At 42.6% G+C, this 144,179-nt stretch overlaps 1 protein-coding gene across 1 annotated transcript; it reads left to right on the top strand.

Annotated features, from left to right (window-relative positions):
• The first annotated feature begins 24,047 nt into the window (after positions 1 to 24,047).
• LOC124552336 (synaptic vesicle glycoprotein 2A-like) lies at positions 24,048 to 141,945 on the top strand. The gene is made up of 8 exons (XM_047126606.1): positions 24,048 to 24,057; positions 80,014 to 80,100; positions 100,164 to 100,325; positions 104,501 to 104,663; positions 118,788 to 118,909; positions 122,172 to 122,413; positions 130,617 to 130,786; positions 141,786 to 141,945. Exons 1-8 carry the CDS (start codon positions 24,048 to 24,050, stop codon positions 141,943 to 141,945), a joined length of 1,116 nt encoding a protein of 371 aa, XP_046982562.1.
• The last annotated feature ends 2,234 nt before the right edge of the window (positions 141,946 to 144,179 follow it).

The following is a 144,179-nucleotide window of genomic DNA, read 5'->3' as shown; positions in this document are numbered from 1 at the left end:
AAAAACCAATTTCCACTACAAAAATTATTTGAAAGAGAACAGAGAATAACAAATTGTGATTAACAGGGGGAAATGGCGTAGATAAGAGTTCATTCATTATCAAGTTCTCGTGCGGCGTCCATCCCTTGTTCTCCAACAATCTCCTGCTTCATTTCTGCATGAAAAAGTCGTAGCTGCTCCAAAATCTTGCAGTAAATTTCGTCGTCCAAGAATTACTAATGTCTACAAATTGAAACCATCTTGATCTTGAATGCAACGTATTTTACGGCTGCTTCCATCCTCCAAATTTCATACAAGCTTCCACAATACAATATGTCTGCACATCAATAAGCTTTTACGTCTTAATCAGACCAAGACTAACGAATAAGTTTTTACGTCTGAATCATACCAAGACTAGCGAAAAAGTGAAGTTATGCTTTCGCTCTCAAGAGACAAGAGCGGGTAGAAAACAAAAAGAGTTACAATTTTTGTACCGTCATTTTCTTACAAATATTTTCTCTGCCGTCGAGCGCTCATACAGCTGCGACGGTATAATTTATATCTGAGGGAACGAGTGTAGCGCGGCGAAATTCAAAGTCCCGCTACGGCTAAGTACTCTCATTGTCATAAACTGTATGAATAAAGCCCAGGTATTTGCACCTCGTAATTTACTCTGCCCAAAGACAAACACACAGTTCAACTAACGAGTAGATTATGTAGTCGTTTTAAATTCAGTCAATAGTTGCGCTAATTACTGAAAATTAAAGTTTCGTTCCGTCTAGAAGGCACAGATACGCAACCTGAAACTTCGACCGGATTCCGGGTTGCGGGATAGTGGCTTGGTTATGTAGATGTGTGAACATTTTCTCTGTGTTTTGACCCCGGGAAGAAGTGCAGGGAGATGCAACAGCGTACCGAGGAAACAGTAGCACTGGAAACGCGGCTAGTGGAAAAAGGACACTGAGAACGTTTTCTCATTCCACTTTTCATGTGCAGAAAACGGGTCTGTGGTTTCACAAGTCGCCGCGCGTAGATAACACCGTTCTGGTCCGTAAACAAGGAGCGTACGGTCGTAACAATGACTGCGCAGCCTCCAGTATGATCCCGGCACTCCGTACCGAGCTAAGCACGCCCAGGCCTGTGTAAGAACATTCCCACTCGTAGAGATAGCGTAGAGGGCACATAAACCCTACCGTCAAATATCTGCCTCGAGCCAGAGATTCTAAACATGTGGGGCGCGAACTTACCGAAAAGAAAAAAAATATGAATCCAAATATTGATTAATTTATTGTCAGAAAAGCAAACCAAAATATGTATTACAATAAGAAATTCCCATTTACACTGGTACAATGTTCTTATACACTGAAGCGCCAAAGAAACTGGTATAGACATGTGTATTTACATACAGCGACATGTAAACAGTCAGAATACGGCGCTGCGATCGGCAACGCCTATATAGGACGACAAGTATCTGGCGCGTTGTTAGATTGGTTACTGCTACTACAACGGCAGGTTATCAAGATTTAAGTGACTTTGAACGTGGTGTTGTAGTCGGCGAACGAGCGATGGGACATAACATCTCCGAGGAAGCGATCAAGTGGGGATTTTCCCGTGTGACCATTTCACGAGCGTACCGTGAGTATCGGGAATCTGGTAAAACATCAAATCTCCGACATCGCTGTGGCTGGAAAAAGGTCATGCAAGAACGGGACCAACGACGACTGAAGAGAATGGTTCAACATGTCAGAAGTGTAGCCCTTCCGCAAATTGCTGCAGATTTCAATGCTGGGCCATCAACAAGTGTCAGTGTGTGAACTATTCAACGAAACATCATCAATATGGGCTTTTTGAGGCGAAGGCCCACTCGTGTACCTTTGATGACGGCACGACACAATGCTTTACGCCTCGCCTGGACCCCTGAACGCCGACATTTGACATTTGAGGAATAGAAACGTGTTGCCTGGACGTACGAGTCTCGTAAGGAGAAAACCCCATGAATCCATGGACCTGCATATCAGCTGAGAACTGTTCAAGCTGATGGAGACTCTGTACTGGTGTGGAGCGTGTGCAGTTGGAGTGATATGAGGCTCCTGATAAGTCTAGGTACGACTCTGACAGGGCAATTCCAGCAGGACAACACGGCACCCCAAACGTCCAGAATTCCTACATAGTGGCTGCAGGAACACTCTTCTGAGTTTAAAAACTTCCATTGGCCACCAAACTCCCCAGACATGAACATTATTGAGCATATCTGGGATGCCTTGCAACGCGCTGTTCAGAATAGACCTCCATGCTCTCGTATTCTTACGGATTTATCGCCGCGCGATATTAGCCGAGCGGTCTGGGCGCTGCATTCATGAACTGTGCGGCTGGTCCCATCGGAGGTTCGAGTCCTCCCTCGGGCATGGGTGGGTGTGTTTGTCCTTAGGATAATTTAGGTTAAGTAGTGTGTAAGCTTAGGGACTGATGACCTTAGCAGTTAAGTCCCATAAGATTTCACACTCATTTGAACATTTTTGAACGGATTTATGGACAGCCCTTTAGGATTCATGGTGTCGATTCCCTCCAGCAGTACTTCAAACATTAGTCGAGTCAATGCCACGTCGTGTTGCGGCACTTCTGCGTGCTCGCGGGGGCCCTACACGATTAGGCAGGTATTCCAATTTCTTTGGCTCTTCAGTGTAAATATGACGTTAACAGTACTGCACAATGAATTTAATAATCAACTGCTCAATATTAAATTAAAAACAAGTTTAATTACTAGTGACTCCCTTTGGTCTGGCTTGCACAACACAGTTCTTTGAAGGAGGGTTTAAAATTATAAATGGACACACTAACTCTTTTTCTACGATGAGCGTTCAAAAGTAATGCATCTGTTTTTTGTCGGCCAGTTTCGGTTGAAAAAAAGCGGAATTTGTTGTGGGACATTGTGGAATATTCCCGCTACAGCTCCTATAGTTTCATGAAGTTCCGATAGGTGGCAGCGCTATAGGCAGCCTTCAGGTGGTGTCTGAACGGAGGTGCGTTGCAAGCAGATGGCTGTCTTTTACTTTTGGCGAAAAACCAGAGAATCGCAGATGTCCATAGGTGCTTTCGGAATGTCTACTGAGATATAGCAGTGAACAAAAGCACGGTGAGTCGTTGGGCGAGCCGTCTGTCATCACAGCAACGAAGCCGCGCAAACGTGTCCAATCTCCCGGATGTGACTCCTGCAATGTTGAAACGTGCGGACACTCTCAATCAGATGATCGGCGGATCACAATCATACACCTCGCAGCTTAACTGGACGTCTCTGTTGGTAGTGCTGACACACCCGTGCTCCAGTTGAGGTACTGAAAGGCCGCTGGGTTCCTCGCCACCTAAAAGAAGAGTGTAAAGAGCAACGAAGGACCATCTGTGCGGAGTTGCTTGGGCGTTACGACACTGATCGTGGCAGTTTTATGTCGAACATTGTCACGTCGCATTTTCCTGCTGGGATTGCGTAAGTCCGTCGGAATGCGCAATGGACATGAATGGATGCTGGTGATTTTTACGCACATGTCACCTGTCAGAATCGTATCTAGACGTATCAGGGGTGCCATACCACTCCAACTGCACAGCCCCATACCATTTGAGCCTCCACCAGCTTGAACAGTCCCCTGTTGACATGCAGGGCCCATGGATTCATGTGGTTGTCTGCACACGTCCATTCAATCGATACAATTTAAGGCGAGAATCGTCTGATCAGGCAATATGTTTACAGTCATCAACAGTCTACTGCCGGTGTTGAAGGGCCTGGGTTAGGCGTAAACGGCCGGTATGGCCGAGTGGTTCTAGGCGCTTCAGTCTGGGACCGCGCGACCGCTACGGTCGCAGGTTCGAATCCTGCCTCGGCCATGGATGTGTGTGATGTCCTTAGGTTTGAGTAGTTCTAAGTTCTAGGGGACTGATGACCTCAGATGTTAAGTCCCATAGTACTCAGAGCCATTTTTTGAGGCGTAAAGCTTCATGCTGTGCAGTCATCAAGGGTACACGAGTGGGTCTCCGGCTCTGTAAGCCCATATCGATGATCCTTCGTTGAGTGGTTCGCACGTTGACGCTTGTTGATGACCCAGCACTGAAATCTGCAGCGATTTGCGGAAGGGTTGCGCTTCTGTCACGTTGAACGACTCTCTTCAGTCGTCGTTGGTCCCATTCTTGCAGGATATTTCTCTGGCGGCAGTGATGTTTGAGTTTTGATGTTTCGCCGGATTCCTGATATTCACGGTGCACTCGCAGAATGGTCGTACGGGAAAATTCCCACTTCATCGCTACATCGGAGGTGCTGTGTCCCATCGCTCATGCGCCGACTATAACACCACGTTCAAACTCTTAAATCTAGATAACCTACCACTGAAGCAGCAGTAACCCATCTCACAACTGCGCCAGACTCTTGTTGTCTTATAAGGCGTTGCTTACCGCAGCGCCATATTATGCATGTTTATGTATCTCTGTATTTGAATATGCATGCCTATACCAGTTTCTTTGTAACTGGGACACGCGCTGTTGAAAGGGCTCCTCGATGTAGGGATGACGGTCATCGTTGAAACAACTTGTTTCGGTTGTGTCGGTTTTCTTTTTCGACATCAATTTAATCGGTATGTTAAAGCCGCTCAAAAATGGTTCAAATGGCTCTGAGCACTACGTGACTTAACATCTGAGGTCATCAGTCCGCTGGACTTGGAACTACTTAAACTTAACTGACCTAAGGACATCACACACACCAATGCCCGAGGCAGGATTCGAACCTGTGACCGTAGCGATGGCGCGGTTCCAGACTGAAGCTCCTAGAAGCGCTCGGCCATAACAGCCGGCAAAAGCCGTTCAAAATAACTGGTTTCTGAAACAGCCGATTTTCCGTTTTTTATTCCTAATATTCCTACAATAAACGTAGAAATCGGACGAAGATTGAAAACTTTGACTCTCAGTTTCAAGAAGCAGAGAAGCAAAATATTAAGTCAATTAGACTAATAAAACGATACTTAATCTATTCACCGTTCGCTGCTTTTCTCGAAAAGTGAAAAGTAGCTTAATGTAACAACAAATCACCAGTATTCTGCCACAGATCCTCTTTTTTTGAAGCTCTCACAAACTGCCTGTTTCCTTCTGTCTCGGATTCTTCGGCCGAGGTCGTCTGATGAATTTTCTGTCGTTTCGCCAGCACGAGTGGCTGGCATTATCAAAGTTTCAGCCTCCATCGTTGCAATGGAGGGTAAAACTGACAATGCCAGCCACTCGTGCCGACGAAACGACAGAAAATTCATCAGACGTCCTCGGCCGAAGAATCCGAGACAGAAGGAAACAGGCAGTTTGTCAACACGAGGCCACGAAAGCGTTAACAATTTTGAAACTCTGCTTAAAAATCAAGTTGTAATCGAAAATCACACCACTATTTGGGGCCGTGCGGTTCTAGGCGCTACAGTCTGGAACCACGCGACCGATACGGTCGCAGGTTTGAATCCTGCCTCGGACATGGATGTGTGTGATGTCCTTAGGTTAGTTAGGTTTAAGCAGTTCTAAGTTCTACGGGACTGATGACCTCAGAAGTTAAGTCTCATAGTGCTCAGAGCCATTTTTGAACCACTATTTGGAAACTACGAGTAGTCATGTTAAATGAGGTTGAAGAATACTTTTCGTTTCTCCTTGTATTGTGTCGCAAGATTGTCATGTCTCCTCCCGTTTTTAATCTTTTGGAGCAAATAGAGCATTCTACTTCATTGATACTGCACTTTCAGACTAGGGATAGTACTATTCTCTAATACAACTGATTCCTGACGACGTCAGTGAGAAGCTACTATGGAGGATTAATATTAATAACACCGACAAACTACAAGGACTCATTCCTGACTGGAAATGGAGGAAAAAAGGTCCTACGAACATGTGTCCAGAAATGGGCAGTGTGGGTGCAACGACAACAAATAGTCCCAGAACACAGGACAGAGCTGTGTCGCATCCACGTCACAACCAAGGACGTAACCAGAGTTTTGTCAAGGGGTAGGTCCGAGTTCTTAAAGACGGTCTTAAAAAAGGTTCATGTTTTTATTTGTTCTGAAAACAAATTTGGTTATTTTAATTTTATGTACATAAGTTGACCTAGGGGGGCTTCATAAAAATAGCATTTGGTCTCTAAGATTACCCAAGAAAAACTTTTCTTAAATAAGTACAGCATTCTATATTCTCAATAGTTATGTTTACCGCTCCGCTGCTTTGTGAAGTACTGAAATATTGCCGCGCGGGGAAGCGGCGTAGTCCGTGCGGCTCCCCCCGTCGGAGGTTCGAGTCCTCCGTCGGGCATGGGTGTGTGTGTTGTTCATAGTGTAAGTTAGTTTAAGTTCGATTAAGTAGTGTGTAGGCTTAGGGACCGATGACCTCAGCAGTTTGGTCCCATAAGACCTTACCACAAATTTCCACATTTTTACTGAAATATTGCAACCCCACAGTTCATCCAGCCACCAAATAATGACTCCAATGTAAGCCTACCACACGTCCCATAAAAAGCGGGACAGTCCCCTTTTCTGGCCCAAGCGTCCGGCATCCCTGTAATGTTTGTCGGGACGCACAAATGTCCGGTATATTAAAATTTTGCAAATAAATTTGACGCCCTAAATTAATAATGCTGATTTATATTTAAGATACGTGTAAGTCTTCATCTGTGTGGCCATATTGTCTGTAGTTGCTATAAAATTCGTGAGAGTATTTTCTTTCTTTCGTTGCAACTACAAAACTGCTTTTTTTTTTTTCACCAGACGCGTTTCGCTTTATTGAGGTAAAGCATCATCAGTGATCTGTAATTAAGTTATTTACATTTTGATTTGCTTTAAGTTCGAAAATCGGTTCGTTAAGAATATCTTAACTTGCATTTACGGCGATTTTCGCTTGGTTTCTCGCTTACATCGGAAAATGCCGTCTGCTAGCACATCGTTGATGTTTTTCTGCATTAGAAGCTGGTAATTTTGGTCTAATTTTTAGTTGTTCTCAAGCACTATACATTTCTTATGTACACCACTGTTTTTTGTTTTGTTTTTCTACTTCTAGGTATGTGTTGTGGTTTATGTTTTGTAGTGTTGCCAACGTAACCTTTCCACTAGTTTGGTTATGAGCTACAACCTTTTTTTCTTTTTTTCGATTATTGTATGTATAATTATATTTAATAATGTTGCTGTGTGTTTATATACTGTGCAAGAGCGGGGGAAGTTTTTTTTGTGGTGTATGGAGAAACCATGGTGAGTGGACATAAGTGCATTCTTGTGCCGATTTGTGTTAATGCTTTGTGTACGTCGAAATTTTCTTGGTAAAGGAGGAGGTGTCGATCTTTACTGATTATTATGATATTCATATCTTTTCCAATATTGGTTGGTCTATGGCGTTCTTGTTTCAGATGATCTGCAAATGTTTGTACCGTATTTAAACGCTCTGATGTGTTCTTCGTATCTTGTGTCGAATGTGCTGCCAGTCATTCCAGTGTATATCTTTACACAATACATACAATTATTTGAGAATGTTGGGATGTGTAATTTTTGAAAATACGTCGTAAAATTATCTTGTATCTAGGTTATCGCTTTATTTATTTTTGTTAGGTTTGTGTTAAAGTGCCTGTATGCATCCATACAACAACACTACAACGGTCGACAATCACGTCCCTTCCTTCCACACTTTCCACGTCTCCTATATCTCGATTGCACTAAACCATGTTAATATTTAAACAGCAATAATGCATGACTTAACTGAGGAGTAAAAGTATTGCTTAGCGAACGTTTAAATTTAACCACATGTCTTGTTTCTTTACTTGAACATCGACAATTCTTATTTATTTTCTGTGTATTCTTGCGCCGATCTCAACTCAGTGATGTCTGTCCCGTTGAATGCTTTAATAAGTGAGCGTGTTCTTGTTCTGTTTTGCGAATAATCTTTTCAGTATTGAGTCTTTCCCTTTCCTACTGCTATAAAACATTTCTTCAAATTATGACCAAACAAGTGCATGTTTCCATCTAACTCAAGGAAAGTATCCTGGAAAGTACCAAAATAAATTGTGAACTTGATTGCAGAACTTGCCACAACACATTTTCCATTTTACAAGGTGGAAGTTCACACATTTTACAGCACGAGGAAACGAAGAAACATACAGTGGACCCAACAGCTGCTGCAAATCATCAAAAATAAGCACCTTCTTCCCCAGTACAACAATAGGTATGTTAACAGAGTACCTATTGCAATATTGTAATCTTATACTTGTGTTATTAACTACTGCAATTTTTCTTATTTTGTTACAACGAAGAATTAAAATTGGCTGCAGCAGAAGGACTATTTGCCAATCACATTGTGTGTCACAGTCACAGCTACAGTTCCATGAACTACACATCTAAACTGTGTAATATCAACTTTAGTTGTGCAAGGACAAAAACAGAATGTGATGTTAGTAATGTCTTGGCTCCACAGTGCGACGAGTTTCTTACTGAAGACAATAATGTTGTGAATTTCTGTAGATACCAGCAATCATAAATCTACTAAATTACTTCCTCTCATTGTCAGATATTTCCAACTTGAAAGTGGGGCACATGTAAAGTTGTTGGATATCTGTTCTGTCGAAAATGAAGCATCAGCTGTCTTATCGTTGCGTGTACAGCATGTTCTACAGGCCCACAATTTGGAGTCAAAATTTATGTGTCTCTCAGCTGATAATACGAATAGAAACCGTTTCCAGCAAATCAGGAGTAGGCCTGAAAAATCTCTTGTAGGGATTGGTTGCATGGCGTATATAATTCACAACAGCGTAGAAAAAGCAGTAGGCAAGTTATCAATCGATGTAGAAAACACTGTGTGTAAAATTTGTAAGCATTTCTACGTATACAGTGTTATGGTGGAACGACCAAACGAATTCAGAGAATTTGTGTATATTGAATATCAGCAAGAATTGGGTTGATGACGATGTCCCACACTCCGAGGAGCGTAGGGGGACGATGCGGGAGTCCCGCACCGCCGACTAGGCCAAGTCCTAGTGGAGGTTGTTAGCCATTGCCTTCCTCCGACCGTAATGGAGATGAATGATGATGATGAATACGACATTACAACACCCAGTCATCTCGAGGCAGATCCATGACCCCGCCTGGAATCTAAGCCGGGACCTCGTGAGCGAGAAGCGAGAACCGCTACTGCAAACCACGAGCTGCGGACATGAATTGGGTTATAGCTGCGCAATGTGGTTAGCATTATTGCCTGCACTTGAAAGGACAGTAAAATTGTATCCTGCTTTAAAATCATTTTTCCTTTCACAATCACGGTGCCCTGCTGCTTTGCATTCATTTTTTCAATAACGAGGAATCAGAATTGTGGGCATGGTTTGTGCACAGTCAGCTACATATCTCTCAGACAAGCATTCTAGAACCTGAAATGCTGAATATTTGTGTTGCAAAAGCAACACGTTGCAGTTGGCTTTAGTCTCTTATGTAAGATACAAGTAAGTTACGCAAATATTTTATCTTGTCACGTCTGTTGCATTTTTACAAATATCGAAAACATGATCAAGGGATAATAAACCATTGTTTGCAACTGGTCGGCTGATTTTTCAATCTACTTTGTTACAGAAGCATTAGGCTCTCATGAACTACTAAAAGCAAATGTAAAAAATAATAATTTCTTTTTAGTCTCCAAGGTAAATCGATCTTACTGAAATTGTATGGGTGTAACCGACCAGGTCAAGGTAGATTTTATTTATTTCTAAATGTGTTCTACAGTGCAGCATATGACCATCTAGTTTCATGGAATCATAAATTTCCACATGACACCGACTGCCGCCGGTCTACTTTGAAGTCAAAACCAAAATGGTCAGTTGTGCAGGCCAGTATTTCAACTATACAAGACATAGGTAACGTAATCCTTGATTTTTCACTCTTGTTTGATTGATCTTGTATGGATAAAACATTTATAGTGGAATAACTATGTGAATGGAATGCTTACAGTGTAGCATTACAGGATAGGTGGGCGGAAATTTTCATAGTATTCAAGGAGAAAAACAATGCAATAACAATCCTCCCTAAGGTTATAGAGTTTATCCTTTGCCTTCCAGTTCCAAATGCACCAGTAGAACGTATTTTTTTTAAAAATGAATAAGTGCTGGTCATGTGAAAAGACCAATATTTTGGAATCTACAATTGCAAATTCTTTAATGCTACAGTATAATTTCACCTTCCCATGACGTAAATGTATGACAGATACTTGAGTCTCAGAAAGATTTGTGAAAATGTCCACTCCAGTGCAAAATATGTAAAACGTGAATGATTGCACGAAGTTTTTCTATGCATGAAAGATTTTTTGAGAAATGTTAAATCGTTTTAAATGTGATAGTGATTTTTATTTTTATTACTCTGTACTAGTTTTAGATAAATAATAATGGGTTCTTATTATCTCTAAAACGCAGTTTCCGTATATGAATGTCGATGGTAAAAGTCATTATCAACATCATCATAATGCTCCAGTCACGAAACGTCATTGTTAACGCGTTTCAGTTCAAGTTAAACTGGATCCATAAATCGTTTTAGTGAAATTCCAGGTCGTGTCTCCGAGGGTGATATTGGAGTATATATATATATATATATATATATATATATATATATATATATATATATATTAAACTGTTACAAATAGTTAATTAGGCTATTATAGTGTGAGCTGGCGCAGGGGTTAGCACATTGGACTCGCATTCGGAAGGACGACGGTTCAATCCCGCGTCCGGCCACCCTGATTTAGATTTACTGTGATTTCCCTACATCGCTTCACGTAAATCCCGGCATGGTTCCTTTGAAAAGGGAACGGCCGACTTCCTTCCCCATCCTTCCATATTCCGAAGAGACCGATGACCGTGCTGTTTGGTTTGGTCTCCCCCCCCCCCCTCCCGCCCCTCCCCCTCCCCAAACAACCCAACTCAACAGAACAAAAGCCATAAATGGTAGCACTTACATTAAATTCAACTGCAAATAAAAACTGGACTGATAAACAAAAGAAATGATCTCAAGCAAGGCCAACAATGTAAAATAGTTGGCTAAGGTATGGATGGGCGATAGCTGACAGTGCTATCGATATAACGGTAATTTAGATCTATCGATGGCCTTGTTGACTATCGACAGCACGTACCCCCATTTTTTCGCACGATTAAAAATGAAAACATATTTCAATTTCACTACACTGCAAGTGTGTCGTGTGTAATTTGATTTACGTGATGGGGATGGGGTGTCCGGATACCCTGCCTCTCCCGCCCCCCTCCCCTCTTTGGCTACATCCTTGTGTCAGCAAATGTTCTAAGTGGTCTTCTTGGGATTGCAGGTGATATATTAGCGGTTTGTCAAGCAGGATACACATAATCGCACTTTGGCTTACACCATGTTAGCGGGCCACTTGCCAGGTGCTTGTACTGTGGTTCGTCTCAATACTCTGTGGAACCCGGGCCTCCAAATATGGTGTACGCACCATCCGCCGCCACCCTGCACGTTCGTCTGTCTGAAAGGACCCCATGATCACTGAAACGGGCAAAAAGGGCTCTAAATGTTGTCTGATGTGGTTGGTGTAAGCGAGGGTACTTTTTTGGTGTAGCCGTGCTGCCTCTCGACCGTTTCCATCTGTTTGGCCGTACACAACCACCATCTCGGCTGCTTACAGTACGCTGCGTCAATCACACAGCCTGCAGCAGCCAAGGAAGACACGACACGTGGTCAGGCGAATTGTCTGAACCGTGAATTTACTTTCAAATCCTTTTCTTAAGAATTTGCTTTATTTACTAGCGATTCATCAAGAACATTAACACATTTAATCACACTTTGTGAGCGTGGAAGTAGTTGCCAGTTGGTAACTGATGAAAACGAATCAAATTTATTTCAACAAATGGAAATTTTATTCCTAAAAGCCTTTTTTTTAACAGACTTCAAATTATAATCAGAAAGCACCCTCTAAATATCAAGTTACAGTTTCTTCAGAGGCAGAAAGAACCAATTTTGACAGTATGAGCTTTCGGGCTGAGAACTTTGCCGCTCCCTTTTGACACGGCCGTAGTCACGACCGCTCACAACAACCTCTGGAAGACTACACTGGTGCAAATCTGCAACACACCAGGTAACTTTAAACTAAAAATTTTAACAACTCACACAAGCACATAAACTATGCACTCCATAGCAGGGATGGAAATGGTACAAAACACTAACATTAAAAGATTAACTTGCCACCGAAGGTGCAACTTGATTTTTAAAAAAAGGTCTTTCGGTGGAAGGGTGGCAACTTTATATACTAAAATGACCATTTAAATAAAAACCCATGAAATGCAGTCTTACATAAAATATACAAGGTTGGCCAAACATGCTCTACATTACACGTATACTGCCTCTCAAGATGATAGGCAAGATAAAAACATATTTCAGGAACACGGCCGTTACACTTCAAGCAATAAATTCGTTAACACCGAATCCAACAAACATGACAGAGGGAGCTATTAACGTACGACAGACAGACAGACACTAACTGCCTAACAAACGCGGACGGGAGACAGGAAACAACATATCACGAATCACTTCTAATAAACTGCGATGTCTGGCGAAGACCTGGCGCAACACCCCCAAAACGCTCTCCCGAACCGTCCGCTGCCAGCCGATTCAACGGACGCGCCGATCTCCCGTCTCACGGCGTCGCAGCTCGCACCGGCCAGACCGATGTCGTAGGTTGACTCCTGTTGCTCTCGTGTCGACCGCGAAGCCACTACCCTCGTTATACGGCGCGTCCCACTGGACTTACGTGGCGACCTCACATGCGCCGACGCTCAAGGCGGACAAGTCATCTTGTGTCTCAGCACGCGACCGACGAACCGATCGATCCAACCGCCAATGACCACTGCCTGAACAAACTCGAGCAGACTGGCGGCCTAACAGATTCTAGCACTCCGAACGACAGACAGACACTGACTGCCCCACACTGACCCGGTTGACCAACTGACCGAGCTTATAGCGCCCCTTAAATGCACGTGAGCAGGCAACTTTCCACTTTCCCACCAGAGGGAGACACCAAAGCTGCGATTGCCACAGCGGCGCCACCGCCAGAAACGAAGGGCGACTGCTTCACACTACACGCTACGGCGCGCTCTTCAAAACAGCAATTTTTACCACGGCTCACTGTCATTCGTCAGCGACATCTGCCGTGGCAACGACGCATTTCCGCACACATGTTCATAGGACCTGCAGTTTGTCAGTTTTACTGATGTTCACTGTGTATAGACCAGACGGTACAAGTCTTGCACACTGCATACACACGCGTACCATCTAACAGGCCACGCCACGCGGCAACTGGCACATTTTTATCTCAGCAGTGGTGTACCAGTTCTTAGGACACGTGTTTCTTGCTCGTTTCCGTCAGCATTATTATTAAAATAGCAATGGTAGCCTTTCCATTTTCTATAATAACGCAATATTTCAAAGAAACGCAAATTTTACGAATAAAAACTACCCGTTCTTTATAAAAGTAATTATGTAAAACCGAAAAAAATATTGAAATTTCGATTTTTTTATAAGGTTATTAGTAAAAGACGAAAACACCTGTTATAACCGAGCGCAAACAAGTACCGCAAAATACTGGTTATTCAGAACAGAAATGGCGGTATCGGTTTTAACCGGTTGGTTTTTCCTATCGTTACCTCGACTTCGGCCACTGATGTTGCTGCCTTCCTCCTGGAAGACAGCTGGCCAAAGCGGCGCCGTCCGCGGGTAGCGGGTGTGAACACTCTTTCCGTTATAAGAATAAACCCGATGTAAACATTACACCATGTATTCTTCCACGTTTGTTTGAATCTCATTGGATTTCGTTTCATGTGGAGTGCAAGTCATGCTGTGTCGAGTACAGTTAAGTAGGATCATAAGCATACGTTTTATGCTGTTGCGCCGGCCGGTGTGGCCGTGCGGTTCTAGGCGCTTCAGTCTGGAACCGTGTGACCGCTACGGTCGCAGGTTCGAATCCTGCCTCGGGCATGGATGTGTGTGATGTCCTTAGGTTAGTTAGGTTTAAGTAGTTCTAAGTTCTAGGGGACTGATCACCTCAGACGTAAGTCCCATAGTGCTCAGAGCCATTTGAACCATTTTTAATGCTGTTGCACGCACATGGACTGAGCGATAACGCGGGACAACAGTTTTATCGGCGCTTGTACATTAGACAGCCACCAGGTCCAACTAACCTACAATGACGTGAGCAGTTGCAGTTCAAACAAGAGACTAGCACAGAGACAATATAACTCCAATGTCATTTAATTTTTGAAGAGAACGAAATAATATTCGGCAAAACTCCAGCACTACCGCACTTTTCTTAGGTGACCAGACGGAAAACACAAAATACTCTTGTTCTCATCTAGCACAGTATTATCCACTGGACACTAAAAAACTGGTACACCTGCCTAATATCGTGTAGGGTTCACGCGAGCACGCAGAAGTGCCTCAACAAGACGTCGCATGGACTCGACAGATGTCTCAATAATGTTGGAGGTAATTGACACAGTGAATCCTGCAGGACTGTCCATAAATCCGCAACAGTACGACGGGATGGAGATCTTTTCTGAACAGCACGTTGCAAGACATCACAGACATGCTCAATAATGTTCATGTCTGGGAAGTTTGTCGCCAGCAGAAGTGCATAAACTCAGAAGAGTGTTCTTGTACCACTCTGTAGAAATTCTGGACGTGTGGAGTGCATTGTCCTTCTGGCATTGCCCAAGTCTGTCCGAATCCACAATGGACATGAACGGATGCAGGTGATGAGACAATACGCTTACGTACGTGTCACCTGTCAGAGTCGTATCTAGACACATCACGGGTCCCATGTCACTCCAACTGCACAACCCCACACCGTTACAGAGCCTCCACCAGCCTGAACACTCCGACGCTGACATGCAGGTTCCATGGATTCATGAGGTTGTCTCCAAACCTGTCTATCCACTCGATACAATTTGAAACGAGACTCGTCCGACCAGTCACTAACAGTCCAATGTCGGTATTGACGGGCCCAGGCTAGGCGTAAAGCTTTGTCTCGTGCAGTCGTCAAGGGTAATCGAGTGAGCTTTCGGCTCCGAAAGCCCATGCCGATGATGTTTCATTGAATGGCTCGCATGCTGACACTTATTGACGGCCCAGCATTGAAATCTACGGCAATTTGCGGAATGGTTGCACTTCCGTCACGTTGAACGATTCTGTTTAGTCGTCATTGGTTCCGTTCGTGTAAGATATTTTCCTGGCCGCAGCGATTACGGAGATTTGATGTTTTTGTGGATTCCTAATCTTAATGGTACACTCGTGAAATGGTCGTACGGGAATATTCCCACTTCATCGCTACCTCGGAGATGCTGTGCCCCATCGCTCGTACGATGACTATTACACAACGTTCAAACTCACTCAAAGCGTGATAACCTACCACTTTAGCAGCAGTAGCCGACCCAACAACTGTGCCAGAGACTTGCTGTCTTACATGCGTTGCCAACCACAGCGCTATATTCTACCTGTTTACATATCTCTGTATTTGAATATGCATGCCTATACCAATTTCTTTGGCGCTTTAGTGTAACTGCAAACAAGAGTGATGAACATTCTTAGCTTAAACACATGGTAATTTTTCTGCATGGATTTCGCCGTACTGTTGAATACTGAAGCCATTCAAGATATTAATTACAGCCAGCCGTTTGGTGATCTCTTAGCTCCTTCCTTATCCTAATCCGAGAAATACGTTTCAGCTCTAACACTGTCACCGGTTCTAGTACGTCTGGCAGCTTAACAGTGTTGTTATTTCTCGCGACAAATCCTTGGCTCCAGATCAGTTCTGTTGGGTTCCTATTGTAATGGCACATTGTCAAATGTAAATGCAGAATTTGCATGTTTCTACGACAGCTATCGCGCTGGTTCGTGTGAGGCTACATCTGTGGTATAAAACAATAGACATAGTCCAAATGGAGAGTATTTGGTTTTCCATTTTTGTCCTAAAAATTATCATCTTTCCCTATTTTAAGCAACCTTTATTAACAATATTTCATAAATATAGATAATTAACAATTTTTATTTAAAAATAAAACGTGAATTTCGCCTATAGTATGTGATTCGAAACGAGAAGACGTGCATTATTAATAAAAAAAATGTTGATAATTTTTACATGTTAACAGAATCTTCCGTAGGTTCTTGGTAGAACAACATTATAATAAATGAAAAGCACCAGTTTGCTTTTGTTCTACAATATTACATTTATTGTGTTGACCGGTTTTCGGCTTAGAAGGTCATCTTCAGGCATAGTAAGCCGAAAACCGGTTAACACAATAAAAGAAATATTGTAGAACAAGAGCAAACTGGTGCCTTTCATTTATTATAATTTTTACCATTATGAGATGTAGGTATTTCAAATCCGAAGCAAAAAAAATATGATCAAGATGAGACTTGAACCAGCAATTCATCATCTGCAACGCTACCGATTCCGCTGGACATCCAGTGCGTTTTCATGTATGAACTGTATCAAATACAGTCCCAAGAAGAACTTCAAAGCCGACTTTTTCTGTAAATTTATCAAAAACGTTAAGAACAACATATTTCTCGGGACTATTTAACTGTGTTCCACACACGTGTTTCACTACGGAGCAGGAAGCATCCTCGACCATATTAACACTGCGTTGTTTTCTTTCTTTCTTTCTTTTTTTTAACAGTGCGACAATCAGAGCACAGCAGTACAGAGACTGTGATTATAAACGATTTTTGAAATTAAATCTACATAGCTACATCGTGAATATGAAAAACTTTGATTCAGTAGAATATCTTTCATTTAACGTAAGTAAGTGATGAGACGTCTAATAGATAAGCAGGACGTACATCCAAGAGCGTAATACTAGTGTACGTGTGCTACGTCTTCTAGCCAATCATCGCGTTTGTGTTTTTTGACGTCAGGTTTATTCTTACGATGAACAGAGTATAGGAACATAAATCTCAAAGAACCTTTAACTTTTTCATGAGCCTGCGTCCTCGCCACGACATACCACCACAAACCAACCTTGCAGAGTAATGGCTCTTAAGGCTGGCCCACCACAGTAGGTATAGCTGCGTTGCTTATTCCAAATGGTACAGTAGCTTATCTCATACAGTCTTTCGGACAAAAGTTTGAGCGGAGTGAAATAAGACTGTACAGAAATTACACAATGGTTCTTCTCTAAATTTCCACACTCAAGCGAAGACTGGAAAATTAACAAATGTCATATCAAAGTGACAAGCGTAGGGTCTCTTTCAGCAAAACCATACATAATTGCTTGAAAGCAATCAAGGCAAAAAAAGAAAAAATAATTACAGATTTGACGGAAAATTTTTATCCGAATTTTCGTAGCCAAACGAAGAGTGGGAATAGGACAAATTAGATATCAAATTAATTAGTGTAAGGTCTACTTTGTACAGAAACCATATGGCAGTTATAATAGTCGAGGGGTACGACAGGGAAGCAGTAGTTGAGAAGAGAGTGAGACAGCCTATATAAGACAGCTAGTGTCTGCCACAGTTGCTGGATCTGTTACTGCTTCTATAATGGCAGGTTATTTCACGAGTATACTGTGAATATCAGCAATCGGTAAACATCAAATCTGCGACATCGCTGCGGCCGGAAAAAGATCCTACAAGAACGGGAGCAACGACGACTGAAGAGAATCATTCAACGTGACAGAAGCGCAACCCTTCACCAAACAACTGCAGATTTCAGTGCTGGGCCATCAACAAGTGTCAGCGTGCGAACCATTCAACGAAACATCTTCGATATTGGCTTTTGGAGCCGAAGGCCCACTCGTGTACACTTGATGCCTGCACGACGCAAAGCTTTATGCCTCTCCTGGACCCGCCAACACCGACATTGGACTGTTGATGACTGAAAACGTTGCCTTGTTTCAAATTGTATCGAGCGGATGGACGTGTACGGGTATGGAGACAACCTCATGAATCCATGCACCCTGCATTTCAGCAGGAGGTTGTTCAAGCTGTTGGAGGCTCTGCAGTGGTGCGGGACGTGTGCGGTTGGAGTGATATGGGACCTTTGATATGTCTGAAATGTCTAGGTATGACTGACAGGTGACAGGTACGTAAGCATCCTGTCTGATTACCTGCATCTATTCGTGTCCATTGTGCATTCCGAAGGACTTGAGCAATTCCAGCAGGACAATGCGACACCCCAAACGTTCAGAATTGCTACAGAGTGATTCCAGGAACACTCTTCTGAGTTTAAACACTTCCTCTGGCCACCAAACTCCCCAGACATGAACATTATTGAGCATATCTGGGATGCCTTTCAACGTGCTGTTCAAAAGAGATCTCCACCCCGTCGTAATCTTAGGGATTTATGGACAGCCCTGCAGGATTCATGGTGTCAGTTCCCTCGAGCATTGCTTTAGACATAAGTCGAGTCCATGCCACGTTGTGTTGAGGCATCTTTGACTGCTTACGGGGCCCCTTAACGATATTAGGCAGGTGTACCAGTTCTTTGGCTCTTCAATGTATATAGTTCATCCATCCAAGGAATTAAGAATCTCGATCATTTTTGCCTGTTACCGATAGTTATACAGGCAGGATATACAGGGTTATTACAAATGATTGAAGCGATTTCACAGCTCTACAATAACTTTATTATTTGAGATTTTTCACAATGCTTTGCACACACATACAAAAACTCAAAAAGTTTTTTTAGGCATTCACAAATGTTCGATATGTGCCCCTTTTGTGATTCGACAGACATCAAGCCGATAGTCAAATTCCTCCCACACTCGGCGCAGCATGTCCCCATCAATGAGTTCGAAAACATCGTTGATGCGAGCTCGCAGTTCTGGCACGTTTCTTGGTAGAGGAGGCTTAAACACTGAATCTTTCACATAACCCCACAGAAAGAAATCGCATGGGGTTAAGTCGGGAGACCGTGGAGGCCATGACATGAATTGCTAATCATGATCTCCACCACGACCGATCCATCGGTTTTCCAATCTCCTGTTTAAGAAATGCCGAACATCATGATGGAAGTGCGGTGGAGCACCATCCTGTTGAAAGATGAAGTCGGCGCTGTCGGTCTCCAGTTGTGGCATGAGCCAATTTTCCAGCATGTCCATATACACGTGTCCTGTAATGTTTTTTTCGCAGAAGAAAAAGGGGCCGTAAACTTTAAACCGTGAGATTGCACAAAACACGTAAACTTTTGGTGAATTGCGAATTTACTGCACGAATGCATGAGGATTCTCTACCGCCCAGATTCGCACATTGTCTGTTCACTTCACCATTAAGAAAAAATGTTGCTTCATCACTGAAAACAAGTTTCGCACACAACGCATCCTCTTCCATGAGCTGTTGCAACCGCGCCGAAAATTCAAAGCGTTTGACTTTGTCATCGGGTGTCAGGGCTTGTAGCAATTGTAAACGGTAAGGCTTCTGCTTTAGCCTTTTCCGTAAGATTTTCCAAACCGTCGGCTGTGGTACGTTTAGCTCCCTGCTTGCTTTATTCGTCGACTTCCGCGGGCTACGCGTGAAACTTGCCCGCACGCGTTCAACCTTTTCTTCGCTCACTGCAGGCCGACTCGTTGATTTCCCCTTACAGAGGCATCCAGATGCTTTAAACTGCGCATACTATCACCGAATGGAGTTAGCAGTTGGTGGATCTTTGTTGAACTTCGTCCTGAAGTGTCGTTGCACTGTTATGACTGACTGATGTGAGTGCATTTCAAGCACGACATACGCTTTCTCGGCTCCTGTCGCCATTTTGCCTCACTGCGCTCTCGAGCGCTCTGGCGGTAGAAACCTGAAGTGCGGCTTCAGCCGAACAAAACCTAATGAGTTTTTCTACGTATCTGTAGTGTGTCGTGACCATATGTCAATGAATGGAGCTACAGTGAATTTATGAAATCGCTTCAATCATTTGTAATAGCCCTGTATGTTTAGCCGTTGCTAAGAGAGACGCGTCTTAAGAGAAGGACAGACAGTCAGACAACAAATGACAAATATATATATATTTCGTGTGATATAGTTACATATTAACAATTTTCGGATTTTTCCCTTTGGTTGAACGGTGAAACCTTGATTTTACGTCAATGGGAGGTACTCGATAGATTTTGATGAGTGAGTTTGCGAGTGTCAAAATATGTAACATAAATGACGTTATCTTTCAGTTGTATTGGCTTTCAAGCTTAAGTTTTTGATACCGCCAAGGGACCGTAGTCGTTAATACGTGACATAAACTTCAACTTGATACGTCTATCCGTTCCTGAGAGAAAGGGTTTTCAACAGATGGACAGCAAAGTGATCTTGTAAGGGATCCGTTTTTATCGACTGAGGTGCGGAATCCTCAAAACGATGCATGGAGGCCAGCTGCGACTTAGTGGAAATGCAAAGCACGGACAGTTTCTATTCTCGAAGAAAATTGTCAAGAGTGATGAGAATCGGTGGCACGAACATATCATAAAACGATATATTCTAGAGACCCATATGAAGAGTCGACATAACTGAATGTGACCCACCAGTTGCACAACATCCCAAGGAATGAGTTTCCTGACGGCTTCTAATGATTGTATGAGCGGTCTGTACATTCCATTTAAGTGGGGACGGGGAGAGATTATGTAGAAAGCCACAAGCATTAAAACCAGCATCTTAACTTTCCTCTATTTTTTATTAAAGCAGTCTCGAAACTTTGTGGAGTGAGGGGGTACTGTGCTTTCTCTTGCATAGACGCCATTGTGATAGCAGTATTCATAAATTACGCTACATGTACGATACGATACTGCAGTGACCATGTTGTTCAGAAATACGATGCATGCAGGCATTACAAAATGACTTTTCTCTTAATAATATGAATATTTATATATGTGTTTGGACAGAGGGAGAGACTGATTTCTGATTGAGATTTTTTCTTTAAGTCGTAACTGGTACTTGAATTTTAGTTGCTGCCTCCTTGAATGATCAGCTTCTGCACCAGTTGGTGACGTATTACAATTTGGAGGAACTTATTGTTCTTTAAAGTTTAAAATACGACTCTCTTAGTTACTTGGCCGTATTGCGGATAGCTTTGAGCCCAAGTTTTCGTAGCTTTTCATACCTAAGGGACCACTGTTGTAAGTAAATAAGATCAAACAGCAATCTTCCTTCAAACTACACGTCCTGCTACATCAAAATTGGTCAGTGGAGTTCAGCGCCATACTATTGTATAAGAACATAATCCAATTACTGTAATTAAGAAATTATGAGAGGTTGTTACTTACTGAATGAAAACTATAGAGAATGCATTTCTTTTCCTGTATTTTAGTGAACTTTGTACACTTACAATTCTGTCAATTGATAGACGGCGACGACAATGAAGTTCACCTCCTTTTCCAAAAATAAGATATTTCTATTCTTTACTTCCAGAAAATTTGTATACATAAATGTTTGGCAACTCTTATGCATACTTTACTCGGTTTCATCACTAAAATATCAATTTTCATGAGATGTAACATTACTTTCTGAACGGCGGCCTAGCAACACGTCCTCTTTCCACAAGATACAGATTAACAGTCCTCTTTTTTCTTTTAATAAATCATTTTTTTTTTTTTTTTTAGACTCCGTACTCAAAGATTCACAACTACTATCGTTGCGGGGATCGCATGCTAAAGAGTTTGTTGCTGTCCAGCTGCGCTTTACTTCACTTCAAGTATTTTTTGAATCAAATTTCCATTTACGGTCTTTACATACATTACTGAGCTTCTCAGAATAAAATCAGACACAAATTAGTTAAAAAAAAAAAGGGGGCAGTGAGGCATGCATGCATGTCCAAAGGAACAGGCACTGCAGCGACTAAAGTCGTCATGAAATATATGAACTGTATTCGAGTTGCAAATACTGACAACCACGAGCTGTATAATAGAATGACGACAGTGGCAATCTATGCCGGACCATAACTCAAACCCGGATTTTATCGCGAGAGGCCGCCTACCCGGACACGGCCAGACCCAAACTTTCACATGTCGTCAACCCCGTGTCCACAACCTGCACTCATACACCCATTACGTATCCGTTGATGGCATACGGAAGTTTTGTTCTGCCAGTGAAGCATGCTCAGATAGCCTAACTGTAAGGCGACCGCTCGTGATAAGCAGAAAATCTGGGTTCTAGTCCTGGTCTGACCCAAATTTTTGTTGCCGTCATTCCATTCTATAGTCGACAGTCGTCCATATTCGCAACTGCGAATACATTTCACATACTACGGGTATCGCGATAGAGGCAGAGGGAGAGAAAACATATCAGATACTATCAGAGCATATGTAAAAGTGAGCACGCTGCACGAGTTTAACTACCATTTTCAAACAAAAAAAAACTGCATAGATGTAGGCAAGTCTAACCACAAAGTTTAAGATTTAAGGAACTACACTACTGGCCATTAAAATTGCTACACCACGAAGATCACGTGCTAAAGACACGAAATTTAACCGTCAGGAAGGAGATGCTGTGATATGCAAATGATTAGCTTTTCAGAGCATTCACACAAGGTTGGCGCCGGTGCCGACACCTACAACGTGCTGACATGAGGAAAGTTTCCAACCGATTTCTCATACACAAACAGCAGTTGTCCGGCGTTTCCTGGAGAAATGTTGTGATGCCTCGAGTAGGGAGGAGAAATGCGTACCATCACGTTTCCGACTTTGATAAACGTCGGATTGTAGCCTATCGCGATTGCGGTTTATCGTATCGCGACATTGCTGCTCGCGTTGGTCGAGATTCCATATTCAGCAGAATATGGAATCGGTGGGTTCAGGAGAGTAATACGGAACGCCGTGCTGGATCCCAACGGCCTCGTATCCCTAGCAGTAGAGATGACAGGCACTTGCCCGCATGGCTGTAACGGATCGTGCAGCCACGTCTCGATCCCTGAGTCAACAGATGGGGACGAACAGTTCGACGACGCTTGCGGCAGCATGGACTGTCAGCTCGGGGACCGTGGCTGCGGTTAACCCTTGACGCTGCATCACAAACAGGAGCGCCTGCGATGGTGTATTCGACGACGAACTTGGGTGCACGAATGGCAAAACGTCATTTTTTCGGATGAATCCAGGTTCTGTTTACAGCATCATGATGGTCGCATCCGTGTTTGGCGACATCGCGGTGAACGCACATTGGAAGCGTGTATTCGTCATTGCCATACTGGCGTATCACCCGGCGTGATGGTATGGGGTGCCATTGGTTACACGTCTCGGTCACCTCTTGTTCGCATTGACGACCCTTTAAACAGTGGACGTTACATTTCAGAAGTGTTACAACTCGTGGCTCTACCCCATCATTCGATCCCTGCGAAACCATACATTTCAGCAGGATAATGCACGACCGCATGTTGCAGGTCCTGTACGGGCCTTTCTGGATACAGAAAATGTTCGACTGCTGCCCTGGCCAGCACATTCTCCAGATCTCTCACCAACTGAAAACGTCTGGTCAATGGTGGCCGAGCAACTGGCTCGTCACAATACGCCAGTCACTACTCTTGATGAACTGTGGTACCTGTACACCCCATCCGAGCTCTGTTTGACTCAATGCCCAGGCGTATCAAGGGTCGTTATTACGGCCAGAGGTGGTTGTTCTGGGTACTGATTTCTCAGGATCTAAGCACCCAAATTGCGTGAAAATGTAATCAGGTGTTAGTTCTAGTATAATATATTTGTCCAATGAATACCCATTTATCATCTGCTTTTCTTCTTGGTGTAGCAATTTTAATGGCCAGTAGTGTATTTGCAAGAAACCGCAGAGCTCTAGCTAGCACAGTTCCTTAGAAATAAATTTTCGAAACTAGGGTAAGAGTTTTTGCTTACCCTGTATCTCTTCTGACACCGTCACGCGGGACAGCGCATGCTGCTGAGCCCGGATGTCATCGTAGAAACAATGCCTCTGGCCTTGCACCGCGAACGGTGGGACGGATTTGCAGTACGACGGTTCTTATCTGGGACCGTCGCTGGCAGATAACTGCGCGTAGACACAGCTCGCAGGACTAATTACCACTCAGTACTCAGCCGTCTATCTGAGGACCCGTCAGCGAGCATGGACGCGGGTAAGTACGAAGCAGCGCTCTTACGCGACTGCAAGAAAGCCCAGGTGACTCCCCAAGAAGGGTAAAAGGACACCCGCAAAATTGCAGACCAGTATCTTTAACGTCCGTTTGCAGCAGAATTCTTGAGCATATTCTAAACAAAATCCATCGAGGCAGAAACGCTTCTGTTCGCAAATCAGCACAGAATTGGCCAGCTAGTCCTTTCCTCGCACTGAATCTAGTGAACTATCGATGAAGGGCAACAGGCAGATTCCATATCCCTGGATTTCCGCAAAAAGGCTCGACACAGTGCCCCTCAGCGAACTGTTAACGAAAGTCCGAGCATATGGAATAGGCTAGAGGGCTTCTTAAGTAATAGGACCCAGCACGTTGTCCTCAACGGCATGTGTCCATCAGATACATGGGTAAAGCCAGGAATGCCCAAGTACGTGTGATGGAACCATTCTTTCTCTCTATGTATTGCACCAACAAACTCTGCGATGCTTCGCAATTCTATATGTCGTAATCTCCTTCTCCACCCTCTCTCTGTCCACCTCCTCTCTCTGTTCATCTCCTCCTTCTCCTCCTCCTCCTTTCTCCATGTCCTCCTCACGCTCTCTCTCTCCACCTCCCGCTCCTCCCCCTCTCTCTCCATCTTCTCCTTCCTCCTCTCTAGGTCCATTCCCTCTCCCATCTCTCTGTCTCTCTCTCTCTCCCCTTCCCCTTTCTCCCTGACTGTGAGGGTTCTTTATTGTTACTGCCAACAAAACCTTGATAAGGTATTGAAGCCACTTAAGTAGGCAAATCCATTGCAATCATTGGTATTCGCGGTAATGGGGACCTCTGTAGCTGCTGGATCTGTCAAGATAGTAGCTTCAATGTCAGTATTTCGAACAGTTTTGATCTGCGATTGGGTTGAATTGCTATGCTTCAGACGATTTAGGTTCTGTGGTAGTATTCTAATCATAAGCCGATAAGCCATAAATATAACTAACCTATTTTCAGTTAAAACCGACTGCGAGGAAGGAAACAAAACAGTACATTTTTGTGTGTACAATTTTTGTTCTAAAATTACATACGCGAAGAAAGAGTTATATCGGAGAACAAGTCATCTAATGGTTTCAATATCCCGCTATCGTAGTTAAAACTGAATGCGAGAAAGAAAACGAAACTACACATATATACAGAATTTTCTTTCTTACGATCAGTTTCAACAGAAAACCTGTACATTGTTGTTTAAAACAATATGTAGCCTATTCTCGATTGAAAGTTATAGGAGTATTGTGTAAAAATTTGAACTAAGTTGGTCAAGAACTTTTTGAAATTTCTTGTCATAATGTGTCTTCTCTCTCTCTCTCTCTCAACTTTAATAGTGACATCTACTTATTCACAACTCGTACAAATTAGATACGCGTTTCAAAGTTTTACTGGCCCTCAAAGTAGTCACCAGCATTGTGTATAACCCGTTGCCAGCGATGTGGAAGTCGTAGGATACTCTTAGTAGTGCCAGTTGTGTTGACAGTTCGAGCGGCGCGATCTATTGCCCGGCGAATTTGTAGCAGTTCTGAAGCAAATGCTCTATATAGGGGCCGCCGCTTGCGCTAGGAAGTCAGTTCCGGCGAGATCGTATACCAGCACTCTCACCTGAAGATGGCGGCCAGTTGGGCTGCGGAAATATTCTGTCAAGATGACGTTATGATCCGGCCGCACACCCGAGTAGAATGTTATCAATTATTACGCCGGGAAAGCCTTCGTAATCACATAAGGCCACTTACTTCATTCAAAAACTCACACATTAAAACTATAGGGTACTTCTCGTTTACCTAGAATCACAGTAAAAGTAAAGGCAAAAAGCATCTTATTGTTAATATGGATTTATATCAAACGAAAAAATATTTCTTTTGTATTTTATTATCCGACTTCAAAATTACAACATTCTCAAAAGTTTTGGAATCCCTGGAACCGATATCCTGCGAGTATCAATGTCGATAACAGGCAAAAATCATTCGATATCCTCGATCCCCGGGGTGGATGAACTTTTTATATGCACGATTAATTTCCTACGGAAACCTCACAGCGTGGATCCTTCCGCACCTGTTCTAAGTTCTAGGGGACTGATGACCTCGGATGTTAAGTCCCATAGTGCTCAGAGCCATTTGAACCATTTTTGAACCACATTGACGACCACCCTTCTGTTTTTTAGCTACTAGTGACTCGAACAGAAGTTTAATGCACATTTTTAAATTTCAGTATTTATCAATAGGCATTATGGCATCAGAAGTATGCATTTCTGTGGTAGAACTGAAAGAAAATTTCGAATAAGAATGCAATTGAATCAATGATTTGGAAAAGGGGTCACGTCCACTTCCTTTTTCAAATTACATTTACCAGAGATACTGATATTTGTATCTGTATGCATCGTTTGGTATAACATGGGACACGTCCCATCCATCAACAAAAGTGCTTGTCAGAAGGGTATTGAGATACAGAAGAACCATGTTCATATAAACAAGCATATAGTGGATCTGTTCCAATAAGAAAGAAGAAACTAGACGATGTAAAGAAAATTCTGCAATACATACCTGACGAGCAGAAACCATTTTAAAGCATGGTTTGTATAATACAGCCTACTGGTTGCAACACGATTTTACTTTAACCTGGTTTCGGCACCTGCTATGAGTGGCTGCATTAGACAGTCCAAACAGTTACTTGTAGTAACAGGTGAACAAATTTACGAGTAAAACGCTCTCGCCATATAAAATATTTCATCAGAAGATAATATTTAAACCACATAAAAATTACAGAGACTGTAACCGACGAAAAATTGATAATTGTCAGCATATTCCCCAGTGATGATCGGCAGAGAAAAGGGACTAGTAATGAGAATCAACGATAATAATGCTTGGCTACTATCTTGTCAATCCATAATTCGCCAGACAGCCCTTTGTGTAAAAGTTAGTGTGACTCTGAAAGATATGATGGACATGTGATCTAGTTGATTAATTTTATGAGGTCTAGTTCTGTCCTCCAGCACAAACGGGTCAAAGAGTTTACATCTGAGTGTGATTTGGCGCATTCTGTCTTACTGCAGCACAGCTGAGTAAACGTCAAATTTTTGGCAAATAAAAGCAGTAGTAACCTCCTTCTTTGACAACATGGCTACACACGAAGCAACGAAGCATTTGGAATTCCTAGCAAATGAGCGCAATATGGTAGCTGCGACAGCCTTGGAAAACATTCCGAAGTATTTAAACGCGCTCAGTACTAAGCGACAAGGAAATAGGAAATTAATATGTGATTTGATTAAGTGTGTCTTCTTTCCGTCGAAAGCTGGGTAACTTTGAAAATACATTGCAATTCGAGAATTTATCCACTAGCCAACAATTCTTGAACATAAAAATAATCCTGAAATAGACATTGCAGTATTTTCAAATTTTATATCCGATCTTAGGAACGAATTTGCAGCAAGATTCTAAGACTTCGCAGATATAGAAAGTGATAGAGAAGTTGTCGCGATTCTTAACATCGCCTTTTGAAGTTTTTCCGGCGGTAGAATGGACTGATGAGGTTGCGAAGTTGTTCTGGCTTTCAAAGCCTTTACTCCAAATGGACTTGCAGGAAGACATTTCCTTGAAAACGTATGAAACTGCATTTGCCGAGGAATTTTGAAGTTAACATGTCCCAGAGAACTACGGAAACTGAAAAAATATAGCCATTTACCTGGCTACAATCTTTGGCTCCACATATGTTTATGAAACATGAGTTTCAAAAACGAATTTTTTGAAGAACCGGTATCGCTCAAGATTTGCAGCCACCCACCTTGAAGACACACTATGCATAAGCTTCTCGCTGTGCGAACCTAACATTAAAAAAATGGTTGAAGATTGTAAATGTAGTTTCTACCATTCAATTTTATACCATTTTGTCTATCTGTTGTATTTTACATTATTTTTGAACTACAATTAAAATAAAAATTAGTAAGGAATATGAGTTTGTTTTTTGGATCTCGATAAAAATTTCCGTACGTATCCGGACCCCACCTAAAATTACTTGCCGACCCTTGGACTCTATACGGTAGTTTCTCGTTGTCGTCGCCGGGCATGCGTTGTAATGCAGAATGACACCATACTTAGTTTGGAAATATTTTTACAAATGATGTAGCAATGAAATATAATGCTTCATTGGCTAATGATTATGGATATATCTGAGAGTTTTATGAAAAAGTAAAGGAGGAAGGAAATTATAGTAACAATAATAAATTAATAACTTAACAACAATTCATTCATGGGATACAATAAAAACTCCTGTAGCCCTGGGTAACAGACAAATTAACAAGTTCTTCAAGGTCAGTTTACACTGTCTAGCACTGATTATTAGTAATGCCTAAATGGCGGTATGATTCCCGATTGCAAGATGACTACTGAGTAGAGTTTAAAAAGATTAGAATCGGTAAGAGAGTGCTGGTGATTTTTTTTTTTTGTAGTATTCAACCACTTTTCACATTTCGAGAACAGCAGCAAACGCTGTATGAACTAAGTTTTGTTTTATTAGCCTGTTTAATATTTTTTCTATGTATCTTGGAAATGAGAGAGTCGAAATTTTTCGATCTTTGTTCTATTTCTACGTTTATTACAGGAAATAATAGGAATAAAAAACCGAAAGTGGCTATTTCAGAAACCGGTTAAGTGGTTTTAACAGTCAGGTTAAACTGGCGGGAAAAACCCGGTATAACCTAAATCTGGTTGTCTCTGCTATAACCACTATCCCTTGGTCATCGCGAGATGGCCAACCGCCGAGGACGCAGACACAGAGGGCGCAAAAATTTGTCAAAGTTGATGTGTCAAATATTTACGTCAAAGAAATTTGATGGTGTGATAGGGAACTTTGCCAAATCTCGCCTACCGTGCGAGATGGCTCAATGACTAGCACACTAGACTCGCATGCGGGAGGACGACGGTTCAAACCAGCGTCCGGCCATCCTGATCCAAGTTTTCCGTGATTTCCCTAAATCGCTCGAGGGAAATTCCGGGATGGTTCCCTTGTAAGGGCACGGCCGACTTCCTTCCCCGTCCTTCCCTAATCAGATGACCTCGCTGTCTGGTCTTACCCCCCCCCCCCCTCCTCCCCGTAGATTTGATCATAAAAGTCGTTCTTCTTCTGTTCACTGCAATGCGAAATGTAACCGCTTTGAGCGCTGGCGTCGCTACAGCTATGTGGCGTCTCTGTAGTGTGTTTATAAAAATGGCTTCAAAGTTGATTTATTCCTTCGAATCTTTTTTTTTTAATAAACTTGCTTCAACTACGGTGGTGATGGTGGGAGAGGGGAGGGGGTGAGCAAGGGGCAAGGTGCATGCTGTTAATTGTGTGTTAATGGGCAGGTGAAATATGTGCATGCATGCAGCTTCATGTCCACAATCACAGCTACAGCCATTCGCCTCTACATCTGGAAACATCCAGGCAGTTTTTCAGCAAGCCGGAATGGAGGATGTGGTCACACTCTAAAATAAAATAAATTCTTTATTAAATTTCCATCCTACTATGCCTATTTTTGAACTCTGGACGCCAAAAGTTAAAAGTAGCTTCATCTTTTTCGGAAATTTTATTAATTTTGTAGTTGTTAGGACGCAAATTCCATTAAGTAAATTATTCAGAATTAAAAATAGTTCTTATTACTCATATAGTGTACTAAGCATTTATTTTCCTTCACATATTCCCCCTTAGGGCTTTATAAATTTCTGAAATTATTTTGGTTAATGTGCTATGTGATATTCCAGTGCTGTGTTGTAAACTAGACTAGCTCTCTCATATATCAAGAAATCACGGTGTCACGATTTGGTTGTCTTCTGCACATACAGCTTTTCTCGTAAGTAATTTATATATTAGGACTTGATGTCCTCCACTTGAAGCTCTCGTGACAAATCTCGCTGAATGCTTTTATTATCTCGACGTAATCCCTAGGGCTTCATCCAAGTACGTTTCCTTTTTTCCGCTGCTTTTCTTCCAAATATACAGTGCAAATGTAATACTAGCGCATAATAACAAGTTGTCCGCTATCTTGAAATTTGACGAAAAATATGACGACAGTGTAATACCCACGTCAAAGAACTTTGTCAAAGACATTGACGAATATTTGATCATATTTCTTTGTCAAAGAAATATGAGAATGTAATTCCGGCCCAAGAATTAACTGAGCGAGGTATGTTAAGTTCTTCTACCACTCGTGTTCCTATTCTCTGCCTGCGAGAAGAAACCTTCCCCTCGGCCCGAGACTGTAAACGTCCGCTGCTGTCACTGTGTGATTTCGTACAAGTAGATTCGTAAATAAATGACCACTACCGAACACGGGCATGCATCACATGGGATATATGTCAGCAGTGTAATCTTGCGCATAATAGTTCATGAATGGGAACGCTCAGGTAAGTTCGTAGATCCGTCGCGAACTAGGTCGCTCTTTCAAGTTTACCTCCGTCACGAAACCCAGAAAGACAGATCGCTAGCTCACTTTGCTACAGTTATTGCACGCGCTGTTTTGTTTGTTTTGGTAGTTTGTTTATATTGATTACTTTTGGCAATGCCTGTTTTGTTACGCATATTTTGGGTAATTAGACATCAAATGGGAAAGTAAGCCAGTTATTTATACAAATGTGTATAATTGGATATTCAGCTACTTTACACACAGTGGACTTATAGTATTTTAACTTTTAAATGGATTTTTTATTCATTCACTCATTCATTTATTTATTAGTCCATTGAAGAAATATTACTTACAAAATATGCTAAATGCTGTTATTTTGGCGAAGACTAATGTAGCTAGCTCGAGCCAACATTCAAGTGGATCTTTTCTTCGACCTAAATACTCTTCGTTGAGCTATTTATCGAGTTCGCGAATACCAGCAGCAAGTAGGTTATCTAATATGTTTTCTAGTTTCTTGGTCATACTCGTCTCGTATAGAATCCTTTGTATTTTCATTACTGTTGCTACTGGAACTAGTCGCAGGTGAGCGCTAAGAATACGATCAGTCATTGAAATTTCTCGACTCTCCCTCTGAAGTAATTGCACCCTACAGATTTTCTGAGGCGTTTGGTTGCAGCTCCAGAAAGTCTTTGGTTTCTGAATCCTGTCTATGTAAATCGGCGGTCTACATATAGAGTATATCATTCTCTATAGCTTTCTTCAGTATTGACTGCACACACACTATTTTTTTTTATTGTTAGAAGTATGTTTTTGAAGAAAACTGCTAATCAAGCTACAAAACAAAATAAATTTTGCAAAGTCACATTTCTACTGTAATTTTGTAGACTAGACTTAAGAAGGGCAAAACTCCTTCAGTTATCTCTCAGTCGCTTTCTTTTATAGTTAGGTCAGAGCGTAGAAGCGCATCCCTTGCCTGAATTGTTCGCCGGAATATTTCAAAAGTAGAATTCCAGCGGGTCTGGACTTCCTGATTGGGTTTGAGGACAGGCAAACTCATTTGCTGTATTTCTTTCATAGCTTCTTGTTGAGTTAGAGCTGTGGTTCCCAACCTGATTGCTATTAGACCTTAGATAGCCCCCCCCCCTCACCCCCGCCGTGAGTTGCTCTCGACACCCTCTCCCATATTAAACACACTATCACCAACTTTAGCACATAGCTAAACTATAGAATGAAATACTTCTCTCGGAACAATTTTATTTTTAAAATGGTGAAAGATGGATGGCATTTAGTGTGTGTGTGTGTGTGTGTGTGTGTGTGTGTGTGTGTGTGTGGTTGGTTGGGTGGTTGGTTGGGTGGTAGGGGGGGGGGGGGGTTACAATGAATGACGAAGGAATTCGAGGCACATTGCAAGTGCTACCAGTTGGACCTTACCCACTCGTCGCTTATTAAAGTGCCTAAGGGATGCAGCGGTCTAGGAATGCTATACAACAAATCAAGCAAATAACATTAGGGACCAGACTGCTACGGTCATCGGTCAATAACATTAGTAGTTTTATTTCTATAAAGCAGCTGGGCAGTACTTACCTTTGGAGTTACATCGGTGTCGAAAGTGACATGCAAACAGTAATAATCGTAATAATCTTCGCTATAGTCTAAGGCCGCCAACGGCGTTACCGCAGTGGTAACACGGGTTTCCGTCAGATCACCGAAGTTACGAGCTGTTGGTCTGGGCTAGCGCTTGGATGGGTGACCATCCAGTCTGCCGAGCTCTGTTGACAAGTGGGCTGTACTCAGCCCTTGTGAGGCAAACCGAGAAGCTACTTGATTGAGAAGTAGTCGCTCCAAAAATGGTCCTAAGCACTATGGGACTTAACATCTGAGGTCATCAGCCCCTAGACTTAGAACTACTTAAACCTAACCTAAGAAGATCACACACATCCATGCCCGAGGCAGGATTCGAACCTGCGACCATATCAGCAGCGCGGTTCGGGACTAAAGCGCCTAGAACCGCTCGGCCACAGCGGCCGGCAGTAGTGGCTCCGGTCACGGAAATTGACATACGGCCGGGAGAGCGGTGTGCTGACCACATGCCCCTCCACATCCGCATCCAGTGACGCCTATGGGTTGAGGATGACACGGCGGCCGGCCGGAACCGTTGGGCCTTCATGGCCTCTTTCGGGAGGAGTTTAGTTCTATAGTCAAAGATCAGACAAGTAACTGATAAGGATCACATCTAGTTGTTCTTGTAGCACGCTCCGCAAATACTTTCTTCTAATGTCAGTACACTGGGCCGATCTGAGCAGCCGAGGCTGTCAGTAGCGGCGCTTATATTCATTTCATGCAGGGGGCGCTCCTGGTGCGGCTCGGTCCTTGTCAGCGAGCTATTGGTGTAACGTCCCCTTAGAAAAATTAATGAATTACTGTGCTGATAAACCTCTTACGTTATTTGATTTTCAAACAGCTGAGCAGAACTGAACGTACTCAGACATTTCTCTCTTTAATTATTCTGATCAACACTAAACTGACACACAATATTTTTAGCGCAACGCAATCTGACTTTCAATAATCCCTACAAAAGAATGGCCCTGACTAACAATAACCTATACCGTTCATGAATCACTTACCTCACAAAAATCTTCGTTACTCGAACTATTGCAATACAGCGAGCGCCACTACTGCCAGCTAAATAAAGGATTCTAACTACTGAAGGCACTAACTACTGATAGGCATAGTTAGCAAATGAAAGATTTTGATAGAGAACAGACAATGTATTTACCTTAATAGTGCTCAAAAGTCATGATATCGAATATTACAAATTTACTCTTTCTGATGGACACACGTCCAGATCGTCCGCTCTCAAAATTCTGCCATCTCTCTTCCTACATCCACCACTGCTTGCGGCTCAACTCCAACTGCGCAACGCTACGCGCTGTTAACAGCCAACTGCCCAACACTAGAACAGCGAATATTTCAACAATGCCAACCAGCCACAGACTGCACACAGCACAGTCAGTGATTTTTATACAGAGCGCTACGTGGCGTCACCAACATAAAAAACTAAACAGCCTACTTACATTGGCTCACATTTCCTCACCGGCTTCTCTGCTTTTCTGTTCTTCGTCTTCGTTCGGCGTTTGTGGTTACGCCAGAATATCCCCGCCCCCCCCCCCCCCATCCCCTAGAGTGACGGACCGTCGTCGTGTATGGAGTACGACCACGGCGGGGGATGCTGGAGTGTGAGCGCCTCGACAGGCGGGAACCTGTGGCTGCAGGGGATATAAAGCTTCCGGTCGTAACCCCCCTCCCCCCCCCCCCCCCCCCGCATTCGGCCAGTGGCCTGGCAGAAACCTCCTCCGGAAAATGACCAGAAGGGTACGCGTCCACCTTCTGCTGCCATGAACCAGATGAAGAAGGTGGTGAAAGCTGCAGTGTGGGCGGGTCCAGCTCCATCGGTTGGACGAGAGGAGATGGAGGAGGCCAAGGCTTCGTCTCCACCGGGTCATCCCACGGTATCTACATTTACATCTACATCTATACTTCGCAAGCCACCCAACGGTGTGTGGCGGAGGGCACTTTACGTGCCACTGTCATTCCCTCCCTTTTCTGTTCCAGTCGCGTGTGGTTCGCGGGAAGAACGACTGCCGGAAAGCCTCCATGCGCACTCGAATGTCTCTAATTTTGCATTCGTGATCTCCTCGGAAGGTATAAGTAAGAGAAAGCAATGTATTAGATACCTCATCCAGAAACGCACACTCTCGAAACCTGGACAGCAAGCTACACCGCGATGCAGAGCGCCTCTCTTGCAGAGTCTGCCACTTGAGTTTGCGAAACATCTCCGTAACGCTATCACGCTTACCAAATAACCCTGTGACGAAACGCACCGCTCTTCTTTGGATCTTCTCTATCTCCTCTGTCAACCCGATCTGGTACGGATCCCACACTGATGAGCAATACTCAAGTATAGGTCGAACGAGTGTTTTGTAGGCCACCTCCTTTATTGATGGACTGCATTTTCTAAGGACTCTCCCAATGGATCTCAACCTGGCACCCGCCTTACCAACAGTTAATTTTATATGATCATTCCACTTCGAATCGTTCTGTACGCATACTCGCAGGTATTTTACAGAAGTAACTGCTACCAGTGTTTGTTCCGCTATCATATAATCATACAATAAAGGATCCTTGTTTCTATGTACTCGCAATACATTACATTTGTCTATGTTAAGGGTCAGTTGCCACTCCCTGCACCAAGTGCCTGTCCGCTGCAGATCTTCCTGCAGTTCGCTGCAATTTTCTAATGATGCAGCTTCTCTGTATATTACAGCATCATCCGCGAAAAGCCGCATGGAACTTCCGACACTATCTACTAGGTCATTTATGTATATTGTGAAAAGCAATGGTCCCATAACACTCCCATGTGGCAAGCCAGAGGTTACTTTAACGTCTGTAGACGTCTCTCCATTGAGGACAACATGCTGTGTTCTGTTTGCTAAAAACTCTTCAATCCAGCCACACAGCTGGTCTGATATTCCGTAGGCTCTTACTTTGTTAATCAGGCGACAGTGCGGAACTGTATCGAACGCCTTCCAGAAGTCAAGGAAAATGGCATCTACCTGGTTGAGCCCTCTGGCAGCTGCTGTGGCTGCGCTTTCCTCTGGACCCGTGAATCTGGGGAAAGAGAGACTGAAAGATTGTCGTGTACATGACAGAGTCGAAGTTGATTTTGATGGCGGCGCCGCAAACCATCTGGACCAGAAAGAAGATACGTGCAAGCGCCAGATCGACGGACGATCTCGCCACGCGCCCACAGTCTGCTGCCGCTAAAAACCCTGTAAAAGACAATGTCATGCGGCGCTAAGCGATACTTGCGGCCTTCCTTCGGCGCCGGATGCTGAAGAGGATGGAGCAGTGTGCGATGGCGGCGGCCGTGAAGCAATTCCGCCGGCAGTGGACCATCTCGTGGGTGCGAACGACGTGAGGCGAGAAACAGTTGCAATTCTTGATCCCTGGTGTGTGCGGAGCGAAGTTTGGCTATCTGCTGTTTGAATGTTCTGACAAAACGTTCCGCTTCGCTGTTTGACTGTGGATGGAATGGTGCACTAGTTAGATGCTGTATGCCATTACGCTCACAGAATGTTTCAAATTCATTTGACGTGAACCGAGAGCCATTGTCTGACACTATTACTTCAGGTAAACCTTCTAGGCAAAAAAATCGCCGGCCGAGCTGGCCGGAGGTTCTAGGCGCTACAGTCCCGAACCGCACTGCTGCTACGGTCGCAGGTTCGAATCCTGCCTCGAGCATGGATGAGTGTGATGTCCTTAGGTTAGGTTTAAGTTGTTCTAAGTTCTAGGGGAGTGATGACCTTAGCAGTTAAGTCCCATAGTGCTCAGAGCCATTTGAACCATTTGAGCAAAAAATCGATGACAGTACCTCAATCGTGCTACGTGACGTTGGCGAATTCAGTGGCACAGCAAAAGGAAACTTGCTGTACGAGTCTACCACAATCAACCAATGGGTATTCCAAACAGGACCTGCAAAGTCTATGTGCACAGGTTGCCATGGCGATTGCGACTTAGACCTAGCAGGGAATTTTTGTGGCGGAGCGGACTGATTTTCCGCACATGCGTGACACTGTGACGTCATCTGTTCTATTTGGGTGTCCATACACTGCCAAGTACAGTGTCGACGCGCTGTTTCGTACGAAAAATCCCTCGGTGTCCTTAGTGATGTAACTGCAACACTTCTTTTTGCAAAGCTTTATGGATCAACACACATGACTGTACAGTGTTATTTTGAACAAGAATCACACCTTTCTGTACAGCGAGGCTATGCCGACGTGGAAAATATCGGCGAACTACAGAGTTCATGCTATTCAACGAACGAGGCCAAGATGTGTGAATGTATATGAGCAAAAGGTGCAAATCTGTATCAGCTTCCGTGGCCTGTGCAATTTTCTTATAGTTCACCGGAAAAGATTGAAGCAATTCGGAATCCTGAGCATCGAAGTGACAACAAGACGCTTCAGAAGCGCCAAAGTCTGTATCAGGGCCAATCTGAGGCCGTGAAGGTGCGTCCGCATTACCATGCTTAGCTCTCGGACAATACACATTCTCGTACTGGAATTGAGACAACAACAAAGCCCATCTTCTCAATTTTTGGGCAGTTCGCACAGGAACCGGATTCGTCGGTTGAAACAAGGGCTGGAAAGGCTTGTGATCCGTTACTAAGCAGAAGTTTTTTGCCATACAAACAATGGTGGAATTTGGTGACACCACACACAATAGCCAAAGCCTCTTTTTCCATTTGTGAAAAGTTACACTGGGCTTTGGACAACACTTTTGATGTGAAAGCAATAGGCCGGTCTTCATCGCGAATTCTGTGCGAAAGCACTGCGCCGATTCCATAAGAGGAAGCGACAACTTGCAGTACAACTGGTTTGTCCGGATCAAAGTGAACTAAGCATCGATCACTGAGCAACGCGTCTTAAAGTTTTTGAAAAGCTGCGTGGAACTCATCTGTCCAAACAAAGGGGACACACTTGCGACGCAAGCGATGCAATGCAGCTGCAGTTTGTGCAGCATTCGGTGTGAACCGAATATAGTAGTTCATTTTCCCGAAAACTGACTGCAATTCTGTGACATTGCGAGGAAGTGGCAAATCTCGTATGACATGATGTTCGCTAAGCAAAAAGACGGCAACAAAAAAAAGAGCACAGAAAATATGTCACAAACAGCGCCAATAATTGTTTAAAACATGATGTAACATACAATAAATAAGGTAGTATGAAAGTATCAATATAAAACTATATTTCAAAAGACGAATTCTAAAAATGTAATAATGTTTTACTGTGTTTGTACAACCATACCATTTTCTGCATGTTTTAGATTTAAAAAAAAACCACTGATGATGGTGATATTTGTCGCCGAAACTAGTTTGGGGTAATAAAGAAATAAACGAACAACAAGGTGTTTTGCATCAAGGCGGACTCAATTTCTGATATTACTGTTTTTCTATACAAAACACTGATGAAATGGAAGAGTTCCCAGATGATATTAAAATCTCGTATGGCTAACAAAGGCGACTGAAGAGGATGTTCCCCTTCACTGCTTGTGACATGACCAAGATACTCCTGTCATTACTTCAGTCCTGCATAAGATAACACACGAAACAAAGCACGTAAATTTTAAATGTGATCTTGAGGTGTACGATCTGCTACTACAATATCGTCCAAATAGTTTGAACAGTTTGGCACTTGTGCAGTCAGCTGTTCCAAATACCGTTGGAAAATGGCGGGTGCGGAAGCACTGCCAAAAGACAAACGCAAATATTTAAACAAGTCCAAACGAATATTTACTACATACACTTTTTGAGATTCTTCATCGAGCGGTATTTGAAGATATGCGTCGGGCAAAGCAATTTTTGAAAAATAGCGTCCAGCGCCTAATTTGTCCATGAGATCCTCTGGGCGTGGCAATAGATAAGTATCAATGACAGTTTGTGGGTTGACTATAGACTTAAAATCAGCACAGAGATAAATGCGACCTGAAGGTTTGTGAGCAAAATCAGTGGCCTTGCCCACTGACTAGCTGATACGCGCGCATTAGCTCAGTTACCTTGCAATTCTTTAAGTTCAGCAGCGACTTTGTCCCGTAATTCAATAGGAACAGTTCTGGCCCGGCACAATTTGGGCAGAACATTGTCTTTCAGAGTAATATGCGCAACCAAATTTTTAGCTTTGTCTAAACCTTCAGAAAAGAGTTCCGGGAATTCTTTTAGAAAGCTACTAACTACACTGTCTTTTGCATTGAAAGAGGACACTGACAACACATTGTCCTGAATGTTAAAGCCAAACAAATCAAAAGAATCAAGATCAAATATGTTCTGACAGTCGCGTGATTGTAGCACTGTAAAAGTCACTGTTCGCGTGTGTGAGCGATACAAGGCAGGCGAAGTACATGTTCTGAGAACGGGAATGTCTTGTCCATTATAAGCCGTTCAAAAAATGGTTCAAATGGCTCTGAGCACTATGGGACTTAACTTCTGAGGTCATAAGTCCCCTAGAACTTAGAACTACTTAAACCTAACTAATCTAAGGACGTCACACACATCCATGCCCGAGGCAGGATTCGAACCTGCGATCGTAGCGGTCGCGCGGCTCCAGACTATAGGGCCTAGAACCGCTCGGCCACTCCGGCCGGCTTATAAGCCGTCATTTGCGTGCTAGGCGTGGGGAGTCTAACGGTTCATATGTGCGACGATTTGGTAATGTGACAGAGACTCTCGTGTCCAACTGAAATTTCGCACGTTTCCCACAAATAAATAAATGAAAAAAAAGTTTGTTGACTGACGTATCACTGACGAAACTGCACGCTTGCTAGTTGCAGACTTGGAATTTACTGCATTAATGACATGGACATTATAACGAGATTTCTATGAGTGCGCCGAATTCTTACATTTGTTCCACTGCAAACATACGGATTGCACATTTCCTTTCCTACCACAATCGCAATACTAAGCTTGCCAGGAGGGGCAGTCTTGGCGTTTGTGCCGGAAATAACAGCGTGGGCAAGACTTATTCTGTTCGCCTGCGTTTGCAGCCAACAGCGTCGTTTACTCGGCTTGCTTAGCGCAAGACGACGGTGCGGAATGGGGCGATCGCAGCTAAGGGACTCAACCCGGCAAATAGCTGGCTTTTCAAAAGTATGAGCCGACAAGGCACCGGAATCGTATTGATCTAGAATTTGCACTACCTGCTGAAATGATAGATCGAATTGCTTCAGAATTTGTTCTCTGAGTTTGACATCAGCCACATTGCATACTATCGCATCACGCAACATATTATCTGAATATAAAGCACCGCAAGCACATTTGAATTTACATTTCCTTGCCATACATTGCAAATCTGTTACCCACTCGCGATAAGTTTTTTTTTTTTTTCCAATGTAGGAATGGATACCTATCTGCCACCACATTCACTTGTTGGTCATAGCCGGCGGCCGAGCGGTTCTAGGCGCTTGGCGCTTCAGTCTGGAACCGCGCGACCGCCACGGTCGCAGGTTCGAATCCTGCCTCGGGCATGGATATGTGTGAAGTTGAAACGTCCCCTTTGAATTATTACACATGACTGTGCTTATACTGACACACAATATTTTTAGCGCAACGCAATCTGACTTTCAATAATCCCTACAAAAGAATGGCCCTGACTAACATTAAACTATACCTTTCACAAATCACTTACAAAAATCTTCGTTACTCAAGCTACTGCAATACAGCGAGCGCCACTACTGTCAGCTAAATAAAAGATTCAAACTACTGAAGGCAGTAACTACTGATAGGCATAGTTAGCAAATGAAAGATTTTGATAGAGAAAAAACAATGTATTTACCTTAATATTGTTCAAAAGTCATAATATATATAGCAGTTCATGACATCCAGCCTTACAAATTTCAAAACTCCGCCATTTCTCTCCCCACATCCACCACTGCTGGCGGCTCACCTCCAACTGGGCAACGCTACGGGCTGTTAACAGCCGACAGCCCATCACTACAATAGCGAATATTACAGCAATGCCACCCAACCACAGACTGCACACACTACAGCCAGTGATTTTCATACAGAGCGCTACGTGGCGTTACCAATATAAAAACCTAAACAGCGTACTTACAAAGTCCCTAGGTTAGTTAGGTTTAAGTAGTTCTAAGGTCCAGGGGACTGATGACCTCAGATGTTAAGTCCCATAGTGCTCAGAGCCATTTGAACCATTTTTTGTTGGTAATAATAGTTTGTTAGTGAGTCGACAAAACTGTCATACTCGAGTGCAGTCGGAGTGGCGTTAGGAAAGAGTTTCTGAATTAGTCTGAACACTGCACTTCCTGCCGTGGATAACAGATGAAGAAGTTTCAGAGTACCTGGGACGTTGTGGGCGATGAGATGCGATTCGAACTGGGCTAACCACTTGAGCCATTCGTTTTCTTGTAGAGTAGATTGTCGAGAAGGTGGTATAGCAGCTGTCGTAGGCGTTGTGTGGTCTGTCTGGCGTGCAGTGTTGGCCAGTAGCTGCTTCACCGTGTTGAGTAACGTGGAGATCTGTTGAGTCTGGAACTGAAACATCTGCATTAGGTGTGTTGCGTCTAACGCTTGCGACTGTGGCGCCGGAGCAAGGGATAGGACAGGATTGGTGGACATGTTGGAAGACACAAGTGCAAAAAATAGACAGAGCAAAAAAGCAAAAAAAGAGAACAAAGAAAGTTTCTGCAACGCCCACCTGAAAACACTGATTAGCAAAAATGACAAGAATCTGTTAAAGCAATATGCGCTCCTGTAAAAGGAAAGACAAGAGAAAATTAAGGCGCCATAAAAGATGAAGAAGAAGAAGAAGAAGAAAAGAATAAGAAGAGAGAGAGAGAGAGAGAGAGAGAGAGAGAGATAAGTTCATGGCCGTCAGGCACAGTGATTGTAACACCTCGTCGCCAGTTGTTGATTCTTGCCCACTCGTCGCTTATTAGGGTGTCTAAGAGATGCAGCGTTTTCGGAATGCTATACAACAATTGAAGCAAATATCTTTAGTAGTTTTATTTCTATAGAACAGCTTGACAATTAATAACTTTGAAGTTACATCGAAAGTGATATGCAAACAGTTATAGTCTTCGTTTTTTGCTTTTGTTGATGTTCATCTTCTGTCCTCCTTATAAGACACTGTCCATTCCGTTCAACTGCTCTTCCAGGACCTTTGATTGAAAGAATTACAATGTCGTTGGCAAACCTCAAAGTTTTGATTTCTTTCCCATGGATTTTAATTCCCACTCCAAATTTTGCTTTTGTTTCCTTTACTGCTTGTGCAATATGTTGTTGTTGTTGTTGTTGTTGTGGTCTTCAGTCCTGAGACTGGTTTGATGCAGCTCTCCACGCTACTCTATCCTGTGCAAGCTTCTTCATCTCCCAGTACCTACTGCAACCTACATCCTTCTGCATCTGCTTAGTGTATTCATCTCTTGGTCTCCCTCTACGATTTTTACCCTCCACGCTGCCCTCCAGTACTAAATTGGTGATCCCTCGATGTCTCAGAACATGTCCTACCAACCGATCCCTTCTTCTAGTCAAGTTGTGCCAAAAGTCTTCTTCTCCCCAATTCTATTCAATACTTCCTCATTAGTTATGTGATCTACCCATATAATCTTCAGCATTCTTCTGTAGCACCACATTTCGAAAGCTTCTATTCTCTTCTTGTCCAAACTAGTTATCTTCCATGTTTCACTTCCATACATGGTTACACTCCAAATAAATAATTTCAGAAACGACTTCCTGACACTTAAATCTATACTCGATGTTAACAAATTTCTCTTCTTCAGAAACGCTTTCCTTGCCATTGCCAGTCTACATTTTATATCCTCTCTACTTCGACCATCATCAGTTATTTTGCTCCCCAAGTAGCAAACCTCCTTTACTGCTTTAAGTGTCTCATTTCCTAATCTAATTCCCTCAGCATCGCCCGACTTAATTCGACTACATTCCACTATCCTCGTTTTGCTTGTGTTGATGTTCATATTATATCCTCCTTTTAAGACACTGTCCATTCCGTTCAACTGCTCTTCCAAGTCCTTTGCTGTCTCTGACAGAATTACAATGTCATCGGCGAACCTTAAAGATTTTATTTCTTCTCCATGGATTTTAATACCTACTCCGAATTTTTCTTTTGTTTCCTTTGCTGCTTGCTCAATATACAGATTGAATAACATCGGGGAGAGGCTACAACCCTGTCTCACTCCCTTCCCAACCACTGATTCCCTTTCATGTCCCTCGACTCTTATAACTGCCATCTGGTTTCTGTACAAATTGTAAATAGCCTTTAGCTCCCTGTATTTTACTCCTGCCACCTTCAGAATTTGAAAGAGAGTATTCCAGTCAACATTGTCAAAAGCTTTCTCGAAGTCTACAAATGCTAAAAACGTAGGTTTGTCTTTTCTTAATCTAGCTTCTAAAATAAGTCGTAGGGTCAGTATTGCCTCACGTGTACCCATATTTCTACGGAATCCAAACTGATCTTCCCCAAGGTCGGCTTCTACCAGTTTTTCCATTCGTCTGTAAAGAATTCGTGTTAGTATTTTGCAGCCGTGACTTATTAAACTGATAGTTCGGTAATTTTCACATCTGTCAACGCCAGCTTTCCTTGGGATTGGAATTATTATATTCTTCTTGAAGCCTGAGGGTATTTCACCTGTCTCATACATCTTACTCACCAGATGGTAGAGTTTTGTCAGGACTGGCTCTCCCAAGGCTGTCAGTAGTTCTAATGGAATCTTGTCTACTCCCAGGGCCTTGTTTTGACTCAGGCCTTTCAGTGCTCTGTCAAACTCTTCACGCAGTATCATATCTCCCATTTCATCTTCATCTACATCCTCTTCCATTTCCATAATATTGTCCTCAAGTACATCGCCCTTGTATAGACCCTCTACATACTCTTTCCACCTTTCTGCTTTCCCTTCTTTGCTTAGAACTGGTTTTCCATCTGAGCTCTTCATGTTCATACAAGTGGTTCTCTTTTCTCCAAAGGTCTCTTTAATTTTCCTGTATGCAGTATCTATCTTACCTCTAGTGAGATAAGCCTCTATATCCTTACATTTGTCCTCTAGTCATGCCTTCTTAGCCATTTTGCACTTCCTGTCTATCTCATTCTTGAGACGTTTGTATTCCTTTTTGCCTGCTTCATTTACTGCATTTCTATATTTTCTCCTTTCGTCAATTAAAATCAATATTTCTTCTGTCACCCAAGGATTTCTATTAGCCCTAGTCTTTTTACCTTCTTGATCCTCTGCTGCCTTCACTACTTCATCCCCCAAAGCTACCCATTCTTCTTCTACTGTATTTCTTTCCCCCGTTCTTGTCAATTGTTCCCTTACGCTCACCCTGAAACTCTGTGCAACCTCTGGTTTAGTCAGTTTATCCAGGTCCCATCTCCTTAAATTCCCACCTTTTTGCAGTTTTTCAGTTTTAATCTACAGTTCATAACCAATTGATTGTGGTCAGAGTCCACATCTGTCCCTGCAAATGTCTTACAATTTAAAACCTGGTTCCTAAATCTCTGTCTTACCATTATATAATCTATCTGAAACCTTTTAGTATCTCCAGGGTTCTTCCATGTATACAACTTTCTTTGATGATTCTTGAACCAAGTGTTAGCTATGATTAAGTTATGCTCTGTGCAAAATTCTACCAGGCGGCTTCCTCTTTCATTTCTTACCCCCAATCCATATTCACCTACTACGTTTCCTTCTCTCCCTTTTCCTACTGCCTAATTCCAGTCACCCATGACTATTAAATTTTCGTCTCCCTTCACTATCTGAATAACTTCTTTTATTTCATCATACATTTCTTCAATTTCTTCATCTGCAGAGCTAGTTGGCATATAGACTTGTACTACTGTTGTAGGCGTGGGCTTCGTGTCTATCTTCGCCACAACAATGCGTTCGCTGTGCTGTTTGTAGTAGCTTACCCGCATTCCTATTGTTTTATTCATTATTAAACCTACTCCTGCATGACCCCTATTTGATTTTGTATTTATAACCCTGTATTCACCTGACCAAAAGTCTTGTTCCTCCTGCCACCGAACTTCACTAATTCCCACTATATCCAACTTTAACCTATCCATTTCCCTTTTTAAATTTTCTAACCTACCTGCCCGATTAAGTGATCTGACATTCCACGCTTCGCTCCGTAGAACGCCAGTTTTCTTTCTCCTGATAACGACGTAAGATAATAGTACGATTTTTTAAAAATCGGATGATTCTTTCAGATGCACCCTGTATTATGTTCATTTTGTGTAGCTTCTTTTAAATGCATTTTTTCCAAGAAATAAACTTAAAAATTTATTTGGGTATAGTTTCTTATGTCGTATTAATGTAACGTTTCGCACTAAAAGCTGAACTGTTTCACTAAACTTGCTGAATGCAATTTTATGGCTATTTAAATACAGGGTGCACATAAAGTCCTGGAACACTTTCAATTATTTACTGCACAAGAACCAAATATTGTACAGATATCATACATATTTCATTTTGAAGAGAAACCCTGAAAGTTTTTTTATGTATACCGCCACATCGTAGTTTGGTAATTTTTCCGATAGTCAGCGCTAGTTGTAAACATGGCGAGTTCAGGTGCGGAGCGAGCGTTCTGTGTGTTGGAGCTCGACAAACAGCAGTTCAACGGATGTTTAGAACAAAGTACGGTAAGAAGCCACTAACAAGAAAGGCCATTTACCACTAGCACAACAAATTCGTTACGACGCGTTGCTTGTGACCGGCAAAGAGAAGCAAATGTCCCAGTGTGAGTGAAGTGAATGTGGAGCGCGTACGAGAGCCATTGATAAGGAATCCAAAGAAATCGGTGCGCCGTGCATCCTCTGAACTCGAAATGGCTCGAATGACAAGTGTGGAAAGTCCTTCGACAGAAGCTCTCTATGAAACCATTCAAGTTGGAGCTAGAGCAAAAACTCGTTGACAACGACAAAGACAAGCGTTTTGAGTTTTGTTCGCAGTTGCATCAATTGAATGAGGATGGGGATGCCATTGCTGATCGCTTAATTTGTAGGGACGAAACCACTTTTCACACTAATGTGAAAGTGAACAGGCATAATCGTCGAATCTGGGGTACAAAGCATCCATACGAATGCACTGAATTTGAGTGTGATTCCCCAAAGGTAAACGTTTTTTGTCCCTTGTCACGTCGAAAACTGTACGGGCCATTGTTCTTCGCCGAGAGCACTGTCACTGGATGTTGCTACTTAGACATGTTGCAGCAATGGCTGATGTCTCAAATGCAACCGGACTCTCCGTTCATCTTTCAGCAGGATGGAGCTCCACCCCATTTTCATGGTGAAGTTCGTGGGTACCTGAACACGGAGCTGCCTCATCGATGGATGGGCCGTGCTACAGAAGGGGACAGCTATTTCGTGAGATGGCCTCCCCGATCACCAGATCTCACTCCGTGTGACTTTTTTTTTGTGGGGACACATTAAAGATCTGGTATGTGTACCGCCTCTACTGCGTGATGCAACAGAGCTCTGGGAGAGAATACGGGAAGCGACTGCCACAGTCGACGATGCCATGCTGCGACAGGTGTGGCAAGAATACGGTTACAATATTGACGTCTGCGAAAGGCTATTTACAATTTGTACAGGAACCAGATGGCAGTTATAAGAGTCGAGGGACATGAAAGGGAAGCAGTGGTTGGGAAGGGAGTGAGACAGGGTTGTAGCCTCTCCCCGATGTAATTCAATCTGTATATTGAGCAAGCAGTAAAGGAAACAAGAGAAAAATTCGGAGTAGGTATTAAAATCCATGGAGAGGAAATAAAAACTTTGAGGATCGCCGATGACATTGTAATTCTGTCAGAGACAGCAAAGGACCTGGAAGAGCAGTTGAACGGAATTGACAGTGTCTTGAAAGGAGGGTATAAGATGAACATCAACAAAAGCAAAACGAGGATAATGGAATGCCCGCATCTCGTGGTCGTGCGGTAGCGTTCTCGCTTCCCACGCCCGGGTTCGATTCCCGGCGGGGTCAGGGATTTTCTCTGCCTCGTGATGGCTGGGTGTTGTGTGATGTCCTTAGGTTAGTTAGGTTTAAGTAGTTCTAAGTTCTAGGGGACTGATGACCATAGATGTTAAGTCCCATAGTGCTCAGAGCCATTTGAACCATTTGATAATGGAATGTAGTCGAATTAAGTCGGGTGATGCTGAGGGAATTAGATTAGGAAATGAGACACTTAAAGTAGTAAAGGAGTTATGCTATTTGGGGAGCAAAATAACTGATGATGGCCGAAGTAGAGAGGATATAAAATGTAGACTGGCAATGGCAAGGAAAGAGTTTCTGAAGAAGAGAAATTTGTTAACATCGAGTAGTGATTTAAGTGTCAGGAAAGTATTTATTTGGAGTGTAGCCATGTATAGAAGTGAAACATGGACGATAAATAGTTTGGAAAAGAAGAGAATAGAAGCTATCGAAATGTGGTGCTACAGAAGAATGCTGAGGATTAGATGGGTAGATCACATAACTAATGAGGAGGTATTGAACAGAATTGGGGAGGAGTTAGTGGCACAACTTGACTAGAAGAAGGAATCGGTTGGTAGGACATGTTCTGAGGCATCAAGGGATCACAAATTTAGCATTGGAGGGTAGGGTGGAGGGTAAAAATCGTAGAGGGAGGCCAAGAGATGAATACACTAGGCAGATTCAGAAGGATGTAGGTTGCAGTAAGTACTGGGAGATGAAGAAGCTTGCACAAGATAGGGTAGCATGGAGAGCTGCATCAAACCAGTCTCAGGACTGAAGACCATAACAATAACAACGTTTCACAATAAAATAACGGAAATAATTTTAGAAAAATGTTAATCTAGTTTTATATAACGTGAAAGAAACATTGCTTTTATAATTTATTATCCAATTCAAGATTAAAATTAAACCATTCTCGAAAGTCTTGGACTTCCCTGGACTGATATCTTGCCAGGATAAATGATAACAGACAAAATCGTCGAAATTTTCCATTGCCGGGGTGGAAGAACTGCCTATATGTACGAACCATCAATGCGCGAGGCCTACTTGCACCTAGCCAAATTTTTTTTCTTTCTTCATTTTGTTACATCATCATCGTTATTCTTCGGCAGCGCTATGCGGATGTCGCTTAACGTGTGGCAAGTTCCATCGATGAAAACGTTACTCAGTTCTTTTGTTGTTTTGCTTTATTGTTATTTCAGTTTCACACAACGGGGCGGGCTGGCAACAGACAAAAACCGCTCTTCAGTCAAAGATTACAAAAACTGTATTCAAAATGATTAAAACATATAAAGGTGACAATATATAGGTGAACGATACTGACGATGTTTACATAAAAACGGGCGACAATAAATGAGGATTTGTAAAATACACATAGATGAAAATATTGATGGCTTTTGAAACTCGTTTGACGATCTTATACTACACTTAAGAAACATAATGATGCTGGTACGCCATCCGTGAGTGAGATGCCAATTATCGACCCTTCGAGTCCCAGTAGGTTCTGCCTGAACCACCATTTTACTAATTTAAGTAGCAGTGCCTTCCGCTTGCAACCGCCAATGCTATTGCCAGACAGAGACATCTAGCGGTATACTGAGCACCTGAGGTATTTGCAGGAGTTTCTTGTAGTGTTAACACCGACGGTTGTTACGGAGACTGACCTACGTGACTGTAGGAGGTTATGGCAAGTATATTATTTATAGTGATGATACTGAGGAGATTATTGACAGTGAAGGTAAATATTCGTATTGTAACGTAAATGTTTGGGCACTTATGCAGTTTAGCAGGTACGGAAAAAATTTTTCATTTTTTTTCAAAATTTGATCGATTATAGTCAAATTTGATACGCTGATTACGAATACGATATTTATTTTCGCCCCAGTCAATTATTTACATCAAAAAAATTGTTTTAAATTTTTTAAAATTTTTTTATTTTTTATTTTTCAAGATTTTGTCGATTACAGCTTTGTGGGTGAATATGTAAAGTTTGTTGGTGATTGTACTTTGTATTTTCATAAATAAAGTGATCTGTAGCGTAGCCCACTTGAGGTTAGGTTGGGAGTTTTTTTTTCGGAATGCGGCCGCGGCAGCGGCCGCCTATGATTTGAAAATACTGATTAGTTTGTGTATTACGCAATGTTGCGTCATCGGCAGCGCCGCGCTTATCGGGCAGAGGGAAAATGAAAATGGATGTTATATTCGAAATCAGCGCATCAGAATTCACTATATCGACAAAATATTGAAAAATAAAAAAATTTTAAAAAAATTTAAAACAATTTTTTTGATGTAAATAATTGACTGGGGCGAAAATAAATATCGTATTCGTAATCAGCGTATCAAATTTGACTATAATCGATCAAATTTTGAAGAAAATTGATAAATTTTTTCCGTACCTGCTAAACTGCATAAGTGTCAATGTTTGTACTACTTTTGTTATGAATGTCTTCAAAATGAAACCACTGCTGCAGTACGTACTTTTGATATAAATTTGTTAAATTTTAGCCCCCATTTCTGCTTGTTATTTAGGGCTATAATTTATTTTGGTCATTATGAGTCGTGGGAGTATAAAGGTGTGGAATTGTGTCTAGGAAAAATGCGAATTTGTTTTCAAATATATCATGAAATGGTGGATAGTTAAAAATAGTATGTGCCAGTGGTTCAAAAGTGACCACCACAGCTACACAGAAGTTTGTTTTCTTTCTGCCAGTTTCTTCTGGTATTCGTTGTTTACTATGATAATAAAACTTAATTTTGTGAAAAATTTTAAAATTATATTCCAAAGTGAAACCAATTCTTTAAATTTGTTCTCATTGCTTACTATTATGATAAAGTCCAATTTTGTGAAAATTTTTAAAATTAATTTTGTTGATGTTAAGCTAGCACTAAAACAAAGGCCCAATTGGGATTACGGAAGTGTCTGATTCCACCCATCTGCTTTGACCCAAGACTTCATCAGTATGGCGGAAATGGCTATTCTAAGAGTCTGCAATATGGCGCCAATGATGTCACTACATACACACGAAAATACGTATAAATAAGGCAATAACATCTCCCTCCTAAAATACAATCAAACTAATGGGACAACTGCGGGAAACTGGGAGTTTTAGGGAGGGGACAAGCTAAATATAACAGTAAAAAAAAAAACACACGACGATCCCAAAACACACAAAATGATGAAAAAAAAAATTACAAAATCGACAGGAATCTGACACCTCCCTTGACCCATATAGGTCAACTGCAGCTGACGATACCAAAACACCAATACCTACACATAAAACTACGAAAATTTGAATCGGTCATTTCCCTTGACCTATATAGGTCAACCATAGCTATTGATACGATAAAACCAACACTTACCACTACGAAAAACAACACACACACACACACACACACACACACACACACACACACACACACAGCGAGAGAGAGAGAGAGCCATCAATCACAGCAAGATGACACCTACAAACACAGCCGACTCATAAAATCCGCGCCTTAATGACGTCACACACCATAACACCCTTACGCCATGGGTCAAAGCAGCAGGGTGGAATCGAACGCTTCCGTCGACGCCATTTTGAACATGGCCGGACGTGAATTCGTTTATTTTGCATGCACTGGATTGGACGATTTGTGTGTACGCGATCGATCTGTGATGTTCGTGTTGATGATAATATGCCGCTACGTTGTATGCGAGTTTCTAGAAGAAATTACTGTATTTAAATTTCCGGTAGATGAAACAATGAGGAAGAAATGGCTTTCAAGGTTTCACAAGAATACCTTTACTCCTGCAAGTTCAATAGTCAGTTTTTGCTTTAAGATCTGGAGAGGGTTTAATTTTAATGACGAAGAGTACATACAGTGATTATTTTCTCTGTCGTAACACCCGCCTCCCTCCGCTTCATTAGCATCTTCACAGTATGTAAATTTTATTCCGCAGGCGCAAGAAGCAGAGATTTGCATAAATCTTATATCTGCGTATTCTGCAGCTGCTTCTTCAAGACCATAGCGTCTTTACGTCCATATAATACTAATTTCCTCTTTAGTATTTGTTGCTTATAATGCAGTTCGGTTTTTGATAGTGTGACATACAAAGAATGTAAATCACTCCATATGGACTGGCTGCAATACTTAGTTTTCTGCTGCAGATCCTTTTAGTAAGCTGGCTGTTGAAGAGTGACAGTAAATTTCGTATAGGTATACCGCGTAAATGAAAACGGAAGAGTAGCTGTCCCATTAGCATATTTGAAATTAGGCCGCCGGCCGGAGTGGCTGAGCGGTTCTAGGCGCTGCAGTCTGGAACCGCGCGACCGCTACGGTCACAGGCTCGAATCCTGCCTCGGGCATGAATGTGTGTGATGTCCTTAGGTTAGTTAGGTTTAAGAAGTTCTAGGGGACTGATGACCTCAGCAGTTAAGTCCCATAGTGCTCAGAGCCATTTGAAATTAAGCCATTTGTAGAAACTTGATCTTCAACATCTGTGTTAGTAATTCAGGGCATAACACTGAGTTAAAAAAACTATACATTACAACCAAAATTTGGACAATATAAGTCTCTGACTGTTTCTCTTACGTTTTACAATGTGAGCGTTAAGAAAAAGCAAACGTTTTCTCTCCGTGCTATACGGGTTAGAGCAGTGAAATTCTTATTTAAAACTCGTTATATTTTGTAGATATTGACTGAAATACTGTTAACCTGCAGACAAAAGTGAATTCCACGAAATTCATAACAGGCTTGCCATAACTTTCATGCAATCTCGAACATTGCAATTCCATGGAAACGTCTTGATCGCCAAGAACTTTATTTATGACGCGTTGCGAGTCGTCGTGAGATAAAATATGCTTAGGAAAGCTCTTACGAGAAAAAGGTACGATCTTCGTGTGCAATTCCTGTTAGGGGTATCTGCAAAAAAATGTTATTTTGAGACTTCGCTTTTCAGATGCATGATTTTTTTATATATATACTCCTGACGGAAGTTGAGCATGAGATTGTACGTTTCTTTCCTAAGCATATTTTATCTGATATCTCGAAACGCGTCATAAAGTTTTTCGCGATCATTACGTTTCTATGTAATTACTACCTGCCAAGCCTGGATGGTCGCATACCTTACAAATGGAAGACTTCATGAATCACGTGGAAGAAATTTTGAACATCTGGGACAATTTGAACTGACGTGAGAGACTCCACGAGCCGTGAGGAACAATCACTTCATTATTTGCAAATATTGTGTTTTCCCATCTTACGCTTATTACAATTTAAAAGAAGTATTTCCTCCAGATGCATTTCACTTTCATTACAATGCATCTTGTGTTCACTGGTGTTTTTTCACGTCGTTTACATGTCTGGAAGGACATTTCAGCGGGCAGCCGTCGAAAAAAACATGGTAGCACATTTGCCTTCCTCTATTTCTCGGCTTTACAAAATCGCATTTTTGGAGCAATTTGCTATTTTTTACATTTTACTGTGGTAAACTTCATCGAAGTTGTCGAAATAACAATGTAGTTTCTCCTGTTCCATATTCAGTACTTAGGCAACTTTTTTTTTTTTTGCGGCTTACATCACTTATTATCGCTAGCGGCTGCCGCTTCGCATATGAACGCCATTTCAGCGAGCACTAAAATAGCAGCCGTTACAACGCAGCACCGCATGCTGTCGTATTGCGCTCTAGCGGGAACTGGCCTTTACTACTCCTGCGCTGACGGCCAAGTAATTCACTGTATGACCGCTTCGCGGCGCCACACATACATCCGAGCATGCACGAGACCGAAAATACAATCTGTGAACTTAAACAATGTAACTGCAGCTATTCCGTCATAGGAAAGCACTTAAGGGTTTTAGTGGATAAGCGTATCAGTTTTCTTAGAAGCGTGTGCAGTTTCACAGATTGCAAAATAAATCTGTACCCATTCACTTAGCGTAATTTATCTTTTATATGAGGTAATCTTACAGCATTTTGCAGCTACACTTAGCACTGAAAGTAAATAGGGTTTGACAATGAAGTCAATTTTTGGAAGGCAGTAAATGCCTCAAATAATGAATGAAATCATAGTACTCACCCATAAACATAATAGAATGTTTATTGAGATTCGGAATTTGTATATGCTGACAAATATCACGACCGTATTTAATATTTATAAGCGCATTAATTAACAAAAGTGTTAATACATGGATACTTTATCACTATAGAATTGTTGAGATATGGTTTCTGGCTCATTCTCCCGACTTTCTGAAGAGACGTTTTCTATATTGTGGCAAGATATACACTTTTTCAAATACATTTGATGAATTATGTAATATACCTGTTCATTGTTTCTGCTCCTCGTAACGAAAGTGCAACTCGATTATACTGGTATTTACTACAAAACATAAATTTACATATGCTACAAAATGAGGGAGACAGTTCTTCTGCTCTGACGACAAATTCTGTTGAAAACGGTTAATCTGCCTGCACACTCACACAATTTAATGAGAAATTATCAATTTCGGCAGCATTCTGAAGTGAAGCTACCCAGATTATGTCAAAAAACAAAACAAAAAAATAGGTAAACGTTTAAGCATGTAAGATACAATGCTTCATTGATTGGTACCTTAATCGCTTGCATGTTAAGTACGAACTAACAGGATTCGTCAGTGAAGTAAATTTTTGTAAAGAAGATAAGGCCTCATATGACTAATAAAACATAGTACTTCGATGTTACGATGATATAATTTGTTTCAGCAATTGTGATTCAGAATTTGCGAGATTTTTGTGGAAATGTTTCGCACGCATCTTCCTTCAATGTACTATTTATTAAAGCATTATTTTTTTTAAAAATTGTTAAAATGCTCTACTATGTCTTACATCATACAGTATTGTTTAGATATAGTTTGTGGCTCATTTTCAAGACTTCCTAAAAAGATGTCCAATACTGTAGCAAGATTATACACACTTTAAAATACAACTGATGAATCGTATAACATACATGTTTATCGTGTTTCCACTCCACGTAAAGTCAATGCAGCTCGGTTAAATTGGTACGTCCTATAAAACATAGTTTTGTATGTCCTATAGAACGAAGGACGCAATTTTCCGTCTGCTTTGACGATAAAATCTTTGGAAAGTTTATTTTCCGGCACAATCTCACACAGTTTAATGAGAAATTGCCGATTTCGGCCGTCTTCAGGTATAAAAGACAATACAAATTAAAAGTGAAGCTATGCATATTATGAGACTTGGGAACGTCATGTACATGAAGGGTATGGGCCATTAACTACTCATCATGTTAGAACAACGAGAGAGCGCAGAGATCATAATTTAAAAAAGCATAAAAGACAAAAATCAGTCGCACACTCTTAGGTTAAGGACCGTTGGTACGTTATCGACTTTGCTCAACTTTATCGGTTATGAGTACGTCGACCACAATTTATATTCTTCGCTAAAACAACAGGAGAAATAAGTCTGTTGTGCGACGAAAGAAGGAAATAGAACGATATTCAGGAAAAGAAAGGAATACGGCTACAGAGCATAAACAATTATTGGCAAATATCACTGCCATGAATCTGTTATAGGATTATGAAACATGCTTTGTCATGCGTTACGACTTATGGAGAACGAAAATCCCTACAAAAATTACTATGGTTTCCACAGAGGTGTCGCGAAACCCAGCTCGCTCCGTACGTCCATGAGCGTAAAGCGTTCGATGCAGTTCTGCAATGACATTCAGAAAAAAAATCCGAACACTTCCGCGACTGGATCCAGGTCTCCGTTTCGCAAAAACTCTACACCTAGCCTTTAACGGAACAAAATCGACAGATATAAAGGCAGTATATATACAGGGTGTATACACAGACAAGGAAAAAAATCGAATTTTTCCGGTTAAAAAATACTTCTTTGGGTGGAAATAAACTTTTTCCGTGTTAAGTGACAGTATACATTCCCTCAGAACTTTAAAACTTATCAGTCCTTTGAATGGTTAAGGTTTTATTCATTGACGCAGTACTTCCCGGCACTTTAGAAAACTGAACCCCGCAAGGAAAAAAGAAGAAAAAAAAATAAATGGTCACTCGTGTTGGAAAGACCTTTGATGTGGGGCAAGATGTATGATGCATATTTTCATATTACGAAAGTATAAATTCAAATTCAATCAAACGCAGCACGTTAGTTTCCGTAGCATTGGCGATGCACCTTTGTAAGCCAATCATAGCTCACGTCAGTCGATGACAGCAGACATGCAGAGCACAGGACACGTGATGTAGTCCGCCAATAGCAACATTGTTTTTAAGTAGCGCGAACACACAGATAAGAAAAGTTAGTCATTTAAATTAACGGACATAGTGTAGCTACAACAAAGTCTAAGCTTTCACATGTAATATTGGTCTATTTTTGCGTGTGTTACACTTCAAGATACATTACACAAATGTGCCAATAAAATTTTAAATAATGACGTAAATTTCTGGTTTTCTGGGTTCGAAATTCTTCTTAGTGGCTGATCCTCGAGGTGTTGTTTTAAATAAGTCAATCGCTCTTAGATATAAGAATTTCATCGCACCTTCTCACACGTAAATAATTCATCTTGAATAAAGGGAAATTGTACTTTGAAAGTAACGCTTTTCGAACGACCATCCGCAATATTTTCCCCCCATGTGTTAGGAATAGGTTAGTTTCAGCAGTTGACAGACCGCTAGAAAACGGCGCTACTGCGCGTGCGCAGCTACGATGACGTAGGAGGCCTGTATGTCCGTACTTATCGTATGTAGCATTAAGAAACCTTACATTACGTCATAAAAGAAGTAGGATATCAGAGGATATTCAAAGAGCATCGGAATTTCGTAATCCACACTAAAACGCGTAATTCGGCTTACAGGGCACATTTTAATGGCCAGATTCACAATGAAGTAGGCCCCAACTTGATGCCGGCCGGAGTGGCCGAGCGGTTCTAGGCGCTTCAGTCAGGAACCGCGCGACTGCTACAGTCGCAGGTTCGAATCCTGCCTCGGGCATGGATGTGTGTGATGTCCTTAGGTTAGTTAGGTTTAAGTAGTTCTAAGTCTAGGGGACTGATGACCTCAGATGTTAAGTCCCATAGTGCTCAGAGCCATTTGAACCATTTGAACCCAACTTGATATCAAGCTTTCGAGTCTGGTTTTCGGGATGCAAATTTTCTTGGAGTACCGCTACTATATTATCTCATGTTCGGTTCTTTGCAGCATACCGCCATACGTGCCAAAGATGAAAACGTGCACTTGAAATTCAGTGAGCAGCTGAAACTAGCCAGTGGTGTGGAATGAAACACTTCATTTCAAATAAATAGAATGCCTCTGTGAAAAAGATTAGTAAAAGCTAAATTTCTGTAGCAAACCGACAAAAATAACTTTATTGTCCTGCAAGGCGATTAATGCTTGACTGTCAAAAACGTGGAAATAAAATAACGTTAGAAAACTAATAACTGTTTTAGCGTTCCACAATTACGGTAGGCCTATGTATTTTAATTCACTTGATAGCTCCTGGCCACAGAAATAGGTTTTATCATCATTTGACGTGAGCGTTGTAAACGAAGAGGAACCAGCGACGTAACATAAACACGGTTCTCGTGGACACTACCCCCATCCCCACTGCTCGCATCTCGTGGTCGTGCGGTAGCGTTCTCGCTTCCCACGCCCGGGTTCCCGGGTTCGATTCCCGGCGGGTCAGGGGTTTTCTCTGCCTCGTGATGGCTGGGTGTTGTGTGATGTCCTTAGGTTAGTTAGGTTTAAGTAGTTCTAAGTTCTAGGGGACTGATGACCATAGATGTTAAATCCCATAGTGCTCAGAGCCATTTGAACCATTTGAACCCACCCCAATACAACTCAGACTGCTCTTCGCATGCGCGAATCTGGCAGCTTACGGCACGCCAGAAAATTTTTTCCGCGTAGCATCTGTTTATTGCTACTGCTGATACAGCTAACAGCCACACTTGAAGTAGCCAGAAGCGGAAGAAGGTACCGCTCATTTGCGACTGCATTGCGCACGAGCCCGCTGGTAACTGCTCAACGAACCTAATGTACACAGTTTTTACGTGTTGCTCATCGGAAGCAGTTTGTTGTGAAATATTGAATAGTCTTAGTCTTAAGGCCTTTGACAGAGTTTGCTGTTGGCAGACGCTTGTGTGCGCACTGTGTTGTAGCTGTATATGGCGCATTTTCTTTGCAACTAAAGTTTTATTTTGGTGTTATCCTCTCGTTGCTGCGCTATTATTCTGCAGTAGCGGGATGGAATAATATTCTTTGTTAGAGTATCAGTTCTTCTAAGTTAAAATTACAAAAAAATTAACTGAAAGCTAAAACAATGAAAAATTTCCGGAATTCGAAAACATTTCCTAGTTTTTCTCGGTTTTCTCCCGGCTGAAAAAATTCCCGGATTTCGTGGTTGTCCCGGGGCGAATACACCATGGATGTGTGATGAGACCACTACTGTTTATAGTGTATGTAAATGATCTACTAGAAAGCGTCGGAAGCTCTTTAAGAATATTCGCAGCTGATGCTGTTGTCTATAAGAAAGCAGCAACGCCAGAAGAACTACCTACAGATGATTGATGACTGGTGCAACCTATGGCAGTTCACCATGAACGTAAAAGAAAAGTAACATATTGTGCAAACAAGGGCAAAGAAATCCACTTACGTATCTTTACATACTATCGGTGACAAATAGCAGCTAAATCCCCATAGAATACCTTGGAGCAGTCATCCGGAGCGATGAACAACCACATAAAACAAATAGTAGAAAAAGTAGATACTAGACTGAGAATCATTGCGCGAACCTTAAATAAATGTAGTTCACAGAGGAAAGAAGTGCCTTACAAGGTGCTTGTTCTACCGATTCTTCAGTATTGTTCATCAATCGACAACCCTTACCATGTAGGATTAATAGAAGAGGTTTTTTTTCAGTTCAATTTATTGCTACGAAGTTTAGAACTGTTATCTCTAAACCCTGAACAGTTTGTACGTATTCGTTAATCATAGTGACATACAATATTTTATTTTATGTGTGTTGTGGTAAATCATGTTAACAGCAATCATTAATAATACAGGGTGGCTCACGAAATGTGTTACCATTTTGTTTTTGAATATAAACTTTATTGTCAATACAATCTGAAGGGAACGTATACTACAATGAAGGGCCGTCCATGGAGATTTGTTTTAACTCAGCACATGCTCAATATGTCCACCATTTCAAGTGAACACTGAAGTTAGTGATTACCCTACGGCACATGTCTTCCGTAATTTCACTGCAAGCTTGAAGAATAAGTCTTCTGAGCTCCATTAAATCACGTGGACGTTTCGGGAAAATTTTTTCTTTTAGCTACCCTCAAAGAAAAAGTCACATGGATTGAGGTCTGGATTATTGGGGGGCCAATTTTGTCCGTCATTGAAGCGACCTGGAAACCTGAGTGAAGTGATCCTCATGTCAAACTGCTCGTGTAAAAACTCCAACACAGTGTTTGCAGTATGTGGACTTGCTCCATCTTGCATGAACCACTGCGTGTTGAAGGGCAAGGCAGTAGCAAGAAGCTGTGGAATGAAGCTATTGCGAAGCATGCTCAAATAACGCTCGCTGTTCACAGTTTCTTCAAAGAAAAATGGTCCAATAAGTCCATGACTGGAAATTGCTACCCACGCGGTAATCCTCGAAGCATAATGTTGTCGTTCATGAAGCACTTGTGGGTCTTCAGTGGACCAAAAGCGTACATTTTCTTTGTTAACCACACCGTATAAATGAAAAGGCGCCTCGTCTGAAAATCAGACGTTGTTGAGAGTTTCTTCCCTATGCTCCGCCCACTGAGCAAACAGTAGTCTCTGCTGCTTGTGTGCTTCAGTGAGCTTCTGTGCACAGGTCACCTTGTATGCGTTGAACGGAGCGTCTGGATATTCCCAGTTGCACTGCTGCCTTTCTACACGATTTCCCGGGACTTCTCTGTACAGCAACTCGTACCGCTTCAATATTCTCCGGCGAACAAACAGGCTTAGGCAGAGGTCGCTTCGCTTCCAGTGCTGTTCCTTCCTGTACAAATTTATCGTACAACCTGTGGGATGGTCTTCTTGCAAGGGACCAATCGTGTGTTAAACTGTTGTCGAAAACGCCTTTGAGTTACATGGCTTTTCGTTTCATGAAAAAGCAACACAATTGCCGATCGTTGCTGTGTCGTCAGTCTTCCATTGTCAGCCATTGCTGCTTACTAGTCTCCTAGCGGCAGTATCGTGAGTTACACGTCATTTCGTAACTCATTTGTTTTTCCAAGCTCTGCTGGTACTGCTATAGAGATCCCAGCGGGATATCTAATGCGCGTCGTAAATTGTGAAAGAAACAATTGGTAACACATTTCGTGCGCCACCCTGTATTAATGTAGAGTAAAGGGCATCTGAAACTACATGATGAGCGGAACCTTCCTCTCCACATTCACAGACTGGTGTGTTACTAAAACCCACTCGATGCAAAAGTTTGGGATATGGACCACGACCTGTTAATAGATGTACCATACCTCGAATACGGGCAACATCGCGCAGTTTGAGCCTGTTCCTGATGCTTGGAATATGCCATAAGCACGCCTTTTGCAGTGTTCCTGGTGACCCAGTCGGACCGCTATTCGTCTTTCATACTCGTAACTGTCTTTTATCCCTAATGTGCATTCCTGTGATCCCGTACATGCAGAATGAAAACTGTATTTTTACAAAAATAGTGTGCATTTGTTTTGGAGTGACCCTCGTATATGAAACATATATGTCCGAGGAAATGTAACATATGTTACTTGATCTTAAGTGTGACAGAGTGCTGTGCCACGCCTCTTCACACAGCATTCTTCCATCGCCTGTCACTGTATTTCGCTCTATAGCATTCAGACGTGTATGTTTTATAATGGAAGTCATCAAGCCTATATTCGGGACAGTGAAAATTAAAATGTCCTGTGGTGCCTCTCCTGCTCCCAGTGGACCTGTTTCACATCCTACCCTCTTAATTGTGAGTTTTTTTTAAATACTGGATGAGATTATTTGTAACTGGGAGTATTAGAACTCTTCAGAAAATTTGCACAGTTTTTGCCTATTAACTAATAACTTTTGTGTGACATACAGTTAAATACAGGAAATATAAAACCAGTAAAGAAAAAAGACTAGCAGGACAGTACTTATTTCTTCAGTTCTTACGTTCCAGTATTTTCCTGTCTTTAATCTTGCTACAGCTTCACACGGCGTGCTTTACTTTCTGTGAAAGAATCTATTACCTCATCATAGTTCGTCAACCGTTTTGCTACATGAAAAATCAAAATGTCGTTGTCTGATATTGAAAAAGCTGCTAATAACGAATAGTACTCAAGATATAAAACGGAATAGTCCTTTCTAATAATGCAGCAATTGCAACACACGCCAAATAAGCATAACTGGTTGGTTTGTGTGTGTGTGTTTGGGGGGGGGGGGGGGGGGGGGTGTTGAAGGGACCAGACTACAAGAAGGGCCATCGGTCCCTTTAAGCATAACTGTTTTGGCACAAATGGCCATTTTTATCTACGTCATTTACACAGATAACACGACTGAATACAATTAACGACATATCAGTATCATATGGCTATTAGGCCTACTACAACCAAAACGTTTTATGACAGGAAATGTTTCACATTTCTTTCAGAGGCTCCAGTTTTTCAAGCATGAGATAGAAAAGTAGTAGTATGAAATTATATAAATTTGGAATCGCGATATTTTTCCATATAATTTGTGTGATGGCTCCAATTCTCCCTCCTCATTCTAACAGTCTCGTCATGACTGATCCCGTAACTACTCCTGTCATTATCAAAAACTTCACGAACCCTGCCAGAATCACAAGTTTAGTTATCCTGCGTTTATTCTCCTGTTAGGCGTTATTACATGTTCGTACAACGCATTTTCCGCGCTATTCCGAGAATAGAACTTGCGCTACTGCTAACCGTGGACTGTACAACTGTAGCGACTGGCAAAAAAATTCTGCCAAAATTTCATTTTCTTGGCAACACCAAGGAGATTAGTACATAATATTTCTTACCTGTTACTTCTGTCAGTCGTTTGTTTCACTCTGGTAGTCTGAGTATATGGATTTTGCTAATAATTATAACAGCGCTCATTATTCGCACTACCAATCACCCACATAAATAGCGATTGGCATTCACCCGTTCGGGTTTATTCGGCTCAGCTCATATGGCCGCGTCCTCTTTCGTCTACGGGTAATTCAATTTTTTTTCCCCCGCTAGATGCGACGGGGATTCCCCCCGGCAGACACATCACGTACACTATGCACGCATTAAAAAAATCAACTTATGATTCGTTCTGAAATCAACTTAGAATGTGTTTAAAAACCAACCGGGATGCATTTCAAAATCATATGAATAATAGATAGACTAATGTACGCTGAATGCTAGGCGTTTTGTGAAACAAGGTTGGTTTTTTTTTGTTTTAAGAATTGAATTGGCGCCCCCTGCAATTTCCGCCCGGGACAGTTATCTCGGTTTGCGCCCCCCCTCCCCGTAGTTTAGGGCTTGTTCAGGAGTGCCAGAACGGGCAGTCCGATGAATGACTTTCGCCGCTTTCTGAGTAACAGATTTTACGTTTTCTAGGAAGTTTCTTTTCTGTTGTAGGAGAGGAGGTAGAGAAAAACGAAGGAAAAGCGGCGCCTTGGGTTGGCGCGATGACTTAGCTGTGCTTAAGTGGCACAGCTATCGGTGGATTCGGCCTACGAACGACAAAAGCCGAAGATAGCCGATCTTTTCAAATCAATGCGTCACTGCGTGCGCGGTCACAACGTCGCCAGTTCCATCGCCCGAACGTACAGATTTCGGACGACAATAGCTGAAATTCAAATCAGTTTTTCTTCGATCGACACGGCACGTATCATGGGCTGTGAGAAGTTGAAAAGTTTACTCAAAGTAGGAGTTTGTGGCTTCCTGGAGATGAAAATATCATAATCGAGGTATAGTTAGGAATCTGTGGACTGAAATCGCAAGTTTATTGGAAACCACAACTAGGCAAAAATCTTTGTCTTATATTTTAGACGTAAATTATAAGCTCAAAAAATAATTTGTCAAAGTGAGAAGGATGGTGTATATGTCATGGGTCTTTTTGGGATTGGTAGGTGGACATTAACATCTACAAATTATTATTACTACTTATTCGTATCTTATTCTAAACTTCCCGTTCGTCTTTCACGTGTATGGTGAATGGCGAGTTATTGAAGGTTAATTGACGTGTATCGGCACAACTTCAAATAAATTCGCCAAAACATAGTGTTTGTAATCTCGATTTTCAAGGTCACCAGGAATTATCTCGAGTATGCAAATCTGAAGATCCATGCATAAAGCACCTTCGAGTAACGAAAGCTAATTTCGAGCACTTGTAGAGGTGTGACTCGAGCTATGTTAAGAAATTGGATACTCACATCACAGATGCAGCAGTGTTAAAATGATTTTTTTACTCCTATGAATCATTGGCCAAACACCACGGTTTCAACCTATTCATGTAATGTTAGTATGACGTAAGTCCAGGACTTAAGTCCTTTTAACACTGAACACTGTGTGTGAACTGTTGTATTCTTCGTTTAGCACAGCGAAGTGAGGTGGAAAAAATGTTTAGGAACAAAATACATTTTATTAACACATCAACGCATTTACATATAGGCTATGCATATGATTTCGTTGCCAATCAACAACCATAGAACATCATTTCACAGAGATACAGTGCACTCCGCACAAAGAGTCCTGTACACAACTATATACACTGGAAAAATGCTTTGTTCACATTTCTCCAACTATTTTTCAGATACTGAACACTTCACATCACAGGTCAGATCATAGTGTTTCGCGAGCTTCTGAAACTTGTGTTTACTGAGAGGCTTGCTTTGGAGATTTGATCTGCTTAGTGTATTCATATCTTGGTCTCCCTCTACGATTTTTACCCTCCACGGTGCCCTCCAATACTAAATTGGTGAGCCCTTGATGCCTCAGAACATGTCCTACCAACAGATCCCTTCTTCTAGTCAAGTTGTGCCACAAATTTCTTCCCCCCCCCCCCCCCCCCCCCACCCAATTCTATTCAATACCTCCTCATTAGGTATGTGATATACCCATCTAATCTTCAGCATTCTTCTATAGCACCACATATCGAAAGCCTCTATTCTCTTCTTGTCTAAACTATTTATCGTCCATGTTTCACTTCCAGACAAGTAATTTCAGAGAAGACTGACACTTAAATCTATACTCGATATCAACAAATATCTATTCTTCAGAAATGCTTTCCTAGCCATTGCCAGTCTGCATTTTATATCCTCTCTACTTCGACCATCATCAGCTATTTTTCTCCCCAAATAGCAAAACTAATCTACTACTGTAAGTGTATCATTTCCTAATCTAATTCCCCCAGTATCATGTGATTTAATTCCACTACATTCCATCATCCTCGTTTTGCTTTCGTTGTTCATCTTACATCCTTTTGACGCTGTCCATTGCATTCAGCTGCTCTTCCAGGTCCTTTGCTGCTTCTGACAGAATTACGATGTCGTTGCCAAACCTGAAGTTTTTATTTCTTCTCCATGGATTTTTAATTCCTGCTCCAAATTTTTCTTTTGTTTCCTTTACTTCTTGCTCAATATACAGATTGAATAACATCGGGGATAGGCTACAACCTTGTCTCACTCCCTTCCCAACCATTGCTTCCCTTTCATGCCCTTCGACCCTTATAATTGCCATCTGGCTTCTGTACAAATTGTAAATAGCTTTTCGTTCCCTGTGTTTTACCTCTACCACCTTCAGAATTTGAAAGAGAATATTCCAGTCACCATTTTCAAGCTTTCTCTAAGTCTACAAATGCTAGAAACGTAGCTTTGCCTTTCCTTAATCTATCTTCTAAGATAAGTCGTAGGGTCAATATTGCGTCACGTGTTCCAACTTTCCTACAGAATGCAAAGTGATCTTCCCCGAAGTCGGGTGCTACCAGTTTCTCCATTCGTCTCTAAAGAATTCATGTTAGTATTTTGCAGCCGTGACTTATTAGACTGATAGTTCGGTACTTTTCACACCAGTAAACACTTGCGTGGTGTTTCGCCTACATCTACATCTACATCGATACTCCGCAAGCTACCGAACGGTGTGTGGCGGAGGGCACTTTACGTGCCACTGTCATTACCTCCCTTTCCTGTTCCAGTCGCGTATGGTTCGCGGGAAGAACGACTGTCTGAAAGCCTCCGTGCGCGCTCTAATCTCTCTAATTTTACATTCGTGATCTCCTCGGGAGGTATAAGTAGGGGGAAGCAATACATTCGATACCTCATCCAGAAACGCACCCTCTCGAAACCTGGCGAGCAAGCTACACCGCGATGCAGAGCGCCTCTCTTGCAGAGTCTGCCACTTGAGTTTATTAAACATCTCCGTAACGCTATCACGGTTACCAAATAACCCTGTGACGAAACGCGCCGCTCTTCTTTGGATCTTCTCTATCTCCTCCGTCAGACCGATCTGGTACGGATCCCACACTGATGAGCAATACTCAAGTATAGGTCGAACGAGTGTTTTGTAAGCCACCTCCTTTGTTGATGGACTACATTTTCTAAGCACTCTCCCAATGAATCTCAACCTGGTACCCGCCTTACCAACAATTAATTTTATATGATCATTCCACTTCAAATCGTTCCGCACGCATACTCCCAGATATTTTACAGAAGTAACTGCTACCAGTGTTTGTTCCGCTATCATATAATCATACAATAAAGGATCCTTCTTTCTATGTATTCGCAATACATTACATTTGTCTATGTTAAGGGTCAGTTGCCACTCCCTGCACCAAGTGCCTATCCGCTGCAGATCTTCCTGCATTTCGCTACAATTTTCTAATGCTGCAACTTCTCTGTATACTACAGCATCATCCGCGAAAAGCCGCATGGAACTTCCGACACTATCTACTAGGTCATTTATATATATAGTGAAAAGCAATGGTCCCATAACACTCCCCTGTGGCACGCCAGAGGTTACTTTAACGTCTGTAGACGTCTCTCCATTGATAACAACATGCTGTGTTCTGTTTGCTAAAAACTCTTCAATCCAGCCACACAGCTGGTCTGATATTCCGTAGGCTCTTACTTTGTTTATCAGGCGACAGTGCGGAACTGTATCGAACGCCTTCCGGAAGTCAAGAAAAATAGCATCTACCTGGGAGCCTGTATCTAATATTTTCTGGGTCTCATGAACAAATAAAGCGAGTTGGGTCTCACACGATCGCTGTTTCCGGAATCCATGTTGATTCCTACATAGTAGATTCTGGATTTCCAGAAATGACATGATACGCGAGCAAAAAACATATTCTAAAATTCTACAAGAGATCGACGTCAGAGATATAGGTCTATAGTTTTGCGCATCTGCTCGACGACCCTTCTTGAAGACTGGGACTATCTGTGCTCTTTTCTAATCATTTGGACCCTCCGTTCCTCTAGAGACTTGCGGTACACGGCTGTTAGAAGGGGGGCAAGTTCTTTCGCGTACTCTGTGTAGAATCGAATTGGTATCCCGTCAGGTCCAGTGGTCCTCTATTGAGTGATTCCAGTTGCTTTTCTATTCCTTGGACACTTATTTCGATGTCAGCCATTTTTTCGTTTGTGCGAGGATTTAGAGAAGGAACTGCAGTGCGGTCTTCCTCTGTGAAACAGCTTTGGAAAAAGATGTTTAGTATTTCAGCTTTACGCGTGTCATCCTCTGTTTCAATGCCATTATCATCCCGTAGTGTCTAGATGTGCTGTTTCGAGCCACTTACTGATTTAACGTAAGACCAGAACTTCCTAGGATTTTCTGTCAAGTCGGTACATAGAATTTTACTTTCGAATTCAATGAACGCTTCACGCATAGCCCTCCTTACGCTAACTTTGACATCGTTTAGCTTCTGTTTGTCTGAGAGGTTTTGGCTGCGCTTAAACTTGGAGTGGAGCTCTCTTTGCTTTCGCAGTAGTTTCCTAACTTTGTTGTTGTACCACGGTGGGTTTTTCCCGCCCCTCACAGTTTTACTCGGCACGTACCTGTCTAAAACGCATTTTACGATTGCCTTGAACTTTTTCCATAAACACTCAACATTGTCAGTGTCGGAACAGAAATTTTCGTTTTGATCTGTTAGGTAGTCTGAAATCTGCCTTCTATTACTCTTGCTAAACAGATAAACCTTCCTCCCTTTTTTTATAATCCTATTAACTTCCATATTCAGGGATGCTGCAACGGCCTTATGATCACTGATTCCCTGTTCTGTACATACAGAGTCGAAAAGTTCGGGTCTGTTTGTTATCAGTAGGTCCAAGATGTTATCTCCACGAGTCGGTTCTCTGTTTAATTGCTCGAGGTAATTTTCGGATAGTGCACTCAGTATAATGTCATCTACGATACGGCTATCTGTATCGCTGAGGCGCGCAAGCTCCCCACCATCGGCAAAGTCCATGGTTCATGGGGGGAAAGATCTCATATTATCACAAAATATGACATTTGGTTTTATTTTTTGTAAGAGATTCTATTTCACCCATCAGTGTTCTGATCCACAGACCTTCTTGGATAGTGCAGGATAAGGCCATATATTCCGCTTCCACTGTGCTCAAAGCTGCTGTCCTCTATCTCTTACATGGCCAGAATATCAATCCTCCCGTTAGTTTAAAGCATCTTAATGGAGTGTCTGCTTTCCAACTCACTTCCCCAGTCTGCATTACTGTACCCTTCAAAATTTACATTTCCCTTTTTAGAATATTTCAGCTTATAATCAGTAGCTCCCTTTAAATATCTGAATATTTTCCTGATTGCCATCCAATGTTTTTCTCTTGTATCATTGCAAAGCTTGCTTGCAGCATTTTTGGCAAATGCAAATACGTCTCAGCGGCAAATTTCAAAGCTGCATAATTGCCGCGACCTATTAGCTGCTATATTCGCGGTGTCTGTGTTGTAGTCATGTTAACAATCACTTTTATTCAATGTACACACAATGCAACTTCATACAAACTTCTGTGCACTTTTCCGCAAAAACAAGTCACCGCGAAATGTATTATTTCTGTTTTATTCAGTGCTGCGCCCATAACGTGTTGGATCCTCGCGAAATGACGTGGAAAATTGTTTACAGACAACTTATATTTTATTAACACATGAACTCATTTTAGATGTAGGCTAGGCATGCGACCTCATTGCCAGTCAACAGGCATAGAATATCATTTCACGGAGGTCTAATGCACTCAGCACAAAGTGCGCTATGCCTGACTATACACACTGGTAAGATACTTTATTCACATTTCTCCAAGCAATTACATCTGGAAATAATGGACTAATTTCTGACCACAAAGATCATACAGAAAAAGCTGTGATTCTCTTGTTTTCTAATATTCATGATTGTCTTAGAGCTTTAAGGTGGTTGACTTAGATGAAACTGTTAATGTAACAACAAAAAAGATAAAAAAACATGAAAGATGTGAGTAATGACACCTTATTTTCAAGGAACATATCGAAACAAGCTCATGTAAAAGGACAACAATACGTAACCAGTCGGAAGAAACTGAAAATGATCGAATCATGTGATATATTGAATGTTAATACCACAAAGCGAAAGCGATACTACGAATGGAAACAATGAAACGTTCTGTGTCCTGATGTGAACACGTTACATCTAAGCTTTGTGGCTACCTGGAGTTACTCTTCAGATCAGAAAGGATGTGTAGCGACTTCATCTTACATATGCAGCCCTGTGTGACATACATTTAAGCTTTCACGGCCTAATAATACGAATGATGTAGCTTTCCCTTACGCCTTAGCATATCCGGAAAGCAGTGTCCCCATCAGAACCAAGAGAGCCGTCGACATTCAGCAATTACGGTCATATATTCCCCATGGAGGAGGAGAAATGATTTTCTACCAAGCGGCTGTTAATTGGAACAGCATGGCTTGAACAGATGATGTTAAGAAGAAGACTGAAAGATCATTGTTAAATCAGTATTTGTAAAACCACTGACTTCGTTCCAGACTTAAAAACCACGGTCTAAATTATGTTTATTACAGTTTCAGTAGTTTGGTTTGAAGTCACACAATTGAACCAGATGGCAAACAGTCTTATTTAGTTTTCTCAAAAGTGGAGTCAGTGGACAAGTCATGATTCAAATATCAGTGGAACAGAATTTTGATAACTTCTTTTGGAGGATTTTTACAGCTCTCCAAACGTGAAAAAATGCTCCAGATTTAGAACTTTTCTCTTCCATAAATGACTCAATATTATAGTAAATGCAAACTCCTTTCAGAGGATGTCCGGCTACAGTATTGACTAAGTGTATGTGAAATTTAAGTACTCTAGCGTCGGTGGTTTGTAACGAAAAGGTACATGTTGTTGTTGTTGTTGTTGTGGTCTTCAGTCCTGAGACTGGTTTGATGCAGCTCTCCATGCATACAGTAAAGCTGCATGCCCTCGGGAAAAATTACGGCTGTAGTTTCCCCTTGCTTTCAGCTGTTCGCAGTACCAGCACAGCAAGGCCGTTTTGGTTATTGTTACAAGGCCAGATCAGTCAATCATCCAGACTGTTGCCCTTGCAACTACTGAAAAGGCTGCTGCCCCTCTTCAGGAACCACACGTTTGTCTGGCCTCTCAACAGATACCCCTCCGTTGTGGTTGCACCTACGGTACGGCTATCTGTATCGCTGAGGCACGCAAGCCTCCCCACCAACGGCAAGGTCCATGGTTCATGGGGGGGGAAAAGGAACATAATGTTTCCAAACTGTAAGTTGCGGAAAATCTGAATTAAAGATTTGACACCGCTTGTATTAGACCTTGCCTTATACAGGTGAAAAAGTGCAAACCATATGTATACTCCTCTTCATTCTCAAGCAGTCTTTTCTTTGTCTGTTTTCTTGGATTAACTTAATTTTCAAACTGACAAAAGGAGGCCACGATGTTTGGAACGCGGATTTACAGTAAACTTCGTACATTCGGAGTACTCTATGAGGATAACAAAACGTGTAGGCAGTAGCGCGTACTTCTCAAGCGTTGTTGAGAAAATAGCAAGATAATTTCGGTCGTGAAATATATATGGCTGTGCGTTGCCATTTGTACCATGAAGCGGCGGCAGCCGAGTGGTTAGCGTTCAAGCCCCGTAATCGCTGGTTCGCTAGATCGAGTCCTGTTCGTCAGTTTTTTTTATTTCTAACACAGTCATTTTCTTTACTATTTATATTACAATTGATATAATGGGGAAAATGCATGTAACCGGATGAACTTTTATTAAATTCACAATGTTATTAGGCAGTCTACAAATTTTTATTATCACAAATGATATAATATTCTTAACTATCGACTAGTAATCGACAAAACGCATAAAGTGATACTAAAAATGTATGCTTGTCCGTGATTTGAGAAATCCATTATATCTGGAAGGAGCCCGAAACTACTTGTTACCAGCAAGTTTTGACCGGCACAAACGGCTTTCGAAAGATGTACAATTAATGGTCGCTTTCGACTTTACGAGTACATGTTGCACGATGGTATTTTTCGTAAAAACATGGGAAGTTAAACGACACCAGCTGCGTTGATTAAATGCAGTGTTTCTGCATACGCAAGGTCTTCTGAGGTTTTTCGTGAAAAAGCAAACCTGGTTAACATTTTCAAAAAACCTAAAGAGGCATGGTCCAATATTAATACAGAACGCCAAAAAGGGCAAAAGACTCGCATAAAATATAAAATAAACGGTACGTGTGTACCATGTCAATAGCTGTACTTAGCTCAAAGGTCAGAAGCGCCGAGCCAACGTTCAGTGGGTCGCGGGCTCTCAGGTAAACAGAGTTGGCGCCGGCAGCTAGGCTGGTATTGTAAAAAAAAATATTACTCTATGTACGAGGTGCATTCAAGTTCTAAGGCCTCCGATTGTTTTTCTAATTAACTACTCACCCGAAATCGATGAAACTGGCGTTACTTCTCGACGTAATCGCCCTGCAGACGTATACATTTTTCACAACGCTGACGCCATGATTCCATGGCAGCGGCGAAGGCTTCTTTAGGAGTCTGTTTTGACCACTGGAAAATCGCTGAGGCAATAGCAGCACGGCTGGTGAATGTGCGGCCACGGAGAGTGTCTTTAATTGTTGGAAAAAGCCAAAAGTCATTAGGAGCCAGGTCAGGTGAGTAGGGATCATGAGGAATCACTTCAAAGTTGTTATCACGAAGAAACTGTTGCGTAATGTTAGCTCGATGTGCGGGTGCGTTGTCTTGGTGAAACAGCACACGCACAGCCCTTCCCGGACGTTTTTGTTGCAGTGCAGGAAGGAATTTGTTCTTCAAAACATTTTCATAGGATGCACCTGTTACCGTAGTGCCCTTTGGAACGCAATGGGTAAGGATTACGCCCTCGCTGTCCCAGAACATGGACACCATCATTTTTTCAGCACTGGCGGTTACCCGAAATTTTTTTGGTGGCGGTGAATCTGTGTGCTTCCATTGAGCTGACTGGCGCTTTGTTTCTGGATTGAAAAATGGCATCCACGTCTCATCCATTGTCACAACCAACGAAAAGAAAGTCCCATTCGTGCTGTCGTTGCGCATCAACATTGCTTGGCAACATGCCACACGGGCAGCCGTGTGGTCGTCCGTCAGCATTCGTGGCACCCACCTGGATGACACTTTCGCATTTTCGGGTCGTCATGCACGATTGTGTGCACAGAACCCAGAGAAATGCCATCTCTGGTGGCGATCTGTTCAACAGTCATTCAGCGATCCCCCAAAACAATTCTCTCCACTTTCTCGATCGTGTCGTCAGACCGGCTTGTGCGAGCCCGAGGTTGTTTCGGTTGTCACACAATGCTCTACCTTCATTAAACTGTCGCACCCACGAACGCACTTTCGACACATCCATAACTCCATCACCACATGTATCCTTCAACTACTGATGAATTTCAATTGGTTTCACACCACGCAAATTCAGAAAACGAATGATTGCACGCTGTTCAAGTAAGGAAAACGTCACCATTTTAAGTATTTAAAACAGTTCTCACTCTCGCCGCTGGCGGTAAAATTCCATCTGCTGTACGGTGCTGCCATCCCTGGGACGTATTGACAATCAACGCGGCCTCATTTTAAAACAATGCGTATGTTTCTATCTCTTTCCAGTCCGGAGAAAAAAAATCGGAGGCCTTAGAACTTGAATGCACCTCGTATAACTGAGGTACAAGAGTTATATCAAAGACTTCAGTCAGATAAAGTGGCTAACAATCACAAACATTTTTACTAGAACATAATGGAACAACCTTCCTCGCTCAAACTTACTGACAGCAAGTGCACACACATTTTTATTTCACTTTACTGGTTTCAGCAGATTAATCTGTTATCTTCAGAAGCCTGGTATTGGTTTAGCAGATGTCAATATCTTCTTCAGAGAAGTGTAATGCCTTGACACGTCCAAAAATTGTACGTATTGTATGTGATTATTATTAATACAAATTGACAGTTGATAATTTACAGTAGATACATTACATTCATGTACACAGTCAGGCTGTTGTGCTAGCAGTATGTGCAAAGCCAATACTAAGCTGCCGAAGAACTCAGATTGATCTGTTGGAACCGTTAAAGCGATATAAAAATATCTGTGCAACTGATGACTGAATTTCAGTCTGAAGTACATACTACAGTTGCTCAGAGAACAACAGCTATGAATCCATAAAAATCAAAAAAATTGATGTGCGTATGTATGTATGTTCTACATCTCCCCCTAAACCCCTGGACCGATTCCAGCCAAACTTGATACGCACACACCACTTACTCTCTGGAGATCTTCGCTGTGGAGTGAGAACCACTTATCTATCAAAGGGGTGGGTTTAAAAACCAGTGTAGCCCACGACACGCGAATAGACAACATTTACTCATCCAGTATTTGAGAATGAGAGCACTTAATGACTTGGAACAAACCTTACACATAATTTTACATCTTTACAAGAGCCCCAATCCTCACAAAATGAAGAAAGGAAAAAAAGTTTATCGTCGTTTACTGCGTTTTTGCTGCTCACGTAGTGAAACAACCACGTGGAGTATGACGTTTTAATTTACTATAACTTTACTAATAACTGTATTCATGACACATTTTGCAGTCAGTATTCACATATACTATTGAGTGTACAGAAAAATTACATCATTGTATGATGCGTAGTTGAGCATGTATGGCGTCATAAACAGTGAGATGCGTGAGAAACTACCGCATCATGCAAGATATTTAAATTTATTACTTCGTTGCTACTAACTCTGTTCGCAACAGTTTTCGCAGTTAGTGTCCACATCTACCACAGAATGTGCCTACCAAAAAAATATCATTGTACGATACATAGTCCACGTACACACGACGTCAAATACTGAGATGAGAAAAAAAACTGCCGCATCAAGCATGAAGTTTTGTTACTTCTTTGTTACTATCTCTATTCGCAACACATTTCCTAGCCACTATCTGCAAATACCACTGGACGCACGTGTAAAAGTACATAATTGTACATTACACAGTTCAGGAGGTACGATGTGATAAATATTGAACTGCGTGAAAATGAAACTGCAGGGCGAAATTCGCTGTATATGCAGGTGATATATGTGTACAGATACGCGTTAAATGTACAGAATATGTGCGAAATATATTTGAAACGTGCGTTTGCGCAGAGATACAAGTAAAAAGTTCGCCCTAAGCCCCTGGAACTATTTCAGTCCAGTTTGGTCCATATGGTAGCTACAGTCTGGAAAGAAATACTGCTGGGATGAGAACTGACAGTCTCTTATTGGGGTGAGCGTGATAACGTGGAGAGAGAAGGAAGGATGAGGAGGTGGACTATGTCAGGGGGAACGAAGAGATAGGCACAGATAGGAGCAGGCGAGAGTCACCACAAAGGGATAGAATGATGAATGATAACTTTATGTTTAAAAGAATATAGAAGCAATTCTGTAGTATGATGTGTGATGTATGGAAGCAACTAATTTCTGCTGGGGTAAACAGATTAAAGATAATTGTTGGAAAGAGTGGCCACATTCTCCACATTTCCCGGTGAATAGTGAGGCCATTTATCCCTGTCGGGAACATTGTCGGAATTAGTGGTTCGCAGATAAAAATATCAAAAAATGTTCAAATGTGTGTGAAATCTTATGGGACTTAGCTGCTAAGGTCATCAGTCCCTAAGCTTACACACTACTTAACCTAAATTATCCTAAGGATAAACACACACGCCCATGCCCGAGGGAGGACTCGAACCTCTGCTGGGAGCAGCCGCACAGTATAAAAATATCTAACTGAAAGATACGACAGTGAACTAGATTTCTAGGACAAAAGACGTTGTTTAAACGTTCATATTATAACAAAAATCACTCTTCGTTTACGTGAGGTAACATTACTCGTGATAATAAATTGAAGAGCCAAAGAAGCTGGTACACTTGTCTAATATCGTGTAGGCCCCCACGAGCACGTAGAAGTGGCGCATCATGACGGACTCGACTAATTACTGAAGTAGTGCTGGAGGGAATTGCCACATGAATTCTGTAGGGCTGCCCATAAATCCATAAGAGTACGAGAAGGGGTGGAGATCTCTACTGAACAGCACGTTGCAAGGCATCCCAGATATGCCCAATAATGTTCATGTCTGGGGAGTTTGGCGACCAGTGGAAGTGTTTAAACTCAGAGTGATCCTGGAGCCACACTGTAGCATTTCTGGACGTGTGGGGTGCCACATTGTTCTGCTGGAATTGCCCAAGTCCGTCGGAATCCACCATGGACATGAATGAATGCACGTGATCAGGCAGGATGGTTATGTACGTGTCACCTGTCAAATTCGTATCCAGATGTACCATGGGTCCCAAATCACTCCAACTGTTCACACACCCCCTACCGTTACAGAGCTTCCACCGGGTTGAACAGTCTCCTGCTGATCTGCAGTGTACATGGATTATCTCCATACACGTCCCTCCGCTCGATACAATTTGAAACGAGACTCGTCCGACCAAGCAACGTGTTTCCAGTCATCAACAGTCCAATGTTGGTGTTGATGGACCCAGGCGAGCCGTAAAGCTTTGTGACGTGCAGTCATCAAGGGAACACGAATGGGCCTTTGGCTCTGAAAGCCGATGTCGATTGAATGTTTCGCATGCTGATAGTCGTTGATGGCCCAGCTTAAATCTGCAGCAATATGCGGAAGGTTTGCACTGACGTTGAACGATTCCCTTCAGTCGTCGTTGGACCTGTATTTACAGGATCTTTTGCTGGCCGAAGCGATGTCAGAGATTTGATGCTTTACCGGATTCCTGATATTCGCGGTACACTCGTGAAATGGTCGTACAGGAAAATCCCCGCTTCATCTCTACCTTGGAGATTCTGTGCCCCATCACTCGTGCGCCGACTATAACAGTACATTCAAACTCACTTAAATCTTGATAACCTGCCATTGTAGCAGCAGTAACCGATCTAGCAACTTCACCAGAGGCTTGTTGTCTTGTATAGGCGTTGCCGACCGAAGCGCCGTATTCTGCCTGTTTACACATCTATGTATTTGAACACGCGTGCCTATACAAGTTTCTTTGGCGCTTAAGTGTATAGATGACTTACCTTACAATGAAAGGAATGTCTATTCACATCTTAATGTCTATGTGATTAAAGTGGTGCACCACAACAACTTATTCTACAAAAAAAAAATTACCAAGTACTTGTAAAGAAAATTATGTATGCAGTTACTGTTATTAGTCCCTTCTTATTGTTATTTTATTTCCAAGTGCTCCTTTTTCGAAGAATGTGGATCATAAAATTATTATTTAACAGATCTGTTGACAGAAAGTGTTCACATTAACAAATGCATTTTATTTTATTTTATAAAACCAATGCTGCAACACAGCTGGAAACCAGATATCAAATGACATAAGCAACTATGTACAAAGCAAAGCATAAAAACCTCATTCAATAGCCATGTGGCATTTCGTAAGTCGGTAGAAATTCTCTCAACTCTCATAGAAAGACACTTGTCATAATCAGGTGTGCAGATGTAAGAATATTTCCCATCAATTCATAAGCATTTCAGTAAGTAGCACAAAATACGAGCTCCAAAGTGTAATCATATGTTTCCAAGTAATGAGTGTGTTGTATTTGCGATGCTTTCTACAAGGGAATGTCAATAGCGAGGTTAATGGCCTCTTTTTTTCTCCACCTAATGGCTTCTTCTCTAGGTGACTGATGCAGTTGGGCACCCACAACACATTATGTCAAGGTCACTTAGCTTTCTCACCGAAATATTTATGACAGCAGTTCGCGCTACAGTGACAGTCTCATATAAAAAAATTTTATAGATGGAAAAATTATAGTAGAAATGCGTAGAAACGAAATCTCATGAATAGCAGTGTTGTGATACATACACGCATGGACACACAAGACATGACTCTAAAAGTACGATTCTTGGTTTCCAACATTCCTTTTCACAAATCAGAGTCCCTAACCACTACTCATTATTCCTTACCTTATTACACATATACATATTCGTCGACACTTCTTCAATATTTCATCGTAATAAATACATAGCATAATCAAATTCCTCATAAAGCATTAGCTTATTGATCACAAACATACATCAACAGCATTTTACACATCGTCATCGTAATAATATCATAACACCTCAGTCAAATCTCAAGAACGTCGTAGCTTTCTGCAATAATTTCAAAGCCTAAAAGATTCTCTGCTCATTTCAATAGTGTCATCTACCTCAAACGTACTTTAAAAATCATGATCCCATACCAAATACATCATTCAAAGCTCTCATAGTATCACCATGGTTCTGAAAATATATTAACAGTTCACAGAGTACAGACAAAATACAATTTCATAAGTGTGAAGTTATCCAACTGTGTAATTGCGGAAACATGTCACTGACGTAGTAAAAAAAATGTTTGCCTCTCTGTTAAATGATCAGATAGCTGTGTAATTCTGTGTTACAGAAATATGGTACCGATGTGTAAAGTTGTATAAGCAAATACTATATTAGCTAGGGCTCCTAGTGCTCGTCACACTTAGTACACAAAGTAGGTGTGTGCCCCCTGAGGATTAATGTAATTATACCTTCACGCGTTACTGATTACAGCAGTGGAATGAAATATATCACGGAAAACCTTTGTATCTGTAATTCAAAAATCTTTAAAAATAAATGTTTTAAGTACAAAATTAATTACTCAAATACGTGTACTGTAGCGCTAAATTGTGCGTCTTGTTGTAAGATAATCTCTGTCATTACTGAAGGGTAAAAAATGTGCAAAGTGTCGTAATTATCTTCATCCGTAAGCAAAGTTCTGTAGAAGTCAATGTACTTACTTCGTAATAAACAAAGTGAAATGCTATGCGTATAGATATCATAGTTATTACGTACATTACCGTGATCAAGAAAGTACTATACTGTAACGTATTGTTGTGCTACGAAAAAGGCTGTCTCATTGTAGCTATACCACAAAAATTACAACTAAAACATGTTTTACTTTCCAGAAGAATTCAGAAAAACTGTGCAGATATAAAACAGATGCAACGCAAAAGCAATAATATAAATTGTGTCACTCATTAGTAGCGTCGTGATGTAATCGTGTAGCTGCTAAATAAACTAACCACTGGGTTATCTGGTATCTCTCAGAAAGTACTACAAATCCAGAATGTATTTTCATGTAAACCAAAATGTTGCATTAAAATCTCATTAGCAGTACCGGTATATGTTCTAAGTCTGTGAGCCTTATGGTCATTACGTAATTGTGCAACTAACAAGCAAGAATGTACACACACAACAACACTTTGTCGTCGGTTCACTATAACATTGCATTTGTTACTACTATCTAAATATGTTCCCTAGGTTCTAGACTGGATAGATAACTTCAAAACATAGTTGCATGTTCACAGTTTCTAAATGTAACAAAGCATACTAGTAACGTGAAGTGAAAAATTTTATGGCAGAGACTAAGTTAAAAAGCAGATTATCTCTCAATAAACGGTTTTACATTTGAAATGTGGTGCAGAGTTCCAACTTCATAGCAATTATCATGTTGTATATGTCGTTAAGGAATGCTAAAATTTTTCTCAAGGTTAGCATCTATGTTATTTTTCTCTGAGCCAGCCGGCGCACGTGGCTGCCTGCGGTGCGAGTCATTGTCTGTCTCTTTGTTGGCGCGCGTCGTTATTAGGATTAGGAGGTCTAACTTCTACAAATTCACCTTGTCGAGAGGACCCTGCCCCGTTTGAATCCCGCCAGTTCTGATTAAATTCTGGTCTGTTGTTAAGATTATATCGTCTGTCGTCAATTTTGTTCTTGTCGGTCACGTCGTGGAGAATTTCTCCATGAGTCATAACTGCGCACTGAACTGTTGCATCTGAAGTTATTCTGTCTCCCTTGATAATAATTATGTTGGTCCCCATAATGTCTGTTTCTCTGAGTCTCTGCGATAGTCATTAGCGCGGAGAGGTGATCTTTCCCTGTAATTATTACTACTCTGCCAACGGTTGTCATACGGGTGGTGTCTGTTTTGGTCACGATTTGCAGTGTAAGAATAGCCTTGTCGTGTCCAGTTATTATTTCTGTCATCGCGGAATTGTGTCGGATGTGACCTGTAATTGTTGTGTTCCTGTTTTCGCGTCCCGCGATCGTCAGTGTCAGTTTCCAATTCTTGTAAAAATTCCTGAAAAGGTTCAATGTCGTCTTTGCAACGTCCTGCCAAAATAATATGTCGTAAATGTTCAGGCAATTTGATTAAGCAAATGCGGATGAGTTCTGAGGGACTGTATGGGTTTGACAGGTACTGATTCTTATGCAACATGTCTTCAAAATATTTCACAAGACTGGAAAATTCAGATTGTTGGAAATGTTTCATCATTATGATGCTATGTTTTACTCGGTCTTGTGTAGCTTAAGTCCAATATGCTGAGAGGGAGGCATGATAAATTCTCCTTCACTGCGACAATCGTGAATGACCGATCGCATTCTTACAGCTGGTTCATTCTCTAAATAGCCACACACAAATTCTAACCTGTGATCTAATGACGAGTTGGGAGGAAAACAATGAGAGAATTGATGAAGCCACGCTTGTGGATGTATGTCGTTGCCGGAATTCTTAAATGTTTTGAATTTACGTGTAATAATAAACAGCTTATAATCAAAATCATCATGTCGGCGAGTTGCATGTCGGTCATTGTTACGTCGTTTCGGCGATTCCATTCAAAATTCGGTTTACCTTGCCAATTTCTTTCATTATTTCCGAAGTGCCCTGTGTTATTATTTTGTGGCTGTTCCGTATTTCTATGTCCCTCTCCCCGTATTGGAGCGCGAGTGTTCTCTGAAATATGTAATTCTTGTATTACCTGTGTCAACTGATTTTATACTTCTCGGATTTCTGTTTATTACTGTGTATTGATTTGATTCTGATTTTGTTTGAATTTTCTAATTTGTTCATACTCTTCTGTGTCAGTGAAGGCTACCGGTTTTGTGTCATTCAGATCATCTACCTTTGTAGATAAGTTAGTGAACTGACCAGAAAGTTCGGCTACTTTCTCCGACAGTGAACTGATTTCCTCAGTGTGTTTTTCTGAACCGAGTTTCAGTGTCCATTTGTGTTGAAATCGTATCTACTGTGACCTTTAAGTTTTCCTGAGTTTTTGCAAGTTGCGTAAACGAATCGGTAGATACAACTGAGTCAATTTTAGCTTGCAAGGTCTCGTGATTTTCAGGAACAATAGTTTGCAGTTCTTTTATGGCTGCTTCGTGATTCAGTAATGCATTTTCATGACGCGAAAAAATAGGTTGGAAATGCTCACAAATTTGTGTTTTTACGTCATTACAGACTTTTTGACATTTCGATTCGATTTTAAGTAACTCAGCAGTTAAACCTTCACGTGTTTATTCAAACGTGGTGTCTAACTTTTGAAGATTTTGTTCCATTGTCTAACTTTTGTTGTGTTTGTCTCTGATTTTGTTTCATTTGTTGCATTAATTGTAATAATGATGTATTAATGTCTGGAATCTGTTCCTCTATGGTTTTCGGCAGTGCATATGCACCGGCAACATTCACATTTTGACAAGCAGAAAATGTGTCTTGACGTATTTGAGAAAACGGTGAAGACCCAAAACCTGAATCTACAGTATTTGCAAGATTGTGTCCTGTCATTTCGGATTCCTGAGGCGAGCTGTTGCCGATCGATCGATCGATAATGCTTCCTGTTCACTAATTGTTTCACTGTCTACACCATTATTTTCCGCCCGCTCCATTTCCCTGTGCGTAATTACCAAATTACTACGTTGAATGTCTGTTAATTCATTACACGGTGGTGCTGATAAGCTACAATCGTCGTCACTATCATTTCTCAATTTACTTTGGAGCCTATTGTTGTTTTTCACGCGCCATAATTATCACGTATTGCACACGGTAACAAGAAAAGCACAATTTGAAGAGCAAAAACAAGAAAACACATTAGCATAGCACTGAAAATATCTCGTTAATTGCAAGCGCTGTTTTACTGTACAACAATGAAAAACTATAACTACAAAGGAAATTCTCTCTATAATTACGCGCTAGCAATAAACAATAGCTACACTAATTACGCAAACTACAAGGGAAAAAATCAGAAGATTCCAGTGAGGTATCCTCGGCTAAGGGTCGACTTATGAAACATCCCCTTATAAAATCAATGAATTACTGTGCTGATAAACCTCTTACATTGTTTGATTTTCAAACAGCTGAGCAGAACTGAACGTACTCAGACATTTCCCTCTTTACCTATTCTGATCAACACTAAACTGACACACAATATTTTTAGCGCAACGCAATCTGACTTTCAAAAATCCCTACAAAAGAATGGCCCTGACTAACAATAATCTATACCTTTCATGAATCACTTACCTCACAAAAATCTTCGTTACTCGAACTACTGCAATACAGCGAGCGCCACTACTGCCAGCTAAATAAAAGATTCTAACTACTGAAGGCACTAACTACTGATAGGCATAGTTAGCAAATGAAATATTTTGATAGCGAACAAACAATGTATTTACCTTAATAATGTTCAAAAGTCATCATATATATATCAGTTCATGATATCCAACATTACAAATTTACTCTTTCTGATGGACACACGTCCAGATCGTCCGCTCTCAAAACTCTGCCATCTCTCTCCCCACATCCACCACTGCTGGCGGCTCACCTCCAACTGCGCGACGCTACGCGCTGTTCACATCCAACTCCCAAACACTACAATAGCCAATATCCCAACAATGCTAACCAGCCACAGACTGCACACAGTACAGTCAGTGATTTTCATACAGAGCGCTACGTGGCATTACCAACATCAAAACCTAAACAGCCTACTTACAACAGTTTAGACAAGAAGAGAATACAAGCTTTCGAAATGTGCTACTACAGAAGAAATCTGAAGATTAGATGGGTAGATCACGTAGCTAATGAGGAAGTTCTGAATAGTATTGGAGAGAAGAGGAATTTGTGGCACAACTTGACTAGAAGAAGTAGGACACGTTCTGAGGCATCAAGTTCATTACTGGAGGGAAATGTGGAGGTAAAAATTGTAGAGGGGTCCTGAGAAGTGAATGCAGTAAGCAGATACGGAAAGATATAGGATGCAGCAGTTTTTCGGAGATGAGGAAAATGTTCAAATGTGTGGCAATTGCTAAGGGACCAAACTGCTGAAGTCATCGGCCCTTAGACTTACACACTACTTAAACTAACTCATGCTAAGAACAACACACACACCCATGCCCGAGGGAGGCCCGAACCTCCGGTGGGAGGGGCCGCGCAATCCGTGACATGGCGCCTCAAACCTCGCAGCCGGAGAGGAAGAGGCTCGCACAAGATAGAGTAGCATGGAGAGCTGCTTCAAACCAGTCTTCGAACTGATGACCACAACAAAATGCACCATCTTATGACCGAAAATAAGAAACGTTTTTACTAAAAAATAATGGAACACGGTTCCACTGTGTGGTGGTGTGTATTAGGATTAGTGTGACCTGTGGCTGCTGTTTTCTGTGTTTCAGCAGAGGACAAGGAGCGAGCTGAGAATGGCGTGGCGAACGCAGACGTCGACGCGGAGACGCCGTTCGAGGTCGCTGTCGCCCTCACAGGTCAGTAGGACGGGCCGGGTTTCGTTCCAAGTGTAACTGTATCTTGCTCATTCTGTCACCTAATACCCTGCTTTAAACGGAACAAAACAAACCCAACCACTCACTTCTTTTCTGTTTAGTATAGGGGAACTGGGGGCGAAACGGGATACTTAATGTCTAACTATTTCTATAAAATGAGGGAAGTCAAGGGAACACTTCTTAAAGTGCTAAAAAACACCTTTTATGTAACTTAATGTACCTTATTGTAAAATCACTTAAAATAATACATTTTGCATTTTTTACAATTTTTCAAAGAAAGTCTTGCATATTTCCCGTTCCGCTCCACCCACGGGCCAGAATGGCAACAGAGAAAGCATGCGAAGTTCAGAAGAACGCGAAATCCCGAAGATTGGCTAAAATTTACAGACGCGCGAAATTTGGCACGGACTTCAATGCGAGATGCCTTTAATAGGTTCCACAACGAAACATTGTCTCGAAATTTGGTAGAAAATCCGAAGAAATTCTGGTCGTGTGTAAAGTACACAAGCGGCAAGACGCAGTCAATACCTTCGCTGCGCAGTGCCGATGGTACTGTTACCGACGACTGTGCCGCTAAAGCGGAGTTATTGAACGCAGTTTTCCGAAATTCCTTCACCAGGGAAGACGAATGGAATATTCCAGAATTTGAAACACGAACAGCTGCCACCATGAGTTTCTTAGAAGTAGATACCTTAGGGGTTGCGAAGCAACTCAAATCGCTTGATACGGGCAAGTTTTCAGGTCCAGATTGTATAACGATTAGGTTCCTTTCAGATTACGCTGATACAATAGCTCCCTAATTAGCAATCATATACAACCGCTCGCTCACAGATAGATCTGTACCTACAGATTGGAAAATTGCGCAGGTCGCACCAGTGTTTAAGAAGGGTAGTAGGACTAATCCATCGAACTACAGACCTATATCATTGACGTCGGTTTGCAGTAGGGTTTTGGAGCATATACCGTATTCAAACATTATGAATCACCTCGAAAGGAACGATCTATGGATACGTAATCAGCATGGTTTCAGAAAACATCGTTCTTCTGCAACGCAGCTAGCTCTTTATTCGCACGAAGTAATGGCCGCTATCGACAGGGGATCTCAAGTTGATTCCGTATTTCTAGATTTCCGGAAAGCTTTTGACACCGTTCCTCACAAGCGACTTCTAATCAAGCTGCGGGCCTATGGGGTATCGTCTCAGTTGTGCGACTGGATTCGTGATTTCCTGTCAGGATGGTCGCAGTTCGTAGTAATAGACGGCAAATCATCGAGTAAAACTGAAGCGATATCAGGTGTTCCCCAGGGAAGCGTCCTGGGACCTCTGCTGTTCCTGATCTATATAAATGACCTGGGTGACAATCTGAGCAGTTCTCTTAGGTTGTTCGCAGATGATGCTGTAATTTACCGTCTAGTAAGGTCATCCGAAGACCAGTATCAGTTGCAAAGCGATTTAGAAAAGATTGCTGTATGGTGTGGCAGGTGGCAGTTGACGCTAAATAACGTAAAGTGTGAGGTGATCCACATGAGTTCCAAAAGAAATCCGTTGGAATTCGATTACTCGATAAATAGTACAATTGTCAAGGCTGTCAATTCAACTAAGTACCTGGGTGTAAAAATTACGAACAACCTCAGTTGGAAAGACCACATGGATAATATTGTGGGGAAGGCGAGCCAAAGGTTGCGTTTCATTGGCAGGACACTTAGAATATGCAACAAGTCCACTAAAGAGACAGCTTACACTACACTCGTTCGTCCTCTGTTAGAATATTGCTGCGCGGTGTGGGATCCTTACCAGGTGGGATTGACGGAGGACATCGAAAGGGTGCAAAAAAGCGCAGCTCGTTTTGTATTATCACGTAATAGGGGAGAGAGTGTGGCAGATATGATACGCGAATTGGGATGGAAGTCATTAGAGCAAAGACGTTTTTCGTCGCGGCGAGATCTATTTACGAAATTTCAGTCACCAACTTTCTCTTCCAAATGCGAAAATATTTTGTTGAGCCCAACCTACATAGGTAGGAATGATCATCAAAATAAAATAAGAGAAATCAGAGCTCAAACAAAAAGGTTTAGGTGTTCGTTTTTCCCGCGCGCTGTTCAGGAGTGGAATGGTAGAGATATAGTATGATTGTGGTTCGATGAACCCTCTGCCAAGCACTTAAATGTGAATTGCAGAGTAGTCATGTAGATGTAGATGTAGGGTATTTTTTTGTTAAATTATTGCATAAACGTTGAATTTGAATTACGAATATCGTATTAAACTATGACAAAATGTTGTATAACAGGCAACTCAGACTAAGGAATGTGTAATTTAAACAATTAAAATGTCATTCTTCAAAATAAGAAAATATTTTAATGTCATTATGAAAAATGTACAATGCTTAATAGCCACCAAATCACTAACTACTAGCCCTTTCAACAACAGTCACAAATCAGTATTTCCTCTTCATCTTCACTGTCTATGCCAGCACATGAATTGTGTGCCCACTCTGGCATGCGACCCAGCCCTCATTAGAAACGGAGTGGAAGCCCCAACAGTAGAGACACTCAGCATCCTCTCTATCTGATTCTCTCTTGCCCATCATCTTCTTCCTTTTATTTTTCTTAGGGTATTTGATGTCGTCTGTTTTGGTTTTTTTTGGGTGTACAGTTTGATATTTTTGCCTTAAGTTGCATTACACCTGACGTCTCTGTCCTGACATTGTTCATATCTGTGCGCCCTCCTCCTTTCTGTAGGCCTACTTTGCGTGCGACAGCATTCTGCAGTTCCTTCTTATAAGGAAAATCTGTTAATACGACGGTTTTTCCTTTTCGTCTTGTAGTCCGCCGAGTATTTTGACAGATTAGTGGGATTAGAATGACAGCCTCGGGCGATATCTGGAAAGCTGAGTTGTTCGGCGAACATAGCTGGTTGGGAGAGTCTGGCATCCATGAACATCCAGGCTGGGTTTGCTTTCTACTTGCATCAAAATATGACGGGGCAGAACGGGACACTATCCCATTCTGCCCCGTCCCGTTCCGCCCCAAGAGCACTTCTGAGGTTAACAACTTTTATGGAGTGTAATAACTGACGTATTTAAACGCATTAAATAACTAACGTATAACAAATGATATGCACTTTAAGGGAATGTGTCATTTTAGGGTATACAATTAACAATTAACAGCTTACCTGGCGTTGAAATTCACCAAACGTTAGAACAGCGCAAGCGGTAACGTGACGGACAGCAATTCACTGCCGGCCGGAGTGGCCGAGCGGTTCTAGGCGCTACAGTCTGGAACCGCGCGACCGCTACGGTCGGAGGTTCGAATCCTGCCTCGGGCGTGGATGTGTGTGATGTCCTTAGGTTAGTTAGGTTTAAGTAGTTCTAAGTTCTAGAGGATTGATGACCTTAGAAGTTAAGTCCCATAGTGCTCAGAGCCATTTGAACAATTCACTTAGATCTCGCACTTCGAACTAAATCAGAATGGCTGCCCTCACTTCCCGTCCATTCGAAGAAATAGTTACAGACCCATACCACAGGTTGCAACACTGTCCAGTCTAGAAAAGAGCAATTTCCCATTATGCCCCGCTAGCCCGTTCTGCCCCGAGTTCCCCTACAGGGTGGTCAGAAGTCGAGGAACTATCTTTCTACAACAGAAACAAATGGACAAAAAAATTTAAACTCAAATAGTACGAGATGGAGTCCTGAAGAAGTTTGCAAGACTATGTTACGAAAATGAGGGCCACTGTGGAAGCCGCCATGTTGGATGCAAATAGAAAGGGGGCATGTGACAACTAAAACGTAGACAATTACACAAGAAAAACGATGGTTCTTTTTGCTTTAGGATAGCTTTAGTCATTCTCGAATTGCGCCGTATTGTATAAAGAACAAGGCAGATACTGGTGGTAACACGCAAAGCCTACAGGATGTACCCGATGTGTTATCCAGTACGTTGTAACGTCGTTGTTACCCATTTCATCCATTCCGCATGGGCTTTAACCAGAACATGTACCGCAACGCATGAACAAGTGTGAACAATCTGATCCCTGAGATCTGAACCGTGCAAATAACTGCTTTCACATTCCCTCCCCTTGTCCCCACCTTCATAGATAGAACTCTGGTGGGCTTAAATGTGGGGAACGTGGCGGTCGCCCTACGGGACCTATGCGTCCTACCCATCTGTGAGGAAAGTCGATATCTGGGCACAGCTGTAAAACTGGTCCGTTGTGAGACGAGATGCCAACGCGCTGAAAGTAGGACATGATCCCTCTCCAAACAGCAGCGATGGAAGCACATCTTCCTCTAACAAATGCTGATAACAGTTAGTGTACCCCAAATGAAGAAGGGCCCAACAATACGAGAACCCCATATTCCACACTGAACTGTCACTTTCGATGCGCCAAAAACATTCGATGTATTCAGCAAGTGAGAGATGACACCTGACCAGTATCTATGCTTCTGTTTGTCACTTCTTTATCATACAAATCTGATTCTGCCGTAAATGCTACACTCTAAGACAAAAAGAAAAGAATGACGCACCACGAAGGAAGTACACGAATGGGACCGAAATCGATAGACGTGATGTACACGTACCAACCAGCAAATGATTACAGGCAGTTATTTGATTCTGCATTGATTGATAGTTATTGGATATCCTCCTGAGGGTATCATGCCAACTTCTGCCCAGTTGTCGCGTTATAGAGTTGTTAAATGACCTTCTGACAGATATCGTGCCAGATTCTGTCCAAGTGACGCGATAGATCGTTAAAATCTCAGTGATTGGAGGGCCCTGGGCATAATGCTCTAAGCGTTCTCAGCTGAGGGAAGATCTGGCGACCTTGCTGGCCAAGGTGAGGTTTGACAAGCACGAAGATAAGCAGTAGAAATTCTCGCTGTGTGTGGGCGGATATTATCTGTTGAAATATAAGCCCAGGATGGCTTGCCATTGCCGGCCTGGGTGGCCGAGCGGTTCTAGGCGCTACAGTCTGGAAACCTCGCGACCGCTACGGTCGCAGGTTCGAATTCTGCCTCGGGCATGGGTGTGTGTGATGTCCTTAAGTTAGTTAGGTTTAAGTAGTTCTAAGTTCTAGGGGACTGATGACCTCAGAAGTTAAGTCCCGTAGTGCTCAGAGCCATTTGAACCATTTTTTCTTTTTTTTGGCTTGCCATAGAGGGCAACAACACGGTGCGTAGAACATCGTCGACGTACCGCTTTGCTGTAAAGGGTGTTGTGGACAACAACCAAAGGGGTCCTGCTATGAAATGAAATGACACTCTAGACCATCACTTATGGTTGTCGGGCTGTATGGCAGGCGACATTTAGGTTGGTGTCCAACCGCTGTCTGGAGCGTATCCAGACGCGTCTTGGTCCTGGAATCTTATTGACTGGAGTAGATTTGACTTCAGTGACGAGCCCCGTTTCGGACTGAGCCCTGATGAGCAGCGAATGTCTGGGAAAGCCACAGACAGCGGTGGGATACCAACCTGACCATTGGCCGCCGTATGACCCGATATCTTGGAGTGATGTTCTGGGGTGTAGTTTCATTTTACAGCAAGATCCTTTACACCACAGTGGAATGTCAACGATATTCTACGCCCCGTTTTTGTTGCCCTTCGAGGCAAGCTGTCCTCGGCCTACATTTCAGCAAGATAAAACACGGCCATCACACGGCAAAAGTTTCTACTGCTTGTCTTAGTGCTTCCCAAACCGTACCTTGGCCCGCAATGTCGCCGGATCTCTCCGCACTTGAGAACGTTTGGAGCATTAACAGCAGGGCCCTCCAACCGGCTCGGTATTTTGACGGTCTAACGCGCCAGTTGGACAGAACTTGGCATGATATTCGTTCAGAACGTTGTCCGACAACTCTATCAATCAGTGCCAAGCCGGATAACTGCTTCCATAAGGGTAGACCTGGGTCAACGCATTATTGAATTCCGCGGTTGGTGAAGCTCTTTCTAGTGAATAAATCATCCAATTTTCCTGAAATTGTCATCATTTGTTTGTCTGTACATGAACGTCACATCTACCGATTATCGTGACATTCGGATAATCCTTTTGTGGTGCGTCTTTTTTTTTCTTAGAGTGTACAAACGAATACTAAAGAAGTTCGGTTTTCATAGTTCACACAGATAGCCAGCCTCATACGTGCAGTTATTTTGGCGTTTCGTGTGGTGCTATTAAGGGGTTCTGACTGCCCTGAAATGTGACTTGCCAGTGCAGTCCTTACCTTACCTTATTCGGACAAAGTGTGCTGCTGCCTTATAATACATTGTTACTGTGGACAGTTTGAGAACCCTGGAAGCATTTTAGGTGGTTCCAAAACAAACTGATTTTGTACTAAATCAAACGTTTATCATTCAATATTTTTGTAAAACTTTTAAAAGTTGCTCTGATACTTGCAATTTAAGTTTGTCTTTCTGTAGAACCTTACAATTTAGGTGAAAAGCGGTCTTGTCGTTTTGCACGAGTTTACGTATGTGTCATACGTGCCAACACTTGTTCCACCGCATCCCGAGTTTTGTGACGAACTGAATACTGCACGAGTAATGAAAACCCCAGGCAGTTAGATTTAGGCGCAAATGCGTCTGCAATACAGCTGCTACATTCGCCTGTATTACAATGTCAGGGCTTCATAAGTCCAGTTACGGTGGTCATGGTCAGACAAGTTACGTGACTATATTACACTGTGTCTACTTCATCGGCTCCTCAGTGTGCAAAAAAGTTCAAATGGCTCTGAGCACTATGGGACTTAACTTCTGTGGTCATCAGTGGACGTTACATTTCAGATGTGTTACGACCCGTGGCTCTACCCTTCATTCGATCCCTGCGAAACCCTACGTTTCAGAAGGATAATGCACGACCGCATGTTGCAGGTCCTGTACGGGCCTTTCTGGATACAGAAAATGTTCGACTGCTGCCCTGGCCAGCACATTTTCCAGATCTCTCACCAACTGAAAACGTCTGGTCAATGGTGGCCGAGCAACTCACTCGCCACAATACGCCAGTCACTACTCTTGATGAACTGTGGTATCGTGTTGAAGCTGCATGCGCAGCTGTACCTGTACACGCCATCCAAGCTCTGTTTGACTCAATGCCCAGGCGTATCAAGGCCGTTATTACGGTCAGAGGTGGTTGTTCTGGGTACTGATTTCTCAGGATCTATGCACCCAAATTGCGTGAGAATGTAATAACATGTCAGTTCTAGTGTAATATATTTGTCCAGTGAATACCCGTTTATTATCTGCATTTTTTGTTGGTGTAGCAATTTTAATGGCCAGTAGTGTATATTACAAATATACAGGGTGAGTCATAAATGAGGAAAAATACGTCGTGAAAATTGTCACACACTGAGCTACAAACATAAATTCGTTTTCCGAATGTTCATATGTGAATAAATGACAATGCAATTGAATGGTAAAAATCTGGAACTATGAAGTGGACTACTGGGTGTTACTGTGCGCCGACATCGGCCAAGGGGACAGATCGGCAACACGGCACAACATGCGAGTGTTGCAGGTAGTCTAGCCGCCCACGAGAAGGCGAGGCATGCGGCGGCAAGCGACTGTCTGCGCGACCCTGCGAGGAATGACAGTGCCCACATCTATCTCGTACCGGTCACGCTGGCCGGTATTATGGTTCAAATGGCTCTGAGCACTATGGGACTCAACTGCTGAGGTCATTAGTCCTCTAGAACTTAGAACTACTTAAACCTAAGTAACCTAAGGACATCACAAACATCCATGCCCGAGGCAGGATTCGAACCTGCGACCGTAGTTGGTCTTGCGGTTCCAGACTGCAGCGCCTTTAACCGCACGGCCACTTCGGCCGGCCCGGTATTATGTATGGTGGCTAGTTGACATAGGGAAAGGAACGTGGGGAGGGGCTGCACTACTTACATGCATGTATTATAATTTGCTTTTTGTGTCCCAGACTTAGTTTTAAGAAACTAGTACATAAATGCACAATACAAAATACAACTACACAGGTATGTGGCAGTTAATACAAACGAATACAATACAGCTGTACAAATCGTAACTAACATAGAAACACATGACCAGAAGCTGCAGTGCCGGTTTATAAGTACTGTTCGAAATGACGGACACGATGTGTGAAGCAAAGTTGAACTGTTCGCTGGAAGGATTGCTGAACGCGATCCAACATGTCTATATCTCTTTGCGTAATATCACAGGCATGTTGTATTCTGCGCTGAAGGGTGTTGACATCGACAACTTCTCCTTCATAAATCACACATTTCAGATGGCCCCATAAAAGAAATCAGTGGATTTAGGTCTGGCGATCTTGCTGGCCATGCTACAGGGCCTCCACGACCGATCCATTTCGAAGGGAAGGCATTCTCCAGGTGGCATCGCACTGTGCCGCTGAAGTGAGCGGGGGCACCATCGTGCACGTACCATAGGTACATACAACAGGCCAAACTAACGTCTCCCAACAACTCCGGTAGTGTAGCATCCAGGAAACGCAGATACCACTCTCCTGTAAGCCTTTGTGGCAGCACATGTGGCCCTATGAGATGGTGATCAATAATACCACTGGAATGTGTGTTCTTATAGGACAACTATCCAAGGATTTCCACCCAGTAATATCCAAACAGCACACTCTGTACACAATTTATTAAATTGCCAATACTAAACTCTTTTAAATAACAACAAATTCATATAACTTACAGAACTTAACAAATGGTTAAACGAATGAACTTTAAAAACAATAACGGCGGCTTGCCACCATAAATCAAGAACCTTTTTACAATAACGCTTTTAGAGTTTAATCAAGAGACAAAATCCAATAATAAGTTAACTTGGGAATACAACTTAAGATCATTTACAAAAACCTTTAAGAATGATAATGACACTTGGCACCATAAAATCGGAATACATTAAGAGAAGTAATAAACTTAAAAAATAATAATAACGGCAACTTGGCACCATAAAATAAGAGAAATTTCTTCTGCAAGAACAAATTACAATGGTGATTTAAAAGATATTACTCCACAGACCAAGATCCAATAATAAGTTAACTTGGCATTACAATTTAAAATCATTTATATAAAAAAACTTTGAGAAAGATAATGGCACTTGGCACCATAAAATCAAAGAAACGCAACAGTCAATAAATATAATAACAAAATAATAATTTGATACAACCAAAGGGCAAGGGCAACTCCCAACGCAATCACAGACTAGCGAGCTCTCAATACTTCGGAGCCTTCCCACTAGAAACGGTCTCCGAAATAAACCGCAGAGAGCTCCCCGACATGCCTCACACAACTGCCCATCACATACGCACGACAGATAATATCAACACAAAATAAAATTCAAAAATCAAATAACAATATAACATCCCGACAGCACATGAAAACCACGGCGTAGTTAACTCGGGCGCTCTTAACAAGTGCCGGAAGCCAACACACACCAATCTTAATAAACAATTCTCGCTTCTTAAAACAAAACAATAAAAGCCAAGCGCACACGAATAGTCAAACCACAGTCTTAGAAGTGCCTTAACGACACCAAACGCGTCTATTCCACCAAGTTAATAATAACACAGTGAGATAAAAATACAGAACATACCACTAAATGCTGTTACACAAACCAAATTGACGAGATCGTGTTGTTCAGGTCCCAGAGGACCACATATACCAAGCAGCAGTAATTCACTATGCCTATACTGTCCAAAAACGCCTTTCTTAGGCAGGCTTTACCTAACACATCAAATGCCATATATACCATACATGAAAGCAACTCCGGGCAGGTAACAGGAACCACGTACGTGAATTCCTTCAAAAAGGAACAAACAGGCACCACCAAAGATAACGCTGAGCAGACCGGGTGGGCAACGACCCACTCAGCGGTATAACCAAAAGATACTCCACTTGAGCAAATAAATTAGTACCTGCAAATATCGTAACGTGCCACACACACACAGCAAAAACTTCCAACAACGCGTCCCACATCAGAATGAAAACCGCTGCTGGAGCTTCCATGGGAAAATCTGACGAGCCAACGGAGCCCACACCCTAACCTGGCAGACGACTCCAAAATTCAGCAACTAGTTGTCTCCGGGCCAGAGTATCATAGGACCCCACCGCACCTCCACATGAGACAGGCAGGCAGAACAACTACGCCGACTCCAATTAATCACCATCGCATGGCCAGCACAGCGGCGAGTCGCCTCCGCCCCAGACCACTCTGCTCATATTGCGAGGCACAACAACCTTAGCGCTAGTCACTAGCAGGTCAGGCAGAGCGAACTTCACGTTCCGTGCAATCCCCGGAAACCGACTGCCCTCTCGCTTTCCGCCGACCACCGCAAACACACGCCAGCGACGTCATAGCAAATCAGCACCGGAGCGCCACCCGCACCAGGACAGCGAGCTATAATCGATTATAGCGCGCACTCTAAACATCATCACAGGATAGCGGCGCGCTCCGTATCAACCACACCAGATATTGACACCGCATCGTTGTTGGTATCCTCGTATCACTGGGGGGTTTTCTTCGGTCCCGGTGGAGGTTCGAGTCCTCCCTCGGGTATGGGTGTATGTCTTTGACAAATGGTTCAAATGGCTCTGAGCACTATGGTCATCAGTCCCCTAGAACTTAGAACTACTTAAACCTAACTAACCTAAGGACATCACAAAACACCCAGTCATCACGAGGCAGAGAAATTCCCTGACCCCGCCGGGAATCGAACCCGGAAACCTGGGCGCGGGAAGCGTAACGCTACCGCACGACCACGAGCTGCGGGTGTGTTTGTCCTTAGGATAATTTAGGTTAAGTAGTGTGTAAACTTAGGGACTGATGACCTTAGCAGTTAAGTCCCATAAGATTTCACACACATTTTTTTTTGGGGGGGGGGGGGGGGGGGGAGTTCTTCCGCTCACTCGCGCCAATTATGCGAATTCACTATACCCTCCTTCATGAAATAGGCTTCGTCGGTGAACAGTATTTTACATAAAAAATGCTGGTCGTGGGTCTGACGCCGTAGGATAAAGCCGCCTCTGGTAGTCTTCTGGCAATAATGCCTGTACCTTCTGCATGCGAAAGGGATGGTAATGGTTTCTATGGAGTACTCGCATAACACTAGATTGTGACATTCCTACCGCAGTGGCGAGAGACCTGGTGCTTATTGTTCGGTCCTCCGCAACACTTTATCTTCGTCATCCGTACTGTACGTCGGTGGTCGGCCACGACCACTAAATCCTGGAGGCGCTACACTTCCTCAAACGCCTGTCCACAGAGTAAAACGTTTTTGCGGATGGAAGGCGCCGGCTAGGAAACCTCTCGTGATACATTTGCCTTGCAACGTCAGCTCTTCCATCTGCAGGCCCGAAGGTGAAGTGGATGTCGGCGTATTCCTCGTTTGTAAAGCTTGCCATGGTACTGTAGTAACACTGCGAAGCGGCCGTTAGCAGCTGTCGACACGGCGAGTATCGGGCAGGGTGAGCAGCGCAGAGGTGTTGTAAACACGTCATGCACGCCGCCGTTGACCAATCTTTCCGCTCACAGCACACACATCCCTAACATGGGACTGTACACTCAGTTACTGCTGGCAACGTGTGATTCACAAGTTCTGATACAATTTCACATACATTACGATGGGGTTGGTTCTTTCTCGTACCTTTCAAACGCTGGCAGATACACATCAGCTCATTGGTGTGTCATGTGTTGTATCTATGGGTAAACGACATGTCGTGATCGTGAGGCTCATGGTATCTCGTTCAATGGTTAACAGGTGTTTTTGTTTTACGTACACAGTACACCGAAGAGAACGAAATTAACAACGGTGCGTCACGTGTTACGCATAGCAGCATGCGGTCCTCGACGTAGATTTCCTCATTTATGACTCACCCTGTATATAGTCTTTGTCCTTCCAAACGTTCATTAGAGCGTCAAATCGGTCAAGGATTGGTTCAAATGGCTTTGAGCACTATGGGACTTAACAGCTGAGGTCATCAGTACCCTAGAACTTAGAACTACTTAAACCTAACTAACCTAAGGACAACACACATCCACGCCCGAGGCAGGATTCGAACCTGCGGCCGTAGCGGTCGCGCGGTTCCAGACTGAAGCGCCTACAACCGCTCGGCCACTCCGGCCGTCTGCGCATATGGTGTTTGTGAAAGACCAAGCAGATGGAAAAGGTCGAGAGATAGCGCGGCTGTACCTAAACAAGTACATTCACAGACACCAACCACATCACACAACATTCCAAACCCTTTTTGGGCATTTGTGTGATCACAGGTCCTTTCAGACAGACGAACGTGCAGGGAGGCAGCACACCGTGCATACACCAGATTTGGAGGCCCAGGTTCTACAGAATATTGAGATGAACCCTAGTACAGGGAAGTAGCCCTCTAACACGTTGTAGGTTAAAGTACGATTATGTGTATCTTGGATGACAATCGCTACTATCCCTGTCACCTGCAAAGAGTGCGAGGATTCCCCCCATGGGAAAGATTATGTCGATGTTTCTTGCACCAGATCATCACATTTATGAGATATGTCATCAGTCCTCTTCATCGATGAAGCAACCTGTTGTGCTGGCTGAAGCGCCAACACCGTGTTACTAGAGGAAACCGAAATGCACGCGTTTTAGCTCGCGCGGGCTGACGTGAGGAGGGAAGGACTATACTGACGTGAGGTCTGGAACATGACAAAGAAATTCAGAAAGCGGACGTAATTAGTTTCATACTTAACTTTAATCCATTAATGATGAACGTCGCTTTTGATGGCACATGAGTCACAATATTATCTGTTCAGAAGACATAGTAACTAAATATCGCGCCTTGCTAGGTCGTAGCAAATGACGTAGCTGAAGGCTATGCTAAACTGCCGTCTCTGCAAATGAGAGCGTATGTATACAGTGAACCATCGCTAGCACAGTCGGCTGTACAACTGGGGCGAGTGCTAGGACGTCTCTCTAGACCTGCCGTGTGGCGGCGCTCGGTCTGCAATCACTGATAGTGGCGACGTATACTACCGGACCGCGGCCGATTTAAAGGCTACCACGTAGCAAGTGTAGTGTCTGGCGGTGACACCACACAAGCTTCACGAGAATTGGCATGATCACTGTGCATAATCGTCATCTGTGGGATACAGACAGCCCTCGGTCAGTGGTTGAGACGTCTCATCCACATCGGTTCAGCGTCAGTGTGTGGGCAGGGTTCTTGGCGACCACATACTTGGTCAAGTTGTTATTACACAACGCCTCGACGGAGGACCGTACCTGTACCTCCTGTAGATTACTCTGCCTGGACTGCTTGAGAATGTTCCTTTGACAATACGACAGGTTGTGGTTTCTGGATGACGGAGCACCGCCGCACTTCAGCTTTACAGTTCGCCTGCAGGACGTCTTCCCTGAATGTTGGATAGAACGCGAAGGCCCTTAGGGTGGCCCGCTAGATCATCGGATTTAAACAGCCTAGATTTTTACCTCTGGGGGCTTATGGACAGCGTTGTGTATGCGGAACCAGTTCCTGATGTGCAGGCCCCACAGCATGTCCATACAGGGAGGCCATGTTAAACATCTGTTGTCACGTAGATGCGATGCAGCTCTGTATTGTGTTCTAGGACGCCTTGTTGTTATAGCACGCATGTCCATTTGCTGACACATGTTCATACGAGCTCTTTTCCACCATTTCCATTCAGGAGTCCGTCTCTGCAATTTGTCGGTTTTATTAATGTTCACCTTACGTGTTATACAGGGTGTATCAAAAATAATGATACGATTTAAAAAAAAAAAACAATTATTTTATTTGAGATATGTGAGTGAACAAAGTATTGTTGGAAAGAGCAAACTCTCGAGTTTTACGCGGTTTTCACTAGGTAGCATCAGTGTGCACCCACTTCAGTTCTAGTGAAAATGGTGTCGGGACAACAGAAAGCGTTTTGTGTTCCACATTTTGCGCAGTGCATTTCAGTAATAACTGTTTAGCGTAACTTTCGTACTGGGTATGGTGTGGCTCTTCCTACAGCACAGAGAATTAGGCGATGGCATGAACAGTTCCGAGAGACAGGTTGCTTGTGTGAAGACAAATCGCCGGACCTTTCCCGAGTGTCTGACACAGACGTCGACTGCATCGGCCATAGTTTCACAAGGAGTCCGCAGAAATCCGTTCGCGGTGCAGCTCGACAGCTCAACATGTCTCCGATGTCCGTTTAGCGTGTGTTGCGTTGACGTTTACACACGAAATAATACAAAATTCAGCAACCGCAAAGTCTGACAAACATGTGGGGTTCCGTAATTTCGTTCTTGGCAACGTGGAAGATGACAGTTTCCTTCCACACTTTTTGTTTAGCGACGCGGCAACATTCCATTTAAATGGAAAGGTGAACCGTCATACTGTGAGAATATGGGTACAGAAGAACGACATGAAATTGAACAACATGAGAAGGACTCTCCAAAATTTAATGTGTTAAGTGCAGATTCACGGGAAAAGATATGTGGTCAAAACTGTTACAGGAAGCACATATCTCGATATGCTTGAGTACTTCCTTTTCCCACAGTTGGAGACTGATTCGAATGACTTCATTTACCAACAGGATGGGGCACTTCCACACTGGCATCTGGAAGTGCGGGAATTTTTAAATCAAAGGATTACTGAATGATATATCGGTCGCACAGGACCAAATGATTCAGCCTTACATTACTGGCCTCCAAGGTCACCGGATCTGACTGTATGTGATTATTTCTTGTGGGGGTTAATAAGACTGTGTTACAATCAACAGTGAATGAATTGAGACATTGGGGGGCATATTGAACACCTATGAAAACGTTTTTGAGTTTCCCATTCATCAAAAATCCAAATTCATTGTAGATGTTTATCAGTTTCAGAAATATGGGCGCGCCAAATCGGATGATTCTTTTTGGTACAACAGTATATAAATATAATCTGTCAGACTGAGTTTTTTTGTTATCACATGTAACAGCAGAAATGTCAAATTTAATTTAAATTTTTTTGTTGCCTTTTTCACATCCAAAGTGCCATTACCACCCACAGTTACGAACATAAAAAAAAATTAATATATGAAGAAAACAACCAAATCGTTTAAGCCGTTCTCAGATGATGTTCTTTCACAACTGATTTTAATCTCTGATTATTCCGGTGAATTTTCCAATAATTTTCTTTCGCACGAACCTTGTCCTGATAATTACAAATACAACAAAGACAAAACACAGTCAAATTCGTTGAGACATTCTTAACTGATGATATTTTATACATGTTGCAATTAATGTTAATTCCCACCTTTCCAGTGTTTATTTCCAGAAATTTTCTTTCATACAAAACTCGTCCTGACACTAATGAACACAAAGAAAAACCAAACCAGTCAAAGCCGTTCTCAGGTAATGATCTTCCGTACATACGGCAACTGATTTTTATTTAAATTTACATGTAGAATACCTCGTTAGATGTGGGAGGGAGCCGGATGACACAAGCCTTACCAGGTTAAGTAGAGAAATAAATTAAATTAAATAAATGATTTCGACTCATGAATTATGGAGACGTAGAGCAGCCACGCTATGGGGCTGTCTGTCAACGGGAGACAGCCGCTTGATGGTTTACGTGATCCTCCGCGCTCGGTGTTGACTCTCGCCAGTGTCTTGCTGCCGACGTCATTACGGTCTCTGCAAGTACTCAGCTCGCGTAGGTGTGTGGCTGCGCATCTTTTTGTTCATTGTCACATGTCTCTTACGGAGGGTTACATAATTAATAGCGGAAAGTGAGAAGGATGGAAGTATCCGGTAATAGCTCAAAAGTTCCAGCGGGCATGGGTCCGCAACCGTGCTATCTGTGAGATAAGAGGTAATGTGTGCTTACGAGCTGCCCCTGACCTCCTTCATTGTAAACATCGCTATGCTTTAAGGCCGGATCTCACTAGAATGCGGCACGCGGCAGTGGCGGGGCAAGCGTTTTGTGGGATGACGCGGCAGCTTCCAGAATCGACGTTCTCACATGAGAGAGGCAGATTCTAGCGGTAGCTAATGACGGGCCGCCACTGGAATATGGGTGGAAACCCACTGAAACGCGTGGTGCATTTCATTGAGGGAGCATGTAATGCGTTTGGGTCCAAAAAATCGATTTTCAAAAATATTATTTTCTTAATCTTCTTCAGAGTTTAATATGTTATGTGCCAATTTTATCGCAATGGCAGCATTACAAATGCCTTTGAGGAGTATAGAGTCCTCTATAGTTGTGAGCATTTTCTCCAGATCTGTGGACCAGTTTGGTGATATACTACACTGAAGCGCCAAAGAAGGTGGTATAGACATTCGTGTTCAAAATGGTTCAAATGGCTCCGAGCACTATGGGACTTAACATCTATGGTCATCAGTCCCCTAGAATTACTTAAACCTAACTAACCTAAGGACAGCACACAACACCCAGCCATCACGAGGCAGAGAAAATCCCTGACCCCACCGGGAATCGAACCCGAGAACCCGGGCGTCATGCGTGTTCAAATACAGAGATATGTAGACAGGCAGAACACGGCGCAGCAGTCGCCAAGGTCCAAGACAGCAAGTATCTGGCACAGTTGGTAGATCGGTTACTGCTACTACACTGACAGTTTATCAAGATTTAATTGTCTTGCTGAAATTACCCAAGTCAGCCGAAATGCGCAATGTACATGGATGGATGCAGGTGATCAAACAGGATGCTTACGTACGTGTCACCTGACGGAGTCGTACGAGACGTATCAGGGCTCCCATATCACTCCAAGTACAAACGCCCCACACCATTACAGAGCCTCCGCCAGCTTGAACTTTTCTGCTGACATGCAAGGTCCATGGATCGTGAGGTTGTCTCGATACCCATACACGTCCATCCGCTCGATACTATTTGAAACGGGACTCGTCCGACCAGGCGACATGTTCCCAGTCATCAACAGTCCAATGTCGGAGTTGACGAAGCCGTACGGGGTAGCCGAGCGGTCGCTGGCGCCTTGTCACAGTCAGCGCGGCTTCCCCCATCGGAGGTTCGAGTCCTCACTCGTGTATGGGTGTGTGTTGTCGTCCTTAGCGTAAGTCAGTCTAAATTAGAGTAAGTAGTGTGTAAGCTTAGGGGCCAATGACCTCAGCAGTTTGGTCCTGTAAGACGTTACCACAAATTACCAAAAAAATTTTTCGGACGGGCCCAGGCGAGGCGTAAATCTTTGTGTCGTGGAGTCATCAAGAGTACACGAGTGGGCCTTCAGCTCCGAAAGCCTGTATCAATGATGTTTTTTTTTGCATGGTTCACACAGTGACACTTGTTGATGGCTCAGAATTGATTTTTTTATTTTTTATTTTTTATTTACACGTAAAGTTTCGTAGGACCAAAGTGAGGAGCAAGCCTCCAAGGTCATGTAAGGTGTCAGTACATGAAATTACAACATAAACGTAATAACAGATGAAAATAAAATGTTTATGAACCCGAAAAAAGTCAATCTATAAGTTTAAGTAAATGCAGTCAACAGTACAAGAATCAGCTTACTTTTTTAAGAAACTCCTCGACGGAATAGAAGGACTGACCCATGAGGAAACTCTTCAGTTTCGATTTGAAAGCGCGTGGTTTACTGTTAAGATTTTTGAATTCGAGTGGTAGCGTATTGAAAATGGATGCATAAGTATACTGCACACCTTTCTGCACAAGTGTTAAGGAAGTCCGATCCAAATGCAGTTTTGATTTCTGCCGCGTATTAACTGACTGAAAGCTGCTTATTCTTGGGAATAAGCTAATATTGTGTCAATAAGTGTCAGCGTGCAAGCCATTCAATGGGCATTCGTAGCTGGAGACACTCGTGTACCCTTGATGACTGCACGACACAAAGCTTTACGCCTCGCCTGGGCCCGTCAACACCGACATTGAACTGTTGATGTCTGGAAGCATTTTTCCTGGTCGGACGAGTCTCGTTTGAAATTGTATCGATCGGATGGACACGTACGGGAGTGAGGGCAACCGTCGACCCTTCATGTCACCAGGAGACTATTCAAGCTGGTGGAGACTCTGTAATGGTGTGGGGCGTATGCAGTTGGAGTGAATGGGACACCTGATACGTCTAGATACGACTGTGACAGGTGACATGCACGAAATCATCCTGTCTGGTTACCTGCATACATTCATGTCCATTGTGCATTCCAGCGGATTTGGGCAATTCCAGTACGACAATGCGGCACCCCACAGGTCCAGAAGTGCTCCAGGAGGACTCTTCTGAGTTTAAACACTTCCGCTGGCCACCAACCTCGCCAAACGTGAACATATTGCTCTCCACCCGTTCGTACTCGTACGGGTTTATGGAAAGCCCTGCAGGATTCATTGTCAATTCCGTCCAGCACTACTTCAAGCATTAGTCGAGTCCATGCCACGTTGTATTGCGGCACTTCTGCGGTAGACGATATTAGGCAGGTGTACCAGTTTCTTTGGCTCTTCAGTGTACGAGGTTTGTCCGGAAAATACGTATAAAAGTTGAATAATGTCTTTATGTTACAGGTTGCAGTCACCGCCAGGTGGGACTACTGCTTTAATCAATCCCATCAACGCTCAGTTAGAGCCAGAGCACTCTGCGTGAAGGTGGGAGTGTGCGGCAGCTTGTTGACAGTTACCCTTTTTCAACTGCCGTCGGCATGGAGCTCTCTCTGATTGAGGAACAGCGCGTCAACATCAAGTTTCTTGCAAAGCTAGGCATGAATGGCCGTGAGATTTTTGAGTGTTTGAAACAGGTTTACGGAGGCAATTCTCTGAAGGAACCAACCGTGAACAAGTGGTTAAAAAGGTTCCGGGATGGCCGAGAAGTGAACGATGACCCTCGCCCAGGACGCCCGTCGACATCGAGTTCCGATGCAAATGTTGAACGAATTCGGGCTTGTGTTCTTAAGGACCGTAGATTGACAGTCAGTATAATTGCTGACGAGCTGTCAATCCCCAAAACAATCGTTCACGAAATCCTGACACAAAAACTTGAAATGAGGAAATTGTGTGTGAAAATCGGACCGACGCTCTTGACGCCAGAACAGAAAGCAAAGAGGGTTGAGTGCTGTGAGGATTGGAAGCAGAGGAACGAAGGGACTTTCTCAACCGAGTCATCACTGGAGACGAGTCCTGGTTTTACGAATTCGATGTGGAGCTCAAATCTCAAAGCAAGGAATGGAAACTAGCAGGAGAACCGAGAACAAAAGAGTCGCGAAAATCAAGGTCCAATGTGAAGACAATGTTGATTGTTTTCTTTGATTCTAGGGGCATTGTTCACAAGGAATTTGTCCCTCCCGGCCAGAGAATGAACGGAAATTTTTACGTTGAAGTTCTGACACGTCTCAGAACTCGTGTGGCCCGAGTTCGACCGGAGTTGGCAAAAGGGGGCAGGTGGATCCTTCATCACGACAATGCGCCCGCTCACACGTCGCTCGTTGTGCGCGAGTTTTTGGCCCGAAGCTCAATCACCGTGACAGGCCACCCGCCTTATTCAGCCGACTTAGCCCCGTGTGACTTCTTCATGTTCCCGAAATGCAAAATGGTGCTTCGGGGGCGCGGCACTTGGGAGATGTGGAAGCCATCAAGGCGGAAACGACACGGCAACTGAAGAACATCAGCCGGCCGTAGTGGCCGTGCGGTTCTAGGCACTTCAGTCCGGAACCGCGTGACTGTTACAGTCGCAGGTTCGAATCCTGGCTCGGGCATGGATGTGTGTGATGTCCTTAGGTTAGTTAGGTTTAAGTAGTTCTAAGTTCTAGGGGACTGATGACCTCAGATGTTGAGTCCCATAGCGCTCAGAGCCATTTGAACCATTTTGAACAACATCACAACTGAAGACTTTGAGCAATGTTATCAACAGTGGAAACGGCGTTGGCAGAAGTGTATCGCGTCTCAGGGCGAGTACTTTGAAGGAGACCATATTGTAATACCTGAATAATTGTAAAATAAAGTTATTATTCAACTTTTATACGTATTTTCCGGACAAATGTCGTATTTCGCATCTTATTAAATGTTCGCGGTACTTTTCCGAAATGCACTGACAACGCTATGACGCACTGCCTACATTCTTAATACTAATGCTGGTGTGTGTTGCAGGGCAGGGTCGCTTCCACCTGACTGCCCTCACCGTGTGTGGTTTCTGCCTCATGACGCTCATCTTCGAGTCGCTGGCGGCTGCCTACGTCACGCCGGCGGCCCAGTGCGACTTCGACATGTCCTCCTTCGAGAAGGGCTTCCTGAGCGGCACTATCTACATAGGTCAGTAAAACCTTTTGCTGCTGCTTGTGACGTCGATGAGGGTGTTCAAAATATTGTAGATCAGGTGCTCCATCGCTGTGCAAAAGACAAATGTCTGTGCGCTTCACGAAAAGTGGGAGAGTTCATTCGTTTGTTCGGAAGAGGAGGCCGCTAACAAAGGAACTTACAGATCGCACCCCCATCAGATTTAGTTATAAGTTGGCACAGTGGATAGGCCTTGAAAAACTGAACACAGATCAATCGAGAAAACAGGAAGAAGTTGTGTGGAACTACGAAAAAAATAAGCAAAATATACAAACTGAGTAGTCGATACGCAAGATAGGCAACATCAAGGATATGTTGAGCTCATGAGAGCTGAGGTCCCATGGTTCAGCCGGCGCGGTAGCTCAGCGTGTTCGGTCAGCGTGCTCTCTGTAATAAAAAAAACTGAGGCAAGGCATCAACGGTCAACTTGGACGGATGTCTTGTGACGTCAGCCCAGACCAAACGCAACGAACTACATCGAACAAAAAAAAGGGTTAGCGCGAACAGCGGAGGAGCGAGGGGTCCTTGGTTCAAGTCTTCCCTCGACTGAAAGAATTAATTTTTTATTTTTCGTTTGTGTGCTAACTATTATGTTTTCATCACTTTTTTGGGAGTGATTATCACATCCACAAGATAACCTAAATCGGGCAAGGTAGAAGAATCTTTTTACCCATTCGCCAAGTGTACAAGTTAGGTGAGTCGACAACATATTCCTGTCATGTGACGCACATGCCGTCACCAGTGTCGTATAGAATATATCAGACGTGTTTTCCTGGGGAGGAATCGGTTGACCTATGACCTTGCGATCAAATGGTTTCGGTTCCCACTGGAGAGGCACGTCCTTTCGTCTACTAATCGCACGGTTTTGCGGTGCGGTCGCAAAACACGTACACTAAACTTATTACAGTGAATAGTGACGTCAATGAACTAACGGACAGATCATAACTTTGCGAAAATAAAAGATAGTAAACTTTTCACTCGAGGGAAGACTTGAACCAAGGACCTCTCGTTCCGCAGCAGCTCACGCTAACCACGGGACCACGGCGCTCGTGAGCTCACACCATCCTTGATGTTGCCTATCTTTCCATGGACTATCAGTTTCTATATTTTCCTTATTTTTTTGGTAGTTCTACACAACTTCTTCCTGTTTTCTCAATTGATCTGTGTTCAGTTTTTCAAGACCTATCCACTGTGCCAACTTACAACTAAATCTGAGAGGGGTACGATGGGGATGTTCCCTTATAAGTGTTTTCCACCTTTCGGCCGGTAAGCGATGCCAGAATCGAGGAGCGCGCCCTGCAATCTTTTTCAGTCGATTTTACAGAAACTATTCGGTAAAAACATTTAATTTTTGCTTTACTTACAGCTTTATATGTCAGGTTTATGATTATGCCTCCTTCATTTCGTTAATGGTCGTAGCTATTGTGATATTTATGTGAAAGTAAGAGAGTACTCGAAAATCGGATAAGCGCGCAATGAAAAATAGAGGTGGCTATGATTTTACATGTGTTGCGTATTATATAATATGTTGTTGCGTATGTAATTGAGCAAACACATTAAATTTTTCTTTAGAATTGAGTAGAGATATCTGTCTCTACCAGTCTCGAGAAAAATTGATCTGATGTAGCACACTCGTTTGCGATCGCGCCGCGCCAGCGATAAAGCCAGAGTGAAATATCCACAACATTCCTCATATTTCATAAACAGTTTCAGATATTGAAATGAGATTTTGGCAAATGACAGCATGCAAAGAGGAGAGTATTTCACCACATCGTTATTACACTACTGGCCATTAAAATTGCTACACCACGAGGATGACGTGCTACAGACGCGAAATTTAACCGACAGCAAGAAGATGCTGTGATACGCAAATGATTAGCTTTTCAGAGCATTCACACAAGGTTGGCGCCGGTGGCGACACCTACAACGTGCTGACATGAGGAACGTTTTCAACCGATTTCTCATGCACAAACAGCAGTTGACCGGTGTTGCCCGGTGAAACGTTGTTGTGATGCCTCGTGTAAGGAGGAGAAATGCGTACCATCACGTTTCCGACTTTGATAAAGGTCGGATTGTAGCCTATCGCGATTGGGGTTTATCGTATCGCCCATTGCTGCTCGCGTTGGTCGAGATCCAATGACTGTTAGCAGAATATGGAATCGGTGGGTTCAGGAGGGTAATACGGAACTTCATGGGATCTGCGCCACACTAAAACCCTATCATCAGTTCTTACCAACCGATATGGGAACTCATCAGACCAGGCCATGGTTTTCCAGTCATCTACAGTCTCATGCTTCTAGCTCCAATGACCATTCTGCGCCCAACGTCTGTTAATTCTTGGCGTGTGGCCATACTCACGTCGGAAACCCTTCCACGTGAATCACCTGAGTACAAATGACAGCTTGGCCAACGCGCTGCCATTTTATCCTTGTGTTCACGATACTACCGCCATCTTTATGCGTGCATGACTTCTGCCACCTCAGTGAACATCTTCATCTACATCTACACCCACACCTATATCTACACTGAAATCTAAATCTGTATCTACACCTATATAGCTACACTACTGGCCATTAAAATTGTTACACCAAGAAGAAATGCAGATGATAAACGGGTATTCATTGGACAGATATATTATACTAGAACTGACATGTGATTACATTTTCACGCAGTTTGGATGCATAGATCCTGAGAAATCAGTACCCAGAACAACAAACTCTAGCCGTAATAATGGCCTTGATACGCCCGGGCATTGAGTCAAACAGAGCTTGGATGGCTTGTACTGGTACAGCTGCCCACGCAGCATCAACACGATACCACAGTTCATCAAGAGTAGTGACTGGCGTATTGTGACGAGCCAGTTGCTCGGCCACCATTGACCAGACGTTTTCAATTGGTGAGAGATCTGGGGAATGTGCTGGCCAGGGCAGCAGTCGAACATTTTCTTATCCAGAATGGCCCGTACACGATCCGCAACATGCAGTCGTGCATTATCCTGCTGAAATGTAGGGTTTCGCAGGGATCGAATGAAGGGTAGAGCCACGGGTCGTAACATATCTGAAATGTAACGTCCACTGTTCAAAGTGCCGTCAGTGCGAACAAGAGGTGACCGAGACGTGTAACCAATGGGACCCCATACCATCACGCCAGGTGATACGCCACTACGACGATGACAAACACACCCTTCCAATGTGCGTTCACCGCGATGTCTCCAAACACGGATGCCACCATCATGATGCTGTAAACAGAACCTGGATTCATCCGAAAAAATGACGTTTTGCCATTCGTGCACCCAGGTTCGTCGTTCAGTACACCATCGTAGGTGCTCCTGCCTGTGATGTGGCGTCAAGGGTAACCGCAGCCGTGGTCTCCGAGCTGATAGTCCATGCTGCTGCAAACGTCGTCGAACAGTTCGTGCAGATGGCTGTTGTCTTGCAAACGTCCCCATCTGTTGACTCAGGGATCGAGACGTGGCTGCCCGATCCGTTACAGCCATGCGGATAAGATGCCTCTCATCTCCACTGTTAGTGATACGAGGCCGTTGGGATCCAGCAGGGCGTTCCGTATTGCCCTCCTGAGCCCACGGATTCCATATTCTGATAACAGTCATTGGATCTCGACCAACGCGAGCAGCAATGTCGCGATACGATAAACTGCAATCGCGATAGGCTATAATCCGACCTTTATCAAAGTCGGAAACGTGAAGGTACGCATTTCTCCTCCTCACACGAGGCATCACAACAACGTTTCACCAGGCAACGCCGGTCAACTGCTGTTTGTGTATGAGAAATCGGTTGGAAACTTTCCTCATGTCAGCACGTTGTAGGTGTCGCCACCGGCGCCAGCCTTGTGTGAATGCTCTGAAAAGCTAATCATGTGCATATCACAGCATCTTCTTCCTGTCGGTTAAATTTTCCGTCTGTAGCACGTCATCTTCGTGGTGTAGCAATTGTAATGGCCAGTAGTGGGAGAGGGCGTCTCCTGTTGCACGAGTTATGCTTTCCACTGATCCACATTTGGAGTGCAACGAGAGTGATTGTCTAGGCGGTGGGCCTGATGTACATGTAGGTGTTATGTGTACTTGCATATGTACGTAGTTGTAGATGTTGGTGGGTGTAGTGACAAGCTGACGCGTGTTACGGCTGCGGCAGGCATGATCGTGAGCTCCCACCTGTGGGGGTTCGTGGCGGACACGCGCGGCCGGCGGCTGGTGCTGTCTGTGACTCTGGCGGCCAACAGCGCGTGCTCCGTGGTCGCCGCCTTCATGCCCAGCCTGCCGCTGCTCATCTTCCTGCGGCTGCTCAACGGCATCTTGTGAGTGAGCGCTGGCGTTACAGACTCAGAGATGCGCGTGTAGCCTCCTTTTCAGGCTGCATGAAGAATGAAGTGATTGATGCTTGTGTCTGCTGTGTAGCCGAAGAAGCAAGCTACGTGATTATACATGATAAGTGTTACAAACCGGACACAATAGGAAGGACCAGGCCCCTTTGCTTTTTTCTTTTATCACTCGTTTATTACAGCAGAGAAATACACATTTATTTTTTCAACCGAGCGAGGTGGCGCAGTGGTTAGACACTGGACTCGCATTCGGGAGGACGACGGTTCAATCCCGCATCCGGCCATCCTGATTCAGGTTTTCCGTGGTTTCCCTAAATCGCTCCAGGCGAATGCCGGGATGGTTCCTTTCAAAGGGCACGGCCGAATTCCTTCCCCGTCCTTCCCTAATCCGATGAGACCGATGACCTCACTGTCTGGTCTCCTTCCCCAAAACAACCAACCAACCAAATACACATTTTAAGACAATATTTAACTTGGGTTGGGTTGGGTTGTTTGGGGGAAGAGACCAAACAGCGAGGTCATCGGTCTCATCGGATTAGGGAAGGATGGGGAAGGAAGTCGGCCGTGCCCTTTCAAAGGAACCATCCCAGCACTGGCCTGGAGCGATTTAGGGAAATCACGGAAAACCTAAATCAGGATGGCCGGACACAGGATTGAACCGTCGTGCTCCCGAATGCGAGTCCAGTGTGCTACCGCTGCGCCACCTCGCTCGGTCAAAATTTAACTACATGAAATATTGCTTCCAGTAAAAGGTTAACATAAGCAGTGACAAAACTTAGTTCTCTTAAGGATTTCTGCTGGCAACAAATTTTAAGGAGGCAATATAAGGTTTATATCAATTTAGCTCAAACACGTAGCTAGTGATTGAATCACGACACAGACACTTTAACAATTTCGGCAACAAATAAAGAGCGTGTATTTGTATTCGCAGTAACAAACTAATCAACAGCCTTGCCATTGAATAAGTAGTAGGCCATTTGGAACGAATTAGCAACACATAGCAACTAGGGGAGTTAATACCAACACACTTTAAAAGTCTGGCTCCCCATTAAATAAACAAACTTACAGTAACTAAATGAATAGCAAATGAAACACATTACGCTCCATTCACACTCTTCAGTGGAAGCCAAGCCAAAATGAATATTCCATTAACTGACTAGCACTGAAGTCACTCTAAAGCTCATCTCTGTGTTCCCAGACACACAGGCGGCAAACTTATACAAGACAAGATTTTGAAGGGAGCACATCAGTAAAACCGTTAGTGGAGCTAATTCGTCCTTCTGAAAATTAAGGTACTAGAAAGGGGCACAGGGTGGTATACAATGAGGTTGCCTTAGTGCTATACTGCGCTCCAAAATATTAATTCAAATGGCCAATTCAAAATTGTTGTTGTTGTCGTTGTGGTCTTCAGTCCTGAGACTGGTTTGATGCAGCTCTCCATGCTACTCTATCCTGTGCAAGCTTCTTCATCTCCCAGTACGTACTGCAGCCTACATTCTTATGAATCTGCTAGGTGTATTCATCTCTCGCTCTCCCTCTACGATTTTTACCCTCCACACTGCCCTCCAATACTAAATTGGTGATCCCTCGATGTCTCAGAACATGTCCTACCAACCGATCCCTTCTTCTGGTCAAGTTGTGCCACAAGCTCCTCTTCTCCCCAATTCTCTTCAATACCTCCTCATTAGTTATGTGATCTACCCATCTAATCTTCAGGATTCTTCTGTACCACCACATTTCGAAAGCTTCTATTCTCTTTTTGTCTAAACTATTTATCGTCCATGTTTCACTTCCATACATGGCTACACTCCATACAAATACTTTCAGAAACGACTTCCTGACATTTAAATCTATACTCGATGTTAACAAATTTCTCTTCTTCAGAAACGCTTTCCTTGCCATTGCCAGTCTACGTTTTATATCCTCTCTACTTCGACCATCATCAGTTATCTTGCTCCCCAAATAGCAAAACTCCTTTACTACTGTGTCTCATTTCCTAATCTAATTCCCTCAGCATCATCCGACTTAATTCGACTACATTCCATTATCCTCGTTTTGCTTTTGTTGATGTTCATCTTATATCCTCCCTTCAAGACACTGTCCATTCCGTTAAACTGCTCTTCCAAGCCCTTTGCTCAGAATTACAATGTCATCGGCGAACCTTAAAGTTTTTTATTTCTTCTCCATGGATTTTAATACCTACTCTGAATTTTTCTTTTGTTTTCTTTACTGCTTGCTCAATATACAGATTGAATAACATCAGGGAGAGGCCACAACCCAGTCTCACTTCTTTCTCAACCACTGCTTCCCTTTCATGTCCCTCGACTCTTGTAACTACCATCTGGTTTCTGTACAAATTGTAAATAGCCTTTCGCTCTCTGTATTTTACCCCTGCCACGTTCAGAAGCCGGCCGGTGTGGCCGTGCGGTTAAAGGCGCTTCAGTCTGGAACCGCGTGACCGCTGCGGTCGCAGGTTCGAATCCTGCCTCGGGCATGGATGTGTGTGCTGTCCTTAGGTTAGGTAGGTTTAAGTAGTTCTAAGTTCTGGGGGACTGATGACCACAGATGTTAAGTCCCATAGTGCTCAGAGCCATTTGAACCATTTGAACCACGTTCAGAATTTGAAAGAGAGTATTCCAATCAACATTGTCAAAAGCTTTCTCTAAGTCTACAAATGCTAGAAACGTAGGTTTGCCTTTCCTTAATCTTTCTTCTAAGATAAGTCATAGGGTCAGTATTGCCTCACGTGTTCCAACATTTCTACAGAATCCAAACTGATCTTCCCCGAGGTCAGCTTCTATCAGTTTTTCCATTCGTTTGTAAAGAATTCGCGTTAGTATTTTGCAGCTGTGACTTATTAAACTGATAGTTCGGTAATTTTCACATCTGTCAACACCTGCTTTCTTTGGGATTGGAATTATTATATTCTTCTTGAAGTCTGAGGGTATTTTGCCTGTCTCATACATCTTGCTCACCAGATGGTAGAGTTTTGTCAGGACTGGCTCTCCCAAGGCTCTCTGTAGTTCTAATGGAATGTTGTCTACTCCCGGGGCCTTGTTTCGACTCAGGTCTTTCAGTGCTCTGTCAAATTCTTCACGCAATATCATATCTCCCATTTCATCTTCATCTACATCCTCTTCCATTTCCATAATATTGTCCCCAAGTACATCACCCTTGTATAGACCCTCTCTAACTCCTTCCACCTTTCTGCTTTCCCTTCTCTGCTTAGAACTGGGTTTTCATCAGAGCTCTTGATATTCATACAAGTGGCTCTCTTTTCTCCAAAGGTCTCTTTAATTTTCCTGTAGGCAGTATCTATCTTACCCCTAGTGATATATGCCTCTACATCCTTACATTTGTCCTCTAGCCATCCCTGCTTAGCCAGTTTGCATTTCCTGTCGCTCATTTTTGAGACGTTTGTATTCCTTTTTGCCTGCTTCATTTACTGCATTTTTATATTTTCTCCTTTTCTCAATTAAATTCAATATTTCTTCTTTTACCCAAGGCCTCGTCTTTGTACCTATTTGATCCTCCGCTGCCTTCACTATTTCATCCCTCAAAGCTACTCATTCTTCTTCTACTGTATTTCTTTCCCCCATTCCTGTCAGTTGTTCCCTTATGCTCTCCCTGAAACCCTGTACAACATCTGGTTCTTTCAGTTTAGCCAGGTCCCATCTCCTTAAATTCCCACCTTTTTGCAGTTTGTTCAGTTTTAATCTACAGTTCATAAGCAATAGATTGTGGTCAGAGTCCACATCTGCCCCTGTAAATGTCTTACAATTTAAAACCTGGTTCCTAAATCTCTGTCTTACCATTATATAATTCAGAATTAAGTACACATAAACCAGCATTAATTAACGAGGAGTGACACCAGGTCGCTCGAAGGGATGACAACACTTAATTGAAAAGACGAATGCCGGAGGCGGCAGTCACATCAAACACCTTCTCCGAGTTTTAACCAGGAGTCACTTTCCGCCATACAAGTATACATTTAACCAAGTACAAGGAAGGAACCCCAAAGAGAAAATTCAAATAAAACCCCCAATAGATTATAAAGGACAGGGAACCCCAACTATTTATATTTAAAAGAATTAGCTCTCCCCAAAGGCAGTGTAAACGCTAAGGCCACACTGAAGAGGCCACCAAAATTGGTTACAAAAGTCTTATACACTTGCTCCTTTTCTTTAAAAGAAACACAAGGCTGCTTAACTTCTGCTGACGTCCGGTATGGCTCGTGTAGGGTACACCAGGCAGAAACCCAAGCTAGGCGGTCGCAAGGCACGGCGAGCAAAATCAGGAGGGCAGACAGGCAGGCAGCTGACACATTCCTCCATCCTGAACCGGCAGACCGCGTACGACCAACTCCACATATACGTGGTTGCTTCCCACCTCGTACCTCGCAGCATCTCAGCAGTTCGGCCGAGCAAACGTGAACTGCCACTCGCCCTGCGAATGCGGAAAGCAACAAGGCAGGCAAAGATAAGAAACATCGAAGGATCGATAATGGACATCCAAGAGACTGGCGCGCCAGTAACGAGTGCCACAGCTCAATACATCTACACACATCTGCAAAAATACCACATAAGATCTTAAAAGAACAACGTGGTTGCCACAAGTCCTGGAAATCAGGGAATATCAAACGTATCCAGGAAATCTGGGTAATATCAGAGAAATTAAAAAAAAAAAACACCGGAAAAATGTCGATTTTGTCTCAATACATGAAATGGTTTTCTTACTGAGATGTCATGCATCGTTGCTGGCTGAGCACCGCTTCCCGACTCCCTCATTCTTACTGCTTCTCCCCTTTCTGCCACTCTCCTCGGCTTGCAGTTTTTAAGTGCTGCCACCATTTCTTGCCGCTTGCCTAGCAGCTGCCGATAGCAGGCAGGGAGGCGTGAGGAGTGGTTTGTTTGGCTCTGATTCTCAAAGATTGTTGGCGCAGTGGTTAGAGACGTCAGCCAAGTGTGCGTGATTTGTGTCTGAGTGTGTACTCTCGTTTTCTGAGAAACGCTATGGCCCAAAATTTAGTTGTGAGAGTGTGGTTGTCTTTCCTACATGTCTGTCTGCGGCTCAACAATCATTTGTACGGTGAGTTGCTACCTATCCTCATTATTATTGATTCTCAAAGTATTTGTGCATGTTACCTCTTGCATGGATCGATCACTGCGGTCTCATTTCAGCAACGTGGCGTATGTGACATGTGAATAGCTAGCCACACGAGTGGACTTCAACGATGAGCCATAACCACAGGCCATTTCTGCCGATCTGAAGCCCATTGTTTACCACTAATGTTCAAGCCCTGCCAGTTGGATCTAGTCTCACTGATCTACCCACAGAACGGGTTTGTTTGTGTGTGTAGTAATGCGGCGGATTTTCGTGGTTTATCCGTGGACCTGGGAATGCAATGCTCCTCGGCAGGCCAGAGGCCGCAGGCGATGGATTTCAGGAATTGTGACTGTCTCACTGCATGTACATTGTACATGTGGCATTTTACAGACATTGATTTATTCTAGTGCATTTTGGCACTTCTAAAGTAGTTAATACATTAAAAAGTATGGACAGTAAGAAGAAAATTGTGGCAGTTGCTGGCAGTTTGTACGCTAATACATGTATTTCTTAAAGGAAAAAAAAACACATACCTGTAGAGTAATAGACATAACACAGTGGGAATCTACAGGCTGCAAATGGGGAAATTCGTTGAGATAAGCGACTTTGACAAAAGGCAGATTATTACCACGCAGAGGCTGTGAATGAGTGTCTCAAAAACTGAGAAACGGGCAGAATGTTAGCATGCTAGTGTCATGAGCATCTATGGAAAGAAGTAAAAGGACAGTGAAACTACCACTAGGCATTAAATGACTGGACAACCACGACTCTTCACAGAACATGGGGTTCGGAGGCTTGTCTGCTCTGTAAAGTAGGACACATGGTGATCTGTGGCATCTCTACCAAAAGAGCACAATGCTGGTGCACACACAAGTGTTTCAGAGCACGCCATTCATCGTACATTGTTGAATGTGAAGCTTCTTTTAGGCATAAGACTAACACATTAAATTTTTAAAAAAATTGTGATTCAGCAAAATTTTAGGACATATTTAATCTGAAAACTATTTATGTTACATAGTAACTGAAATATGTGCAATATTCAGAGAACTCAATCTCAAACACCTAAAATTTATGACAGTAATGCTACTAGAATGAAGATTTAAAGTGACATTGAAAAAAATATGTGTTGCTGTACAGTCGTTATGAAATGAACACTCTCTTATTCGATACAATAGAGCACAATAAGGTGACGAAAGTCATGGTATAGCTATATGCACGTATACAGATGGTGGAAAATGTATAAGTACAGTGCATTGGCAGAGCTGTCATTTGAACACAGGTGATTCATGTGAAAAGGTGTCCAACATGATTATGGCCACATGATGCAAATTAACAGATGTTGAACATAGAATGGCAGTTGGAGCTAGACGCTTGGACATTCCAGTTCGGAAATCATTAGGGAGCTCATTACTCTGAGGTCCACAGTGTCAAGAGTGTACTGGGAATACCACATTCCAGGCATTACCTCTCACCACAGTCAATGCAATAACTGATGACCTTCACTTATCAACTGAGAGCAGCAATGTTTTCATAGAGATGTCGGTGCTAATGGAAAGCAACATTGCACGAAATACACTCCTGGAAATGGAAAAAAGAACACATTGACACCGGTGTGTCAGACCCAACATGCTTGCTCCGGACACTGCGAGAGGGCTGTACAAGCAATGATCACACGCACGGCACAGCGGACACACCAGGAACCGCGGTGTTGGCCGTCGAATGGCGCTAGCTGCGCAGCATTTGTGCACCGCCGCCGTCAGTGTCAGCCAGTTTGCCGTGTCATACGGAGCTCCATCGCAGTCTTTAACACTGGTAGCATGCCGCGACAGCGTGGACGTGAACCGTATGTGCAGTTGACGGACTTTGAGCGAGGGCGTATAGTGGGCATGCGGGAGGCCGGGTGGACGTACCGCCGAATTGCTCAACACGTGGGGCGTGAGGTCTCCACAGTACATCGATGTTGTCGCCAGTGGTCGGCGGAAGGTGCACGTGCCCGTCGACCTGGGACCGGACCGCAGCGACGCACGGATGCACGCCAAGACCGTAGGATCCTACGCAGTGCCGTAGGGGACCGCACCGCTACTTCCCAGCAAATTAGGGACACTGTTGCTCCTGGGGTATCGGCGAGGACCATTCGCAACCGTCTCCATGAAGCTGGGCTACGGTCCCGCACACCGTTAGGCCGTCTTCCGCTCACGCCCCAACATCGTGCAGCCCGCCTCCAGTGGTGTCGCGACAGGCGTGAATGGAGGGACGAATGGAGACGTGTCGTCTTCAGCGATGAGAGTCGCTTCTGCCTTGGTGCCAATGATGGTCGTATGCGTGTTTGGCGCCGTGCAGGTGAGCGCCACAATCAGGACTGCATGCGACCGAGGCACACAGGGCCAACACCCGGCATCATGGTGTGGGGAGCGATCTCCTACACTGGCCGTACACCACTGGTGATCGTCGAGGGGACACTGAATAGTGCACGGTACATCCAAACCGTCATCGAACCCATCGTTCTACCATTCCTAGACCGGCAGGGGAACTTGCTGTTCCAACAGGACAATGCACGTCCGCATGTATCCCGTGCCACCCAACGTGCTCTAGAAGGTGTAAGTCAACTATCCTGGCCAGCAAGATCTCCGGATCTGTCCCCCATTGAGCATGTTTGGGACTGGATGAAGCGTCGTCTCACGCGGTCTACACGTCCAGCACGAACGCTGGTCCAACTGAGGCGCCAGGTGGAAATGGCATGGCAAGCCCTTCCACAGGACTACATCCAGCATCTCTACGATCGTCTCCATGGGAGAATAGCAGCCTGCGAAAGGTGGATATACACTGTACTAGTGCCGACATTGTGCATGCTCTGTTGCCTGTGTCTATGTGCCTGTGGTTCTGTCAGTGTGATCATGTGATGTATCTGACCCCAGGAATGTGTCAATAAAGTTTCCCCTTCCTGGGACAATGAATTCACGGTGTTCTTATTCAATTTCCGGGAGTGTAACTGTAGAAAGAAATGTGGGATGCATGACGAACATACCTGTTACGACAGTGCAGCAAAATTTGGTTACGACAACAGATAGGTGATGAGAAGTGCCTTCGTTAACACCACGACATCGCCTGCAGCACCTCTCTTGAACTTGACCACATTGGTTGGACGCTACATGACGGGAAAATCGTGGCCTGGTCAGACGGGTCCCAATTTCAGTTGATGAGAGCTGATGGTAGGATTCGTTTGTAGCGCAAAACCCACAAAGCCATGGACCCAAGTTGTCAATGAGGCACTGTGCAACTGGGTGGTGGCTCCATAACTGCGTGGGCTGTGTGTGTACATGGAATGGATTGGATCATCTGATCCAACTGAACCAATCACTGACTGGAAATCATTTGCAGTCATTCGTGAACTTCACACAGTTGTTCGCGATGGGTTTGAAGAATGTTCCGGAAAATTTGAGTGATGATTTGGGCACCCAGATTGCCTGATATGGGATATAATCGTGAGCTCAGTTCATGCAGAAAGTCCTGCAACACTTTCGCAATCTTGGACAGCTGTAGAGGCAGGTGCCTCAATATTTCTGCAGGGGACTTCCAGTGACTTGTGGAGTCCATGCCATGTCCAGTTGCAGCACTGTGCTGCGAAAAATGAGGTCTGGTGCAATATTAGGAGGTATCCCATGACTTTTGTCACCTTGTTGTACTAGTACGTTAGAGCATATTCTGAACACATTCTAGCCCAAAATTACTAAAAACAAACAAAAATTAACTCTGTTTCTTAACCCTTTCACTGCGCATTTACTCTCAGCGGCTTGCGCCCTGTGCGCGTTATTTTTTCCCGATGCGTATATATACGACTGTAACAGTCTACCGTTATTATTGAGATAAAAATGAGACGCAAAATTCAGTATTCTTGGTGTAAATCGTTTCCTTTTTTTAAATCTTTGTTCAGAGAGTCTTATTTTGTTCAAAAATGGTACTTTATTAGGAGAAAAAAAATACAAAACATATTACATTAGTAATACTTCAAAGTGTGATATCTCTCGAAACAAAAATTCAAACATAAAGGCACATTACAGTTTACACAAATGTATCTTGTGTCACTTCGTTTATCGTGTTTTGCACATAAAATACACCTCTGGGCGGCCTTTTTCTTTGAAGTTCCTGGGATTAGCGAGATGAAGTGGCGCTCGGTTAGGCGTAAGGCATTGTCACCATCAGCCGATCTCCTTCCACGACGTCCCTCTGTTTGCAGTTGGTGGTGAATCTCTAGGATCTCCTTGATAAGTTTCTGTTGAAAATCAGATACTGAAATATTTCGTCCCGTTTGAGTTTTATATAATGCATGCGCATTGAGCAGAGACAGATCCACCAAACAAAAAATACTTTTTTATACCATTTTACAGTTTTTCGTACACATTCTACTGAACTTAGCATCATGTCGCTCCTGTCGACGGCCCCCATATTTTCAGTGTAGCTTACGATGCAAGCTGATTTTGTTTTTGGTTCATTCGTGGTTCTGTCAGTTTTGTCAGTCGCTGTAATTAAACTTACATGAAGAGTTGAAAGCATCCTCACTTCCCGCTTGTCCTGTCAGTTTAGAGCAAGAAGTTTATCTGTTGTCATAAACTCGATCTCGCCTTTTCTAAGTTTTTTTGATAAAGCAGGCATGCCTTTGAGGTTTGTTCTCACAGTTCCACAGGCATTAATCACTCTGTCATGCAAATCAGAAAATAACGTTGGGCTAGCGTACCAGTTGTCAATATATAATGTGTAACCTTTACCAAGGTAACGTTCAAGTACAGTGAGAACAATGCTTCCAGGTATTCCAACGTTTACACCAAAGTCAGTTTCCTTTTTTACGTCTGTTGCTGCACCCACATAAATAATAAAGTCAGGAATATAACCAGTTTCACATCACATAACACAGCAAATTTTACACAAAATCTGTGGCGTTTGGAAGGAATGTACTGCTTGAAGAAGACACGACCTTTGAAGAGAACTAAACTTTCGTCAATGCACAAATTTTTAAAAAAATAGAAGGCACCTGGAAATACTTTTCGTAAGTGATCCACAACTCGACGTAATTTCCAGATTTTGTCATCTCCAGGGTCCTTACTGGTTCAAATGGCTCTGAGAATTATGGGACTCAACATCTGAGGTCATCAGTCCCCTAGAACTTAGAACTACTTAAACCTAACTAACCTAAGGACATCACACACATCCATGCCCGAGGCAGGATTCGAACCTGCGACCGTAGCAGTAGCGCGGTTCCAGACTGAAGCGCCTAGAACCGCTCGGCCAAATCGGCCGGCGGTCCTTACTGTTATCAGCAAAATGTAACATTAGACGTAACAGAAGATATCTATCTCTCAGAATGATTTGCGCAAACATTGGAGTAGACAGTAACTGATCATTGGTCCAATAACTGTTTATTTCATTTTTTCTCACTTGAGCCATCAGAAAATTTACAGCAAGGAAACAGTAAACTTCGTCACTGTTTGTGTTTTTCCAACGTCGCAGTCTTGATTTTTCACTGGCATCATTGCAAAGGTGTTCATAATATAAATTACGTTGCTCAGCTATGTAGCTCACAATTTCTTGGCTAAAAAAAACTTGGAATCAGTCGTAGACAGTACATAAATAATCTAAATTGACGATTTTGCAACCGGAACCACTGTTATCGAAATTAATCACTTTAGGGTCCAAATCAGAGTCTTTCCATTTAAAATCAACTGTTCGTGTCTCTTAGGATGTTTTTCGGCCATACGCTCAGGCTCTTCTTCGGAATCGGAGAAAGAATCGACGATAACATCAAAATCTGGATCTGCATTTACTGGTTCAACGTTTGTTGATTCACAAATATTTTTTATATTTGTGGTGACAGATTTATCTGCCAGCTCGTCGTCGTCATTATTGGGCATGATGATGTCCTCGTCACTCTTTTTAGAATACTTAGCAGCTCATCGTCTGTAAACGGACGGTAACGTCGCGTCATTTTATTTGGTCACGCGGAAACGGCCGCACACATACTAGGTAATATAGTGATACGAATGAACTCAGCAGAAAGAGAATTCAGCATTCAATAGTCGTTCAGGTATTTCCTAGTATTACAACAATTAAACTGCATACTTGCGCAACAGTTACCTCCGACTCGCTGGCCGATTGTCGGCGTTATACGTAACTATACGACTGTAGCAGGGAATCGCTGTAAGTATTGTTTATAGAAAATAGTATATATACGTCTGTAGCACTGAAACGATTAGCTTATATTTACGTCTGGAGCAGTGAAATGGTTAAAGACCTGCTGACACTGTAATAGGCCGCTTTCTTCATGTTGATGGTGCCACCTGCTGATAATGTCCAGAAGAAAAACAAGCGATGCACAGTCAGCACACGTCAAGGTTGTGGTTTTACTGTTTCATATGTTCCACATAACGTCCTTCCACTAGAGTGCATAGAACAGGACATTCATAAAACCTTGTGAATCTATCAGAAACGTTCTTGTTCCTTAAGTTCAGTTTGACCGTCACAGTGACGCAAAGGTCGGTTACATCATCAAAGCGTTGACCCTTCGTATGAATTTCTGCGCTTTTTCGTGTTCTCTCAGGTTTGTATTGATGACACCTAGTGACATCACGTCTGATGATTTTTGCAGAAAGTAATTGTTGGCATTTTGCTTTTCAGTCAAGTGGTAGTAGTCTTCCATACATTGTAGATTTTGTTCGGGTCTAAAGATATGCAGGACGAATTTCGTACACTCTTATCTCTGCTTCAAAACATTCTGTAGAATGTCTTGAACACTAGGTTTAGAGATCTTCAGTTCACTGTTCATCTTCAGTTTGTGATGCAACAATGTTGCGACACTATAGGCACATGTCCACACCTTCACAGTGCCTACTCACAACTGGCTGTCCGAATGCACACCTGTTGTTTAGAGTCGTTGGTTCAAACTACCACCGTAGCTACTGCACTGATGTCGCTTATATACCAGGAATAAAATCAGCCTTGGAACTTTATGGATGGTCTGTATATGCTACAATCATTCACTGCAAGTTTGGTTTATTCACTGAGCTACCAAAAATAAATAAATAAAAGTTCGATGTGTCATACATGCTGTGTGAGGAATGAGGAGAATATACACTGCAAACAGCAAGGGTTACAGTAAACTTCCCTGGGGTACTGAAGATATTTCTACGGGGTGTTCAAAAAGTCTCACCGCAGTGCTGTATGATTTTTAGACGCACATGCCGTATGCCACAGTGAATATACCAAAATGAAACTCAGTGAAATACAAGTTATTAATTTATTGAATATTCATTTTTACTTACAAATTTTAACATTAAACGTTGAAAGTGTCCCCCCTGTTGTTGAATACACGTCTAACCATGTTTCCAAACACAAGCTGTAACACATCTTCCGTAACAGAAGCAGTGAAAGTGGATATTGCAGTTTTCAATTCATCGGTGGATTTTGGACGGTTTTTATAGACAGCTGCTTTCGCTGCACCCCAGAAGAAAACGTCAGGTGGTGTTAGGTCAGACTATCGTGGAGGCCAAAGGCCCTGTGAAACTACGCGATCACGAAAAACATCAGCAAACAGTGACATTGAAATGTGAGCTTTATGCTCATCTTGTTGAAAATAACCGTTCAGTATTTCACTTAACACAAGTTCTCCTGTAAATGGGTACAGAATATCACTGCAGTATCGTTGTGCGTTTATTGTTTCATTGAAAAATATGGGACCCACAATCCGACATCTAGAAATTGCAATCCAAACTCCTATTTTCACAGAATGAAGTGGTTCCTCATGAATGCACAATGGATTTGCAGTACTCCACATAAGAGAATTTTGAGAGTTTGTCATCAGCGAAAAACGTTTCATTAAGAATATCCCTTCAATTTTGTTGAACGAAATTTTTGAACCATTGACAATAATGCAGCCTCTTGCCATGATCAGTATTTTTCAGTTCTTGCACGACTGTCACTTTGTATGGGAAAAGTTCTAATTTTTTCCTTACAGCCGGCCGAAGTGACCGCGCGGTTCTGGCGCTGCAGTCAGGAACCGCGAGACCGCTACGGTCGCAGGTTCGAATCCTGCCTCGGGCATGGATGTGTGTGATGTCCTTAGGTTAGTTAGGTTTAACTAGTTCTAGGTTCTAGGGGACTAATGACCTCAACAGTTGAGTCCCATAGTGCTCAGCGCCATTTGAACCATTTTTTTCCTTACAGCTGTGTGGGCTGTTCTGACATTAACATCGATTTCCTGGGCGAGTTTTCTTACTGACTTTTTTCGAACTCATGGACATTTTATCAGAAATATCGAGTAGTTTATCCTCGGACAAAATGCTAGGATGACCGCTTCTCGGTGCATCTGTCACTGAACCCGTACTTCGAAATTTGTTAATCAAATCTCGCACAGTATCACGATGTGGGAGTGTTGTCTCCGGGAAAACTGAATTAAATGTTTGACAAACCAAAACTGTGTGTTTACCGCCAGCTTTGAACACTTGTTTTACTAAAAACACACATTCTTCAATGGTTTGCATTTTAACAGTGACAGGAACGAAACAAACGAACAAAGGAACTAAACTTAAATGTTCACGTCAACACGTAATGACACACACCAACAATACTACTGACTCTGGATGAGATAAACGAAACAGTGGAATGTTGGGGGAGTCCACTTGAAGGGAAGTAATCCAGGCAGGTGAACAATCATACGGCATGCGCGGCTAACAATCATACAGCACTGCGGAGAAACGTTTTGAACACCCTGTACTTCAGCTGATGACTCTCCATCCACAATAACAGCTCATGTCCTCCTTTCCAGGAAATCCTCCAGTCAAAAAGTTGTTTGATCCTACTTTCAATATTGAATTTTAATGTGGCACCGATACGAATGGTTTTTGCTACTCAAGAAATATTTCATCTACCTGACTGCCATTATGCATCGCTTTCAGGTTATTGTGCGGGAGAAGTGCTAGTTTGGGCTTTTGTTTTCTCACTATACAGCATCTGCGGGCCCTCTGCTGTGACATACGCCTACCTGGGGGAGTTCCACGGTGAGAAGACGCGCACTCAGAGCATGGTCTACGTCTGCGTCTTCATCGCCATTGCCAGCGTCGCACAGCCGGGTAAGTCGAGTTCCAGTCCGGGCGACCAGTTCCATCACGCTAGGTGTGCCACTGCCACAACAGGCATCTACACAAATGATAGGAACTACTGTGGCACAATCATCTTTTCCATGTTGTAGCTCTTCTTTTCCATGTTTCCTAGGAAAAGTACAGAGAGATAAATTCTGCTGTATTTAAGACACCATTTGACATATTTTTTATCCACATGTTTCAGCCCTTTCTCATCTATCTTCAGTGTGTTTGATTTATTGTTCTTCCTGAAAATTATCGTCTTTTTATGGTTTCTGTTATACCACAAGAGTTGTTTGGACCTCGTTCTGTGTATTCATACAAAGTGTTTAAAAACGTGTCACATATTCACACAGGAGATAGTATTGGTAAAACCTAGCAGAAAACAACCTATAGTGATCTGTCAAGAAACGAATAGCAGTTGAGATATGGGCAGATTTAATTGTGATGAGTCATATGTAGTATTCAGCAGTGTGGACTGGATTTGCAAGTCATGGTGCACTACACATGTTCGCAGATACAAATCCTTGAACAGTCATGGAGGTGAGGCATCAGGATCAGTACTAATGTGTGGGCAGGAATTGTTGGGTCACACTCTTAGGGCCATACACATTACTAAACAATTAACATGTCCTATGTCGCGATGTTCTTGAGGACAACATTATAGAAATGGAAGAGGAGGTAGATGAAGATGAAATGGGAGATATGATACCGCATGAAAAGTTTGACAGAGCACTGAAAGACATAAGTCGAAACAAGGCCCCGGGAGTAGACAACATTCCATTAGAACTACTGGACAGCCTTGGGAGAGCCAGGCCTAACAAAACTCTACCATCTGGCGAGCAAGATGTATGAGACAGGCGAAATTCCCTAAGACTTCAAGAAGAATATAGTAATTCCAATATCAAATAAAGCAGGTGTTGACAGATGTGAAAATTACCGAACTATCAGTTTAATGTCTCAGCTGCAAAATACTAATACGAATTCTTTACAGACGAATGGAAAAACCGGTAGAAGCCGACCTCGGGGAAGATCAGTTTGGATTCCGTAGAAATGTTGGAATATGTGAGGCAATACTGACCCTTCGACTTATCTTAGAAGAAAGATAAGGAAAGGCAAACCAATGTTTCTAGCATTTGTAGACTTAGAGAAAGCTTTTGACAATGTTGACTGGAATACTCTCTTTCGAATTCTGAAGGTGGCAGGGGTAAGATACAGGGAGCGAAAGGCTATTTACAGTTTGTACAGAAACCAGATGACAGTTATAAGAGTCGAGGGACATGAAAGGGAAGCAGTGGTTGGGAAGGGGGTGAGACAGGGTTGTAGCCTTTCCCCGATGTTATTCAATCTGTATATTGAGCAAGCAGTAAAGGAAACAAAAGAAAAGTTCGGACTAGGTATGGAGAAGAAATAAAAACTTTGAGGTTCGCCAATTGCATTGTAATTCTGTCAGAGACAGCAAAGGACTTGGAAGAGCAGTTGAACGGAATGGACAAGGTCTTGAAAGGAGGGTATAAGATGAACATCAACAAAAGCAAAACGAGGATAATGGAATGTAGTCGAATTAATTCGAGTGATGCTGAGGGAATTAGTCTAGGAAATGAGACACTTAAAGTAGTAAAGGAGTTTTGCTATTTGGGGAGCAAAATAATTGATAATGGTCGAAGTAGAGAGGATATAAAATGTAGACTGGCAATGGCAAGGAAAGCGTTTCTGAAGAAGAGAAATTTGTTAACATCGAGTATTGATTTAAGAGTCAGGAGGTCGTTTCTGAAAGTATTTGTATGGAGTGTAGCTATGTATGGAAGTGAAACATGGACGATAAATAGTTTAGACAAGAAGAGAATAGAAGCTTTCGGAATTTGGTGCTGCAGAAGAATGCTGAAGATTAGATGGGTAGATCACATAACTAATGAGGAGGTATTGAATAGAATTGGGGAGAAGAGGAGTTTGTGGCACAACTTGACTAGAAGAAAGGATCGGTTGGTAGGACACGTTCTGAGGCATCAAGGGATCACCAATTTGGTACTGGTGGGCAGCGTGGAGGGTAAAAATCGTAGAGGGAGACCAAGAGATGAATACACTAAGCAGATTCAGAAGGATGTAGGCTGTAGTAGGTACTGGGAGATGAAGAAGCTTGCACAGGATAGAGTAGCATGGAGAGCTGCATCAAACCAGTGTCAGGACTGAAGACCACAAAAACAACAACAACAACAACATGTCCGCTTCCAGTAGCTGAGTGGTCAGTGCGACAGAATGTCAATCCTAAGGGCTCGGGTTTGACTCCCGGCTTGGTCGAAGATTCTCTCTGCTCGGGGCCAGGGTGTTGTGTTGTCCTAATCATCATTATTTCATCCACATTGACGCGCAAGTCACTGAAGTGGCGGCAAATCAAAAGACTTGCACCCAGTGATTGGTATACCTGATGGGACGCCCTATATTTTTTTTCACAAGACATTAACACGTCCTATGTAGCTCTGAATTGTTTGCGGTGAATTCTGAGCACTATGGGAGAACATTGCCCTTGCAGAAATGAGACAAACTGTGGTTTATGCGTGACTAGACACTACTTCATTTTCTATGGATCATGTGACAGCACCTTGCTGTAATGTTTCACGGGTGACGTATTGGTCGAGGTGGTCCGGTAGTGCGGCCTCCTCGTTCATTGGACCTGAATCCGTTGGGTTTTTGGCTACGGGGATATCGGCAGTGTGCAGATAATACAGGAGTGTGCGTTCTCTGTACCAGACATTTGGGATGAGGGGACACATTGGTCTGTTTTTGAACAGGTATTGGTTTCCAGACAAATAATTATGGAAAGATGCTTCTAGCTTTGACCAATGCTACCTCCTATAGGAATATGTCACACACACGTGTGTGTGTGAGTGTGTGTGTGTGTGTGTGTGTGTGTGTGTGTGTGTGTGTGTGTGTGTGTGTGTGTGTGTGTGTGTGTAAAAAAATTCTAAAAATCAGTAAATAGTACGAAATTTGTACAAACTGCATTAGGCAAACAATATTATCCCCAGCTAAGTAATTATAACTGTAAACAAAATGTCATCAGCAGCATGACCGGCAAAATATAAATCTGATATGTTGATAAAGTTGGAAGTCCAGTCTCTGCAGTCCAGAACACAAAAGCATTGAACACTGAGTCATACATACTGTGGAGTGGCTTGCAGAGAAATAGCACGAATGCACGATGTACACCAATATGACGTTTTGACTTGACGGAACACCCCCAATGTTCTCGCAGCATTGGCATGGGTGGTGATCCCGCAGCCGTGGGACGTGGCACTGGGGGCTGTGCGGCTGCGCTCCTGGCGCGTCTTCCTGCTGCTGGGGGCGGCGTTGAGTGCCATCACCTTTGCCCTCCTCAGGCTGTTCATGCCGGAGAGCCCCAAGTTCCTGCTGGTTGCCGACCGGAGGGACGAGGCACTCGACGTGCTCCGCCACATGTTTGCCACCAACAATGGCGTACCACCGGACAAGTTCCCCGTGAGTACATGCAACACTTATTTCACTTCCCGTGCCAGTTGCGGCCTTCGTAGTCTGTTACAATTCAGTTGTTATTTGATAGTGACTGCCGTGACAATTTCTTACTAGAGATACAATAATGGGATCTGTCCTGGAATTGGCGGGTTCCTGAGTATTGTCAGTCCTGTTACACAAAACACTGTGCCTGCGACTACTCAAATATGAAATTTTTGTGGAAGACAAAATGAGCCTGTTCAAAGAAAAGAAAATATATCTTTGCTCTTACTTAAACAAAGGAAAACAGTTTGACATTCTTTGAGACACTATAGGGGTCAGTACCAATTACTAGTTCTATTCAAATTCATCCCCCTCATGAACCATGAACCTTGTCGTTGGTGGGGAGGCTTGTGTGCCTCAGCAATACAGATGGCCGTACCGTAGGTGCAACCACAACAGAGGGGTATCTGTTGAGAGGCCAGACAAATGTGTGGTTCCTCAAGAAGGGCAGCAGCCTTTACAGTAGATGCAGGGGCAACAGTCTGGATGATTGACTGATCTGGCCTTGTAACACCAACCAAAACGGCCTTGCTGTGCTGGTACTGCGAACGGCTGAAAGCAAGGGGAAACTATGGCCGTAATTTTTCCCGAGTGCATGCATCTTTACTGTATGGTTAAATGATGATGGCGTCCTCTTGGGTAAAATATTCCAGAGGTAAAATAGTCCCCCATTCGGATCTCCGGGCGGGGACTACTCAAGAGGACGTCGTTATCAGGAGAAAGAAAACTGGCGTTCTACGGATCGGAGTGTGGAATGTCAGATCCCTTAATCGGGCAGGTAGGTTAGAAAATTTAAAAAAGGAAATGGATAGGTTAAAGTTAGATATACAAACAGCATAGTGAATGCATTATTGTGGCCAAGATAGACACGAAGCCCATGCCTACTACAATAGTTCAAGTTTATATGCCAACTAGCTCTGCAGACGATGAAGAAATTGAAGAAATGTATGATGAGGTAAAAGAAATTATTCAGGTACAGAAGGGAGAAGAAAATTTAATAGTCATGGGTGACTGGAATTCGTCAGTAGGAAAAGGGAGAGAAGGAAACATAGTAGGTGAATATGGATTGGGGCTAAGAAATGAAAGAGGAAGCCGCATGGTAGAATTTTGCGCAGAGCATAACTTAATCATAGCCAATACTTGATTCAAGAATCATGAAAGAAGGTTGTATACATGGAAGAACCCTGGAGATACTAAAAGGTATCAGATAGATTATATAATGGTAAGACTGAGATTTAGGAACCAGGTTTTAAATTGTAAGACATTTCCAGGGGCAGATGTGGACTCTGACCACAATCTATTGGTTATGAACTGTAGATTAAACCTGAAGAAACTGCAAAAAGGTGGGAATTTAAGGAGATGGGACCTAGATAAACTGAAAGAACCAGACGTTGAACAGAGTGTCAGGGAGAGCATAAGGGAACAATTGACAGGACTGGGGGAAAGAAATACAGTAAAAGAAGAATGGGTAGCTTTGAGGGATGAAATAGTGAAGGCAGCAGAGGATCAAATAGGTAAAAATACGAGGGCTAGTAGAAACCCTTGGGTAACAGAAGAAATATTGAATTTAATTGATGAAAGGAGAAAATATAAAAATGCAGTAAATGAAGCAGGCAAAAAGGAATACAAACGTCTCAAAAATGAGATCGACAGGAAGTGCAAAATGGCTAAGCAGGGATGGCTAGAGGACAAATGTAAGGATGTAGAGGCTTATCTCACTAGGGTAAGATAGATACTGCCTACAGGAAAATTAAAGAGACCTTTGGAGAAAAGAGAGTCACTTGCATGAATATCAAGAGCTTTGGTGGAAACCCATTTCTAAGCAAAGAAGGGAAAGCAGAAAGGTGTAAGGAGTATATAGAGGGTCTGTACAAGGGCAATGTACTTCAGGACAATATTATGGAAATGGAAGAGGATGTAGATGAAGATGAAATGAGAGATATGATACTGCGTGAAGAGTTTGACAGAGCAGTGAAAGACCTGAGTGGAAACAAGGCCCCAGGAGTAGACAACATTCCATTAGAACTACTGACGGCCTTGGGAGAGCCAGTCATGACTAAACTCTACCATATGGTGAGCAAGATGTATGAGACAGGGGAAATACCCTCAGACTTCAAGAACAATATAATAATTCCAATCCCAAAGAAAGTAGGTGTTGACAGATGTGAAAATTACCGAACTATCAGTTTAATAAGTCACAGCTGCAAATTACTAACGTGAATTCTTTACAGATGAATGGAAAAACTGGTAGAAGCCGACCTCGGGGAAGATCAGTTTGGATTCCGTAGAAATGCTGGAACACGTGAGGCAATACTAACCTTACGACTTATCTTAGAAGAAAGATTAAGGAAAGGAAAACCAACATTTCTAGCATTTGTAGACTTAGAGAAAGCCTTTGACAGTGTTGACTGGAATACTCTCTTTCAAATTCTAAAAGTGGCAGGGGTAAAATACAGGGAGCGAAAGGCTATTTACAATTTGTACAGAAATCAGATGGCAATTATAAGAGTCGAGGGACATGAAAGGGAAGCAGTGGTTGGGAAAGGAGTGAGTCGAGGGACATGAAAGGGAAGCAGTGGTTGGGAAGGGAGTTAGACAGGGTTGTAGCCTCTCCCCGATGTTATTCAATCTGTATATTGAGCAAGCAGTAAAGGAAACAAAAGAAAAATTTGGAGTAGGTATTAAAATCCATGGAAAAGAAGTAAAAACTTTGAGGTTCGCCGATGACATTGTAGTTCTGTCAGAGACAGCAAAGGACATGGAAGAGCAGTTGAACGGAATGGACAGTGTCTTGAAAGGAGGATATAAGATGAACATCAACAAAAGCAAAACGAGGATCATGGAATGTAGTCAAATTAAGTCGGGTGATGCTGAGGGAATTAGATTAGGAAATGAGACACTTAAAGTAGTAAAGGAATTTTGCTATTTGGGGAGCAAAATAACTGATTATGGTCGAAGTGGAGAGGATATAAAATGTAGACTGGCAATGGCAAGGAAAGCGTTTCTGAAGAAGAGAAATTTGTTAACATCGAGTAGAGATTTAAGTGTCAGGAAGTCATTTCTGAAAGTATTTGTATGGAGTGTAGCCATGTATGGAAGTGAAACATGGACGATAAATAGTTTGGACAAGAAGAGAATAGAAGCTTTCGAAATGTGGTGCTACAGAAGAATGCTAAAGATTAGATGGGTAGATCACATAACTAATGAGGAGGTATTGAATAGAATTGGGGAGAAGAGTAGTTTCGCACAACTTGACAAGAAGAAGGGACCAGTTGGTAGGACATGTTCTGACGCATCAAGGGATCACAAATTTTATCATTGGATGGCATCGTGGAGGGTAAAAATTGTAGAGGGAGACCAAGAGATGAATACACTAAGCAGATTAAGAAGGATGTAAGTTGCAGTAAGTACAGGGAGATGAAGAAGCTTGCACAGGACAGGGTAGCATGGAGAGCTGCATCAAACCAGTCTCAGGACTGAAGACTACAACAACAGCAACATTCAAATTTGTTCTATTGGGTCGGTGCACAAGTTTGTAGCATTACTCCATAAGTTTACAGTAGATACACATATTTAATCATAAATAATATATTCTCCTGCACTATTTACAATAGTCTGCCAACACTGAGTAATTTTTCAATTCCGCAACTGTAGATATCATTTGGCTTTGAGGCAAAGAATTTGTTGAGGCATAATTTGAGTGCATTTTCTTCCAGAAAGGGAGTTCTTAAAGGCTGTTTCATACAGAGTGCACAAGATTAGGTGGGTAAGGTGAGCGTAGAGTGACTTCCCAATCCAGCTCCTGTGTATTGTTTTTTGTCAGTGTAGCAGAATGCGAGTGGCATTATTGTGGAGTAACATTACTTCACGCTGTTTTCATGATTGTTCTTCTTAGATTGTGTCTGCAAGACATCTCAGTTGTTGGCAATAAATCTCAGAAGCAATTTGTAGTACACTACACTGTCGCTTTTCCACCAGATGCCTAACATTATCTTTTGGGGATGTCCACAGATCTTTGTCCAGTAAGTTGCTGCTTTGTTTGGGATCAACCATTCCTTTCTGTTCCTTTCATTAGCATAAAGACATGATTTCTCATCACCACAAACAATACATGATGGGAATAGTCAGTTGATAATCACCCATGCTGGTTTTTGTAGTTTCAGCTTAGGGCGTACAGTACCCGTACATCCAATTTTTGAAGATGCCCCATTGCATGCAAACGTTGCATGATGGTGGAATGATCAGAATTCATCACATGTACTGGTCCTTGAGTATAATGACATTCATCATTGTGGATTAATGCATTTAAACAATGTTCATCAAATCACTAAGGTCTTTCTGAATGTGCAGAAACACTAATGTCAAAATGATCCCCCTTAAAATGACAAAACAATTTTCTTGCTGTGTTCTGTCCAGTGGCGTTATCCCCGTACACGGCACATATGTTTCTGGCTGCTCCAACTACGGTCACTCCTCTGTTGAACTCAAGCAGAAGAATATGTCAGGAATGTCTTGATTTTTCCTTCTTAGCCCTCCATTTTCCATCATCCATATCTCCACTATCTATCTCCAGGTGACAGATTGACAATATGCAAACTCAAATAGCAACAGTGAACAACAAATAAAAAATGACAATAAATAAACAAACCCATAGCAACCACAATACTATCACACAAAAAGAAAAAAGGAAAAAAAATGCTACTAACTTATGCACCAATCTAACACAAATAGTTTTCCTCACAGAATGCCAGTTCCTTTGGTATGGAATTATTGTTTTAGTTATTGTATTGGGATGTTTTTCAGATAAGGAGGGAATTTGAGGAACTTTTAAAAATAGCATCTTTTCCCCTAAAATTTAAGATTATCAGTGCATACCATTCACTTCCTTGTCTGTGTAAAGGTGGTTTCTGGCATCAATACCTACTGTGATGAATTTGGATGAAACAAGGAAGGTTTTAATGTTGGTGTATCAATTCATTATTAGTTAAAATATATCCCCCACTTGCATTAGAAATGGACCAGTCACTCTAATCCAAGATGTAAGCAGAATGATGTCATATGAACTGCTCAAACAATCGTGTATTAACAGTAGAGGACAAATTTACTACAGAGCTTATTATCTTTCTATGAACCACCTGTACTCCAATAAATGTCAGTATAATTTCCCAAGTACACAAAACTGAGAACTAGGCTCGGTTATACATTTCACCAACAGATACCCTCACTAATATTTAACAGGTCTACTGTCAAGTGGGTCAGAAAATCCCATCCAAAACTAGAATGTGGTCAGAACCATCTGAAAATTAACTGGAATACAAAGATATTCCATCTGTAGATCAGTCCCTTACCAACCTTATACACTGAAGTGCCAAAGAAACTGGTATAGGCATGCATATTCAAATACACAGATGTGTAAACAGACAGGATACAGTGCTGGGGTTGGCAATGCCCGTATAAGACAACAAGTGTCTGGTGCAGTTGTTAGATTGGTTACTGCTGCTATAATGGCAGGTTATCAAGATTTAAGTGAGTTTGAACATGGTGTTATAGTTGGCGCATGAGCTATGGGACTCAGCATCTCCGAGGTAGCGATGAAGTGAGGATTTTCCCATATGACCATCGCATGAGCGTACTATGAAAACAAGAATCTGGTAAAACACCAAATTCCCAATATCACTGCAGTTGGAATAAGATCTTGCAAGAATGGGACCAACAACAACTGAAGAGAATCATTCAGTGTGACGGAAGTGCAACCCTTTTGAAAATTGCTGCAGATTTCAATGTTGAGCCATCAACAAGTGCCAGTGTGTGAACCATTCAACAAAACATCATCGATATGGACTTTCAGAGCCGAAGGCCGACTGATGTACCCTTGAATACTGCATGACACAAAGCTTTACGTCTTGCCAATTGTATCAAACAGATGGACATGTTTGGGTTTAGAGATAACCTCGTGAATCCATGATAATTGCATGTCAGCAGGGGACTGTTCAACCTGGTGGAGGCTCTGTAATGATGTGGGATGTGTACAGTTGGAGTGATATGGGACCCCTGATATGTCTAGATATAACTCTGACAGGTAACACATATGTAAGCATCCTGTCTGATCACCAGCAACCTTTCATGTCCATTGTGCATTCTGACAGACTTGGACAATTTCAGGACGGCAACTTGATGCCCCACATTTCCAGAGCTGCTACAGAGCGGCTCCAGGAACACTCTACTGACTTCAAACACTTTTGCTGAGACATGAATATTATTGAGCATATATGGGATGCCTTGTAATGTGCTGTTCAGAAGAGATCTCCACCCTTTTGTACGCTTATGGATTTATGGACAGCCATGCATAATTCTGGCACTATTAGTCAAGTCAGTGCCACGTTGTGTTGTGGCACTTCTGCATTTTTGGCAAGGGCCCTACAAGATATTTGACAGGTGTATCAGCTTCCTTGGCTCTTCAGTGTTTACACAATCAGTCTACCAGGTAACTGTAATCATCTGACTAGATACTGGGTAGGTAAGTGGAATCATATGACAAGGTGGAGAGCAGATAATTCAAAACATACGACAACTTGGAGAATAGGCAATTGTAATCATGCAGCATGGTGAAGGGCATGTAACTGGAAGCATACAACATGAACAGTGGGTAATTGTTTTTGTATGATAAGGTACAGGGAAGGGAACTTGAATTATATGACAAAGTGGATGGCAGGGAACTACACACATCAAAAAAAGTTTTGCATCAGCCCGTTTCCCAGAACTGCTGAAGATAGACCTTGACTGTGGATATTTTATCACAGAAACAGTCCCTTTGACTGTTCAGAAATGTCACTAAACACGTCCAAAGATGTAAACAATCATACATGAGCAGTGCCTATTAGACAGAGTGGGCCCGACAGCCGATCAGTTCCAGTCATTCCACCAATAAGGAGGTACACGTCTCGTGTTGTCTGCAGTTCAGCCATGCCTAAATGGTCAATACCACAGTTTGATCATATCCACATTGTTACTTTGTGCCAGGAAGGGCTCTCAACAAGGGAAGTGTCCAGGTGTCTCAGAGTGAACCAAAGCGAGATTGTTTGGATATGGAGGAGATACAGAGAGACAGAAACTGTCAATGACATGCCTCGCTCAGGCCACCCAAGAGCTACTACTACAGTGGGTGACCGCTACTTATGGATTATCACTTAGAGGAACGCTGACAAAAATGATTCAAATGGCTCTGAGCACTATGGGACTTAACATCTGTGGTCATCATCCCCTAGAACTTAGAACTACTTAAACCTAACTAACCTAAGGACATCACACACATCCATGCCCGAGGCAGGATTCGAACCTGTGACCGTAGCAGTCGCACGGTTCCGGACTGAGCGCCTGAACCGCTAGACCACCGCGGCTGGCTGAACGCTGACAGCAAAGCCACCATGTTGAATAATGCTTTTCGTGCAACCAGAGGATGTTGTGTTAAGACTCAAACTGTGTGCAATAGGCTGCACGATAAGCAACTTCGCTCATGAAGTCCATGGTGAGATCCATCTTCGCAACCATGACAACATGCAGTGTGGTACAGATGGGCACAACAACATGCTGAATGGACTGCTCAGCATGTTCTCCAGACTTGAACCCTGTTGAACAGGCCTGGGTCGGATTGAAAATGGCTGTTTATGGATGACGTGACCTACCAACCACTCTGAAGGATCTACGCCAAATCGCCGTTGAGGAGTGGGACAATCTGGACCAACAATGCCTTGATGAACTTGTGGATAGTATGCAGTGACAAATACAGGCATGTGTCAATGCAAGAGGACATGCTACTGGGTATTAGAGGTACCGGTGTGTACAGCAATCTGGACCACCACCTCTGAAGGTCTCGCTGTATGGTGGTACAACATGCAATGTGTGGTGTTTGTGAGCAATAAAAAGAGTGGAAATGATGTTTATGTTGATCGCTGTTCCAGTTTTCTGTTTCCTGAACTCTTGGGACTGAGGTGATGCAAAACTGATGTGTGTAGAATCATATGGGAAGGGGAAGGGAAACTATATGAGAAGATAGACAGGAAATTGGAACCTTATGTGAAAATGAGTGCAAGTAATTGGAATGATTTGATGACATGGAGGGAAAGGGACAAGCAGTTGACAGAAGAACGACCATCTTCCCTTTGCACAGGTTACAGCCCTCCAGAAGGACTCGCAGTCAGTGTCATCGGTGGGTGTCAACACCAAGTCCCCAGCAGCCATCGCTCGCCACATGTGGAGGCAGACTGCCCCACTGTTCAGACCGCCCTACCTGCTGTACACACTGCTCGCCTGTCTTCTGCAGTTTGGCCTCTACGCCAGGTACGTACTAACTGCAGGTGCGCGGAGGCTACTCCGTTCAGCTCCCAGTGTATAAATGATGTCATTTTCTGCTTTTGACTGTAACGGTTTTCATTGTCTATTGTAGTTTAGGCATGGGTGCCACTGTCAAGCATATACAAATGTATAGCACCAACCACCAAGAAAAACATGATAGGAGAAAAACAGTATGTACAACAAATTTACAGTCTGCTACCATTCATTTATTTAAAGGAGTAGTTGCCATATTATGGCACAGAAACAGATTAATAATGATAATAATAATAAATAATGATAATGATAATGATGATGATAATAATAATAATAATAATAATAATAATAATAATAATAATAAAGAAGAACTAAAAGAAAAATATAGGAAAAGACTAACAAAAATACTGAAAACTGAATTGACAGCAAGAAACAAGACAAAAGCTATTAATACTTATGCTATACCAATATTGGCCTACTCATTTGGAGTAGTGAAATGGAGTAACACAGACCTAGAAGCACTCAATACACTTACATGATCATAATGCCACAAATATAGAATACATCACATACATTCAGCAACAGAAAGATTCACTTTAAGCAGAAAGGAAGGAGGAAGGGGATTTATCGACATAAAAAACCTACATTACGGACAGGTAGACAATTTAAGAAAATTCTTTATAGAACGAGCAGAAACTAGCAAAATACACAAAGCAATCACTCATATAAATACATCGGCTACACCACTGCAATTTCATAACCACTTCTACAACCCTTTAGATCACATAACATCAACAGATACGAAGAAAGTAAATTGGAAAAAGAAAACACTACATGGCAAGCACCCGTATCATCTAACACAGCCACACATCGATCAAGACGCATCCAACACATGGCTAAGAAAAGGCAATATACACAGTGAGACGGAAGGATTCATGATTGCAGTACAGGATCAAACAATAAACACCAGATATTACAGCAAGCATATTATTAAATATCCCAATATCACAAGCGGATGAACAATACTAGCTAATGCAGAATACACCAGAAGACATGACAATGTAGCAAAAATAATACATCAACAACTTGCCATACAACATAAACTAATAAAACAACACATTCCCACATACAAGTATGCACCACAAAATGTACTGGAGAATGATGAGTACAAATTATACTGGAACAGAACCATTATAAAATATAAAACAACACCACATAACACGCCTGACATAATACTCACCAATAAAAAGAAGAAATTAACACAACTAATCGAAATATCCATACTAAATACATCAAATATACAGAAGATAACAGGAGAAAAAATTGAAAAATACATCCAACTGGCTGAGGAAGTCAAGGACATGTGGCATCAGGATAAAGTTGACATTATACCAATTACACTATAAACTACAGGAGTCATACCACACAATATCCACCAGTACATCAACGCAATACAGCTACATCCAAATGTATATACAGGGTGTTACAAAAAGGTACGGCTAAACTTTCAGGTAACATTCCTCACACACAAAGAAAGAAAATATGTTATGTGGACATGTGTCCAGAAACGCTTACTTTCCATGTTAGAGCTCATTTTATTACTTCTCTTCAAATCACATTAATCAATGAATGAAAACACACAGCAACAGAACGTACCAGTGTGACTTCAAACACTTTGTTAGCGAGGATACATGCATCCACCCTCCGTCGCATGGAATCCCTGATGCGTTGATGCAGCCCTGGAGAATGGCGTATTGTATCACAGCCATCCATGAAGAGTCTCTACATTTGGTACCGGGGTTGCATAGACAAGAGCTTCCAAATGCCCCCATAAATGAAAGTCAAGAGGGTTGAGGTCAGGAGAGCGTGGAGGCCATGGAATTGGTCCGCCTTTACCATTCCATCGGTCACCGAATCTGTTGTTGAGAAGTGTACGAACACTTCGACTGAAATGTGCAAGAGCTCCATCGTGCATGAACCACATGTTGTGTCGTACTTGTAAAGGCACATGTTCTAGCAGCACAGGTAGAGTATCCCGTATGAAATCATGATAACGTGCTCCATTGAGCATAGGTGGAAGAACATGGGGCCCAGTCAAGACATCACCAACAATGCGTGCCCAAACGTTCACAGAAAATCTGTGTTGATGACGTGATTGCACAATTGCGTGCGGATTCTCGTTGCCCCACACATGTTGATTGTGAAAATTTACAATTTGATCACATTGGAATGAAGCCTCATCTGTAAAGAGAACATTTGCACTGAAATGAGGATTGACACATTGTTGGATGAACCATTCGCAGAAGTGTACCCGTGGAGGCCAATCAGCTGCTGATAGTGCCTGCACATGCTGTACATGGTACGGAAACAACTGGTTCTCCCGTAGCACTCTCCATACAGTGATGTGGTCAACGTTACCTTGTACGGCAGCAACTTCTCTGATGCTGACATTAGGGTTATCGTCAACTGCACGAAGAATTTCCTCGTCCATTGCAGGTGTCCTCGTTGTTCTAGGTCTTCCCCAGCCGCGAGTCATAGGCTGGAATGTTCCGTGCTCCCTAAGACGCTGATCAATTGCTTCGAACGTCTTCCTGTCGGGACACCTTCGTTCTATAAATCTGTCTCTATACAAACATACCGCGCCACAGCTATTGCCCCCTGCTAATCCATACATCAAATAGGTATCTGCCAACTCCACATTTGTAAACATTGCACCGACTGCGAAACCACGTTCGTGATGAACACTAACCTGTTGATGCTACGTACTGATGTGCTTGATGCTAGTACTGTTGAGCAATGAGTCTCATGTCAACACAAGCACCGAATTCAACATTACCTTCCTTCAATTGGGCCAACTGGTGGTGAATCGAGGAAGTACAGTACATATTGACGAAACTAAAATGAGCTCTAACATGGAAATTAAGCATTTCCGGACACGTCCACATAACATCTTTCCTTTATTTGTGTGTGAGGAATGTTTCCTGAAAGTTTGGCCGTACTTTTTTGTAACACCCTGTATACAACTACAGAAATCTGTAATTATTGATGCATGTTCAATTACCCGAAAGTTCCTAAGTGCAATGTAACATACACCGTACAGTTAAAAGGAAGTCACGCTTGATCGAGGTCCGCATCACTTTCCATTTTTAACCAGACATAACGTCTGAGAAAGGAAAGAAATAATAATAATGTGTTTGCATATCTGTGTCCTCCTTCATAGTCTGTAAACAAACCATAGGTACGTACACCACCTGTTCAAAAGTATCTGGACAGCTATTGATGGACATTAATAAAGCGTTTGTCCACCTTTCAGTATAATGGTGGCTTAAACATTGTTGGGGACACTTTCAATGACGTTTCTGAATGTCTGTGGAAGACTGGCAGTGCATTATTCCTCAAAAGCTGAAACCAGAGGAGGTAGTGATGTTGGACACTGCGTTCTCCATCAGATGTTCCATTGGGTTCAAGCCAGGCCTCTGCACAGGCCAGTTCATTTCAGGAATGTCACTGCCCGCAGACCATTGGCTTATAGATGCTGATTATAACTGGTTACATTGTCATGCTGATACAGACAATCATCATATCTGAACTGTTACTGTGCTGTATGCAGTACATAATGCTGTAGAATGTTTCCATATTCTTCCACTTAAGCATAAAATGGGGTCGACACCCTGACCACAAGAAAAACTCCTGTACAGTAATAGCACGTCCTTCTGTACATCACTGTTGACACTACAAGTGATGGAAGTAACATTCTCCAGGCACTGGACAAACTCTGATACTTCCACCTGATTCCCACAGGGCACAGTGTAATTTATCTCCCCAAATTCCTCGTTTCCAGTTATCCACTGTCCAGTGACGTCACTCTTTATGCCGTCACAAATGTCACTTAGCACTCATTACAGAACTGTGCCAAAATGAGAAATAGAGACAATTTTCATAGAGAAAGTCACACAAAAGCTATGTATCAAAAAAGTGTTCTTTATCAACCAAAAATCTTATTTAGTGCACTACCAAAGGAAATTAAAAGGATACCAAAATTCCACATATTCTAAAAAGATCTTAAAAAAATGTTAATTAGCAAAAGTTTTTATAGTGTCAAGGAATACTTAAGTCACCAGCATTCAATATACAGTAGCTTATTTCCTTCATCGTAATGATCCAAAATGCTCATTGAAAACTAAATTGTATTCATCTATTATTCTAATTTAGCATATTATGAATGTTGTTATGCATATGGTTTCATTTTATATGTAATAATATTTTATTTATGAACATATAACTGTAAATCTTTTAATGTCCTATTTTCTATGTAAGGCAATGTATGACAAATCCTACATCATTTTTATAATGATGAGATACAAGGATGATAAGTAAAAAAAATAAATAGAAATATAAATAAATGTGCAACAGAGAGTTGCCACAGCAAGAATACTTACAATAGAGTGAGCAGATGTTATTAACACATGCTCCCAGGTTCCTTTCAGGACTTATCTTGGCGAGAGGCTATAATGGTTTACTGCAAATTTTCTAGAGGGTATGGTGATGACAGACTGCTAACAGACATAAATAACTCACCAAAGACAGAAGCAGTGGCCTATTTTGTGTACGTAGATCAGTCTCTATGCTGGTGGCAGCTTCACTGTTAGAACCAACCGTTAATTCTGCAGCAGTGTGTATAGCTCATGCAGGATATGGTAGCCGACGCACAGTGACCAGCTTTTGTCATAAGCACTGCACGCGTTCATTTCATTTGTTTGTTCGGAAGTGGGGGCTGATCAGTGTTTTTCACCTTGTGGCCAGCCAGCAATGGTAGAATCGAGGCACACATGCTGCAGTCTTTCTCAAATGATTTTACAGAAACTATTTGGCAAAAAAATTTCATTTTTGCTTTGTTTTTAGCTTTATATGTCAAGTTCGTGATGTGCCCATCACTTCGTTACTGGTCATAGCTGTTATAATATTCAGGTGAAAGTAAGACACTGCACAAAATTTGGAAAAGTGTGTAATGAAAATTAGAAGTGGCTATGATTTTGCATTTGGTGCATATTACATAATATGTTGCAGCGTATGAAATTTAGCTAACATACTGAATTTTTCTTTAGACTGGGTAGAGGTGTTTATCTGTCACCAGTATCCATAAAATTAATCTGCTCATTGGTGATCAAACCATATGAATTACAAATCCAGAGTGAAATACCCACAACATTCCTCACATTTCATAAACGGTTTCAGATGTCGAAATGAGATTTTGGCAAATGATAGCTTGCAAAGAGGACAGTAGTCTGCCATATTGTTATTATGTAAAACTTCATTGTCTCCCATGTTATTCCAATAACTACAGACTTTTTTGGTGAAACAGTGTAATTGTTAAGGGCCATCGATATCTGGTGAAATGAGAAATGCTGTGGGTCTTGGAACAAGACATGTAAAGACATTCCATGTTTTTTTGTACCAAGGATGTGATTTTTCATGAGCTACTGACTTCACTTTTCCTTAGTTCCTCTCTTAATAGACTTAATAAACCACTGTTTCAGAATTCTCTTGCAGTTGTGTTTGCACAACATGCTAGTGAGGTGTGACAGTGTAAACTCCACTGTGTTTTGGCAAATGAAGCAAATTTTGACATGGCAGCCAGAGAAATGTGTGGGTTTCATTCAAAAATTGCCACTCCTGATGCTTCTCTGAAAGTTGCAGATGGTTAACAAGCCATGCAAAAATAAATTGCTGCATCTGAATTCTTTTTAGATGCTTACGAAAGCAGACGTGACAGATCTTTTTGAATGGTAACCATGGAAGTGTGGACGTGGTGGGGCCCCACTTAGTATTTTAAAAAAATGTGACTGTAGGCTTCAGTTTAAAATAGCACTTCCCCTCCAGCACTCAGCATTTCCCCTACAGTGCTCTGAGTGACGCCCTACCACTGCCGCTCTCCCCACACTTCCCCATCTGACTGTGCATCTAACGGCCGCAGTTATTTTGTGCGCACTGTACGGTGGTTGGAAACTGTATGGCAACCTGGGCCAGAGTCAATACTCTCTCTCACTGAACAATATGCCCGCCCTGTCTCCTTCAATTCTTCCAGCACCTATCTCTTACTTCACAAATTTAATTTCTTTGATGAACTGTTAATCCAGAAAGATATCAAGGAGAGCTCCAGAAGTTTTGAGTGCTTCAGGGCATAAATCCAGATCCTTGTGCCACAATCCTGTGGTTGAGAACTGTGTGCTGGTGATCTGTGCTCCTTTCACTGGCAACACATCTGATGCATTGTTTTCCACCCCAATTGGGTGCAGCCAACTCAGGATCAAACATCATCTCTGCACCACGCCTCTACTGAATTTTACTATGGAAGCAAATTCCACTTCAACCACTTCTTTCCCAAAAAGTTGTTACAGAATAAAACAAAAACCAGGCACATGCAAAACACTAATGAAAAGAGTGATAATGGTCAGCAGTCCTAAGCTTGGAAGCTCAGACATGACAGGTACCTCAAATTTCACCAGAGAAGGATACAGCAGAACTGTGTGAATTATCCTCTGAGATCAAAGAGGTACAATAGGAGACTAGTACCTGGAAAGTAGAGACAAGAAGTAGACTATAGCACGGCATATGGCTAGGATGGATCACAGCAGGAAAATGAGGGGAGTGACAGTGGGTTGTCCAGCATTGGGGATTTTGTATTTTACAGTTATTCTTGTTCTGCAACAAGATGCAGTATTGAGGCAAAGTTTGAGACAGTGCGGTTAGTGAGTAATAGCAGTTCCTGTCCCACAAACAGCACAATCAGTAGGACCTTAACCTGGTGCATGTCTGGAATTAAATACGTGCATGGTTGTGTACATCCATTTGGATGTTATGTTTTGAATCCTTCAAAATGTATCATTTGTTGATTGTGTTACAGTTTCTCTCCTTTGATATCACTCTGGACTGATCTAGGATGCTTATGATGACCTTTTGTGTTTTGGCCTCTGTTTATAGCTATCTGTTGGCTATATGAGCCATTGGCATTGCTACAGTGCTAGCACCAGTTCCCATCAGATCACCGAAGTTAAGCACTGTTGGGTATGGCTAGCACTTGGATGGGTGACCATCTGGGTCTGCTGAGGGTTGCACTCAGCCCTCGTGATGCCAGTTGGGAACTACCTGATTGAGAAGTAGCAGTCCAGTCATGAAAATTGTCGACAGCTGGGAGAGTGGTGTGCTGACCACATGCCCCTCCATATCCGCATCCAGTGACGCCTATTGGCTGACACAGTGGTTAGGCGGTACTGTTGGACATTTTGAAGCCTGTTTGCATGGAGAATTGATTGTGAGGTCAGTCAATAGTGACCAGTCAGAATTGCCACGTCTTCCACCAGCAGATGGCCCAGGCGACACACTGCATTCAGGGCTACGGTGCTAGCAGGCCTATGGAAATTAATATAGCATGCACCACATTGCTTGCTTCGTGCCACACGATTAAGGGGAGCACCACTGGCTATGGCTGCAATGATGACAGTCTCTTAAGGCTACAAAAATCATTCTTCTGTTTGCACTTAATCTGCTCTCTGAAAACATACCAAACAGACCATATTACCTGACCTTCATTATGAACTTCATTCAGACTTTGCTTTTGGGCAGCAACTATGATCTCTGCTGCTGTACAAGATGACTTGGTTGCTATCTGGAGTTTTTTTTCTCTTCTGTGCTTTCATACCAAACTGGACACTATGCCCACAGCAGGCAGTGATTATATAAGAAATGATGTGGCTCTCTGAGCAATATGTGAGTGGTCTTCACTTTCAGTTGTTGACCCATAATGTGTGTCTGCATCATTCTTCTGCAATAAGAGGTCAGTTCATGAGTACTTTACCTTTGAATTAGGTGGTCTGACATATTAAGCTGAACTAATTGAGCCCCTTGGGATAAAACACTTACGAGGAAGAATGATCAAGAGTAATGGCAGTCAGATTTTCTGTCCAAAAAGGAGATAATCCAAGGAACAGTCTACATAATGGAACCTATGCAGGTTAGAGAGCTCCTACTTTCCTGTCTTTCATTTAATACAGGTAATAAATATACTCATAAGTCCAGACATTATGACCACCAGCTTAAAAGCAAGTTGGTCTACTTTTGGAACACAGTACGGCAGCTTTTCTGCACAACATGGCTTTGACAAGTCCTCAGTGGGTTTTCAAAGGTATATGGTGTACAGGTGGTTTATGTAGCCTGCAGCTATCACTGTACCTTAGATTACTGCCACAGGTCCCATGGAAGCCCAGATGACTGCCTCCCCCTCCCCCCCCATATCGTAATACTGCCCCCCACCAGCCTACAGTCATGGTACAGTGCATATTTCGAGCAGACATTCACTCAAATGATGCTGTATCCACACATGATCTTCAACCTGGTGTAATGAGAAATGTGATTCGTCTAACCATGCAACACCTTTCCGTTGACCCACTGTCACCTGGTGAACGGGTGCGTACTCTACTTGTACTTGTTATTGTTGTCTTTGGATCAATGTGGGAACACTTGGAGGATGTTAGCTGTAGGACCTTTATTCAGTTGTGTATGCTGAACAGTATGCTTGGAAACACTTGCTTCCATACCAGATTTGTCATCAGATCTAGCACAGATCACTGCCTATCCTGCCTTACAGAGCTGACAAGCACCCACATTCTGTGATGAGGTGTGGACTTTTGACACTTTGTCACTCATTCAGTGTTCTCCCGTCCTTTGAACACTTCCTGAAGGAGCTCACGACAGTAACGTGTGAACAGCCAACCAGCTACCCCATTTCTGAGATGCTATTCACATGCATCAGGAAGTAACAATTTGCCCTCGGTCAAAGTTGCTTATGACAGTGAACTTCTATATATGCAAAGCTTCCATGTAGGTCTCTGCTTTGCTTCCAGGCTTTCCTTATCATGCTACATGCCAATGTCATTAGACAGCGTTTAGTCTTTTGGTGGGTGGTGACCAATATGTTTTGGCTTATCAGTGTAAGTGGTTTCAGTGTCAATGGGTATCAAAGGTTCTTGGAATCCCAGAACATACAACAATTATCGTTTGTGTGAAATGTGTCTCTCCTATAGCCTCTTGAGTCCTGAGCACATATTAAATGTTCAAATTAGCCACATTTTCGTTAACTGCTTTGTGTTACTTTTAGTTAATATCAAGTGACCCTCAAAACAGTTTTGAATACATAGTGAAATTTTTGTAGGTGGTATCATATATGATACTTCAGGACTAAATAGGATAATTATACACACAACTAAGCAGTTTCAAGTTGCTTTATTACAAATAATCAGTGATAAGCACTACATATATTGTTCACATTTGCTGTATATTTCAAGATAAATGAGATTACAAACATGGTATCAACACTTTCAACAAGTGTAAGTAAACACTTCACAATATTCCAGCAGAAGTTTTCTATGTAATCTGTCTGGTGAAAAGCAGTAGTTATTTTAATAACACTATTTTCTCAACCCATGCCTCTAGAACTCATTGCTTTGTTGAATTAGAGCAAGAGGCACAGTTTCCTCTTCTGATAAACTTTCTTCTCTTTAATCTCTTTCCATCAAAGCATCATCTTTATCATCAGGTGCATCAATATCGGACTCTTCTGGATTAAGTCTTTTGACCAACTGGGTGATCTTTATTAGGTCAATCCTGAGAATAAAGTAGGAAAAAATTATAACCACAGGCCAGAAAGAGTTCATCTGCATACACACCAGAAAAAAAATATAACCTGGAGGTATCATAAACTGAGAAGCCAAAACATTATTACCACTACCCTCCACAATGTTGGATGCTGCCTGCTGGCACTGCAGGCATGTGACACAGTAAGAAACGTATGTAGGTGGAGCAGACATGTAAGGGGAATCACACTAGCAAAGATGTGGACTGCAAATGGGAAAATCTGTTGGTACAAGCACCTTTGACAAAGGACAGATTATTATTACGCAGAGCCTGTGAACAAACATCTCAAAAATGATGAAACTAGTCGAATGTTCATGTTCTACTGTTGTGAACATCTGCTTCAAGAGGTAGTAGAAGACAATGAAATTACCACTAGGCACTAAATGCTTGAATGTCCATGACTCTTGACAGAATGTGGGGTTCAGAAACTTGTCTGCTCTGTAAAGTAGGATAGGTGGTGGTCTGTAGCATCTCTGCCAAAAGAAAAGAGCACAATACTTGTGCACGCACAATGTTTTGGAGCACACCATTCATCATACTTGGTTGAAAATGGGGCTTCACTTCAGACCATCCCTGTGTGTTCACACATTGAAATGATGACATTGTCAGTTAAAACCGCATTGGGTACAGGACCATTGGAATTCGAACATCAATCAGAGGAAACGTATCGGCTGTTCAGATGAATCACATTTTTGCTACACTAGGTTGACAGTCATCTTCTCAAACGCCATAATCTTGGTGAATGGCACCTCAAAATGTAGAATATGCCACAGACGCAGGCTGATGAGAGCAATGTTATGCGATGGGAGACATTCTCCTGTGCTCACGTGGGACCTGTGCCAGTAATCGAAGACACGCTGACAGCTGCAAACTACCTGCATCACTTCATGCTTGATGTCTTCCCCGATGGCTCTGTCATCTTTCAGCTGTATCACTGTTTGTGTCTCAGAGCTAGAACCATGCTACAGTGGTTTGGTGAGGAGCATCATAGTGAACTTGCGATGATGTCTCAGTAACCAAATTCACCTGATGTGAATCTTATGGAATCCATTTGGGTCGCTATCGGGCACCCATCACAGAGTACACAAATCAACAGCACGGTATTTAGACAAATTACATCTAATGCCACTTTACTTCACAAACCTACCAACAAACTGTCAGATCCCTGGTATGCAGAATCAGTCATTTTTTGTTCCAAATACGGACAGATAAGCTAGTAAGCAGGGGTTTGTAATGCTTTGACCCATCAGTGTATATGATACCTTGGGACTGAAGATGATAGACAGCCACATTTTCTACAGCTGCTGTTTTCCATTTGCAGCTCTAATGGCTTCCTGCTGTGGCTGCCAGACCTGGTGACCCGCATGTCGCAGTACAACATGGCCTACCCTGGCCAGGAGACCACCGTCTGTGACGTCATCGCTATCCTCGCTGGACAGATGCCACCACCTGTTGACATTCAAACGAACTACTCCAGGTGAGTCTGATGCAAAGAAACTTGTCACTCAGTCATACACAAGAGTGAATTCTGTGGCTAGGAGCCCATAGAGTGATCATTCCAGAATAAGTGAGTCGAGCTCCGTCACTGAAGAAGGCTAGGACAAGTTTCACCAGAGTTTATAGTGACACCTCTTTCTTGTGATTGCCATTTTTGCAATGGCTGATTTTTGTGAGCAGAGTGTGGCAGTGAAATTCTGCTCTTTACTTGGAAAAGATGGGACAGAATCTCTTGAAGTGTTAAAACCTGTATACAAGGATGATGCTGTGGGGAAAACTCAAGGGTTTGAGTGGTTTTTCTGTTTCAAAAATGGTGAAATGTCAGTTGCACAAACCTCATTCTGGCCATCCTCCCACAGCCCCAACACATTAGAATGTTAAAAACAATCATGCAGTCATCAAAGAAGATTGACGATGGACCACTGAAGGAATTGTGCGGTGCATTGTGTCAGAAGATTTGTGAATGAAAACGCTGGCTGCCAAATTCGTGCCATGACTGCTGATTGCTGAACAGAAACAAGTTCGCATGTAAGGATGTTTTACTTCGAAAAATGAATCCCAAAATGATCCGAACTTTTCTTCAAAAATTAACAGATGCAATGAAACTTGGCACTGTGCTTATGATGCTGATCAAAGTAACAGTTGAGCCAGTGAAAGAGTACAGGTTAGCCTCGCTCAAAGAAAGCCCTTCAGGTGAAATCAAACATTAAGACAATGCTGATTTGTTGTTTTTTTATGTGAGAGGAATTGTCCATTTGGAATTTGTTCCACTGGGCTTTCTACAGCAGACAGTGGAAGTGGCTCAATTTGTGGAAGTCGGGTGCCTGGTTTTTCCTTCCTGACAATGCCCTGCTGACACAGTCCTGTCTGTATGACAATTCTTGATCAAAAATGGAATGGCCCCTGTTTCTCACCCCTACCCATACTCCCCTGACCTTGCCCCATGTGACTTTTTCCTTGTTTCCTAGAATGAAGAAAGACATGAAAGAGAAGTGTTTTGTTGATGTTGCTGAGGTGAAGAAAAAACTGATGAAGTCACTGTCAGGCATCATAAAAGATGAATTTAAACAATATTTTGTAAAAGGTGTACAACTTTGCTTCCACTGTTTGCCAATATGTGGCGACAACGATAAGTAGCAGTCGAAAGAAACAGACCGCAGATGTCGGGCAGTTAGCTTGGACCTCGGTCAACATAACCTCATTCAAACATTAGTCGATTTGTGTCTGCATCATAAAGTTGTTCTTGATTCAAAATGTTAGTTTATGAGCCTAATTCTTGTCATTTCCGGAAGATGTTAGTGTTTTGTTTCAATATGAAGAAAACAGCGTTGAGTCTCATCGAATGCTCTCAAGTACATATGGTAAGGATGCTATTAGTGAAAGAACATGTCGTGAGTGGTTTCAATGCTTCAAGAACGATGATTTTAAAGTCATAGACTGGCATATTGGTGGAAGAGAGAATGATTTCAAAGGTGCAGAATTGGAGACATTGCTGAACGAAGACTCACGTCAAACTCAAGAAGAATTGGCACGATTAGTGGGAGTGACACAGCAAACCATTTCAAAATGTCTCAAGGCTATTGGCATGATTCAGAAAGAAGGAACTTGGGTCCCCTATGAGCTGAAACCAAGAGATGTTGAATGGCGTTTGTGTGTTTATGAACGATTGCTTCAGAGGCAAAAACGGAACAGATTTCTGCATCGCATTGTGACTGGGGACAAAAAACGGATTCATTATGATAACCCTAAATGCAAAAAATCATGGGGATATCTTGGCCATGCTTCCATGTTGACGGCCAAACCAAATATTCACGGCTCTAAGATCATCCTCTGCATTTGGTGGGACTAGATCGTCGTCGTGTACTATGAGGTGTTAAAACCAAGTGAAACAATCACAGGTGCTCATTATCAAATGCAAATAATGCATTTGAGCAGAGCATTAAAAGACAAATGGCCGCAATACAGCAAGAGCCACGATAAAGTGATTTTACAGCACGACAACGCTCAACCCTATGTTGCAAAAGAGGTCAAAATGTACTTGGAATCGTTAAAATGGGAAGTCCTACCCCACCCCCCGTATTCTCCAGACATTGCTTCCTCTGACTATCACCTGTTTAGATCAATGGCGCATATCCTGACTGACCAACGCTTCCGATCTCATGATGAAGACAAATTGGATTGATTCGTGGATCGCTTCAAAAGATGAACAATTTTTTCG

This window comes from Schistocerca americana, chromosome 10, assembly GCF_021461395.2.
Source record: "Schistocerca americana isolate TAMUIC-IGC-003095 chromosome 10, iqSchAmer2.1, whole genome shotgun sequence".
Taxonomy (NCBI): domain Eukaryota; kingdom Metazoa; phylum Arthropoda; class Insecta; order Orthoptera; family Acrididae; genus Schistocerca; species Schistocerca americana.
This window is presented reverse-complemented; position numbering and strand designations above follow the sequence as displayed.

Bases quoted from the DNA above. Each gene is read 5' to 3' on its own strand.
- LOC124552336 (XM_047126606.1), top strand. The intron at 80,101-100,163 runs GTCAGTAGGACG...TGTGTGTTGCAG, and splicing joins GGTCGCTGTCGCCCTCACAG to GGCAGGGTCGCTTCCACCTG. The intron at 104,664-118,787 runs GTGAGTGAGCGC...CTCACTATACAG, and splicing joins CGGCTGCTCAACGGCATCTT to CATCTGCGGGCCCTCTGCTG.